The sequence below is a fragment of the Salvelinus sp. IW2-2015 genome, linkage group LG8, assembly GCF_002910315.2.
Source record: "Salvelinus sp. IW2-2015 linkage group LG8, ASM291031v2, whole genome shotgun sequence".
Taxonomy (NCBI): Eukaryota; Metazoa; Chordata; class Actinopteri; order Salmoniformes; family Salmonidae; genus Salvelinus; species Salvelinus sp. IW2-2015.
The window spans coordinates 23221535-23354121 of record NC_036848.1 but is presented as its reverse complement, the minus strand read 5'-3'; the positions used below and the strand labels follow the sequence as shown (position 1 = coordinate 23354121).

The following is a 132587-nucleotide window of genomic DNA, read 5'->3' as shown; positions in this document are numbered from 1 at the left end:
CAAAGCCATGCTTTATTCGACCTCGCTGCCCGACAGCCGAGTCCTGCGGTTACTAGCACTCACATACTCATGGAGCGGTTCTGACAAGAATATATCGTGGACAAACCACAACATACCTATTGTCTGGACAGACTAGCTAAACTCCTTCCAGACACTCATATCAAAACTCAAATCCAAAATCAGAAAAAGGTGCTGAGAACAAGGCTTATATTTAGAATCAGTGCATAATACTTTGTGCAACAAAGCATGCGTATCACTGCGAGCGCCGCCAAACTTCACTCTATGTAAAACTGACTATTTCCTACCGATCCTCGATGATCTGAAGCGATGATCATCTACAAATTAGCTTCCATATTATCTCTACCTCAGCCGCAAAAACTGTGGCTGCCAGGTCTAGTGCAACTCGAAGGTTGCCATCCGGTTGTTACCAAATCCCCTTATACCACCCACCACTGCGACCTATATGCTCTAGGCAGACGGCTCCCTCGTTCCCTACTAAGTTAAGAAAGGGGGAGATCGCGAACGTCAGGTCTCCCCAGTATGAAAATGTGATGCAAGGGGTAGGTCACGTTCTGAATACTATTTAATATTTTTATATTTTACAATGTGTACAAGTTTGCTGTACATTGCTGATTTATACATATGGTAACTGTTAGGGATTGAGGGGCTTTCTGGGATGTGCTTTGGTATATGATTGCTGTATATAAGTGTGTTAGCTAGCATGCACCGATGTAATGGTCACATAAACTCACTGCTAACACAGTTGCTTTCATTCTACAGATTTTACCATCGACAGCCATCAACATCTCTAAGCCCTGCACAACTAACGTGCTGTTTCGTATTTAACAACAGATAATAAATAATACTCAACTGGGACCACTGGCTGGGGTGATTTATTTGGACAAAACACAACGCAAGGAGAGTACGATTAACATCTGTTACCCTTGCAGGACCTGCAGTTTCATGCTACCGGCAGTCAGACAGACGATTTTGGGATAAAACATGTGTTGGTGTCCCACAGATTATTTGGAAACTATCCTCTTTCTGCATTGTATGCGTTGGCCTACCTATTGTATTAAAAGCACATTTTTTKGTATTATTCACACACAGAATTGGCAGCTTCAACTTCAGTAGYCTACCTCTCCTAGTTGGGCGTGAGAGTTCAAGTGCGCCTAGTATGTGTGATCTCTTTGAAATAGAGTAGGTTGCCTATATGGACGGAGRATCACGTRGCAGTTAACTTGAATATGAAATTAACGTAAATATGATTAGACTGTAGTTTACTACTGTGTCTGTATATAAATATTGATAATGRAAAGAAGTGGAGGGCGCTCAAACAACGTGAGTTGAAGTGCAATCAAAATATGTAATTGTGCCCACTTAACCTTAGACCACTGCGCCACTCGGGAGGCCCCACAATCAATTTCAAAAGAAAGTTTGCAAAAATAGATAAGATTCTGCAACCATGGAGAGGTAAATACTTGTCTATTTTTGGAAAAATCACATTGATTAACTATTTGGTCCTATCACAGTTTACTTACTTACTAATGTGTAATGATGTGCGCCGAGAGTCGGGAAGYAAGTTCATGGAGTGAGAGTTTTAATAAATAAATGAAACAAGACGCCTGGGGAAGGAACCAAAGGGAGTGACATATATAGGGAAGGAATAATTCAGACATAACTGTAAGGAATAAGTCATTGTTCTACCCCAGCTGGCATGAGAGGAATATTGACTTTGTTCTTGATATTTTCGACAACAAGGGTAATATTCTCACATATGAACAATTTATAACATTGAAAGAGTTTCCAATACCTTTCAGAGAGTTTATTTCTGTGATCAAAGCCGTTCCCAGTGGTCTAACTACACTTATGAAAAGTCATCATCTTAAAAGTTTATCCAGAACTCAGATTGGAAGGCTTGGGCTTACTTGAGAGATCTTGTTGTAATAAATATATAAGACAAATTCTTCATTCACAAAACCAACTTACACCGAGAGGAAAGTTTTTCTGGAACATGCTTATTCCTGACATTGTCTGGAAAAATGCATGGTTAAGGCCTTACAAATACTGTATACCAAACAAAGTTAAGGAAGTGCACTTCAAAATTTTACATAAGATATATCCATGTAATTCTATGATTTCCAAATTTGTGGTTATTGATGATATCTGCGTTTTCTGTGAAAAAGAAGGTGAAAATCTGTCTCACTTGTTTTTTGAATGTAAATTTGTGTCAAAATTTTGGGAAAACCTTGCAAAGTACTTATTTACCATTATGAACACTGCCTATATTTTTAACATAMMATATATAATATGTTACTATTGCAATGATAACAAAACCACTGAAATGATTGTTAATTTTTATATTCTTGTTGCCAAATACTTTATACACAAACAAAGACTCCAAAATTCTATACCAAAATTACAAATTTTTCTGATTTAATTTAATTATCTTATTAAAACATTAACCCTAGTGAATAACAACAAGAATAACATCTTCGTGAATCATTATAATAAGATCTTTTCAGAGTGAATATAATTGCACTTAAATTGTTTATTTTTTGTATTATTTAATTTTTATTGATATTTTTTGTATGTTTGATTATTGTTAATACCTGTGTTTGGTTTGCTAGACATGTTTGATGTAGCAATGTAAGTTGATTTTTGTATTATGAATTTTAATTAAAAATAAAATAATAATAATTTTTAAAAAAATACAATAAAAAAATACAATTTTGAAATGTGAAAAAAAAGTATAATAAAGAAATAAATTCAAATTTAAAAATAACATATATAGGGAAGGTAGTCAGGGAAGTGATGGAATTTTGTTTAAAGTATTGCCCTTTCTTAAACATGCCATACAAAGCTGGTTACAATTTCAGTTTTTCCTCCAGAAAAGAGAGAACAAATATTACAACAAATGTTATGGTTAAACTTAAATATACTGATTAWTTAAAAAAACATTCTTTATGRATAACATTTTTTWAAATGGTATTATATTTATTAATGATATTATGAATATAAACGGAGGAGTTATGTCACATATGCAGCTATTGAAAATATATGGGAATGTCTGCTCAATCCAACCTTACAACCAACTGAATGCAACATTACCACAAAAATGGAGGCAAGTGGAGAAGGTAGGGAACTTTATTGCCTGTCATATCTTAAAGATACAAATTGGCTGAAAGGAATTGGCAAAAATGGAGAAAGAAATACTAGTTTAATTTTAGGACAAAAATGTTGACAGCTGCGCCATACAGGTTGCAAAATAAATGGGAAGAGATTTCCGATGTACCGATTCCATGGCACAAGGTTTATGAACTGGTACAAAAAGCAATTCAACACTTAGAGTTTTTCAATTTCAATTYTTATACAAAATTCTTGCCATTAACAGAATGCTATATATATGGGGCATACAACAATCTCAGCTATGTAGATTTTGCTGCGAAGAGACAGAATCATGAGAACATTTATTCTGCTATTGCCCCTATGTAGCTCGTTTCTGGTCACAGGTTCAGGAATKRTTWAAAAAATCACAACATTCACTTAAACTTTACCTTACAAATAACAGTGTTTGGAAAGCCACAGTTAGTCAATAAATAATATAATAATAATCGTAGGAARGRTTTATCTTTAGCTCAAAATCTGTGGATACTATACGATTAGAAAGGTTAAACATTTATGTAAAACATCACAGCACAATTGAGAAACATATGGAACATGGACACCAAACGAACGTGGTCTATGGTGATAGGTGGGATGGGCTGAGAGTGGCTGAGGGGTGGGATTGTTTGGCAATGGATTATTGTTATGCGACTGCTTTACATAAAAGTACCATGTATGCAAAATCTGTGTGTAAAAGTCAAAAGTTTGGACACACCTACTCATTCAAGGGTTTTCCTTTATTTGTCCTATTTTCTTCATTGTAGAATAATAGTGAAGACATCAAAACTATAAAATAACACATATGGAATCATGTAATAACCAAAAAAGTGTTAAACAAATCAAAATACATTTTATAGCCACCCTTTGCCTTGATGACAGCTCTGTACACTCTTGGCATTCTCTCAACCAGCTTCACCTGGAATGCTTTTCCAACAGTCTTGAAGGAGTTCCCACATATGCTGAGCACTTGTTGGCTGCTTTTCCTTCACTCTGCGTTCCAACTCATCCCAAACCATCTCAATTGGGTTGAGGTTGGGCGATTGTAGAGGCTAGGTCATCTGATGCAGCACTCCATCACTCTCCTTCTTGGTCAAATAGCCCTTACACAGCCTGGAGGTGTGTTTTGGGGTCATTGTCCTGTTGAAAAACAAATGATAGTCTCACTACGCACAAACCAGATAGGATGGCATATCGCCAGTGGTGTAAAGTTCTTAAGTAAAAATACTTTAAAGTACTACTTAAGTMGTTTTTTKGGGTATCTGTATTTTACTATTTTTGGCTACTTTTACTTCACTACATTCCTAAAGAAAAKAATGTACTATTTACTCCATACATTTTCCCTGACACCCAAAAGTACTCATTACATTTTGACAGGAAAATGGTCCAATTCACACACTTCTCAAGAGAACATCCCTTGTCATCCCTACTGCCTCTGATCTGGCGGACTCACTAAACACAAATGCTTAGTTTGTAAATTATGTCTGAGTGTTGGAGTGTGCCCCTGGCTGTCCGTCAATAAAAAGAAATACAAAATTGTGTTGTCTGGTTTGCTTAATATAAGTTACTTGAAATTCTTTATACTTTTACTTTTTATACTTAAGTACATTTTAGCAATTCCATTTAGTTTTGATACTTAAGTATATTTAAAACCAAATACTTTTCGACTTTTACTCAAGTAGTATTTTACTGGGTGACTCACTTTTACTTGAGTCATTTTCTATTAAGGTATCTTTACTTTTACTCAAGTGTGACAATTGAGTACTTTTTTCACCACTAGGTATCGCTGCAAAATGCTGTGGTAGCCATGCTGGATAAGTGTGCCTTGAATTCTAAATAAATCAGACAGTGTCACCAGCAAAGCTCACCCACACTATCATACCTCCTGCTCCATGCTGGCAACCACACATGCGCAGATCATCCGTTCACCTACTCTGCGTCTCACAAAGACACGGCGKTTGGAACCAAAAATCTCAAATTTGGACTCATCAGAYCAAAGGACAGATTTCCACCAGTCTAATGTCCACTGCTTGTGTTTCTTGGCCAAAGCAAGTCTTCTTCTTATTGGTGTCCTTTAGTAGTGGTTTCTTTGCAGCAATTCRACCATGAATGCCTGATTCAGTCTCCTCTGAACAGTTGATGTTGAGATGTGTCTGTTACTTGAACTCTGTAAAGCATTTATTTGGGCTACAATTTCTGATGCTGGTAACTCTAATGAACTTATCCTCTGCAGCAGAGGTAACTCTGGGTCTTCCTTTCCTGTGGCAGACCTCATGAGAGCCAGTTTCATCATAGTGCTTGAGGTTTTTGCGACTGCACTTGCAGAAACGTTCAAAGTTCTTGAAATTGTAYAGATTGACTGACCGTCATRTCTTAAAGTAATGATGGAGTGTTGTTTCTCTTTGCTTATTTGAGCGGTTCTTGCCATAATATGGACTTGGTCTTTTACCAAATAGGGCTATCTTCTGTATACCACYCCTACCTTGTCACAACACAACTTATTGGCTCAAACGCATTAAGAAGGAAAGAAATTCCACAAATTAATTTTCAAGAAGGCACACCTGTTAATTGAAATGCATTCCAGGTGACTACCTCATGAAGCTGGTTGAGATAATACCAAGAGTGTGCAAAGCTGTCATCAAGACAAAGGGTGGCTATTTGAAGAATCTCAAATATAAAAAATATTTTGATTTAACACTWTTTTGGTTATTACATGATTCCATGTTTATTAAAATGGGTGGGTGGGGGGATTATACAATAAAAGGGATCACAGCTTTCTCCTGGTCAGTCTGTCATGGAAAGAGCAGGTGTTCCTAATGTTTTGTACACTGTGTATAAAGATAATACTGTATCTCTATCATTCTCTTTGTTTACCACATATGACTGGGAAATCTATTTGAACTGGTAATTACTAGTTGGAAACTCATCTATTTTAGCCATATTACATTAGTCCCAAAAAGTGTGTGTAAGTGTGCGTGTGTAATATATATATATATATATATATATTTTTTTTTTTAGCTTATCAATAACAAGGGGTAAGATGAAAATGATTCACTATGAGCAAGGCCTATTTTGCTTTACAGTGCTCTATATTTGGTTTTGCACTTTTTATAATTAAGAACTATGATTTCCCACTATGACTGAATGCAGCAACAGAACAGTCTCATGACACAATTCATTTCATTTAGTTGTTGGTATTAGGAGGATAAACATGGCTGTCAATTTCAGGCAATTTTTATTTCACCTGGTTTTCCAAGTGGGTAAAATAGTTACAAAATAAACAAATCCACCAACATTAATTTCATTACAATGACAACAATCATGTGTAGCAAACTATTTCTTTACAGACTTTTAGTCATCTCAATACTTGATGAATTTCACCAAATGTTCACTCCATGTGGCCYTGTATTAGCCTAATTAAACCAAATCAGCCACAGATACCAATGAGAAAAAAACGAATTGTGTGAAAGAATTAGATATATTTCTTCATAGCACTGCATTAAGCCTACATTCTTCACAACCACAATTGTATTGTGCAGAGTGCAAATTTCAAAAGGTATAAAAGACTAAGACTAATGATTTTGCCACCCTCCCTCATGTATACAAACTGAATAAGAAAACGGTCTTTATTCAACAGTTAGACTTGACGTCACACAGCAGCAGTCTTTTTAATTCCATGTCTGGCCCAAAGGGGGAAGCCTTGTACTTTAGTCATTGTCAGAGCCCTCGGGGGGCAGGAATATCAAGGAATCATGGAAGTTGTGCCCATACGGGCGTAGTCTGTAAACCCCAAACATCATGACCTGCATCTGGTTTGGTGACATTCCGCTAAAGGTGATAGCTAAGTCAGAGCAACAGCCCTCCACCACATCCAAAGAGTTTTTGGACATGCCGTCTTGGATGAGTGAACCCACACTCTTACTGTTGAACAGCCCCTTGCCCTGTGTGTCCTCACCATTCTCTGCAAAGACCCCAGTGTACTTCAGACATATGGCCAGCTGTTTCTCCTCGCTTAGCTTCCACAGGGATCTGCCTCGCTCTGGACACTTCTCCCCGTCTTTGAACACGTTCACCAGCCTTCTGAGGGCTTCGTAGCTCAGCACGATGCCGCTCTCGTACTCCACGTACTCCAGCTCGCCCGATTTCATGGTGTGACCGATGTAAAAGGGCTCGTTGGGGTCTTTGGCCAGAACGAGGTACTTGAGGTTCTCAATAATGGCAAAGGTGGTAGGCCGCGCCACAAAGAACCAGCGCAGGTCACCGGAATTGTCATACGCGTGCTTCAGGGCCTTGTGCAGCTTGGCCCACTCGTCCTGTTCGTTAAGGTCCACCGCTTCCAGAGCTTTGGCTGACTCGGAGCTGTAGAATACGGCCTGGTCGCAGTGTTTACCCCAGGTGTCCTTGGCTGTGGCCCAATACACTAGGACCTTAGGCTGAACCATGATGACGCAATAGACTCGCACCTTCTGGCTCAGCTCCAACATCTGGGGCTCGGACAGGCTCTGTAGCTCGTCGTTGGTGGGAGCCTTGATGTGGTGGTGGTGGTGCTGGTCCTCTGGGCTAGACTGCATGCCTGGTGTGAAGCTCCCTAACAGGGACAACAACAGGCAGAATATGCCTCCCAGGGCCATCCCCTTCATGAAGGAGCTGCCTTCTGACAACATGTTCGTTTGTCAGCAGCACACACTGTGAAAGTAGGAAACAAACATTAATTTGCCAAATTACTAATCAAATGGATACTCATGGTGGTGGTCATGGATCAAAATAAAGAAGCTAGCTAGCTACATAACAAGTGACTGTCATTTCATGTTAGTTGAGTGTAAAAAACTATACTGAACAAAAATATTAAATGCAACATGCAACAATTTTAACGATTTTACTGAGTTACAGTTCATATAATGAAATCTGTCAATTGAAATAAATAAATTAGGCACTAATCTATGGATTTCACATGACTGGGCAAGGACTCARCCATGGGTGGGCCTGGGAGGGCATAGGCCTAACACTTGAGACTGGCCCACCCACTGGGGAGCAAGGCCTAACCTATCAGAATGAGTYTTTCCTTACAAAAAAGCTTTATTACAGACAGAAATAYTACTCAGGTTCATCAGCAGGTGAATAAGCCGGATGCGGAGGTTCTGGGCTGGCGTTGTTACACGTGGTCTGCGGTTGCGAGGCCAGTTGGAYCTACTGACAAATTCTCTAAAACGACATTGGAGGCGGGTCATGGAAGAGAAATTAACATTGAATTCTCTGGCAACAGCTCTGGTGGACAATCCKTAGTCAGCGTGCCAATTGCACATTCCCTAAACTTGAGAGATCTGTGGCATTGTGTTGTGTGACACAACTGCACATKTTAGAGTGGCCTTCTATTGTCCCCAACACAAGGTGCACCTGTGTAATGATCATGCTRTTTAATCAGATTATTGATATGCCACACCTGTCAGGTGGATGGATTATTTTGGCAAAGGAGAAATGTAAACAAATTTGAGATAAATAAGCTTTTTGTGCATATGGAACATTTCTGGGATATTTTATTTCAGCTCATGAAATCATGGGACTTTCCATATTGCGTTCGTGTGTTTTTCAGTGTAGTTCACTTTTTACTATTAGAATCAAGTTAGCAAAGGACAAACTTGTCAGTGCAAAATGAACAAACAATTTCATGGCTAACTGGCTATGAAACTTGACAAACAGGTTTACAAGTAAAGGGTGTATCAGAGTGCCAAACGTATACGCACGCGTAAACACTGCAGTGTTCTAAAATATTGGACCATTTCTCCGCGCAGCTCAAGCAGTTTATCAAACTGTCAACACATTCAAATGAATAGAGGACGTATACCGSGGGACGCGTTGGTTGGGAATTGTGGGGAGGTGCGCGTTCGGACTGTGCATCCCCCGAGAATGGTGGTCATAGTGGTCGTCTATGAGCAGCGTACTAATGTTACAAAGGGACGCCGTACTATCGCGTCTCAGCGTCTGTGGACTATGATTTACGCTTAATGAAGCTGTCGAACGTTAGGTAACATTACAGATAGCTAGCTACCTTAGCTATAATCACAAAATGGCAAATATCTCATTAAGACAAACGTTTCAACCAAAACATCAAGAAAACACTTACCTACAAACGACTTCCGCTGACTAAGAATTCCCTCCCTTATYTTTAGTTTCCACTCCTGTCGAGAGAGCTGTCAGGTATGCTGTGGCAGATCAAGGGGCTAGGGTTCCTGTCTAGAAGCACGATTTCGATTGCTCCTACAGTTTTGCATCGGTACTGCAGTTTAACTGACGCTCGGCCCAGAAAGACAATTTCCACATAGAGAAGTCAGATTTGAAAATTCCTAACAAGACACATTGGTCATCACCTTTGTGCACAAAACATCAACTGAATTATTCAATCATTGTTGCTCACAGTTGAAGATATTAACATTTTATACAACGGGTGGGTCAAATCCTGAATGCTGATTGGTTAAAACCTCATTCCAGACAGTTCCACAAGTTGCCACCAAAATGTTTATTTACTCTGTTCCATCTGACTGCGCAATCCACTGTCTCCTCAGCCTAGCCAKGCAATTTATCAACTTGATCTCCACTATAAAAAGCATCTAGACATTATCTCACATGTCTTTTAGAATAACATTAAGTTTTCAACAGCGGAGATAATTTAGAAACTTGATCTCCACTATAAAAAGMATCTAGACATTATCTCACGTCTTTTAGAATAACATCTCACATTTCTTTTAGAATAACATTACGTTTTCAACAGCGGAGATTCGTATAAAYCTTGCTGTCTGTCTCTCTGACATTTGCAACATTGTTTSAATATTCAAATTCGATCTCCTACTGTCCCATAGTGTCGGGACGAGACAGACAGGCAGCGTTTCTCAGCCAGTCGAAATCATGAATCAGTTGGCATAATTTTTATGGATATATACAACAAAAATGTCAATTGAAAAAAGGTTAAACAAAACGCAGCTAATTTGCATTCTTTCCAGCTTCAGTTTGAAGTCATTGTGTTAATGTAGATGTGTTGTTCTTGACGAGTGAGYACATTTTCTATGCCAGGCGAAATCGCGCCTCATTGGCTCATTGTTAATGATGTTTCCAAATAAATGTCACTAGAAAACAGCTTAAACAAATGCAGCTACTTTGCTGTTATTATGTCTTCACTTTTTGACGTGACTGTAAGTTAGCTGTAGTTGGCTAGCTAGCAAGCAAGGGATAAGAACGTTGCCAGCCAGTATGGCAATGGAACATTTAGAACGAACGACTGGGTCGGGTCCATAGACACAGAACAAAAAGACACGACTGGGTCGTGTCTCTTGCAAGATTTGTGTCGAGACTATATCTTGTGGAAGGATGAAATATTATGAATAAATTAATCAAAATAAACATTTTAATGACAATATGTCAATCATTATTTGAATATGTTGGTAACCCGTTGTATAAAGTAATAACGCCCTCAAGGCGGTGTTTAGAGGGTATATTGGCACACTCGACTTCGTCTCGGGCCTAACAACACCCGTGCCAATATATCCTCCAAACACCGGCTTCTCGTGCATTATTACTTAATTATTATGAGAGAAGGCCAAKAGTGTGCAAAGCTGTCATCAAGGCAAAGGGTGGCTGCTTTGAAGAATCTCAAATATATTTTGATTTGTTTAACACGTTTTTGGTGTCTACRTGATTCCATATGCGTTATTTCATAGTTTTGATGTCTTCACTATTATTCTACAATGTAGAAAATAGTAAAAATAAAGAAAAACCTTGAATGTGTCCAAACTTTTGACTGGTTCTGTATATCTGTTTTCTATAAATCTCAGATACAGATACACTGGGGTATTATCAAGACTAGCAATTTAGCTTATTTCCCCATTCTTTTGGACAATAGCCAATTTCTCCTTGTTTCCCATTGCCATTAGATTCAAGTTCACCATCCGCTTCCGCCATCGTCCTCGAGTCCATCCACCTTCCATAGTCTTCCAGGAGGCTGATAATATCCTCAAAAAGTTCTACAACTGCACCATTGAGCTCCACCATCTTGACTGGCTGCATCACCKCTTGAAATGGCAACTGCTCGGGGCCGAACTACCTGCCATCTAGGACCTCTATACCAGGCGGTATCAGAGGAAGGCCCTAAAAATTGTCAGACTCCAACCACCCAAGTCATAGACTGTTCTCTCTGCTACGGCACGGCAAGCGATACCGGAGCACCAASTCTGTGACCAGAAGGCACCTGAGCAGCTCCTACCCCCAAGCCATAAGACTGCTTAATCAAATGGCTACCTGGACAATTTACTTTACACTGACCCCCTCTAATATTTATGCTCGTAAGCATTTCATTGTAAAGTCTACACCTGTTGTATTTGAWGCATGTGACCAATACAATTTGATTTGATTTGATTTAGTCCTCCACTCCATAGTCACTCTGAGAATTCAGTTCATCCTGCTCTTGGAATCCTCTTGATATCCCAGCCACAGATATCTCATATCTGTGGCTGGGGGACCATTGATTCATGAAAAATATAACTTATAATTGCCTCACGATCTTAGTTCAACTGTACCTCATCAGAACCTAAAATATAAGCTTGATTTACTCCAGTKTTTGTATCAAAGTAAATGTAAAMAAACACTATATAGCCTCAAAAGATGGTTAAAGCTATCATTTAGATATCATGGATGGTCAGTCCTTGCATCCAATTGCTCTGTCTATGAATTTGAGAGTGGTTGCATTTCTCCAGCCCCATCCCTCAGCTTTTTACCGAAACGGGGTAAGGGAGAAAGCTTAGTTATTGTTTCAACTGCTGATTACCGCTTTAAACTATGTGTGTGACTATAGTAAATTTCACTTATTTTGACACGAACCAGATACAATGCCATTGTACAAACTTTGAAATGGATGTCATCACCAAAACTCATCATATAATATTTTATTTTGTATARCCTAATGTTGAAATTAGATTTTGACACATCATAATTTTTTTTTCATTTTGAAATTGAGTAATACAATATTCTATGATGGAAGTCTAGTCCTGCTTGTTTTCATCACWATTTTTTCATCACTATTTTTCACCTAAGAATGAGCAGATGAGATGATGTATAGAGGTCAGATCAAGACACCAGATTGTTTTCAACAGCAATTTCTGAAACCTGTAGACAACCATATGACAACCTTATAAATCACTTACAACAGTCTGGGCCTTTTGATCATACTCCTATTTCCTGTTATTAAAAACCTTTCATTTTGACAAAGAGACCTTAAACCTAGAGCATTGACACACCACATACTACGTACCCTATTGAACTTTTCTCTGATCTTTTTTCAAGAATCACTAAGGTTATATATGATCAAGGTTGTGTGAAATGTAAATGATAGGATGGTTTTGCAAATACATATATAATAATACTTCATTTTTTTATGTATAACATTCAACAGACTTCCCGTATAAACTGATATTAGGAAAGCAGGGCACACAATTGTCTTTGTCAATAGCTTCATGTTCGGACAATGAGAAATGGCTGAAGACCACCCAGTGAGTCATTTCCCTGAAGCTTGCCTAATGATGGTCTCTAAACACAACGTTGTGTATTCTTGGTTTAGAATTGTAMTTAACGGGGTACAAACATTTGTCACTGTAGTGGCACGCTGTATGGTACGCCCATTGTACCTTTAGTTATAGGTGCATAATTATACCCTTGCAGTTCATACCGTGGAAGAGCAAATAGTGTACCTTAGGGGATGAGTTAGTAGGTTACCTTTCTTACATATAGTCCACGGGTACAAAAGTGCACCTTTAGAAAATGTACAATTTGCCTTTTTAGGGTACCACCAGAGTGACAAATCCGTTTCTTTTAAGTGGCATAAATGTACCTCTAAAAAGGTTTGCAAAGACTTATTTTCATATTTCCCAGGGTGCCTTTCAAGTGAAATTTAGAGTACCACCCATGACTGTGTTTGCTAGTGACAGAGACATGGTTTTTGCATTCTAAGACACTCAGTTCTGTTACCTTCATCAAGTGGGTAAATATTCTTGACAATATATTACATACACTGAGTATACAAAGGATTAAGAGCACCTGTTCTTTCCATGACAGAGACTGACCAGGTGAATCCAGGTGAAGCCTATGATCCTTTATTGATGTCACTTGTTAAATCCACTTCAAGCAGTGTAGATGAAGTGGAGGAGACCAGTTAAAGGATTTTTTTAGTCTTGAGACATGGATTGTGTATGTGTGCCATTCAGAGGGTGAATGGGCAAGACAAAACATGTAAGTGCCTTTCAACGGGGTATGGTAGTAAACTCAGCAAAAAAAGAAACGTCCTCTCGCTGTCAWCTGCGTTTATTTTCAGCAAACTTAACGTGTAAATATTTGTATGAACATAAGATTCAACAACTGAGACATAAACTGAACAGGTTCCACAGATGTGACTAACAGAAATGGAATAATGTGTCCCTGAACAAATGGGGGGTCAAAATTAAGTAACAAGTCAGTCAGACAGTCAGTATCTGGTGTGGCCACCAGCTGCATTAAGTACTGCAGTGCATCTCCTCCTCATGGACTGCACCAGATTTTCCAGTTCTTGYTGTGAGATGTTACCCCACTCTTCCACCAAGGTATCTGCAAGTTCCCTGACATTTCTGGGGGGAATGGCCCTAGCCCTCACCCTCCGATCAAACAGGTCCCAGACATGCTCAATGGGATTGAGATCCGGGCTCTGCGCTGGCCATGGCAGGACACTGACATTCCTGTCTTGCAGGAAATCACGCACAGAATGAGCAGTATGGCTGGTGGCATTGTCATGCTGGAAGGTCATGTCAGGATGAACCTGCAGGAAGGGTACCACATGAGGGAGGAGGATGTCTTCCCTATAACGCACAGCGTTGAGATTGCCTGGAATGACARCAAGCTCAGTCCGACGATGCTGTGACAGACCATGACGGACCCTCCACCTCCAAATCGATCCCGCTCCAGAGTACAGGCCTCGGTGTAACACTCATTCTTCGACGATAAACGCAAATCCGACCATCACCCCTGGTAAGACAAAACCGCGACTCGTCAGTGAAGAGCACCTGTTTGCCCAGGTCTGTCAGCGACAGTGGGTTTTGGCCATAGGCAACGTTTGTTTCCGGTGATTCTGGTAGGACCTGCCTTACAACAGGCCTACAAGCCCTCAGTCCAGCCTCTCTCAGCCTATTGCAGACAGTCTGAACACTGATGGAGGGATTGTACATTCCTGTTTTAACTCGGGCAGTTGTTGTTGCATCCTGTACCTGTCCCGCAGGTGTGATGTTCGGTATGTACCGATCCTGTGCAGGGGTTGTTACACATGGTCTGCCACTGCGAGGCTGTCCGTCCTGTCTCCCGTAGCGCTGTCTTAGGCTTCTCACAGTATGGACATTGCAATTTATTTTCCTGGCCACATCTGCAGTCCTATGCCTCCTTGCAGCATGCCTTGCATTTTCTTTTGGTTTTTTCAGCGGTCCAGTTAGAAAAGCCTCTTTAGTGTCCCAAGTTTTCATAACTGTGACCTTAATTGCCTACCGTCTGTAAGCTGTTAGTGTCTTAACAACCTTTCCACAGGTGCATGTTCATTAATGGTTTATGGTTCATTGAACAAGCATGAGAAACAGTGTTTAAACCCTTTACAATGAAGATATGGGAAGTTATTTGGATTTTTTTCAAATTATCTTTGAAAGACAGGGTCCTGAAAAAGGGACGTTTCTTTTTTTGCTGAGTTTAGGTGCCACGTGCGTCAAGAACTGCAATGCTGCTGAATTCTTCATGATCGACAGTTTCTCATGTGTRTTAAAAATGGTCCACCACCCAAAGGACATCCAGCCAAGTTGACACAACTGTAGGAAGCATTGGAGTCAAAATGGGCCCTGATATACTCAATGTATATCATAACSCCATACTTTGACAGGCTTGTTTTACCCCAACATAGTGGTCGGAAACTCCTGGTTTGCAGGCCACATYAGACAAGTCCCATTATGCTGGCTTGCAAAGTGAAATGTAATTCCTATTGGATTTCAACCAGAGTTAGGATATCCATTTTTTAAAAACTTTTAATCACCCGCAACGTGTATGTTACGAATCGGGAAGCAAGTACAGGGAGTGAATTGAACAAATAATAGAACAAACCAAGGATCACGAGTAGYGTACAGACATAAAACACAGAAACTATAACGCCTGAGGAAAGAACCAAAGGGAGAGACAGATATAGCGGAGGTAATCAGGAAGGTGATGGAGTCCAGGTGAGGCTCAGGTGCTCATAACGATGGTGGCAGGTGTGGGTAATAATGAGTAAACTGGCAAYATCGAGCGCCGGGGAGCGGGAGTAAACATAACAGCAACCTGCATTTAGAATGACTGCCAAGGTAGGGAAAATGTATAAATGAGACTACCTAAACCATTTAAACAGGAAGGACTACTTTCATATTGGATTAGTTAATTTCATGTAGCATAAATAAGATCAATCAATCAATGTGCATGCAAAAACACAACATTCTAAAAATCAACCTGCAATAGAGCTTGCTGGGACATATGATAATGATCAATGTGGTTTTTTGTGTGTTATGATTGTACAGAAATGTACTATTATACTAGATGATTCGCATATGTAGGCCTACCCTAAAAGGTACCAAACAGTACAAGATTATATGTGTATCTCTGAAGGTACATTGTGTATTTTGATCTATTTGTACCCCAGGGAACAATACTGTACCCTAACCATAGCCTTTTTTTTGGAGAGTGTATGACTACAAGGGTAAGACAAAAAAAGAAACAGAGTCTCTGTGCGTAGAAGGGGCTGTGATTAGAACAGTGAATCATGTTGTCTGTGATAGGATGAACAACCCATTGGAACAAGAAAATGGTGTTAGTCAGACATAAAGAATCTGAGGATGCTGACTGGCCTCTGATTGCTATTGGAGAGTAAACATTTGTTAGGGCCCTCTGAACAAGCAGAGATAGGCCCTAGATGCATTGACAGAATCCCCGAATTGTGTCTATGACGATGGGGCCATTACATCAAAAYCATTTAGACTGAGACTGGGTGACATGATAATGTATTGATCCCGTCATGATGGATGGTTGAGGAAGATATAAAAGTGAAGTTCCCAGTCAGGGTAAGATAGTACAGTCCATAGCCACCTAAGCTATTGTCATCATGCTGTCCTTAGCACTGTTCTACATTTTAGCTGTTATTTGCTCTGCCAGACGGACGCATGCTCTACCACTGTATCCAGACGCAAGCTTGGAACCTCAAGAAGGTATGCAAGAGAATCTGTGGTGTTTTTGATTTCCCTTAATTTGATCATTTCTGAATAGTCTATGTCTATAATGTTCTATTTTAGGGCATGTCTTGCTGAACCTTATGAGACAATTAAGGTCTCATCTTTTCTTGGTGGAATTGATAGTGTTCAGGTTTCTGATGTTCATTCTTAGATCCCTACGCAAAAGGTTGTGAGGGCAATGTTGAACTCTGAAATTCTTTGTCTGTTGACAGAGAATTTTCTATAACCATGTAGGTCTACTGTAGATGGCAAAGGGGATAGATTTTCCTCTGAGAACAWTGAAGGCAATAGCTATTTTGACAGTTAAGTTCAGGGTTTGAGTCTGGATTAGGGTGACATAATTGGGTTCACTGGAACTTTCAACAATGGTTTKGGTCTCAGTATTGATGGTGGTGATAATACTGTTTGATAATTGAGAGCTGTTTTGTCTGAGCAGAGCTGATCCAGAAGTTGGTGGCGGAGGTGGAGGATGGAGAGAACGCTGAGCTGACTGACCAGAGAGAGGTGAAGAATCTCTACCCTCTCCTGATGCAGCGCAATGGCGCCAGAGATACATGGAATAACGCAGGTGAGGAGAGAYGAAACCTAGAGTCAAGACACCAAGGATTGGACATGAATGTTCTGATATCCCATAATTCTTTACCATATCTTAATCAAAAGGACAATTGGTTTTATTCTAAACAGCTMGTCACCCATGTAACATGACTAGGTCTTTATTCAATTGGGTTTATTTTCTCAATTTTCCTTCAGGAGCTAAAGATTCTGTGCAGCAGGATAAATTTGTCAACATGGTAAGAGTGTTAGAAATGTTTATTGAMTGTGTAATACAGAAGAACCCTCTAGGAAAAGCCATTATATTCTGTTCTGTTATATTTGGTTCTATTTTGCACCATGTGTCATAAAATATATCGTGCTTTTTTAGGTTGACGATCTGAAGGCGGTGGTCTTGAAGCTCGCTGCAGCCGACAAGCTTCGCTCTCAGGGCTTCCTTCGGTCTGAGCAGAATTTGCCGAAAACCAACAAGAGAGGTGAGTAAGAAGAGCATTATCCTGGACCGACTCTGTTGCCATACCTTCCTTTATGTTCCTTATGTACATAGTAAGAACAGATGTTTGCTGAGGACAATCAAAAACACAGTGTTGCGTCAACAACAGAAGAAAATATATCTATGCAGGCATATTTGCATTGCAATAGTGTTTGGTAAGGATGTTTAACTAAGGATTGTTCCGTGGAAGGTGAGATGGAGTAACTATAGCATTGCAGGATACAAACAGGATATGATAGGACTCATGAAAGCAGAACTGATGCACATAATCTTGGCATTTGTCTTTATCTTTGTCTCTTTCTTCCCTGGATAGCATGCTTCTGGAAATACTGTGTGACAAACTAGAAGCTGTGTGCTGGAGGAGAATAAGATCATTTTGGACGATACCTGGACAAGAACACCTTGTCTCACCACCCTCACCCCAAGCTGTGTCCCTTATTAAATATTCAAATTACAGCCCCAAGACAATGGGTACATTGTTCATACATAGAAACCTAGAGTAAATGATTGGTAGGAAATATATTTTTTAATCCAGTTGAAAATGGCCTTGCATTGAGGCTGGCTGACAATAAAATGAAATATACAGTATAATGTGAATTGAATGGAACAACTTTGTTTTTGAGACCAACACTGTGTCAGATTGCATATACATTTCTACACAAATACACAGCGTACATGTCTAGAACCGAAAAGAAGTCAACAACATTACAGTCTAAGACAGTAAAAAAATGTATCAGAAGGAATGAGGTTTTGAAGTGTCTGTCGTATGTCTAGGAGATATAAAAAAGCTCAGGAAATATATATATATATTTTACACATATTTAACCCCTTATTTTTTGGGGCACAAACTACAACCATACTTCCATTTGTACCTTACAATCATCGTGAGAGTCTCCTCTTTTCAAAGTGGGGTCATATTAGTTTGTAGCTTAAACAGATCGGACACAACAGACAGAAGTTGGCACGTCAGTGTTACCGAATTCAAGTCCCGTGACACTTGTGGGGGTCGTAGAGCAAAATGGAAAACTCCTTCGTGAGTKTCTCCCCTTTCTATAGAGTGGTCATAATAGTTTTATAGGCCAAACCGGTCGGATGCTACAGACGATTTCACAAGAAGACCGATTTTTCGGGAGGTCTTATGGTCTGACAAACACTGCTTCACAGTAGCTCGGCCACCTTCCACCGCAGATGTGGAAGGCCGATATCGGTGGATGCGGTGGATTGAGAYGCAGCCCATGCAAAAAAAAGATATCTCTAGCTTAAACAGACCGATTTTGATGGGGATATGTTTTATTATGTTACTTAGATTGACGCACGGGTGTGTCAATAGACTTAAGGATTAAACACAAAAATGAGCTGTCAACTTATTTAAATTGACAAATTTAGAAATGCACAGTAAATACATATTTAGGGTAATCATGCAGCATAAATCAGATATGACTACATACAGTATATATGCGTTTCTTTGACATGATCAGCAATGGTTTCTGTGTTTCCTTTTAACACCCACAAGGGAGCAGCAGAGTCCTAGAGATTTACACACACACACACACACACACACTCGAGGGTCAGACTCATTAAATAGATTTTATTTTAGTTCACATCATAGTTTGAAAAAACTAGAATCGGGCAGGTGTAATGTATTATGGTAAAACATTTGACCTTAACTTATTTACATGATAATTGACTATTCTTTATGGTAATCATGAGCAACTGTTAAAATATATTTTATATCACTCCATTCAATCACACATAAACAGAATTAGAATACACTCTTATAGTCTTATACATTCTAATATTATGGGTGTTCAGGTCATAAACAACATGTGAAAAAAATATACATATTTACACTATGGACAAAGAAACACTTAATTTGATAAACAGTCAAATTGCACACTTGGCCTATTTAGTGTGGTATATAATGGGAATTGGCAGTATAATTACTTGAAATTAACATCATACATAAACCTTAGTTACTGTAGCATCCTATTAGTAAATTGTCTGTAAAACACAAGGCATTGCAGTTAATTTTGTAAATAATGCACTTTTTAACATAATGCACTTTAAGCGGGTGTGAACTTCTGTACTGATTTGATTCCTAGAATGCCTATCGATTTCAAAGGCATCCTGATGCAGGATTGATTTGAGATACTTTGATAATGATTGCTGTGGCCTCCCAAAAAAATGTGTTATATTTTTTGGGGTGAATGACTTACCATTTCCATGTAAGGTAATAGTAAAAGAGGACATGTTGTGTAATGGTTGGTTAAAGGTTGGTTATAGGTTTACAGCCTCTTATTGGTCACGTCCAGGTAAGCCTTCTCGATCTCGATGTTGGCAGGGCAGGTCTGACTGAACTCCTCCCTCTCGTAGGCATTGTTCAGGTACCTCCATACACCGGTGAACTGGACCGGGATGTCAAAGTCACAGTACTTCTTGGCAGCAATCTAGCATATAAAACAGAATACATGGGAAAACTGTTGAATTGTGAGACACTATAAACCGTAATAGTCATATTACACTATTTAAATAATGAAGACTGGAGAATATGGACAGAGAATGTCTATTCCCAATGGTTAAAAATTAAGTTAAGTTACTTCTCCCAGGATTAGAAAGTAAGGATGGGCCCTGTCATTGCATAGGTTGTGTACTACACTTCATAAGACATGCCTAATACCAGAAAATAATCAGTTTATGTTATAGGCCTATTTGTCTCACCTTGATGACATGCAGCTTGGGCAGCAGGTTGCAATCTGCCAGGGTGAGATGGTTGCCATCCAGGAACTTTCTCTTGGAGAGGGCGATGTTTTCTCTGGAGTTGTGGTCAATCTCTTCAGGGACGGGGGAGTTCAGGTAGTGATCCAGCCGCTTGAACTCCCGCAGCAGCGCCTTCTCTTGGACTATGGATTGAGAGAGACACAGGCATATATTATATATCTATAGCTTTAGAGGTGTTCCTTATGGGCGGCTTTCCCAGACCCAGATTAAGCTTATATATTGGGTGAAAAAGCGCTTTCAATTGAGATTCTCCATTGAGCATGCTTTTCAGTCCAGGATTAGGCATGGTCTGGTCCCTAAAATTCACATCAAACCATCATTTCATGAAGGCATACGCCCATAGTGTGTATTCCATTGAGTACTTTTTTTTCCATTGCCTCATAAGACATGGTCTAATACATGAATGTGGACTGACTGTAACTTCACTTACAAGTAGTGTTTGCTGGGTTGTTCTTGATGAAAGCGGAGAACTTGGCGAAAATGTCCGCACCCACGTCAAAGGACTCTTTGTTGCGTGGGCTAAGGTGTGGATACCTGAAGGGAGGGAGATGAGATGAGTCTGAGTATGAATTTGTTTGAAGACGGTCAGTGTCTTTCACTTTCTTTAATATAATAACACTATACCTGGGAGGGGCCAGTGTTTGCTCCAGAAACTCCTCGATCTTGATAAAGTCTGTCTTGAGGGTGCCATTGTACAGTAGGAATGGAGGGTTGGTCCCTGGTGCCAAATCCTTCAGCTCTGCTGGCTTCCTAGAGTGTACCAGGGCAGGGTTGGGTGGAGAGGTGGGTAAAGGGGAGGGAGAAAGGGAGTAGACAGGGTCATATATGTGATCATTCCAGCTTTATATCAATAGATACGATGTCGATCATTCAGCGACACAATCACAACGAACACAATGGTTATCAAGCCATGTCAAAATCCAGTGTTGGCATTCTCGATTAAGGATTCCAACAATGCTCACGATTCAGTAAGTAAAACACACTGGCATGGGAGTGGCTAGCTCAAAGGGTGCATGTTGTGTGTTTTCTTAATCACTCAGATATCAGCATCCTTTCAACGTTTCCTGATCTTATTAGCTCACTGGTAATGGGCCTGAGAAATTCACACGGGTTAGATTAAGAAAATATGTTTGTTCAATAACACACTGACCATTCTGCTATTGCTTTAGCCTTGCAAGCACCGCCCTCTATCCCCTCTCTGTATCACACCCCATTGAGTGTTACTTTTACCCTATTAAACGGTTTGGTTTCTGAAAAACATCCTTGTTCTCCCTCAAATCTTAATAGAGCCCTGCGTGAGTGAGGGTTTTGTCTAGAAGGGATACAGTTTATGTCAAAATTGACTTTTCGTAGCAGGTTAGGACAACTCATGCAGTTGGTTAGGAGAATTACTATAGCAAGTTAGGATAATTAGGTTAAGATTAGGGAAACGGTTGGGGTTAAGGTTAGCTAAAATGCTAAATAATTACATTTTTGAAGTCAATTTTACATCATCTAGACATGACCCTGTGTAAGGGGACTTTTAAACAGATGCACAGGAAGTGGAAGGGTGGGGGGCGGGGTGCTTACTTCCTCATGTCGACGGTGGTCACGGTGAACTTGACTCCTTTCAGCCACAGGACCATGAAGAGCCTCTGGCAGAATGGGCAGTTGCCCACGTTCTCTCCATCGTGGCCAGCCTGAAGGACAAGCAGCATTAATAATTGGGTTTAGGTTTGGTTATAGCCTGGTTCTGTTTGTGCTGTATTGCCAACTCCTTTGGTCATTGTCATACCAAACAATGACCATAGGAGTTGTGGCGGAAGGGTAGCCTAGTGGTTAGAGCGTTGGATTTGTAACCGTAACGTTGCAAGATCGAATCCCCGAGCTGACAAGGTAAAAATCTGTCGTTCTGCCCCTGAACAAGGCAGTTAACCCACTCTTCCAAGGCCGTCATTGAAAATAAGAATTTGTTCTTAACTGACTTGCCTAGTTAGAAAAAGGTAAAATAAAAAGTTGTCAAGACAATATTAAAATGTCTGGGACCAGGTTAGTTTACCAGTAGTATATTTAATGGACAGCAATATMTGAGTACTGCCTCAAACACAGAAGACTCATGGTGAAGACTCAGTGCCCTTTCCAAATTCCAATGGCTTTATGTTGACATTGTCCATGTTATCCATTACAGTAAGTCCTGAGCTCCAACCCTATCATCGAATTTTTATTTTAATCTCAAGACAAAAGACACAAATATACACACTTGTAGTGGTGGGAGTGGCTGGGGTATTTTAGGAGCTGCTACTTGATAGAAAAGGCAGACATTGTGTTGGAGAGGAAGATAACGGTAGATAACGGCCTCTGGTATTGAGAAACAAATTGAATTGTTCACTCACTGTTGTACGCACTTTGATTGTGTGTGTGTGTGTGTGTGTGTCTTAAGCAACGCCCCCCACACAACCTGACAGAGCTTGAGAGGATCTGCAGAGAAAAATTGTAGAAACTCCCTAAATACAGGTGTGCCAAGCTTGTAGCGTTGTACCCAAGAAGACTCGAGGCTTTAATCGCTGCCAAAGTTGCTTCAACAAAGTACTGAGTAAAGGGTATGAATACTTATGTAAATATGAAATGTTAAAAAAAAAAAACTATTATTGCTTTGTCGTTATGGGGTATTGTGTGTAGATATATATATTAAAAAAGTCATCCATTTTACAATAAGGCTGTAACGTAACAAAATGTGGAAAAAGTCAAGGGGTCTGAATGCTTTCTGAATGCACCGTGGCTTCACCTCCCTTTTACAAAAAAATCGTTGTCTCACAGACACCCTTCGGCTCCCCCTCCAAAGGAAGTAGGGATACATGGGACTCGAAGGGAAGAAAGTGGACATGCCCAGAGTTGCCGAAAACAAACACCCTGAGATTTGACAGGTCCCCTCAGGAGGAAAAGGGGGGATCTGGCACCGAAGGGGTGGATTACGTTTCTGGGATATGACTTCACATAGAAACATACATTTATTGTATGTGACTACTTATTTGCTATTTTTGTGTGAATGTGCGTATGTGTAATAGAGCATGTGCATATGTGTCAGTGTGTGGGCGTGTCTGTCTCATCGGGGGCCAGGGGTTCCCAGCGTCCTGCCAGCTCCTCCTGGGCGTGTGGTGATAAGGTGGCCTCCAGTATCTGGCGTCACAGGGATAAAGGCCACTCTCACTGTCACTGAGGAGCTGTATGCTCAGACAGCACACACACACACACACACACACACACACACACACACACACACACACACACACACCAGCCTCCAAGGCTTTACGTAACCCTAGATGACGACCGTTCATGGAGAGCCAACCTCGGATTGATGGTGCCCATAATGTAGATCTCTGCCCCTCTACAATGCTGAGTGCTGATAAGTGAACTACAAATCTTGGTCACATTCCAGTTTTTACCAATCCTGAACACAACACTACAAGTATTGAGCCCTTATTTGAAACAGAGGCTATGGCTGAAGTGACTGAAGCTTACATTACAGCTTGATTTTGTACATTTAATTTGCTTTCACATGAAACACGTTTGAGTAAAAAAAAAATGTATTTCAATCATCACATAATTTACATATTTTTACATATTGTTGAAATAATAGACATTCATAGGCGGTTTGTTTGAATTAATACAAATTATTATTTTCTTATTCTAATCTAAAGGAAACACAATACTAAACTAAACACAATACTGACCTTTATGAAGAGTTCAATAGTCGGGTCTTTGTCGGAGTTCTGTCGCAGTGCCATTTTGTCCAAAAGCCGTGTTGTGTGGTGCCAAGTTCAGAAACGTTTTTTTCCAACAAGTGTCCTCAGACCCAACCAAAACCTGTTAACGCTGAAGACTCCAAGTCCACTGAAGTAAAACCTCACTACGCCCTTGAGTCTGCTATATATCTGTGTGCTCTAGTGTGCTGGTTTATATATGGATCTTAGGAGGCAGTGTAAGACCCTTGTGGCTGGCATGCTTTGTCTGAGGGCTTCATGAGGCTATCACTGTGAAAAGTCAGAGGAGGGGGTGGGTCCAGAGGATGGGCGTGGTCCTCCCTTATATAAACAGTGCCAAGCTCTCTCTATGAGGAGAGCCTAAAATAGGTCCTATTATTTGTCAGTTGATAACGGTTAATCAAACAATGTAGAAATATAGTTTCACCATGTGACAAAAAACCTGATGGCTATCATATTCCTCATACTGACAGTATAGCCATATTGAATACACTGTTTTGATGATTTGTCACACTAGTAACGGTGTACACTTTATACTTTTTGGCTCGCTCCTTACAAAGCATGTACTGTGTTGGAATATACTGGATAACCATTAACACCTCCTTTGATTTGGAAATGTTCAAATGCAAGTGGCTCTCAGTTTCACAAGTGGCTCTCATCTGTTGGACCAAGTGATTGCTTTGGTAACTGGACTTCCAGATGAGGATATTTTGTGATGAGACCCAATTGCGCATGAGTAACAAATATATATATCACACATTTTTGATGCTGTGTTATGGTAAGGATTTCTGGGAAAAAATGCTGACATTTGCCCAGAATTGCCASTAACCTTTAATTAAGACTACACGGTTAGCTACCTTAATATAAAACTAAGATCTACGACTGTTATCCCTGTAAAAATAAATCTGTGATAAAGCGTTTATTTAATTACATTTTGTAATATGTCAGGAATGCATGATATCTTGCCAGCAGTAGAAACTGGCTGGCATGATTTTAGTGAAATCACATGGGTGTTTGTGGTTAATGTTGGTACTTGGTGAGTCACAGGGGAGGTGGAGGCACGGGTCATTGTGTCATGATGGGAGAACCCCCAGCCTACATCCCTTGGGTAGAGGGAATGGAGCGGATGAGTTTTGCTTTCAGTTACCATCTGAGGATATAGTGGTGGGGGGGGGGGGAATTTAAGAAAACCAAAAGGGTTTGTCCATAATCCATAAATAGGCACAAGCTGCTCTAAGGAAGACGGTTTGTCACGAGTCCTTAGCGCATCGATTAAAGCAACGATCTAATCAAATCAAATCAAAGCTTATTTGTCACGTGCGCGAATACAACTGGTACAACCTTACAACCTTACAGTGAAATGCTTACTTACAGGCTCTAACCAATAGTGCAAAAARGGTATTAGGTGAACAATAGGTAGGTAAAGAAATAAAACAAGAGTAAAAAAGACAGGCTATATACAGTAGCGAGGCTATAAAAGTAGCGAGGTTACATACAGACACCGGTTAGTCAGGCTGATTGAGCTAGTATGTACATGTAGATATGGTTAAAGTGACTATGCATATATGATGAACAGAGATTAGCAGTAGTGTAAAAGATCTACTTATTATTTGTGAGAACCAGTCAGCACGTTATCAATGACAATCCATTATAATGCAGTTATCATAAGCATGTATGATCTCCTGTCATTTAATCAGGCCTGTACATGCTTATAACAAATAAAGCATTACAACTGCGAGGTGTTATATTGTTTTATCTACAGTACATTATATTCTAGATGTGAATTCATTGAATTAATTTGATATGATTGCCACTTTACACCTCCCTGGAGACAAGGTTTTAGTTCTCTTTTCACTGAAGTGTGTGCATCTGTGAGAGATCAGTTGGCAGTTGCAACATCTGCAGGGGAATTTAGTTGCTCAAGCTGTACATACGTAAACCCAGTATAAATAAGTCTCGGGGGAGTTCACCGGTTTCTGACATCTTTCAGCAGTGTGGAGACGGTTCAAGAAACACATGCCTTACTGAGGGGTTAAAACCTTGATAAGACAAGGAGTCCAGGGACACATGACTGAACAATATGGACCTCTGCTCAGTGTACTTCTAGTCTCAGATATATAGTATCTGCCGCCCCCAGGGTCTGATGGGTATTTCCATCAAGGAGGGGCGAGGATAAAAAGCAAACACTCGACATGGAAACTCCCAACAAATCCTGGAAATGAAACAAATAACCCGCAGCCAGAACAGGAAATTAGCCAGCAGGGAGAGTAACAAAGCATCCTCCTCCAATGAAGAAAGAATAGGAGGTTATACCATAGACATCAGTAGAGGCTGCGGAGGAGAGGACGGCTCATAATAATGGCTGGAACGGAGCGAATGGAATGGCACCAAACCATGTGTTTGATGTATTTGATACCATTCCACTCATTCCGCTCCAGCCATTACCACGAGCGTGCCCTCCCCAATTAAGATGCCACCAACCTCCTGTGATAGACATAGGCGGAGTTCCCTACAGGACTTAGTCACCACATTGACACTCATTGGGAGGTGTTCTGGATTTCAGTGGTGCGTATGTTGGATCACTTGTCATGTTAAAATAACTTAATCATGATTAAGGGAAAGGTGGTAAGGGAAAGTTGGAAATGTGGGATCAATATGTTTTCTCAATAGGATCAAAAAGCAGGGATGTGTATCTATCCCAGCCCCTATGAATTCCATCTGATTGACTGTATCGCACCAAGAGTGTCCAAGAGTGTGACTCATCTTGGAATTGGTTGACCTTTAGAGCAGGGTTCACCAACTGGCGGCCAGCGGGCCGAATTTGGGCCAGGGATGGTTTCATTTGGTCCTCCCAAGTTTTCCTGAGCAAAAAAAAAGATTTTTACATTTTCATTGTTGGACATAAATGACTGTAAAAACACCAGGATATCAGCTCCAAGTGATTTTAATTAAATTAATGAAATCTGTTCCAATTATTCCCACGCATAATAGAGAGACATRTGATCGTATACAAATGTAAGCAAGGTTTGAAATTATTATGTTTTAGTCAAACATTATATCGTTTTGGGCTTCTTGCAGTCAATTTGCAGTCTACAAATGATTTGTAATTATGTTCCGATCTCCTACACGATAAACAACTATCTGATCTTATCCGAGAGAAGCCAATCAACTCTCACTGATCCTCACTCTAGTTGGCGCAGTTGTGAACCTACGTACCAACTGAGTTCACTAGTTTTATTAATTGATCAATATTTGGTTGCTATGACAACTGCACTGAGTGGCGCTGATAGCTCAGTTGAAGCATGATGGGTTTGGTTCCCATGTGCATCACATCTATTAAACATACAGGTCAGTGGAGGCTGCTGAGGGGAGGACGGCTCACAATAAAGGTTGGAACGGAGCGAATGGAATTAAGGTGCCACCAACCTCCTGTTATACAGGCATGCATTTCAGTTGCCTTGAATAAACCTGTCTACGTAAAAAGACTATATTTGTTCATTAATGTGTTTGCAACACTACTGTTATTTGATATACTACTTACTATTTACTTTCATCCTTTCTTATATTTGAACAGCTGAAGAAAGCACACAACTTTTCATTCAGGTAATGTACCTTTCCTAGTAAATCATTTTTTTGGACCAGAATAAGAAGAATGGAAACAACAGATATGTCACAAACTTATGGAGCAATGAAACAAGTATTAACATAAACATTGTGACAATTAAGTGTGATATCTGGAGTGTTACTGGAAAAGCAGAGCTGGCTGGAAATGTGTTACTTGCCATTGACCTCTCTCTTCCCCTTCCACAGAGCAGAGGAAAAGAAAAGGCCTATCTCAGGGAGACAGACTAGCCATATCTCCATTAAACACACAGCATCTGGAAGTGAGCCCCTCTGGAAAAMCACCTCTTTGAGGAAGTCTCAAATGGCACCCTGCTGCCTATATAGTGCACTAATTTCGACCAGGACTCATTACAAGTAGTGCACTATAAAGGGATTAGGGTTCCATTTGGACAGAGGTGTAAAGTAACTAATTACAGCTACTCTCGTTACTGTAATTGACTAGCTTTTCCGAGTACTTATACTTTGAGTATTTTTGAAAGTCAGTAATTTTACTTATACTTGAGGAAAATTGCATTATAGTAACAGTACTTCTAGTTGAGTAGGATATTTCAGTACTCATAAAAGATACATTTTGTGAGTGAGGGACTGAGTGAGTGAAGGAAAGAGTGTGAATGGGGGAGTGAGTGAAAMTCAGCCGGTCCCCTGGACAAGTAACAAGTAACAGAGGGGGTAATGAGGGATTGAAGAAGTGAAAGAATTAGACATGTTTATTTATGAAGTCTGTATATAGAAGTACTGTATATAGAAGTCTGGCAACTTTGTTTATTAACTTTATTTTGTATATATTTTTTACCAATACATCTTCATTGCTTTGAAAGTTTAAGTTGACAAATGTTAATAGTATATTTTTGACAAATCCTTCGTTTTCACATGTAGATGCGCCTTGCTGCAACTCATAAAATAAATAAAAACGTAGTTCCTACTGTACATACATTTCCTCTCATGTGTAATGACGTTCCGGTAACCTTAGCGAAATTAGCTAATTATCAAGGTCAATGTTTTTATTTTAAATTACTTTTGCTCTGAGTACTTTTAAATGAGCTACTTTTATATTTTAATGTATTAAAAAAAAATCTACACCAGTAATTTTACCTCTACTTGAGTAAAATGTAATTAAAGAAACAATAGTCCTACTTGAGTAGGATATTTCACTACTCTTTCCACCCCTGCATTTGGAATGCAGATAACCTCTTTGTCTATATGAACAGGACCCTCCATGTTGACCAGTGGGATGATGGGGGTCTTGATTCGGCCGTTACACACGCAGGGTCAATACAACATGTTATCACACTAAACAAAGAAGGTATCCATGTGTACCTAATAGCTGTGTTGAGCTTATTTATTTTCACCTCAATAACATTGGTCTCTTCTTATATACAGTTGGTCTATAGTTCTCACACCTTGGATGGTAGGTGATAAACACACAAGTGGACAAAAATGCTTGCATGCACACCCACAAGCACATCCATGCACACATGCACGCACAATTGTATGTACGTACACACACACACACACACACACACACACACACACACACACACACACACACANACACACACACACACACACACACACACACACACACACACACACACACACACACACACACACACACACACACTAAACAGTCAGCTGATCCTTTTGACTGTGAAAAGGGGGACTGTTCGATAGTCAAGACAATGGGTATCATTGACCACTCACTCACGGTCAGTAAACAGCCAGGCAGCATCGCATAGTGACAAACCCCACTGGTGGTGTGTAATATAGGATGGGCACCATGACAGTCCCATGGAGCTTCTGGAGGTCCTGCTGGTCTCTGTTCCTCTTCCTCATCCTGGCTCTGAACACACACAGCGCATGGTCCTCTCCAGATTTCTCCGGTAAGTGTGTTTTTGGCCTTTGTTATTGCTGTTATAGAGAAAAAGTGGTGGAAAATAGATACTGGTATGGCTCACTCAGCACTACATGCTGTGTAGAGAGGAAGCCTATGCAAGACACTAGCAGCATCCCAAATGGCACCCGGTTTGCTCACAGGGCCCTGGTCGAAGTTGTGCACTATATAGGGAATAGGGTGTCATTTGGGACGGTACATTCCCTGATTTATCTCCTGGACATCCTGTGCCAACAAACAGCGGCAGCGGTTCACTGTGAGAGACAAGAGTCAGGGTTATAGGGTTAAAGCACCCTGTCCTCCTCATTGACAATAATGTCATTATAATAACCATTATAATTCTGAAAATATCATTCTTGTTTAATTCTTCACATATCACTGATAATGGCCATGCACTATTATCTGTTTCAATACACATATCAAGCAAACAGAATTTAGAATTATAGGCCTGAGTAATAGTATTTTTTTGTACTTAAATAAGAATGACATTGACACCCGTTTGAGATGATAGCAGTGATATACACTCAGTGGTCAGTTTAAGTACACCACCCCGTTCATGAAAATGGTTTGCTCATACAGACTATATATATATATATATATATATATATATATATATATGTGCTATATAAAGCAGGCAGGCAGGCATCAAGGCATTCAGTTACTGTTTATTTGAACGTTAGAATTGGCAAAACGAGTCACCTAAGCGACTTTCCGCATGGTATGATTGTCGGTGCCAGGCATGCCGGTTCCTGCATCTCAGAAATGGCCTGTGCTTTTCCTGTGCTTCCTGTGCTTTTCACCCACGACAGTGTCTAGGGTTTACAGAGAATGGTGCCACAAACAAAAAGCATTCAGTCAGCGGCAATCCTGTGGGCGTAAACAGCTCATTGATAAGAGGTTTAAGGAGAATGGTAAGAATCGTGCAAGCTAACAGGCGGGCCACAAACATAGAAATAACGGCGCTGTGCAACAGTGGTGTGCAGAACGACATCTCGGGAAACACACAACTCGTCGGTCTTTGCCGCGGATAGGCTATTGCTGCACACCACCACACCACACCGGATTCCATTCCTATCAGCTAAAAACAAGAAGAAGCAGCTCCAGTGGGAACGCAATCAATAAGACAGAACAATTGAGGAGTGGAAAAACATTGTCTTGTACGACAAATCCCGGTTCCTGTTGCGTCATGCTGATGGCAGTCAGGATTTAGCGTAAGCAGCATCAGTCCATGGCCCTATCTTGCCTGGTATCAGTAGTACAGGCTGGTGGCGGTGGTGTAATGGTGTGGGGAAGGTTTTCCTGGCACATGTTAGGTCCCTTGATATGAATTGAGCAATGTTTCTATGCCCTGAAGAATTCAGGCTGTTCTGGAGGCAAAGGGGGGTCCAACCTGGAACTAGATGGATGTACCTAATAAAATGGCCAGTGAGTGTATTTGTGTTGTCCTGGTTGCATATTCATTGATGAATGTCAGACACTTCAGCATGACAACAAACAGAGATGTTACATGATGATTTGTTTGGACAAGATAGACAGCCAGTCCATGCAGGGTGACCACTACTGACCAGTGTTGCCTTTGTCTGGGGCTTGTCATTGTCACTCCATCTCTATATCTGACCATTACAGGGATCAACATCTGTGTATGGGTGTGAGCAATGAGCTGCTCTAAGAATAGCACATTGTGAGTGAGTGACTGGTACTGCCCTACCGTGGCTCTGCAGAGCTGCATGCCATTGGGGAACACAAAACAGACCCAGCCAGACAGTGGCCAGGGCATAGAAATAGAATGACTAGAAAGGATATTCATTTTACTCATTCTATTTCTATGGCCCAGGAAATCGCTGTGACAATAAGATGAGTCCAAATCCAACAATAGAATAAGAATCACTAGAACAGATAATTTCCCTTTAAGTCAACATTTTGTCCGTTCTAGGAATTCTATTTCTATGGATCCAACTCTGTTATGAACTCTGTTATCCTATGTGTTTGTGTATCATAGCACAACACTGCTCAGGAGAGCTACTCCCAATGTTTGGGACACAACCCTCTTGTAACCAGGGCTGGGTGACCATGAGTACAATGACACAGGACACAGAATGTGCAATGTGTCAAACTGTTGCTTCACAGATGAAGCCTAGTCCTCAATTAAGAAGCATTTTCAATCAATGGAGATTCTCCATTAAAAGGGCTTTTTCAGGTAAATCGGCCAAGATGGTTTATCAAATCACATTTATTTATAAAGCCCTTCTTACATCAGCTGATATCTCAAAGTGCTAAAACCCCAAACAGCAAGCAATGCAGGTGTAGAAGCACCTGCATTACATGAGATGTAATGTAATTTCATTGTTAAAAGATGATGACTTAGGAAAAACAAACTCATTCTGTGTTTAGTCGATTATTTTATTTGTATGGCAATTGATTTATTACTAACTCAAGTGTATCAAGCCCTATATGGCTTCTTGAATGTGAGGTCATCTTTTATTTMTTAAATATGTTTAATAAACTCTGAACAGCTTGTCAGCTAGTAAAAAGCTGATTAAAACCACTCCCAGAAGATTAGATACAGACTTCAGAAAGTACACTACATACACAAAAGTATTTGGACACCCCTTCAAATTAGTTGAYACGGCTATTTCGGCCACACCCGTTGTTGACAGGTGTATAAAATCGAGCACACAGCCATGCAATCTCCATAGACAAACATTGGCAGTAGAATGGCCTTGCTGAAGAGCTCAGTGACTTAAAACATGGCACCGTCATAGGATGCCATCTTTTCAACAAGTCAGTTTGTCAAATTTCTGCCCTGCTAAAGCTGCCCCGGTCAACTGTAAGTGTTGTTATTGTGAAGTGGAAACGTCTAGGAGCAACAACAGCTCTGCCACGAAGTAGTAGGCCACACAAACTCACAGAACTGGACCGCCGAGTGCCGAGTGACGAGTAAAAATCGTCTGTCCACGGTTGCAACACTCACTACCGAGTTCCAAACTGCCTCTGGAAGCAATGTCAGCACAAGAACTGTTAGTCGGGAGCTCATGAAATGGGTTTCCATGGCCGAGCAGCCGCACACAAGCCTAAGATCACAATGCGCAATGTCAAGTGTTGGCTGGAGTGGTGTAAAGCTTGCCGCCATTGGAAATTAGTTCTCTGGAGTGATAAATCACGATTCACCATCTGGCAGTCCGATGTACAAATCTGGGTTTGGTGGATGCAAAGCAAGACGCTACCTGCCCCAATGCACAGTGCCAACTGTGAAGTTTGGTGAAGGAGGAATAATGGTCTGTGGCTGTTTTTCATGGTTCGAGCTAGACCCCTTAGTTCCAGTGAAGGGAAATCTTAACGCTACAGCATACAATGCATCTAGACAATTCTGTGTTTCCAACTTTGTGGCAACAGTTTGGGGAAGGCCCTTTCCTGTTTCAGCATGGCAATGCCCCCGTGCACAGAGTGCGATCCATACAGAAATGGTCTGTTGAGATTGGTGTGGAAGAACTTGACTGGCCTGCACAGAGCCCTGACCTCAACCCCATCGAACACCTTTGGTTATGAATTGGAACGCCGACTGCGAGCCAGGCCTAATCGCCCAAGATCAGTGTCCGACCTCACTAATGCTCTTGTGGCTGAATAGAAGCAAATCCCTGCAGAAATGTTCCAATATCTAGTGGAAAGCCTTTCCAGAAGAGTGGAGGCTGTAATAGCAGCAAAGGGGGGACCAACTCCATATTAATGCCCATGATTTTGGAATGAAATGTTTGACGAGCACATACTTTTGGTCATGTAGTTTGTTCACACCCCTCGAACCTTTTCCACATTTTGTTGTGTTACAGCCTGAATTTGAAATTGATTCAATTTAGATTTTTTTTTACGCTGGCCTACACACAATACCCCATAATGTCAAAGGTAATTCTGTTACTAGAAATGTTAACRAATTAATTAAAAATGAAAAGCTCAAACGTCTTGAGGAGACAGTATTCAACCCCTAAGTTGAGGAGGATACAGTTATCTGTAAGGCCCCTTAGTTTCTTTTTTAAGTTTAAAAAAGAAACGGAATGGAATAACCTAAAACACAAGGCCAAATCTAGAGTTGCTTACCAAGAAGACAGTGAATGTTCCTGAGTGGGGGAGTAACAGTTTTGTCTTAAATCTGCTTGTAAATCTATGGGAAGACTTGAAAATGGTTGTCTAGCAATGATCAAGGACCAATTTGATAGAGCTTGAAGAATTTTCTAAAGAATAACGTTTGAATATTGTACAATCCAGGTGTGCAAATCTCTTAGAGACTTACCCTGTCACGCCCTGATCTGTTTCACCTGTCCTTGTGCTTGTCTCCATCCCCCTCCAGTTGTCGCCCATCTTCCCCATTATCCCCTGGGTACTTATGCCTGTGTTTTCTGTCTGTTTGTTGCCAGTTCATCTTGTTTGTTCAAGCCTACCAGCGGGTTGTTTCAGCTCCTGTTTACCCTAGTCTCTCTTTTGCTCGTCCTCCTGGTTTTTGACCTTTGCCTGTCTTGACCCTGTAGCCGCCCGCCTGTCTCTGAGCCTGCCTGCCGTCCTGTACCTTGGGCTCTGCTCTGGATAATCGACCCCTGCCTGCCTTGACCTGTCGTTTGCCTGCCCCTGTGGTTACAATAAACATTATTACTTCACACAGTCTGCACTTGGGTCTTACCTTGATTCCTGATATACCCAGAAAGGCTCACAGCTGTAATCGCTGCCGAAGGGGATTCTAACATGTACAGTATTGACTCAGAGGTGTGAATACTTATATTAATTAGATMTTTTTGTATTACATTTTCAATAAATCTACAAAAATTTCTAAAAACATATTTTCACTTTGACATTATGGGCATTGTGTATAGATGGGTAATAAATAAAAATAAATTCAACCCATTTGAATTCAGGCTGTAACACAACAAAATGTGGAATAAGTCAAATCAGATAGAATATTATTGGTCACATACACATGGTTAGCAGATGTTAATGCGAGTGTAGCGAAATGCTTGTGCTTCTAGTTCTGACAGTGCAGTAATAACTAACAAGTAATCTAACAATTCCACAACAATTTCCTCATACACACAAATGTAAATAGATGGAATAAGAATATGTACATATAAATATATGGAGGAGCGATAGCCGAGTTGCATAGATAAGATGCAATAGAATACAGTATATACATATGAGATGAGTAATGTAAGATATGTAAACATTATTAAAGTGGTATTATTTAAAGTGACTAGTGATCCATTTATTAAAGTGGTCAATGATTTGAGTCTGTATGTCGGCAGCAGCCTCTGTGTTAGTGATGGCTGTTTAACAGTCTGATGGCCTTGAGATAGAAGCTRTTCTTCAGTCTCTCGGTCCCAGCTTTGATGCACCTGTACTGACCTCGCCTTCTGGATGGTAGCGAGGTGAACAGACAGTGGCTCGGGTGGTTGTTGTCCTTGATGATATTTTTTGCCTACCTGTGACATCGGGTGGTGTAGGTGTCCTGGAGGGCAGATAGTTTTTCCCCGGTGATGCGTTGTGCAGACCGCACCACCCTCTGAAGAGCCTTGCGGTTGATGGCGGTGCAGTTACCATACCAGGCAGTGATACAGCCCAACAGGATGCTCTCGATTGTGCATCTGWAAAAGTTTGTGAGGGTTTTAGGTGCCAAATCAAATTTCTTCAGCCTCCTGAGGTTGAAGAGGCGCTGTTGCGCCTTCTTCACTACACTGTCTGTGTGGGTGGACCATTTCAATTTGTCCGTGATGTGTATGCCAAGGAACTTAAAACTTTACACCTTCTCCACTACTGTCCCGTCGATGTGGATAGGGGGTGCTCCCTCTGCTGTTTCCTGAAGTGCACAATCATCTCCTTTGTTTTGTTGACGTTAAGTGAGAGGTTGTTTTCCTGACACCACACTCCAGTCAAGGGGTATGAATACTTTCTGAAGGCACTGCATGACAGGGTGTTTGTTTGAACAGTGTTATATTGTACTGTTGGCATTGCCTGCCTCTTAAATGTAAAATCAATTACAGTACAATATTTTGGCATAATAATCCCGTCCTTGCTTTATAGGGCCTTTTTATTTGAATAATTTTCTATATGCATTTTCTGCTCCATTTCTTGAGAGGTGGTGAATTTGATCAAAAGCATTGACAGTTGTCAGTTTGATCTTTGAGGTCTAAGTCTTATCTCCATGCATACCATCTGTTCCTTTTCAGTGTACCTCCACACAATACTAAGAAACCACACTGCTCATGCCTGTGATGGAGACACCCTTTCTATCAAGTGTCCCTCCAGAACCTCTGTGTCCGTCCTGTCAGCATTCTACGGACGCCGTGTCCCCAGCAAGAACTTATGTCCCCCTGCAAACACAAACATGACTGAGGACAACACTGGATGCACTTCTTCTGTCGCTATCCAGGTACAGTATAGTAATTAGCCACACAGAGTTGTCCTCTATTACTGACAGCAAAACAGAAGCCAACTTATCAGCAGTTATCAGCAGTTTGCTCCACAAGTTGAAAACTTATGAACATTTTACTCTTCACTTAAATAATATTAATCACATACTATTAGGAATTACTACAGCAGTGATTTAATAAGTTGTGGGTTTGAACCTGGGTCTCCGGTATGCCTCAAGACTGTCTGCTGAGCTAAAGCCTTTTGATGAGTAACCTTGCCTGAGACCTAAGGACTTGCATGTAAATGTGCATATTTTTCTCACACTCAGACATTGTTGTATTGTCCCTGCAGAAAGTGGTGTCCGAGTGTCAGGACCGGCGTTCCTGTCATATACCTGTCATTAGCCCAGTGTTTGGTCAGGACCCCTGTCCCCTCACCAGCAAGTACCTCATAGTGTCCTACAARTGTCGCCCAGGTGAGACTAGTCCACAGGGTTTGATTGTGTGAGGGTAACACAAACTGTCATAAACTGTGGTTGTGAATTTAGGAGACAAAAGATCTTGAATAGTACTCCACAACTGGATACATCAGGAAATGTATTATCGGACACTGAATTAAATGTGTCTGTTTCTATTCAACTGAATAGAATAACATCTAGTTCTATTGAAATATACAGTATTATACAGTAAGTTTGTCAGTGATCGATACTGCTGTTTTTGTCTTTCAGAGCACCACCGTACTAGGTTGGTGTGTGAAAACGAGAGACTGAGGCTGGTGTGTAAGAATAACACTGTCCTGGCTATCTACTCGGCGACATTTGGCCACCTGCTGCACGGGAGTCCCAACTGTCCTCAGGAAACTGCACCACAGCCTGACATGGGTCTGAAACCATAGTCATTGGTGTGAAACAGGGAACTAAAGTGTCATCTAGTGGTCAAATACTAGGATATAAAATCATGTGCATGTATCAATACATAATCAATAGTACTATGTTACTTACTACAGATGAGTAACACATGAGTAGGTACATGGATATACCCTTGACCTATGCATGTTTTCAACCTCTATAGCCTACTGTATATCAGAGTCAGACCAGGATCAAATACCTATTTTAAATACTTGTGCTTGATTAAGGTTGGAGTTTATACTTTTGGGACTAGTCCTTTTGCTTGTTTGTATCCGACTATATCAAGCACAGCTCAAGTATTTGAAAGTATTTGACTTATTTGACCCACATCTCATCAGAGTGTACATCTATCCTTCAGAGTGTCTGTCACCATCTGCCCTGAGGAAGGTGTCACGCAGGTGTCATGGCCGAGCCAACTGCTCAGTGCTGGCTGACACACACAACTTTGGGGACCCGTGTTTTCCGGGCACCAGGAAGCACCTGAGAGTGTCCTTTACATGTGGTATGTGACTAGAAGTCAAAGAGCCACAACCATGTGAGAGACACAAACATCATGGTGTCTATAACCCACAGTTGAAGAAATAGTTTTCATATCATCTTGCCCTCTGTTTTCATGGTCTCACCAGATTACTGAGAAATTGATCARAATGAACCCTCTTTTGCCTCACCAGTTCCTCGATATCTCTTGGAGGATGTGGGACGGAGCGGATCAACATCAGACCCTTTCTTGATCTCAGACTACACACATGGTAAGACACCTACAAATACATGTATCCAAGTAAATGTAGCTTTAGCTCAGCTACTAGCCGTGCAATTAGGTCGGTGGACAATATGATTTGCAGCCGTTGGGCAGAAGGCACAGTAAGTCCATTCTCATCTGCAGGAGGCTGGTACACTGGCCCCGGCGTCATCAGGCCTCAAAACGTGCTTTATACCAACTCTCTGGAAATTTTTGACAAAATACTGGGTAGGTCTATTGTTTTCTGTGTGCATGTAGGCTGGTTACTCATTAGCAGGGACTCTTTGTACTTGATATATTATGCATTGTCTTACTTAATGATCAGCAGGCACCCATCATTAGCCTGGTCCCAGATCTGTTTGTTCTGTATAGCTGTAGGATTTGGCAAGACAGCACAAACAGATCTGGGACCAGGCCAACCAATTGTAACTATCTTGATTGTATAGCTGTCAATATAGGCTTTGTCTTCTATCTATTTCTCATTGAGCAATATCATGCTAGTTTCACCCCAGACTAGTGTATCATCCCTCCACCCACAGGTCTTCCAGAGAGAGTGGCCCTCTACTTTGTCTCAGGGATCTGCGCTGGTCTAGTCTTCCTGCTCTGTCTGTTCGGCCTGCGCTCCACCGTGGTGAGGGACGTCAAGGACTTGGCAAGAGAGCTGGGGGATGAGCTCAAGGCCAGCCGCAGACCCCGCCGGGAAGTCATGGAGGACCAGTATGACGACGACACCTCTGATGCCTCCTCCTTCCGCCGCCTCACCCAGTCCTACCGTGCGGCGGATATCTTCAGTCCAGCGACCATGACGGTGGAGATGGTGGAAAGGGAGGGAGAGGAGAAGGAGATGCCCAAGTTCGGAGACATCTGGCCCCACAGGGACTCCAGCCCATACGCCATCCATAAGATAATAGGGAATAGAATAGAATATCCATAAAATAAAAGCCTGCAGTGCCCGAGAATCCACAGGAGTAGAGTAGAATAGAATCAAATTGAATACACATAAGATAAAGGCCAGCAGTGTCTGAATATCTATAGGTATTCTATTGTATTCTATACTATACATAAAATAAAAGGCCTGCAATGCTTGAGAATCCACAGGAAAGCTTGTGGGAATAGACAGCAGCAACACATTAATCATAGACTGAAAATGAATATTTAGTAGACATTATTTTCTTGTAATTTCATGTTATCTATCTTTCCTTAATGTACGTTTTATATGATATGGTGTCCTAACCTCATTATATTCAGATAACTGGAATGAAGCACACACATAATAAGTTCAACATGTTTTTGGTTGGTGGGTTTCAATAAACGTAATAACTTTTTGCCTAGAAGTTTTGGGAAATGGTAAGACAATTTCAATTGCACTGAGTCAAATCAAATGTTTCTTTGATTTAGGCCTTTTTTGTATCATTAAATTCCATAAATTCTTCATTCTTCGATCTTCATGTAGCCTACAGTAAACTGTCCAGTAGATGACGCCATCCTCAAGCATAGTGTAGGTCCAGCTCATGCTATACAGACCTCCATTGTTTTCACTGTTTTTCTCACCCACGTTATTGATAATCTTAGTCCAGGTAAGAGATTAGTAGCTGGAAACATTTTTGAATACATGGATCCAAGAGCTTTGTCAATGTAGTCCCTAATTAGGTACTGTATTGGTCTAATACAGTGTACAGGGGCTAAAGGGTTTTCGTGGGCTCATTCCTTATGGTATGATCAATTCACACACACGAACAGGCTTTATGATTATCATAATGATATTCAATTGACTGTTCTGATGTAGCCTGTGTACTTTTCCCGTTTGACCTCGTCCCTACTGCTCTGAAGAAAGCATCCATGCGCAAATGCTGCGAAGCAGGGAAGTTCACATGAGTGAATCTGTAACCAAATGTTGTACACAAATGGTCGCAACGCAAGTGCCGAGTTTATGTAGCCGCTGGATGGCTAGCTAGCCTGCCATTGAAGAGGAGAGAAGACAGCACTGCAGACAAGGTGCCACGATGGAGGAGTTACTAGCAATATAATGACATTATTATCAAAGCTAGGTAGCTAATTATGCCACCGGCATTTTGATTAGCACAGCTAGCACACATTCTTTGTGTCCGTGTGGATAACACATTTTAAGCCAGGACCAGTCTAGCAATATGAACATAGCATGCAGCCTACCTCTTGCAACAAATTATTGAACCAGCTAAGCTAGTTCTCTAGATAACTAGCTTGGTAACTACACGGCACTGGCTGTCAAGTGGTTGATGGTGGAATTAGCTAGCTAACGTTACCTAACGCGTTAGCTAGCTAGCCTATTGCAAGCATAGCATTGCCCCCCGCCCGCAGCTGTCACCCGGAAGGCCGCTGGTCAGGGGTGGGCCCGGGGATTGAACAACTTTCCTTGCCTAAAACGTCTGGATGGACCGAGTAAATATAGCTAGTTGCCTATAACTACCATACGTGTGTATATATATATATATATATATCGCTGAGAATGGATTCCTCTTTGGCCTTCGGACGTGACGAGCAGTGTTTGGCAATATCCTTTTAAAAGTCTGTGCCATTTTTTTGTTTTGCTTTTAAAACCTAGCTAGCTTGCTAGCATAATGGTAACTAGCTAACGTTAGCTTCCTTAATATTGTCTAAATGTTTAGGTTTGCTTGCATTTTAATGTAAATAAACAGTACAGTTTATGTAGCTAATACTGTCTTGCAGGTCAAACATTTGGGTGTGTTACTCTGAATATTTCAGATGTTTATTGATTTGATAACCCATTTAGCCTAGTTACTAAACTAGTTAGATTGGAATGCTATGTTCAGAATTGCATGCCATAGTTGGTGGAATGGCAACAGCCTAACGTAACTAACGCTTGCTTTTTGCTTCAGTTTCCAAAACAATGTAGTTATCAATGTAACCAAATAACCCATTGCTTGGCCCATACAATCTATGGTCATGATGCCTTACTCTTTGAGGCTTGTGCAAATGTACTAACTTTAGTTAAACAACATTTTGTTTCTTGAATAATACCACAAGCATTAGATACATTTGAAGAATTTCACAACAGCCTTGAATAGACAACAGTCTTGAGTAGTTAGTGGGTAAAATATTTGTTCACAAAATCATAGTCAATATTCTGTTCACTAGGCCTATTTATAGTTTTATGTTCAAGCAGGGACACAGACTAGTCTGCCCTAGTCTGTGTCCCTGCCCTCTCATGATTGCTGCTGGTTCCTTAATAGTGATGTTCAAACTGTAAGAGGACAGGAGCTAAGGCTGTCTGGTCAGAAGGAGCCCAGGCTATTGTCGCTGATTGAGTGCTCTGGGGAGTTTATGTAAGTACTAACAATAGAGAACTCATTGTCTGAAATGTAATGTAAATTCATATCTAGGGCTGTTGTGGTGACCGTATTACCGACCGACACACCGGCAGTCATGAGTCATGACCGTAGTCAAATTCCACGTAACTGTTGAGTCATGGTAATCTCCTTTTACGCACCCTGGACATGCGTTAGTAGTACCCAACTCTGTAGTACTGTCAGGTCACTAATGGCCTGGTACTCGGCACTATATTGTCCCTCTAACCACTCTCACAATGCAAATGCAATTGAAAATCACAACAAACACTTGTCATCAAAACAGTACCATGCTTTTAAAACTCACCTACTGTGATTGATCAATTTGAAGAAAGAAATTCAACAACAGGTTGAAACTGAGTGGAAAACATGGTCGTTGTGTATGTGTTTTCTAAGCCAAACGCAAAGAAATGGACAGCGCTTTCTAAGGTGATGATTCATTCTGAACACCAAAGCGCATGGGCCTATATATGACCCCCAGATCTGAAAAAAAAATAAACGTAATTAAAATAATGATTGTGGCATTATACAATACATAGCCTAATATCCTACCACATATTACGCACGGCAGAAAAAAACTGATTTAAGATGTCTTTGGTACATAATTGGTCTAGCCTCTACTGCAAAATTAAACAAATTCTAGTAATCGACTTTATTATCGACTGTATTATGCATACTGGATGGACTGGTTACCTTATGCTACAGTCCAAACTTTCTATCCATGAGCCTGTAGGCGATGCTGTTGGTTCATTGATGGTGCAGGGCAGCTTAGAGTTAAGCCCAAATCAATCAAAAGCGGTTTATTTGGTTCTTTAAAAAAAAAAAGAACACCTGGAATTAGAATGCACTGGAGTGACCGAGAGAACAGACGGCCACGACCATCAACAGCGTTAGCTCGTCAAATTAGAAAGCAAGTCTATTTTTYGAGCCGTTTTGGGTTGTAAGCTAAGGTTTATCAGTCAAATAGGCTACATAGGCTGCAATTGTTTTCAAATATCTGTGTTTGGCATTTTTTTATATTTTCATAGTGACTAGGCTGACACCTTTAGCTAAAGAATATCTCACCACCGAGTGTTTCTATCTCCTCCTCTGTTCTTCATTCCTTTCTCGAGCATGCAGAGTGAGTGGCTGTCAACAGTTTAATGAAATATGTTTCGTTGTGAAAACATGTTACTATAGATGTTCCCGAACAGATTTCACTTGGTTTCCCAAATGTAACCACTGGGTAGCTGCTGGAACAGGGTTGGAGAGTCCATGGCATACAGAGTTTGGGTGGAATATCCCCTGCCACGCAGAGAGAGGCTGCATACTACTCAAACAGTGGTTGATGCCTTAAAACTTCTTATGGCTGCATCCCGCTAACGGGATCGATATGACAACAGCCAGTGAAAGTGCAGGGCGCCAAATTCAAACAACAGAAATCTCATAATTAAAATTCCTCAAACATACATGTGTTTTATATCATTTTAAAGGTAATCTTGTTGTTAATCCCACCAAAGTGTCCGATTTCAAATATGCTTTTCAGCGAAAGCACTACAAACGATTATGTTAGGTCACCACCAAACCACAATAAGCACAGCCATTTTTCCAGCGAAATATAGCAGTCACAAAAAGCAGAAATAGAGATAAAATGAATCACTAACCTTTGATGATCTTCATCAGATGACACTCATAGGACTTCATGTTACACAATACATGCATGTTTTGTTTGATAAAGTTTTTACAAAGAGTTTACATTGGCGCGTTACATTCACTAGTTCCAAAAACATCAAGGGATTTTGCATAGCCACATCGTTTCAACAGAAATACTCATCATAAATGTAGATGATAATACAAGTTATACACATGGAATTATAGATATACCTCTCCTTAATGCAACCGCTGTGTCAGATTTCAAAAAAACTTTACGGAAAAAGCAAATCATGCAATAATCTGAGACGTCGCTCAGAACAATAGCCAAATTAGCCGCCATGTTGGAGTCAACAGAAACCAGAGAATACATGATAAATGTTTCCTTACCTTTGATGAACTTCATCAGAATGCAGTCCTAGGAATCCCAGGTCCACAATAAATGCTTGATTTGTTCGATAATGTCCGTTATTTATGTCCAATTAGCTACTTTGGTTAGCGCGTTTGGTAAACAATTCCAAAGTCACAAAGCGCGTCCACTATAACGTGGCGAAATGTCCAAAAGTTCCATAACAGTCAGTAGAAACATGTCAAACGATGTACTGAATCAATCTTTAGAATGTTGTTAACATACATACTCGTGGCAGTGGTGACTAATTCCTGTCTCCTTCGCCCCCCCTTCACATTAGAGTCATCAGACAAAGTTCTATTGACTGTTGACATCTAGTGGAAGCCGTAGGAAAACTCATCAATATCTCGCTGTAATTTCAATGAGAGCTTGTTTGAAAATCTGGCACCTCAGAAAAAATCCAAACAGGAAGTGGAACTTCTCAGGTTTTTGCCTGCCATATGAGTTCTGTTATACTCACAGACATAATTCAAACAGTTTTAGAAACTTCAGTGTTTTCTATCCAATACTAATAATAATATGCAAATATTAGCAACTATRACTGAGGAGCAGGCCGTTTACTCTGGGCACCTCTGTGCACCTTTCATCCAAGCTACTCAATACTGCCCCTGCAGCCATAAGAAGTTAAGGTATTCCTAATGTTTTGTACACTCAGTGTAGTCGCATCATGCAGCCCATATATGCTTTGATTTCTAAGACATTCTAAGGTTTGTATCGTTCACAACTAAAGTTGTCAAATAACTCTAAATCTAGCATATAGGACCTTTTACGCTCAATGTAGCCACTTCATATGTGCACTCGCTCTGGAATGGTGAAAATATCATTTCTATCTTATTCAGCTAAGTTAAATTATATCCTTCTTACTATAAAATCATATAATATATAATAATGGCACAGGACTTATAAGCATCTTGTCTGCTAATTGAAGTAGCCTACAGCCTATGGCATGGCACATAGTCAGATAACAAACAGACTCATATTTTGTTGTTATGAAATAAATTTTCTTCATATCATGTTTCTTTAGACCTAAAATAAATAATGGATTTATTGTGACGGTGTATACTAAAAGGCTTGGAGATGCTAAAAGTGTTAACATTAATTAACATTCAATTACCGTCTGACAAATGTTCATGACCACCAAAGGCCTATTCATCAAATTAAAATCAAATGTATTTATATAGCCCTTCGTACATCAGCTGATATCTCAAAGTGCTGTACAGAAACCCAGCCTAAAACTCCCAATCTGCCTTTCTCACACAGACTGGTTCGACAAACATGGACATAATGATGAGTTGTGGTCAGGTTTATTTTTGTCAAGCTGTGGTGTACAATTTAAGATGACACATTGCATTGCAAAACCTCTTCCGCTCCGACTGCTAATTTTGCAATGGCATTTTGCTTTTGTGAACCATCTCTACAAGACTATCTGCAGAACCACCATACCAATGATGGCTGTGGTGCTGTGTATACTGTAGTCTACCTTGAATAACGAGGTTGCGTCGTTACAATTTTAGCAGCGTGTTGTTTGAGGTGGAGCGACAATTCCCAGGTATGCCTCTAGAGAGAAACAGTGCAGCACTACAGCATAAAGCAATAGACCTCAGTGCATCCGCTGTGTCCTGATGGGAGTTCACTGTCAAATGCACGCATGCCATTTATTACAGATCTCAGATATCCTAGTGGTTTTCACGTCAGAATCTCATGTTGATGTCGTCTGCTGCCGAAGTGGCTTTTCCTGCAGTCAGATGTTTCAGTATAAAAGTGMAAAGTACTGAACTCATGTTGTTTCTGAGTTCTTAATATGGACAGTCAGGAGCAAGCAGAACAGCCACAGTCTCAATGTTAGGCCCACTGTTTACAGCACCAATCTTGGCTTCACAYGAGGAGATTCTCAGCCTGCAGCTCAAGCACATGGTTGCTTGTCGGATGTTTTTGTTTAGCGAGCAGTACGACTCAGGAACATTACATCTGGTGTGTGGCAGAGAGAGGGCAATTAGCCCCAGTACCAGCCACTGTATTATACCTGCATTCCACCACCATGTCCTAGATTCTAATGAGACTGGCATGAGAGCTACCTAAATGCATCAAAACTGTACATACTGAGCTAAGACCTGCTCTAGTCTGAGTAGTAGGCCTATGCTATGCTCTCATAAGCTGAGAGAGGTSCCAGGCCCTCTGTATGACTAGCCTATAGTTGGTTACCAACTTGGAGGAAACGTGCTGAAAGTGCTCGTAAGGCAGTGATTGCAAGGAGAGGTGCCAGGAGGGGATGATGTCGGTCTTTTTTCAATTATGTCACGTATTGAATTGATCGTTTCTTGCTGGAATAATGGTGAGGGACACGGGTTGTCATGGTAATAGAGCCCTACTTGTTGATGTTAAATGTAGCCTAAATTACGAGGGGATAAAACATTGTGATTTGATATACACTGCTCAAAAAAATAAAGGGAACACTAAAATAACACATCCTAGATCTGAATGAATGAAATATTCTTATTAAATACTTTTTTCTTTACATAGTTGAATGTGCTGACAACAAAATCACACARAAATTATCAATGTAAATCAAATTTATCAACCCATGGAGGTCTGGATTTGGAGTCACACTCAAAATTAAAGTGGGATAAACCACACTACAGGCTGATCCAACTTTGATGTAATGTCCTTAAAACAAGTCAAAATGAGGCTCAGTAGTGTGTGTGGCCTCCACGTGCCTGTATGACCTCCCTACAACGCCTGGGCATGCTCCTGATGAGGTGGCGGATGGTCTCCTGAGGGATCTCCTCCCAGACCTGACTAAAGCATCCGCAACTCCTGGACAGTCTGTGGTGCAACGTGGCGTTGGTGGATGGAGCGAGACATGATGTCCCAGATGTGCTCAATTGGATTCAGGTCTGGGGAACGGGCGGGCCAGTCCATAGCATCAATGCCTTCCTCTTGCAGGAACTGCTGACACACTCCAGCCACATGAGGTCTAGCATTGTCTTGCATTAGAGGAACCCAGAGCCAACCGCACCAGCATATGGTCTCACAAGGGGTCTGAGGATCTCATCTCGGTACCTAATGGCAGTCAGGCTACCTCTGGCGAGCACATGGAGGGCTGTGCGGCCCCCAAAGAAATGCCACCCACACATGACTGACCCACCGCCAAACCGGTCATGCTGGAGGATGTTGCAGGCAGCAGAAGTTCTCCACAGCGTCTCCAGACTGTCACGTCTGTCACATGTGCTCAGTGTGAACCTGCTTTCATCTGTGAAGAGCACAGGCGTCAGTGGCAAATTTGCCAATGTTGGTGTTCTCTGGCAAATGCCAAACTTCCTGCACGGTGTTGGGCTGTAAGCACAACCCCACCTGTGGCGTCGGGCCTCATACCACCCTCATGGAGTCTGTTTCTGACCGTTTGAGCAGACGCATGCACATTTGTGGCCTGCTGGAGGTCATTTTGCAGGGCTCTGGCAGTGCTCCTCTTGCACAAAGGCGGAGGTAGCGGTCCTGCTGCTGGGTTGTTGCCTCTTACGGCCCTCTCCACGTCTCCTGATGTACTGGCCTGTCTCCTGGTAGCGCCTCCATGCTCTGGACACTACGTTGACAGACACAGCAAACCTTCTTGCCACAGCTCGCATTGATGTGCCATCCTGGATGAGCTGCACTACCTGAGCCACTTGTGTGGGTTGTAGACTCCGTCTCATGCTACCACTAGAGTGAAAGCACCGCCAGCATTCAAAGTGACAAAACATCAGCCAGGAACATGGAACTGAGAAGTGGTCTGTGGTCACCACCTGCAGAACCACTCCTTTATTGGGGGTGTCTTGCTAATTGCCTATAATTTCCACCTTTTGTCTATTCCATTTGCACAACAGCATGTGAAATTTATTGTCAATCAGTGTTGCTTCCTAAGTGGACAGTTTGATTTCACAGAAGTGTGATTGACTTGGAGTTACATTGTGTTGTTTAAGTGTTCCCTTTATTTTTTTGAGCAGTGTATTTATTTTTTGAAGTTGGGTGTACTASTTACTGAGCGATCTCCAGCGAGCCTTTTTGGAAAAGAGTGTCTCGACTCGACACATTCCGACAAGCAGCCAGGGTTGAATCATTTTCCACAACTCCACAGTAATCACATTTCCTGGTTAGAGTTGAACGGATGTGTGGACATGTTCTGCCCGAACCCGATGCCCTGGCTACTGCTGTACAGTCATTGTTGGGGAGTGAAACATGACCGACATTAACCCACGTAACAGCTCGGGCAAACTCCATTTGATATGGATTTAAGCTCAGGCCTTGTAAGCATTTCATATGAGGTTAAGCTGTCTTTTATTTGAGTGTCTTGCATGGATTTCAATTGGAATCGACTTCAGTTCGCTGATGCTTTGGCTGTTGCGTTGTCATCATCAGGGAGAGAGAGATATATGACCCTATATTAACCCTAGCATCACAGCTCTGAAGCTCACACAAAAAGACCTAATCATTTACATTTCCTTTCATTGCACTTGCATTTGAATGTCCTGCATGAAACTGCAAAAGTTATGTAAGTTATTTAGAAATGTATTTTTTTCCTCCCTGTTACATTTTTTGGAGATGAGGTCCATGAAATTGCTATGACAAAACCTCTCGCTCACTGTATTGCGTGAAGTTTTATCCAAATTGGATCAAATTAAACTTTTTAGCTGAAAACCAACCATTTAGGGTGCTGTATCCAAATATAATTTCCTCTTCTCCCTCCAGGTTGGGTGTTTTGGCTAACCCTGATGCTGTTGTGTCCTCTCCGGTACCTCAGTTGTCCATACCCATCAACAGTCATTTTCAGATAGTRCGACGTAAGTGAACATATTGTTTCTCTAAATTATCCTTTGAGACTAAATTCCATGCAGTTTGTAATGCAGCCTAAGTAAATGATTTGGAAATTCACCTCCAACAGGATAGTTTTCTGAGACTTTTATATGATATTGTTGTGCTTGCTTCCAGTCACGAAACAGTAATTTGTGATGCAGAGCCCCTCTCCTCAAAATCCTGCAGGCATTTCACTTCACATTCCTTAACTCCTTACCACGGGAGCAGTATTTACTCAAGGTTATTGCTTGTCGTAGTGTGCAACAAGTCCAAGGCGCTTTCTTTTCTCTTGCTAGACAGCATTTAAAAGTCAACAGCTAGTAGCAAGAGCCTATTGGAACCTTCTCACGACATAATCCCCCCCCTCTTTTTAACCGCTTTATTTCAGAGGCCGAAGAAGCGCTGTTCATTGACTTACCATTAAAAAGTAAGTCTTTTCTCCTCATACTTCCATTGAATTTTTTTTTTGCATCCGTCTTGATAGGAATTGTTTCTAATGGAGATTTACTGTAAACAACGGATTAGGTTGTTGTTTCTACCTTTCTATAATACGAGCATATGTGCAAGACCTGTGTTGTGGCAACAATACTACAATAAAAACATTTCAGTCGGTTGTTACAGCACTCTACATTCAATTTGGCTACATTTTTAGAGCATGCAATGCCCTGAGCTCCATGTCTAGATGTGTCTGCAGAATTATTTGGTTGCAAAAGTTGGTCATGAGTTGCCTATGGCAATGGTGCAATCTGCACTCGGTTGAAGTGGGTCACTGTTTCCAAAATCACTGTTTACCTAATTTTGTGCATAGTGGGTAGACATGCATGTAGACGTGGGTATTGTCTCCATGGTTGTGGTGAATGAGTCAATGGTATATTTGTGGCGAATGGAACTCATTTATCCATGTGTTGTCTGCATGTCACTCCTGCCCGTGTCACACACTATGTCCAGCAATAATTGCCCCTTGGGAATAAAGTGTTTTGAATTGAATGGGTCTGTGGTGGCCATAAGGTGAGTCAATGGTGAATGTGTGTTTGTTTGAATGAATCTGTCTTTCTCCCTGCACCTCCAGCTTGCATTAGGATTCGTGTCAGAGGGGAGAAAGCCCCGGAGCTGGTGCTGGAGTTACAGGACGATGAGCGCAGCAATTCTTTCTTCTCCCAGGTGAAGAGAGCCAAGCAACAAGGTGAGCCAGTCTCTCTTTTTCTCCTCTCTCACACTGCTCAACATTACCGAACCGAACTGACGTCCTCCCTTGGGCATGTATTATTCACTTGCACTGCTTCATGTTACTGATATATCTCTACATTCAATTCTCTCACGTCGAACCCATGCCTGCCTGTGACATTCCTCAGATATGTTTAAGCTCTGGGGAAGAGTCTACCAAGGGGATGGGGCGGGGGCAGAAAGGGGCGGTTACCTTCGGTCGCACAGCCTTAGCCATTATAAATGCAGGTTCTGGAGCAGTTTGGCTAGATGGGCGATAGTAACTGTTCAATATGACAACCTGCCCTTTAAGTTTTGAACAGTTCCTGTCCGTGTCAATGGTTGCCTTGGCATCGCTGGTTAATAATTGAGAAAGCCCACTGTAATGAGGTCACACTGATACATTGTCCCAAATGGCACCTTATTCCCTATATAGTGCACTGGTTTTGACTTGGGCCCATAGGCTGCACTATGTAAGGAGTAAGGGTCCCGTTTGGGACGGCGTGTCAAAGCTAGCTTGTAAAAATATAGCAACACAGCCTCTTACATCAACCAGCTCCTTCATATCAAATCAAATCAAGTTTATTTTATATAGCCCTTCGTACATCAGCTGATATCTCAAAGTGCTGTACAGAAACCCAGCCTAAAACCCCAAACAGCAAGCAATGCAGGTGTAGAAGCACGGTGGCTAGGAAAAATTCCCTAGAAAGGCCAAAACCTAGGAAGAAACCTAGAGAGGAACCAGGCTATGAGGGGTGGCCAGTCCTCTTCTGGCTGTGCCGGGTGGAGATTATAACAGAACTATGCCAAGATGCTTCAAAAATATTCATAAGTGCACAGAGCATTGGTCAAAAATAATCATGAATAATGTTCAGTTGGTTTTCATAGCCGGATCATTAAGATTGAAAAATGAGCAGGTCTGCGGAGCGGTGCATGCGGTTATAACGCAGGCAAACAGTTGAACTGGAATAGCAGCCGAAGGAGGGTGACTGTGGGACAGCAAGGAGTCATCATGCCGTGGTAGTCTGACGTTGCCTAGGGCTCGAAGGGCTCACCGAAGTGGAGAAAGAACAGAGTAAGAATTAGAGAGAGCAAGTTTCTAAATGTTCATAAAATGACAGACATGGTCAAATAATAATCAGGAATAAATATCAGTTGCTTTTCATACCATGCATTAAGAGTTGAAAACAGCAGGTCTGGGACAGGGTGGGGGTTCATAACGCAGCAGCACAGCTGAAATGGAATAGCAGCAAGGCCAGGCTGGACTGCTTGGCAAGCAAGGATCATCCAATGGCCGGTTTGCGTGACGTATGGTATAGGCGCTCAGGTCCTCCGAGAAGAGAGAACGAAAGAGAGAAGGAGAGTTTAGGAGAGAGCCAAGGTTTTCAAAATGTTCATAAATGAACAAGCTATGGGTCAAATATATCAGGATAGAATAGCTAGTTGGTTTTCATTAGCCGATCATTAAGAGTTGAAACAGGAGGTCTGGGACAGGTAGGGGTTCATAAACGCGGCAGAACAGTGAAACGGAAATCAGAGGAAGGCAGGCGGACCTGGGACCAGCAAGGCAGTCATCATGCCCGGTTTGCCGTGACCGTAATGGTCCTCGGGCTCAGGTTCTCGCGAGAGAGAGAAAGAGAAGAAGAACGAGAGAATTAGAGCAGCAATTAAATTCAACAGGACCACTGAGAAAGATGGAGAAAGTACTCCAGGCCATATAACCAACTGACCCAGCCACCCCGACACATAAACTACTCTGGGCAGAGTCCATAAAGATACTGGAGCTGAGACAGGAGAGTCAGGAGAGACACTGTGGCACCCATCAGAGAAGAAACCCGACACGGACAGCCAAACAGAAGACATAAACCCCACCCTTGCCCAAAGCACAACCCCCACACCACCGATAGAGGATATCTTCAGAACCACCAACTTACAATCCTGAACAAAGCGCCGAGTATACCACTCCCGAGAACTAAGATCCCCCACACTCACAAACACCAAGGGGAAGGGTGCTCAACCCAGACAGGAAGATCACGTCAGTAACTCAACCCACTCAAGTGACGCACCCCTCCCAGGGACGGCATGAAAGAGCACCAGTAAGCCAGTGACTCAGCCCCTGTAATAGGGTTAGAGGCAGAGAATCCCAGTGGAGAGAGGGGAACCGGCCAGGCAGAGACAGCAAGGGCGGTTCGTTCATAGTGGCCATAGTTTCAAGATACCACCCAAACTGCCCACGCGCTGTCTGTCTGACTGTCTCAAGTGGCACCCTATTCCATGCACAAATTTTGACCACTGGATCCCCATTARCTTTTGCAGAAGCAGCAGCTACTCTTGCTGTCCACAAAAAACACAGAACATGGAAAGTAACAAAACACTGATAGACTGATAGACAAGGAATGTCACACAAATTAACCTCAAATTACCCCTTTTCCCCSCCAATTTCGTGGTATCCAATTGTCCCATCACTGCAAACTCCCGTATGGWYTCGGGAGAGGTGAAGGTCGAGAGCCGTGCGTCCTACGAAACATGACCCAGCCAAGCCACACTGCTTCTTGACACAATGCCCGCGCTTAACCCGGAAGCCAGCCGCACCAATGTGTCGGAGGAAACACCGTACACCTGGCGACCGTGTCAGCGTGTATGCGGCCGCCCCGCCACAGGAGTCGTTAGAGCGCGATGGGACAAGTACATTCCGGCCGGCCAAACCCTCCCCTAACCCGGACGACGCTGGGCCAATTGTGCGCCGCCCCATGGGTCTCCCGGTCACGGCCGGCTGCAACAGAGCCTGGACTCAAACCAGGATCTCTAGTGGCACAGCTAGCACTGCGAGGCAGTGCCTTAGACCACTGCACCACTCGGGAGGCGTAATAATTTTTTTTTAAAGGTAATTGTTCTGTTTGCTTGAGTAATTGGAAGGGAGTTCCATGCAATCATAGCTCTGTATAAAACTGTGCGTTTCTGTGAATTCGTTTTGGACTTGGACTGTGAAGAGACCCCTGGTTGCATGTCTTATGTATTGGTATCTGAGCTGAATGTTATTTGAGTTTGCAGACAATCTGGAATTTGTCACAGTAACATTTCTCATGTTGTTGATATTAGTTCTTTATGTGCAGTTAAGGGCAAGGCGTTCTGCTCTGTTTTGAGCTAGCTGCAGCGTTGCTTGGTCTTTCGTTGCAGCACTTGACAATATTAGAGGACAGTAATCGAGTTGGGACAAGACCAGCGCCTGAACAACTAGTACAGTTGATTTTTGTGTCAAAACGCAGAACATCTTTTTATAACAGACACCCCTCCCCATCTTCACAACAACTTTGTCAGTGTGAGTTGCCTATGATAATTGGCCATCCAATGATATACTTAGGAGTTTTAAGTCAGTGCAGTACAAGTACAAGCCCTTCTCTAAATGCATGCTGAAAGTCAGTAGTTAACTTGTGCTCTGAAAAATAGCAGGCAGCTAACTGATTGGCTGGCTGTTAGAGCCAGCAAAAGGTGCTTTACTGTTTTTAGGCAGTGGAATTACTTTAGCTTCCTTCCAGGCCTGTGGATACACACACTTCTTTAGGCTTTGGTTAAAAATATAGCAAATAGGGGTGGCGATACAGTCTGCTACCATTCTCAATAGTTGCCCATCAAGGTTGTCTATACCTGGTGCCTTATCATTATTGATTGATAACAATCGTTTTTCGACATCTRCCACACTAACTTGACCAAATTCAAAACAGCAATCCTTCTCTTTCATTATTCGATCTTTTACCGTAAAACTTAAATTTAATAGCCCAGGCGTTTATTCGTGCTTAAATCACTGAACACAACAGGCTTTTATTTGAGTCAGCCTTTTTTTTCATAACGCACACAGCTTTTGTTCATTTGCATAGTAAATGTTTTAATTCCATCAATTACAGTTTCACTTCCAGCATTTAAATGACTTTCTTAATTTCCTGCAATAATGTGTTGTCATTTACACACTGTCAGGTTTATTTTGTCTCTTTCGGGAAGATACATTTACTTCCATGACAGTATAATTATACTCATGTTTGACTGCATTTTTCCCAGCTGATTTTCCTGGTCTGTACTCCCGAAGTTGTTGACTGTTTTTGTGTTGGCCAGTTAGCTACATGTCTATGGCTAGCTATCAGTTCTCAGCTGTTAGCAGCGAATGGCTAGCTGTTTCTTACTGGTGATTATAAATGGATGGTTGACAGTTTTTTGTTGTCATTACTGAATTATTTAATGTAACAAATCAAACCTTAAACCTCGTCAACATTTTGTTTAGACCCACCGTTTATTTGAAACGGGCGTTTATTTACTGATGTGTGCCGTTGCACGGCAATTTAAAGGTCAGTTGGCTATTTGAGACTGCGTTTAATTGAAGTTTTMCAGTGTACGAAAATATGATGGTTCACTGTAACATTGTAATTTCACTTTACTAGTGATATAGTAATTGAAATGATTGACAATATAGAAATATTTTGTTATAAATGACCCGTGAACTTAATTTCAGGTACTCCAAAGTATTTTTYCGTTGTGTTTTATGTCATTTATCTTTGTTTTTTCATGCCATTTCTTTAAGTTTAGTCATGACATTTCTCAATTTACAGTATATCACTCCATCAGCTGAGCAGCCTGACTTGTTTGCCACCTCTTTTGCATCATGTTCTTTGAACCAATTTTTCAATTCATCATCAATCCAGGGAGCTTTAACAGTTCTCACAGCTAGTTTCTTAACAGGTGCATGCGTGCATGCTTGTCAACAATTGGCATTAATCATTTGACAAATACTTCCTGTGCTGCATCTGGATTCACTTGATACTTCCAGTGCTGCATCTGGATTCACTTGATACTTCCAGTGCTGCATCTGGATTCACTTGATACTTCCAGTGCTGCATCTGTTTTATTTATTGATACTTCCAGTGCTGCATCTGGATTCACTTGATACTTCCAGTGCTGCATCTGGATTCACTTGATACTTCCAGTGCTGCATCTGGATTCACTTCATACTTCCAGTTCTGCATCTGGATTCACTTCATACTTCCAGTGCTGCACCTGGATTTACTTCATTACACTTCAGACCAACAAACATTTTTCACATCTTCAACAAAAGAATCCTGAGAACATTTTGTATGATCTCTTTTAAATTACTTTAGGCCAAACCTTTGGTACTTTGGCTTTCTGTGTTATTGCCACAATGTTATGGTCACTTCAGGCAATGGAAACTGATATTGCTTTGAAGCAAAGCTCTGCAGATCAATATAAGTGAATGTCACAGATCCAATATTGGTATGCACTCTAGTTTGTTGAGTGATAACCTGAGTCATATTACAGGCATTAGTCACAGTTAGACTCTTCCTCTTGAGAGGACAGCTAGTTGCTAACCAGTCAATGTTCATTTTACCCAGAAAATGGACCTCTCTTAACATCACACACATTATCCAAATATTGACTGTTAGCACTTGGTGGCCTATAGCAGCACCCCAAAAGAAGAAGCTTTAGATGAGGCAGGTGAACTGCAACCACAACACTTGAACAACATTCGACATGAGATCCTCTCTAAGCTTTACAAGAATATTGCTCTGAACATATCTAGCGACATCTCCCCCATAGGCATTCCTGTCTTTTCTGTAGATGTTATATCCTTGTATTGCTAATGCTGTATCATCAAATGAATTATTTGAGTTTCAGAGATGGCTAGTATATGAATGTTATCCAGTGTCAGCAAGTTATTGATTTCATGAACCTTATTTCTAAGGCTGCATATATGGGCCTTAGCACTTTCCTTGGTAGTTAATCGGAGCTAGACATAATACGGAGAGAAAATAAATATGTTTGGCTCTCTCATTCTTCCCAGGCCTTTGGTGAGGGAAGGTGGACAATGAGCCTGTCTTTGTCAATGTAAGCAATGTTCCCATGCTCACTGGCAGCTTTCTTAGCTGGGATAAGTTCTTTCCGCCTCTGGTGCACAGCTTCAGAGAAGTCCTGGTTGAGGAAGATGTTGGTTCCTCTCAAGATCTTGGCTCTCTCCAGAACWGCCATCTTGTCTTTATACCTCAGGAACTTGACCACTATTGGCATGGGTCTGTCACCTAGGCTGGTTAGATGTTTTCCAGACCTGTAAGCGCGCTCCACTTCAATCTTCGTATGATYCATCTGCAGCTTTTCACTGAGCATTTTTCTTCATACGGCCCAGTTCTCATATGAAGASTCTGGAATGCCATCCACAACGATCTTATTCCTCCTGGATTGTCCCTCAAGATAGTCTGTTTTCCCAGTCATTGTAATAATGATTCACAGAAACTGCTGATGTCAGCTTGAGATGGTCAATAGAAACAAGATGGCAAATTTCATAGAAAAATGGTTTGGATCCTTTTGAAGGGAGTAGTGATATTGCTATTGCATTTCTCCTTAGATCCACTAAAAACTACATTTACTGTACTCTGAGGTCATTCTTGGAACTATACACATTTGAAAGACTGCAATTATTGGTACTATGCAGGTTGCAACTTGTACAGAAATGCTGTCTTATGTAAGTCAGAACATTTATCTCTTAAGTGATCCAGTGTTGCCGTCAAACCCAAGGTTCTCTTTTTGAAATTTAATTATTTTTTTATTTTTTCCCTCCAGTGGAGTCCAAAAGCACACAAATCAAAGTGATGGATCCCATCGTACCGGCTCCCATAATGTCGTCTCCTCGCAAAGTTTCTGCCCCAGTCCCACCCATCCCTCCACAAAGAGGGATCCACAAAGCTGTCAACTCTCATACCAAGCCCACCGGCGTACCGCCACCGCCTCCCAACCTCAACAATAGCTCTTCAGCTAACCAGACCTGCACAGGTATGGATACAACCTGCACAGGTATGGATACATGGATAATATAGTTTAAATTGAATGCATTTATATAGCGCTTTTCCAGCTGCTCAAAGCGCTTGACATTGTATAGGGTAAACTCACCTTGTCCCCCACTTATGTCTAGCACCCACCTGGGTGATGGTGCTGCAGCCATTTTACATCAGCACACAATACAGTGAAGAGGTCAGGAGTGAATCAATACTTGTTGAATGTCACAGGGTTTCTCACATCTGAATCTTTCCATCTCAGCAGATAGACAGGACACAGCTCTCTCCCTGGCCACGGACTTTGGTTTTGAGGACAACTTCAACCACTCCCTCAAAGTGGAGGAGAAGAAGAACCAGCAGAATCGCATTGTGCCCCCCCGGGAAGCCCCTCCAGTTCCCCCTCTACCTCCACGTAAAGGCTCGTACACTCCCTCCAATCCTCTCCCCCCCGTTCCCATCCCCACCTCCAAAGACAGAGCCTCGTCCATACAGGCTAAAGATGCTGCCTTCGTCACGCCTGCCAAAACAGAGTGAGTGGTACCAGTAGGACCGTCCCATAGTATGCCCATCCTGTTGGAGATATTTTTTCCCCTACAGAACTCTATTTGGCTTCTATTGGTGTCAGAGGGCCTCTATTTATTTCTAGAGGGCCTAGATCAGTGGTCACCAACCTCTTTGAGTCAAGATCACTTTCTGATTCTAAAATAAATGTGACTTAAAAAACATAAGCATATGCATCATTAACCTATTAAAAACCGTTCTGTAGCAATAATGTTTGTGCTGTAGGCTATAGGCCCAATACATTATCACTGCATATTGGCTATACTTGAATTGCCTTGCCAATGTTGTTCTTCTCAGACCATTTTGAAATTATATTGCGAAATGTTTCGTATTTGATCACACTGGTAATAGATTATTTGTTCTATATGAGGCAAAGCTGAGCGAGCATAATAATGGGCTTTTTGTTTTGTTTTACTGGACTGGTGGCTTGCATCTGATTGTCAGTCTGAGGGGAGGGAGGGAGGGAGAGAGCAGCGGTAAGGCTGTCTCCCACCCGACTCACCGTCTCTCCACTCTCCCTCCCTTCGCTGAGGAAAAGGGGACACAGTCTTCCTTCCAGCTGATGGTCGAAATTCAAGTCGCACTGCATTATTTCTGCCTCATGCACCAATTCATGTTGTTATTCCTATGACCAGAGAAAGTCATATTTTTCGAATATATCCCCCAAAAAAGACAAGCCGTTAATGATAACACAAKCTTATGGAAACATTTTGATATACTCATTAATTGCAGCTGTAGTGCTGGTTGTAGCGTGAGTGGAAGTAAGCAGAATGGCTTATAGAAAGTGTTGAACAAAGTGTTTACAGTGCTGAATAACTTAAACATGAACGTATGCCAAGTTCTGCCTTAAGACATATGAAATGGTTCACAATGTGAACACTTTACCTTCCTGGCACTAAGGCTGCTGAATCAAGTGCACCTACCTCCAACAGTGCTCAACAAAAAAAATAGGAACACAAGGCTTTATTGTTGGCTTTTCTATAGAAATGTTTGGCGATCGCCTACAAATTCCTTGGAGATCTCTCGATCGGTTGGTGACCACTGGCCTAGTTGTTGATGTGTAGGCTTTATACCCTGCTTGGAAAATAATGATGTGGAAATACTGTGGTGATGACTTAGCTCATTTGATCTTGCAGTCTTAAGACTGCAGTGGACCGGCCCACCTCGTGGAACGACAGCCCCACCACCAACAGCATGCGGAATGCCATGTTCTCCACTCAGGCCAGCCAGAGAGAGTACCTCATCAAACACCGCCTGGGCAAGAAGGAGAAGGAGTATGTGGACATCAAGGACTTCAGGTGAGTGCCCGTTGGTTTGTGGGGGTGTGTGTGACCGACTGGGTTCGAACCCGGGTCTCCTGTGTGCCACAAGCGAAACACTAGGCATTACCTTGGAGAGATAATCCGAGTATTGAGGTCTCAGCAAGGTAACATCACACAAGCGTGATTCATTGAGCCAGCTCCATTACATGTGCTCCACTGCAGTAGCCAGTTGTGATTCTGGACAGAACATTGAGGAGATCGATTGAAAGTGGATTATAGCAGCATCACGCTTTTTAAATTCCATTCKGGTGAGATTAAATCAAATGCGCCTATTTAGTTATTATACGTTTTTCTGGAGGCTGTAGTGGGCAGGATCCTGCATTGAACTAAAAAAGTACCTTCACTCACTGAGCCATTGTCCCTATTCTTACCTGCAACCCTTATCAGCCAACACCCAAGCACTAAACTCACTTGTGGTGTCTGTCCATTTAAGCATGTGAATGTCAATATAAGACTGTTGTGTGTGTTTCAGATTGTTTACCGGAACGTGGAATGTGAACGGCCAGTCCCCAGACAGCAGTCTAGAGCCCTGGCTGTGTTGTAACCAAGAACCTCCTGACGTCTACGCTCTGGGGTCAGTGACATGTCTATCTGAGTATCCAATGTCTTCTACACAGAATGTATGAGTGAATGAACCTGTTGTATTCATCAGTGCACACCGTTGCAAAATGTTTTGCTACGGAAAACAGAAACAAGCAACACGCTTTTCTTATCGGACAACCTCAGGTATTCCCTCCCTGCTTGAGTCCGTTTTCTTCCGTTTGGGGCCTAGTGAATACAACCCAGAATTGTGCAAATAACATACTTTTCGGAAACGGATCCTCTGAATGCCACATCATTAATGATGGATGGACTTAGTTATAACCTACATTTCTTTGCATACTCTAAAGAGTGTTTTTGTGCACTTTCCCATGCATGAGTGCTGATTGCACTTTCCGAAGCATTGAAACACTGACTTCCCTGTGCATTCTGGGTGCTGTAGTTTCCAGGAGCTCGACCTGAGCACAGAGGCCTTCTTCTATCTGGACTCGTCGAAGGAGCAGCTGTGGGTGGAGGCTGTGGAGAGAAGTCTTCACCCCAAAGCCAAGTACAAAAGGGTGAGTCAGTGAGAGGTCTCTTCTCATCTTCAGTGTAAAACAGGAATGGTTCGATCAACTAAACTAAAAAATAAACTGTTTCCTAGAACATTACATTCTTGTAATTACGTAAAATAATGATAGTAATCACACACTTATCAAGAGCAGCAGACGCCCTTGTCAACCTATTTTGTTCATACACAAATAGACGTAATATTATTTGGATATGAATGTCGTCCCCAATGGATGCTTTTGTCCCCGCAGGTGCGCACCATCCGACTAGTGGGCATGATGCTGGTGGTGTATGTCAACAAGGTGCACAAGAATCACATCAAAGAAGTGGCTGCAGAGCAAGTGGGAACTGGCATCATGGGAAAAATGGTACGAATGAGTCAAGTCAACTAAGAGGAAGTGTTCTCCTATTTCTTTATAAAATAAATATCAACTTTATAACTTTATACCAATTTATAGGTAGGTATACAGAACATATACACTGTATTTGTGCGCAAATGTAAATGAACAGATATTTTAATGCAATATGAAATACACTGAACAAAAATATAAACGCAATATGTAAAGTGTTGGTCCCATGTTTCATGAGCTGAAATAAAAGATCCCAGAAATGTTCTTTACGCACTAAAAGCTTATTTTGCTAAAATTCTGCGCACAAATGTGTTTACCATCCCTGTTAGTGAGCATTTTTCCTTTGCCAAGATAATCCATCCACCTGAAAGGTGTGGCATATCAAGAAGCTGATTAAACATCATGATCATTACACAGGTGCACCTTGTGCTGGGGACAACTAAAGGCCACTCTAAAATGTGCAGTTTTGTCACCACACAACGTCACAGATGTCTTAAGTTTTGATGGGCTGAGCGTCTGTTGCGGGACACTTTACTGAACAAACAAATCAGTCAATCAACATGCAATGCTTTCTTTTCCCATTAGGGGAACAAGGGAGGCGTGGCGGTGCGCTTTGTGTTCCACAACACCAGCTTCTGCTTTGTCAACTCCCACCTGGCGGCCCACGTGGAGGACTTTGAGAGGAGGAACCAGGACTACAAAGACATCTGTGCCCGCATGAGCTTCCACCTGCTAGACCACCCTCCCCTCACCATCGTCAAACACGAGTCAGTCCCTTACAAGACCCATACTKTAAAGTCATAGGCATTGATCCAATGCCCACACTAACATACCACTTAGTGTGAAGCATTGGGCAATGCATTGGGCATGTGTTCTCAATAATAGTATTTCAAGATCTAAGGGACTTACATTAGTCGTCATTGCCTAGGACTTACAGTAGTCGTCATACATGTAATTCTTTGAAGTAGTACTTACAAAGTGCYGTGGTGATTGTGTTATTGAATACCCAATAAACAATTCTCAGGTAAAAATAATGTAATTCAACATAATTTCAAAGTAAATAGTGGACTGTAAAATAGTGTAACCATGTCACAGATTTCTTTTCGTAGAGGTTTATGTTATGTGTAAACTTATGGCATTACTGTAAGACTTTACATGCTGTTGTGTTACAATGCATAACTCTTCATCCATTCTGTGGTCCAGTGTAGTGATCTGGGTAGGAGATCTGAACTACCGGTTGTTTGTGTACGATGCAGCCGAGGTCAAACAGCTCATCTCCCATAACGAACTAAGGAAGCTGCAGGAGTATGACCAGGTGAGAATATTTACACACACACACACACAATGGGTTTTTACAACTTGTTTATGCAAACAACCTAAAGTGTAAGGTTCAGCGCTGTCATAAATCGTTGACATTTAATTAAACAATACTGCACATCAATCATGTTGTCATTTAAAGTTCTGCACCGTGACAAATCGGTTACAAAAACAAAACAAAAAACAGCAACTTCAACAAGACTGACACTAAATAAAAGTAAATATTTTTTGAGTGGAGTTAGGACTTCTGTATTCTGCAATAACTTTGGTGGAATCCCTCCKTGTTCCCTTTTTCTCTCTGGTTGTTTATGAGGGTTATAAATACAGGAGTTCCTCTGTCTGTCTCTGAATAACCTTTGTTGTTGGTATATTTCTCCTCCTTCCTCTGTGTGAAGCTGAATATCCAGAGACAGACCAGGCGAGCCTTCACAGACTTCATTGAGGGAGAGATCAATTTCATGCCCACATATAAGTATGATGCCAAGACGGACCGTTGGGACTCTAGGTAAATGTACCACTGATCCTGATTCCTTTCCCTCCAAGTACGTACTTACAGTATATAATACCCAGAGAGTTTGGTATTTTGAGCTGTAAACTATTACTCCCCCCACCCAACAGAGTGCAAAGGAAATACCCTGTGTAGGATAGTCCTTATATGCCATAGCACCTTGGTTATTCATGATTATGTACCTAGTAAAGCCACCTTCCCAAAATTTCTGTCCCAGTAATGAAATTAGTCCCTACTCAAATATAGACAGCTGTTTGAGGCAATGTTTTTCCAGTATTGAATAGGCATGGTAGGCCCCCCTAACTAGCTTTGTTCCCCTCCTGCCTAAAATAATTTGAARAGACCCAGGAGGTTGCTTTGGAGGCCTTTGTGATTTACCTGGAAAACAATCTAAGGTATCTAGGGAGACACTGGGTTGTGTGGCATGCAACTGAACATGTTTGGAAAACATTTCAGCGGAAAGCGAAAATTACGGTTTCGTATTGGACGAGTCAACGTTGTCTATCACTGTTTCAATCCGCTGTCTTTCATTTAGTGCCCAAATGAACACGATCCTTGTGTAAGGTTAGCTGACCTTGTGCCTCTAACCACTGTCTCTCTGTCTGGGSTTCTCCTGCAGTGGTAAGTGTCGTGTCCCGGCGTGGTGCGACCGGATCCTGTGGAGGGGTAGTGACGTTAAGCAGCTCCACTACAGGAGCCACATGGAACTGAAGACCAGCGACCACAAGCCCGTCAGCTCCCTCTTCAGCGTAGGGGTAAGGATCATGGAGCCACTTACTCACTACATTGTCTGTCAGCGTCTGGAAATCACATCTGACTGATTGAGGTCGAGGCAGACAATGGAGGCCTCACATTCACAATAAACACATCTGCTAAGCTGAAGGAGTCCATTAAGTAAAATAGACATAAAAACCTTTAACATACTATACAGCTTATTGAGAATCATAATACAAATACATATAAATTGGCTTAAAATGTGTTTATTCTCGAATAGCGTGCTTAGTTATGCTATAMTGAATGAATCGGTGTTGATGGAAAATGAATCTGTGTGTAACAGGTGAAGGTGGTGAACGAGGCGCGCCACAAGAAGGTCTTTGAGGAGATTGTGCGCATGATGGACAGGATGGAGAACGAATTCCTCCCGTCTCTGTCACTGACCCACAGAGAGGTGAGTAGACAGAACATGCACACGTACAGAGCCATGACTCTCATCGTATTGATTTCCTGTCCAGCATGTCCTCCCCACTGACATGTTGATTCAGATAAATAATTCTCTGTTTTTGTCAGTAAGCAAGGCTCATGGTCGTTTTGAATTGAATCAGGGACTTGTGACATGCAATTTTTTGGTCTGAATTTAAATCACTAAGAAAATTGATATAAGCCTGCCAAGATGCTTGAGTTACTTTGCACAGGTAGAATGGTATGGGCATCTGTTTGTATTTTAAACAAATATTATTGCACTCTGGCTTACTGTGTGTCTGTCCTCTTCTCAACATCTCTCTCTTTCTCTCTCTCCCTCTTCTCCCGTAGTTCACCTTTAAGGACGTCAAGTTCCGCCAGCTCCAGCGGGAGCGTTTTGTGATCTCCAACGACGGGCAGGTCCCCTGTCACTTTGCCTTCATTCCCAAGCTGAACGACTCCCAGTACTGCAAGAATTGGCTCCACGCCGAGCCCAGCGAAGGCTTCCTAGAGCCCAGTGAGTCCACTTCACTTTCAGCCATGGCACCTACCTTCCACAGTCAGTCACAGGCCCTGTCTGGTGGGATACTTTCACAATGCATCCTTTACTCCTTCCTTGGTGGGATTACACTGATCTGAGGATCTAAGGATTCACTGATCAATCAGTTGAATAATCTCCTAGAGGAGGGAGAAGGAAGGCCTGTCCAGATACGACCTCTAGCCCCTACTCCTTAAATACGCTTTTGATACGTATACATTAAACAATATGTTGAAAGTCCTACCAAGTCTGTCAGAGGGCATGCTGCTACCATATTATTTATAGGCCTACCAATCAAATATTTTACATAAGGTGCCTAGGGTCTAGSGGTTGTTTCGCAACTGGACCGAAGAATGCATTTGTATAGTATCTATACTCTCTCATAACCCATTGTGTGCATGTATTTTTTGTTCCCAGTGCTATCCCTCTTCAGTTATCATACCACTTGGGCTTTGTTCTTGAGGAACCAAAACGAAAGAGAACAGATTGAAACAAGGATTTTGGCCTACCTGGATTTGTTCAATAAGAAAAGCCCATGTCCACTTTCCATTGCAGAATGTTTTCCATCCCATACCCTAATGACCCCTCCCCCTCTTTGTCTCTCTCCACCAGACGAAACTTTAGAGATCTTCCTGSATGTGTATGTGAGCAAAGACTCGGTGACGCTGCTCAACTCAGGAGAGGACGCCATCGAGGACATTCTGGTGCTGCATCTGGACCGAGGCAAGGACTACTTCATCACAATCTCAGGCAACTACCTGCCCAGCTGCTTCGGTACCTCACTGGAGACCCTGTGCCGCATGAAAAAGCCCATCCGGGAGATCCCCATCACCAAGCTCATTGACCTGGTGAGTGGGACTAGTTAACGTGAAGTTACTGTAGCAACCAGGAAGGAATACTTTCGAAGTAGGTTAGGAGTGATGTACATATTGTTCCGTATTGAAGAGATGTTTGTTAAATTATATACACACACAGTACCAGTCAAAAGTTTGGACAAAACTACTCATTCAAGGGTTTTTATTTATTTTTTACTACTAGATCAAAACTATGAATTAACACATATGGAATCATGTAGTAACCAAATAAATGTTCAACAAATCAAAATATATTTTATGTTCTTCAAAGTAGCCACCCTTTGCCTTGATGACAGCTTTGCACACTCTTGGCATTCTCTCAACCAGCTTCATGAGGAATGCTTTTCCAACAGTCTTGAAGGAGTTCCCACATATGCTGAGCACTTGTTGGCTGCTTTTCCTTCACTCTGCAGTCCAACCCATCCCAAACCATCTCAATTGGGTTGAGGTCAGGTGATTGTGGAGGCCAGGTCATCTGATGCAGCACTCTCATCTGATGCATCACTCCTTCTTGGTCATATAGCTCTTACACAGCCTGGAGGTGTGTTGGGTCATTGTCCTGTTGAAAAACAAATGATAGTCCCACTAAGCGTAAACCAGATGGGATGGCGTATTGCTGCAGAGTGCTGTGGTAGCCATGCTGGTTAAGTGTGCCTTGAATTCTAAAAAAGCCAGACTACGGTTTGCAACTACACATGGGGACAAAGGTCGTACTTTTTGGAGGAATATCCTCTGGTCTGATGAAACAAAAATAGAACCGTAATGACCATCGTTATGTTTGGAGGAAAAAGGKGGAGGCTTGCAAGCCGAAGAACACCATCCCAACCGTAAAGCATGGGGGTGGCAGCATCATGTTGTGGGAGTGCTTTGCTGCAGGAGAGACTGGTGCACTTCACAAAATAGATGGCATCACGAGGGAGGAAAATTATGTGGATATATTAAAGCAACATCTCAAGACATCAGTCAGGAAGTTAAAGCTTGGTCGCAAATGGGTCTTCAAAATGGACAATGACCCCAAGCATACTTCCAAAGTTGTGGCAAAATGGCTTAAGGACAACAAAGTCAAGGTATTGGAGTGGCCATCACAAAGCCCTGACCTCAATACCATAGAACATTTGTGGGCAGAACTGAAAAAGCGTGTGCGAGCAAGGAGGCCTACAAACCTGACTCAGTTACACCAGCTCTGTCAGGAGGAATGGGCCAAAATTCACCCAACTTATTGTGGGAAGCTTGTGGAAGGCTACCCGAAGCGTTTGACCCAAGTTAAACAATTTAAAGGCAATGCTACCAAATACTAATTGAGTGTATGTATACTTCTGACCCACTGGGAATGTGAGGAAAGAAATAAAATCTGAAGTAAATCATTCTCTCTGCTATTATTCTGACATTCCGCATTCTTAAAATAAAGTGGTGATCCTAACTGGCCTAAGACAGGGAATTTTTACTGGGATTACATGTCAGGAATTGTGAAAAACTGAGTTTAAATGTATTTGGCTAAGGTGTATGTAAACTTCCAACTTCAACTGTAACTCTGGGTCTTCCATTCCTGTGGCGGTCATCATGAGAGCCGGTTTCATCATAGCGCTTGATGGTTTTTGCGACTGCACTTGAAGAAACTTTAAAAGTTCTTGAAATGTTCCTCATTGACTGACATTCATGTCTTAAAGTAATGATGGACTGCTGTTTCTCTTTGCTTATTTGAGCTCTTCTMGCCATAATATGGACTTGGTCTTTCACCAAATAGGACTATCTTCTGTATACCACTCCTACCTTGACACAACACAACTGATTAGCTCAAACGTTTGAGAGAAGGCCAAGAGTGTGCAACACTGTCATCAAGGCAAAGGTGACTACTTTGAAGAATCTCAAATGTAATATGACACTTTTTTTGGTTACTACATGATTCCATATGTGTTATTTCATAGTTTTGATGTCCTCACTATTATTCTACAATGTAGAAAATAGTAATACATTTTTTTTTTTAACCTTGAATGAGTAGGTGTGTCCAAACCTTTGACTGGTACTGTGTTGATTTTTTAAATATTGTTATTTTTTGTTTTTACCTTTTATTTCACTAGCCAAGTCAGTTAAGAACAAATTCTTATTTACAATGGTGGCCTACCGAAAGTCAAAAGGCCTCCTGCGGGGACTGGGGCTGGGATTGAAAATATAGGACAAAACACACATCACGAAGAGAGACAACACKACATAAAGAGAGGCCTAAAATAACAACACAACATACATATAGTATTCATTGCCAGATTAGGTGAACTGTCAATGCAACAGCTTATTCTTTGTATATACAGCACTTCAGTCATTGAAGGAACTGAAGGCAGCAATGGCAGGTAGTTGTTTTTCTCCATGACACTTTTGGCAAAGAGATTCTGCTAAAGTTGGTTTCCTTAACCCTAAGACATGAAAAGCAGCCAACACTGCATCTATGTGCTCTTCAACACCAACCTTTGAGGCCTCAAAGGTTGGTGTTGAAGAGCACATAGATTTGCTCTAGATCTTCCTCCATTGGCCCCTCATTTTTTCAAAAGTCTCTTCAGAAAGTGATATCTGGCAGGGACACGTGAAGGCCTGTTTGTCCACTCCTTTAAGGTATTGTAAGAGTCTCCACTATGGCTGTTGCGGTGACCGTATTACCGCCATACCGGCGGTCATGAAGGCAGTCAAATTCCACGTGACCGTTTAGTCACGGTAATTAGGCTTCTCCAAGCTCTGATGCTGCTGATGGTCATAAGTAGCCTACCAAACATGCTAAATGCCTTGTACTCAGCTCTCTATTGTCCCTCTAATCACTCTGACAATTCAAATGTAATCGAAAAGTTAATCAAACACTTCATAAGAGCTCATGTTGCGCAACATTTCTATTTGGTAATGCAATTGCACGAGAAAACAGTGATTTCCTCTACTAAAAAGAGGAGGATCCCATCAGCTTTCTATAGGCTAGGCCTACTATATTTATTTCTCAACTTTCATAATATTATGCACATTGCTTATCTTTACAACAGGAGTATAGCCTACCTGGCTGGCATGAAAATGAACCACGGGAAAAGCGTTCCTCCATTCGCTATTTAAGTGCATAGATGACATGTATTCAAGACAGGTGCATGATAATGGTCCATTCTAAATCAAAACAAATTTCTCACACATTATTTAGTAAAGACAAGATTAAATTAAGAATAGTCTGATGGGTGACAATATTAGCCTGAATTATATATTATCACTTGTGAATGATGCCCAGCATAAGAAACAATATTATAAAAAAAATAATAATAATAATTTTCTAATCATAGTCAAACACCACATGTAGCCTAGCCCATAGTTTATATGTTTTGATAAGGTTTGTATCACAACTAAAGTCGCCAAATAACTTCTTAAAATGAAGCACATTAATCCGCTTTACAAGGGGTGTAGAGCCTAACTGGCATACATAAGCAGYGTGTGAGTTYCAAGTTTGGGGAAGATAATTTATAATAAAAGCATTACATGCATAATCACAATTGYGGTCACTTTTAATAACGGTGTTTTCCAGCTAATAAAACATTCACACTTATAGCCTACTGCAATGTGCACATTGCTGCGCTTATAATGTGAAGAAATAGCCTAATTTATCAACGTTTTAARCTAAATGTTCTGCTCTGTTTCGTCAGCCACATTGCGAGAAAAAGGKTTTTGTATATYAGTGGTTGTATTAATTTGGGATCTATCGCATCCCACAACTGTCCCAGACKGTTTCGGAATATTTATTTCTCGCACAGAATAGAATAGGTTGACTTTTGTACTATGGGGGATAGTAGATTGACATAGGCTAGTGCTTTTGCTGTTCGGTAGGCCTACTCATCTTGTTTGCTGATGAAAAGTAAATGTGGACAGTTCTTCCAATATCTTTAATATGCACCTCGGAATTAGATAAGGACGTGCGCAGTTGCATCCCAGATGTCTGTCTTCACTTGTAGCCTGTGAGAAAGACCCGATCACGTGATGGAGAGCCATGTGAGTAAGAGGTGCTTCGGAGCGCACAGGACTCCGGGAGAAGGGCACAACACAGCACTCCTGGCCAAGGGCACAACGGCCACTGGCCGCAAAAGGCATGGATTTTTTTTAGGGTGCATTACGGCCACACAAAGGGGAGGCCGCTGTGAAATTCAAGGCATTATGAAATGCTTGTCAAATTGGGAATGAGATACTGATGAAGTGTGTACAGCCTGCACAAAAAAGCAAAGCAGAGTTCATGCCTTTCAAGCAACTTTTTTCAAATCATCATTAGTCTCATCATGCAGCCTTACAGTGCATTAAAAATCAAAATATATAGCCCAACGTTTGTAGAACAACTAAAGTTGCATAAATAACTCTAAATTAAGCATATRGGAGTACCTATTTCTTTGTTAACCGCTCAACACAGAATAGCCGCACACCCTCAAATTTCCATTTTATTCAGCTTTGTTCAATTGTATTCTTCATAATATAAAATAATGCCATGGAATTCTAAGCAAATCTGGTCTACTAAATGAACTAGTGTAGCCCAAATCCATTTGGCATAGCCAGATCAGGACCTAACATAAAGACAACTCAGAGTATGCTATTCTGTTCCTTTGAAATAGACTACATTTTCTTTTTATCATGCTTCTTTAGACCTGTCTAAAATAAATAATGGATTTATTGTGACGGTGTAGGCTATATTACATGGATTTATTCGACTTTTTAAATTGTAGATGTTCCAAAGGTCTGCATGTGGAAGCCAGGAGAAGCTACATGTTTATGTTAATTAACGGTCAATTGCCATGAGACCGGCAGTTATTTGCTTGACAATCACCGGCTGACAAAGTTTAGTGACCGCCACAGTCCAAATCTCCACAKTCTGTCGAGTGCAGCGAGAATGTTTCAACCTGTGCCATTGTTTAGAATCTCCAAAGGAATAAGGAAGTGGCACATGGTGTGTACAAATGACAGAAGGGCTTTCCTGAAATGCTGGGATCATTGACTAGTCTAGGCTAGTCATATACCCTGGTCTACTTTACAGTACAAATAGCCTGTCCATGCATTTCTATCTATATCCAACCTTGGCCACTAGTGTTAGATTAGTATGCTATGTTTATATGATCCATTGCATTGCAAATGATCTCYTGCTTCCACTGTTACTTTTCTACTGTCATTCTTTGCATGGGTACATTTGGGTGGAATCATWCATTTTTAAAGGTGCAATCTGTAACTTCTTAAACCCCTGTAATGCTCAAGGAATCAATKCTCAAACAAGAACACACACAAAACAAAACTCAATTTAGGCCAATCAGTGCTTGATACACTCTCAAAGACCCTTTCCCCCAATCCTTCCGGCCTGGGACAATACTTTAAAAAAACAGAAAGTAACCTACAGATTGCACCTTTTCAAACAGCATGTCATTATCTTACTCCCTTACTCCTCTGTGGTTACGCTTTATGTTCTATCTACAGTATCTTCTCTGTTCTCTATTCATCTTTCCTCATTGCGTTGATCATTCCTTTCCAACTCTTCACTGCTGTGCTGGTGGCTGCTGGGTGCTCAGGGAGAGGACAGCTACATGGAAAAGGTAAAGTCAACATGGTGTGCCCATTTATAGAAATATATAATGATTAGAATCATTAAACATTTAAAAGCATTAAACATTTATAGCAATTTAGCTACTTAGCTTGCTGTTGCTAGCTAATTTGTCCTGGGATATAAACATTGAGTTGTTATTTTACCTGAAATGCACAAGGTCTTCGACATCGACAATTAATCCACACATAAAACGGTCTACTGAATCGTTTCTAGTCATCTCTCCTCCTTCCAAGCTTTTTCATCTTTGAATTTATGTGGTGATTGGCATCTAAACTTTCATAGTATTACTACGACAACCGGCAACACAGTTCGTCTTTCAATCACCCACGTGGGTGTAACCAATGAGGAGATGGCACGTGGGTACCTGCTTCTATAAACCAATGAGGAGATGGGAGAGGCAGGACTTGCAGCGTGATCTGCGTCAGAAATAGAAAGGACTTCTATTTTAGCCCTTGGCAACGCAGACGYGCGCAAGCAGTGGGTGCAATAATTGAATAACATAGATTTCTACATTTATTTTGCAACGCTCGCTCATGCGATGCGAGCGGTGTAGTCAGGGTATWAGGCTAGTCTGTTGCCCCGCTGTTGGTCAGCGAAATAGGCAACCCAGGTTCTAATCTAGTAATGTTGCTTTCTAGATTTGACWTAAAAACACCTTAGATTAACCAAATATACAGTACCTCATGTTCTGAATTAGGGAAGGACATTGGTTCAGACATGACCATGATGAAATATTCTGTTTTGGGATCCAATGCTAAAGTCTTAATTTACTCCAGCTCTAGACGCAGGGGTTGCATGTCCATCTCTGCCATAGCAGTACTAGCTGTAAGTGCTGAGCGAATAGTTGAATTGTGGTATTTTTCCATTTTCAAACAACTAATTGACTGATGTTGGCTCAATTATTTGAATTCCTTTTTTGCTGTGAGCGCAATGTGCAGGTTCTCTAGAGAGAAATCCGATCAAGCCCCAACTATGTGATATATTAGGGCGTTTTAGTTTCCAACAGGCCAATATTCTATTTTGTCAGACAGCGTAGGCAGCTGCTCTATAGAGATGATGACTTGGAATGAAATAATAAAGTCATSAACTAGGCCTAAAAYAAATGTAATATACACAACTGAAATATTTTATTGAAGTAATGTGAATAAATTGTGGTTAATAAGCGATAAGCAGTAATGGGCAGTCACTACCATCATGGGACTTTTATTCTCTGTTACAGCATTCAACCCACATAATGAGTATTGCATTTAATGTCTACAAAAATATTTGAAATCGATAAAAAAAAGTTATTCTTTTTTAAAATAATCGACCTAAAGACCTAATCTCTCACCACTACTAGCTGTACTAGTCTTCAATCTGAGATATTGGTGGCCCGCATAAGACCGTCATGAAATGTGCCTGAGTGCATATTATATGCTTTAAATATTTCAAATTATGCAAGCACTGGTTGAGATTGATAACCCTAAGGCAGTGATAGACCAGAGAGTAGAGCAGGGCGATATGGCCTAAAAATCATATCTCGTTTTTTCCCTCCAAACTTTCACCATATACATCTCGATTATTATTATTATTTTTTTTAACATTTTCTCTAAGCTTTGTTGTACAGTTAAAGGTCAAATACACTGCATTTCAAACAGTCAGCAATAATCGAATGAATACAGGGCGTGTGAAATTAGGCTAAAAGCCCCACTGATAATGTAACTATTTATTAAAAATAGTTTAACCCGCTTTTTTGCAAACGTCTCTGATTTGGCTTTGAAGTCTATGAAAATGCCCTCGTTATAAATGTAACCAGAACCATGCATAATGCACATTCACTAATAATGACTAACTTATTGTAGAAGGCATTAGAGAAAATGAGCACAGGTCTCAACAACAATCTCTCAAGCACAAGCCCACATGCTAGTGAGTAGCCAGTTAATCTTTATATTTCAAGTTTAGCCAACTTGGATATGTTTTGTAGCTAACACGGCAGAACAGTCGAATTGTTATGAAGACTACCTTCTATGCGTCCAACTGTTTGAACAGCATGCTAGCCTCTTCACTTTGTTCAGATGTTGAAATCAAGTGACCTACCGTATTTCTCMGAATGATAATAAGCGTCCAATTCCTAATATAACTGTGTTTTATGCTTATTGCACATTTATAAAAGACTCGACAGCTGAGTCGTTGAGACATATAAAGGATATCGTTAGACAGGTTAACTTCTACTATTACAGTAAAAGGTCTCAATGTGTTTGGGTGTCCATATGACCGATTCTGTTGGACCGAACCTCAAATGCAAATAGAGAGGAAGAAGTGATCTCTCAACTTTGTTGGTGTGAGTTTCAGGGACTTGTGTATGTGTGAACAGAGGAAGAGGCGAAGTGAGGTTTCGCTCTCGTTAAAATCTGTCCAAAATTAGCCCAATGTGTTTCTATGGGCTTATTTTGGACCTAAGCTTGTYGCCTGCCTTCCCGCCTTTGGGACAACGACTCCTATTGTTAGGGCGGAGTCATGAGCATCTTGTCATTATATTCAGATCTCTGGTGTAAWTGGGAAAGTGCACAGAAGGAGCGACACAGGCATTTASAATATCGCGCAAAAACATACATTTGAATTCATCAAATTAATTTGATATATCGCCCAGCCCTACAAGAGAGGAGCCTGGTTTTCACACTTGCGTGCTTGTGTGTGCGATCATAGAAGTGACACCACATGTACTAGACTTCAAGCACGTCGCCACCGCAGTACACACGCATCACAACCGTCCCTCCACACACACATACAGTCCTTTTTCCGCACACCCAAGCTCATTTCACAGCAGGTCACCCTACAGTGCACAGGCCTTCACACACATGATTAAGGCTAATGAGAGTTTAGGGAGAAGCAGAGGGGGCCTGTGCTCAGTTAAGCAGCATCAGCTTCACCCATATAAAGCCTGATGTTAATCCCATCTTCACCTTCCGTATCTTGAGCAGCTCACCGGCCAGTGAAACTGAATCACTGCATGGCTAAACCCACTACAGATGGCACCATAAATAGGTAACTGCCAAAATAAAGGAAACACCAACATAGTGTTTTAATAGGGCGTTAAGCCACTACAAGCCACCAGAACAACTTCAATGCGCCTTGGCATATATTCTACGAGTGTCTGGAACCCTATTGGAGGGATTCAACACCATTATTCTACAATAAATTCCATAATTGGTGGAAACCGCTGTCTCAGTCGCCACTCCAGAATCTCCCGTAAGTGTTCAATTGGGTTGGGATCTGGTGACTGAGAGACACACACACATCCTTTAAACCCCCTATGCTCCTTTGAGACCCCTCTTTCGAAGGCACTGAGATCCTTCTTCTAACCATGGTTGCCAAAATAATGTGCAACTGTGCATTTTTATACATGACCCTAAGCATGATGGGATGTTAGTTGCTAATTAACTCAGGAACTACCAGTAGTGGTGCGTGGGATAAATCACTGGTGAAGCCAAGCCAGTAAAAAAAAGCTGTATTACAACCTAAGTTGTGATAATTGCTTTGCGTGCTTTATAACCCATTCATTCATACGCCACTGTGATATACAGTACAATAAGGCCAAGACAACAAAAAGACAAGTCACACAGAGGCGGAATAAATTCAACTACACTTTCGTTTGTTTCATGACAAAACTGGAGAGCAACATCTGTCCGGTGAAGTCCACAAACAAAATATTAGATGTAACAAACAGTTATATGACCTGCAGCATGGTCCAGCAAGTTAATGTTTTCAACAGTTTACTAAACAATTACTGATTTAGAACCACGGAGTTACCGCAGGTCAGCACAAAGACAACAGGAGCCCTGCCTCTGCTATTCCAGCACCATTTACACTTAAACATCATCATATCAACTAGGCTTTAATACAGTGAAATCTAACTTAAAGATACCAAAAACGATTTAGTCCAATCAATGTTGCTAAATATAATGTGGCTGTCCATGGAACTGATTTCTGTGTATTTGTTTGTGTGTGTGTGTGCGTGTGCGCATGCCCAAGTAAAACATTTTTTGGACTCACCCTACTTGTGACTAGTTGAACGCCAATGCCATGGCGTTGTTTTTGTTGTCATAGGCTAGCAAGCATTTTAGCTAGGTAGCCTAACTTCCTCGCATAGGCAATAATGGACCAGCTAAGTTAGCTAGATAGTTAACGTGTTATGGTGGGCCAGCAGCATACTGCCCTGCTTCCCACTTCTGGCTTGCTTTTGAAGCTAAGTAGGGTTGGCCCTGGTCGGTCACTAGATGGGAGACCAGATGCTGCTGGAAGTGGTGTTGGAAGGCCATTAGGAGGCACTCTTTCCTCTAGTCTAAAATAACATCCCAATGCTCCAGGGCAGTGATTGTKSACATTGCCCTGTGTAGAGTGCTGTCTTTCGCATGGGACTTTAAATGGGTGTCCTGACTCTCTGTGGTCACTAAAGGTCCCATGGCACTTATCGTAAGAGTAGGGGTGTGAACCCCGGTTTCCTGGCTGAATTCCCAATCTGGCCCTCATACCATCATGGCCACCTAATAATCCCTCMAATTTTTTACAAGTTATTATTTATTTTTTAGTTTCCTGACCTCAAAATTGGTCTCCTGATGTGGTTTAAGCATTTTTGTGAATTTAGAACATCCAGTTTTTGTAGTGTTTTGATAAAGTGTGATTTTGAGAGTGAAAACCGGAAGCCTAGAAAAATAAAACAGAATTTACAAAAATATAAAAAGGGCTCTTTAACTGTGGAGTGACTTAAAAATCTCTCACAAAAACASCCTTTTTGAGATTGCGCTGTTATTGAAGTCGTTTGTGGTGATGAGGGGTGTTGTACAAAACAAAGTCATCAGCGATTGTATCGTCTCTATCCAAGCTTAGCATCAGATCCAATGACGAATTGTCAAACTGCCGGTTTACCCATGTGTGTTCTGTCTCTGGCCCAACCCATCGGTTTCTGTACCAATAAGATTGCCCTGAATATGTTCGCATTCGTTAAAGGGTTGGGGAGGTACTCTATTCCATACTAATTGCGGTGAAGAAACTAACGTCCGTGGTGTTGCGTTTGGATGGAGCAGGGAGTCTGGGTAGCCCGGGAAATAGGGTATGTGCTCAGCCCTCAAATTAAATATAACATTTAAGTAATGTGAGCATCTGCTTTCCCTTCTTTTCATTCAGGTCAGTAGCTTTTAGTTGTCACTGGCCTGAATGTCGAGGCCTGCAATGGCATGTTACTTTAAAAGATGGCTAGTCTTTTAGCCTGGTTCTATGGAATGTAGGTACATTATGGGACACTGGTCAGGTAAAAAATTGGTGCAACCAAATCAWGTGTTGGTGCCATCAACTGAAAAAGTTGGTAGCACCAGTGGGAAAAGCCCTGCCCCCCCCCAAATCAACATCCAGGGCCTGATGTATTTGAGTTCTGTAAAAGCCTTTATTTCTGGTCACCTAACCATAGCCTAGGCTACATCTTTTGTAGAAGCTGTACTCCTAGAAGCTTAAGGAACAGTAACACTTTGAGAGGCTCTCTAGCTCTTGATGTTGTATATGGCTCTGCAGGCTATCACTGTGTCCCATTCGTGTGTGTGATTCCCATTGCCAGTGGTTATTTTTGGCCCGACTCTCCCTAGTTCTCAGGGATCCATTTGCAGCTAGACACAAAACAATGTGATTCACTTCCAGTAAAATGGCTCTCCTGCAAGCCGACCCGACATCCAACCCTTGCGTTAATCCACTCTAATATGTTCCCTATACCTATAATGACAGGCAATGTGCCATGTGGAATCATCTTAGGAATGGAATCAACATTTTGATGAATGGGATACTTTTAAATTGTCTTATGTAATGGCACAGGATGAATCTAATCAAATCCTCCCTAGGGAATTAAGCAGTTCATAAGTTTATRAATCGACCGGGTAAAGCTGGTTTCAGTCACATTACTAACAGAGACTTTATGTGTCAGAATCTGGTATGGTTATGTTCTGACGACGGTCTTTTTTGACCGAAAATTGCGCTGAAATGCCAACTATTTTCTTCAGTATACTGTGGTTGTGTGTGTTGTGTCATTATGGTATAGTATGCCGTTGACATGCTGTGGTTGTGTGTGTTCTCTCGGTCTAGTATCTATGCTTCTGACATCTTGTGGTGTTCTCAGTATATTATCTATGTTTCTGACATCTTGTCGTGTTCTCAGTATATTATCTATGTTTCTGACATCTTGTGGTGTTCAGTATATTATCTATGATTCTTGACATCTTGTGGTGTTCAGTATATTATCTATGATTCTGACAACTTGTGGTGTTCTCTGTATATTATCTATGTTTCTGACATCTTGTGGTGTTCTCTCAGTATATTATCTATGATCTTGACATCTTGTGGTGTTCTCTCAGTATATTATCTATGTTTCTGACATCTTGTTGTGTTCTCTCAGTAATATCTATGTTCTGACATCTTGTGGTGTTCTCAGTATATTATCTATGTTTCTGACATCTTGTGGTGTCTCTCAGTATATTATCTATGTTCTGACATCTTGTGGTGTTCTCTCAGTATATTATCTATGTTTCTGACATCTTGTGGTTTCTCAGTATTATCTATGTTTCTGACATCTTGTGGTGTTCTCAGTATATTATCTATGTTTCTGACATCTTGTTGTGTTCTCTCAGTATATTATCTATGTTTCTGACATCTTGTGGTGTTCTTCTCAGTATATTATCTATGATTCTGACATCTTTGTCTGGTGTTTCTCTCAGTATATTATCTATGATTCTGGACATCTTGTGGTGTTCTCTCAGTATATTATCTATGATTCTGACATCTTGTGGTGTTCTCTGTCTAGTATCTATGTTTCTGACATCTTGTGGTTGTGTGTGTTACTTCAGGAGAAGTCCAAGATGAGCTTCCTTATGGTGGACAGTGCTGGCACGGAGGACAAGCCTTTAAAAATCCCCAAGGAGGTGTGGCTGCTGGTGAACCACCTCTTTACCAAGTCCTGCCAACAGGTGAGAGGATAGTAAGGGGGAAATGTTTAAAGTGCTATTCTCAAGTGCTGTTGCAATGAATTAGGATATTCCTCACAGAGGGGTGACCTTGGTTAGTGTGGAATCCAAACGGAATATCGCTCCATTTCACTATTGTCACTTCAATGATTCTGTTTGGGCGGAGCGAAACAGCACAACATTTTGTTTTGTATTCCAAGCGAACCTTTCCAAGCACTATTGTAGACTTAGCGTCTCCGCCTCTAAATTGTATTCTACCCTACCCTTATTCCAAGGAAAAACAAAATGGCTGTAAACTCCTTACCATTATTTCAGGAGGACCTGTTCCAGACACCGGGCCTGCAGGAGGAGCTGCAGAGTATCATTGACTGCCTGGACACCAGCATTCCTGACTCCATCCGTATCCTTGCTCATATGTCCCAAGTCATTCCAAACCCTTTGGCCCAGATCCACTAGTAGGCCCAGCCCTGTAACAGGAGACTGTGACTGAGATGCCACACAGCTATATGGGTCACTGTGATAAAGCGGCTGCTATACACAGACTGCTGCCAAGGTGCATGGGGTGGTAGTATTAAGAGGTGCTACATTCACGACATACGCTACATAGATTTGCTATGTGGATGAAAAATGATGTGTGTGATATTTGGGTTTTATGGTGTGCAATTCTCCCTMTCATCAGTGTTCCTGCCCATACTCATACACACAAACTCACAGACACACACACACAACCAGTGTGTTTGAGAGGATCAGTTTGAGCAAGGAGAGGCGCAAGATGGCTATTTTTCATCACATAATGGGTAGCTATTTTGAATTCGAGGTGATTTGCAGGTCAGTGATTCTGCACAGTATGACAGCAATGTAGTTCGCACACCGACCCTCGGCCACAAATCTGTGTGTTATTCCCTGACTGTGTGTGTATCAGCTGGTTGTAACCACTCGGTGGCCGAGGCCCTGTTGATATTTCTGGAAGCTCTGCCTGAGCCAGTAGTGTGTTACGAGCTCTACCAGCGTAGCCTGGACTGCTCCCACGACAGCCGCCTCTGCAAACAGGTGCAGTGAATACATATTTCCACATAAAAATGTATGCATGTGATACCATACGAATCGTAATGGATACGAGTAGGAGTCATTGACTTCTATTGAATTGTTAAAAGCTCATCTGGTCATTGCGTACCATCATTTGTCTTTTCTCTGGGCTGTTTTGACAGTTGATCTCCCAGCTGCCCCGGGCTCACCGCAACGTGTTCCGCTACCTGATGGCCTTCCTCAAGGAGCTGCTGAAATACGCCCACAACAACAACCTCACTGCCAACCTCATAGGTCAGTTCCCCATGGCCACATTCTCTCTGCTTCTCTCTGAACCCTAGTTCACTAGGGTTCAATGTAGGAAAACWTTTGACAACAGAATGCAAATATCAGTGTTCTTATTGGACATRTTCAGGTAGAGTAGTTTGTCCCCACTTGACTCCATTTCAAAATGTATCCTCTCTACTGAACACAACCCAGATTTAGGGTCAATACCACTTCAATTCTGGAAATGAAATTCCCAAGTTTAGAATTGAAAAAAATATTMCGGAACTGGAATTCACTGAATCCTGACTGAATTGAAAGGAAACRGATCCAAACTGTTCCTCTGTTTCTAACATCTTCCTCTACCTCTCTCTCTCCTCCACTGTGCCCCATGCCAGCTACCCTCTTTGCCAGCTTGCTCATCCGGCCCCCGCCCAAAATGGTGGGCCGACAGACCCCGCAGGACCGACAGAGAGCCGTCATCTTCATCCTGGGCTTCCTCACGGGAGGGGACGACGAGTGAGGGGTTAAGAGTCAGGGGTCAGGGCTCAGACATCCTCCAGGCTGGACCTTTTGGTAACTGTTATAAGAGTGGAGTTTTGGTGCACACAAGGCGTGTGTGTGGGGGACCATGGTGTGACACCCCTGACGCCCCCTGGCCCTTAGGGGACGTGTGTTGGATCCTGTGGTGGGAGAACAAACAGTGTAGTTATATGGGACCCTCTCTTTTTATCACAGGCTCTTATCAATGCCCCAGCCCCCAGCCTTTGTAGTTCTGTGCTTCAGTCACTCACAACCATCACCATAGTTTTCACCTCTGCTCATAGTGTAGCTGCAGGACCAGGAGTTTAGGTGTTGGTAGCTTGGAGTGACAGTGAACTGACTGATGCCTCTCTGCACTTTTTGCTGTACCAGAATACCTCTATGCCCTGTCTATGGATCACCCCACCCCAGGTGACCCCCTAAGACCCCCATGCATCATATAACATGTTCCATGCCAAAATGACTCCCTATACCTGATCTGAATTTGAACTCTGAATGAAAATACAATATGTGTGTATGTATGTGTGTATGTATGTATGTATGTACGAACCCATAGATACTAAGATAATGATGAATTGTTAGTCCATGACACTACAGATGGCCCACATGGGTGGTCGTCCAGAAGATTTGAATTGCAGCTACCCGATGGATACTTCTCTCGGGGTGAACTATTCAAACCATCAGTAGACAGTGATATTGGGCACAAAATACTTCTAGTGAACACAGAGAGACTGAGTGAATCCTTGCTTGTCGGGACAATCTGATAATGGAAGATTTCCATTGTTACAAGAGAACGATGACAGTGGGGAGAAGTCCCGTCTGGGTTCTTGTGATATTGGGAGATGTTAGAATGATCAGTGGGCTGTACTTTAAACTAATGTTATTTATTCTCTTTTTTTCCTTGCATTACTTTTTTTCACCATCTTTATAGTTTATTTCACCTTCATAATTATTTTTAAGAGACATTTTGCATATTGCTTAACTGCCCTTGGTTGTTCAAACCCACCTTTTCGCTTCTGCCATTCTGAAACACGTGTCGTTCAATATCAGTGAGAGTACATTGCAACTCTGAACCCGTCACAATAGAGTGATCAGTCATCACGCCTGCATTTGATTGCCATTTTTATGGGCCAGTTTTTCAGACCCAGAGATKAACATTCTCTATTGAGCATGCTTTTTTAAGTTCAAGAGTAGGCTTTCAATATGAGTCCCAGAAACCAGCCCTACAGAACATCAGAGAGAGAACACCTCTAGGGTATCGATGTCTTAACTGTTGTAAATAGTCCTCCTGTCCCCATTGTCCACGATGTTTGACTCTGCTGTCAACTCTTACTGTGCTGGTGCAAACTGTGTGTTCTTGTGTTTTCAAAATGTATGTGCTGTGTGTTCGTCATGCAGGTGGTACCGTCGTTTTTAATGTCTGCCATGTGTCCTCATTTAGTTTTTTCTTTCCTTGCTTCAGCCTCACTATCTGCCTTCATGCCGATTTAGAGCTTCGTTGTTTTGGGCTTGTGTGCTCATGCAAGGGTATTTTTTGTCACTTTGTCTCCCGCAGTATATTCAGACAATATAATGTCCTGTTTTGCTTTCTGTGTGTCCCAAATGGCAGCCTATTCCCTTTATAGTGCTCCACTTTATTCCAGAGCTCTGATCAAAAGCACTGCACTACATAGGGTGCCATTTCGGACACACTCTTTTAGTTTTTTCAGTGACTAAGCATTTTTTACAGTGCAGGTTGAACAGGATTTAGTTGTTCATTACACCCTGAGAAACGAAAATGGTTTTCCCGGACACATGATCTTTTCCGGGCCACAAAGGAAATGTTTTTTTCCCAAACGCTGTCGTGGATTGTGTTATGGTTATGAAATGGGGAACTCCAATGCCGTGCAATTTCAACAGTGTTTCCTCCCTGTGTTTGACACTGTCTAGTAATTTTAGCAGTAATATGTCAAAATTTCTCCTGGTCGGCACTTTACAGGCCGGTTATGTGACACGGTTGGTACATGACACCCGTTTCCACTGGAACTGTAGCCCTGGCGTACGTCTCCAGTCAACTAATCATGCCAGAAAAGCCTGTTACTTAGTCAACAGACACTTCAAGACTAGCCTGGTTCCGTACACTGTATGTGGTGTAGCCAACCCCTCTGTTGTCATTCCATGCTAAGGTATGACATCGAGTATTGATTTGCCTACAGCATACACAGTATGGAACCTGGCTACTACAGGTCCAGGCTAATAAATACGTTTCAAACAGTGTTTCAATGGCTTAAATAACATTATAGCTAACACACCGACAGTCTTGCCAGAAAAAGCCTGTACTTCGTAATCTTGTTTAACAGGCATTGCTGGACCATTGCTACACCAGAAAATGCGTTCTGAGGCGGAAGCTTTTGTTTCAGTATGTTACGTAATCTTATAGCTTTAACACTGACAGTTCGTTAATCAAAGCACTTACCGGTTTCAGTGTCAGTGTTAGCTCTGTACCTGAAAGGAGTTTGAGTGGAGTGGGCCTTGTGTACATTTCTGTGCCTCGCTGCAATCATCCCATACAGTATATTTCTACAATGGGCCAGGCATGCCTTTAGCATTCCTGAGAGTTGTCATAGACTTAAGCGCTTTGCTTAGGTTGGCCAAACCATGGCTGGCCCTGGATGGATTTGTCCTTCCGGTTGTCTCCGAGTCAAAAGAGGAGGAACGGGAAATCTGGTATTTTCATCTCATTCACAACACGAAGCTTTTACATCAGAAATAAGGCCAACCCAAGCTGAGGAGAGATTGTCAGGACTGAATAGTCATATTTGGGAGAGAAMTCCACACTCGTGTTTCCTTATTTCTCTTCATCTGGCGCCTGTCTGTGTATTCATGTGTTGGTTTATGCGCTCTGCTCCTCTTCATGCCTCAAGTTTTGTAATGGTCTGTCTAGTAATAATGCTACATATGCGAAGGAAAACTTGCACAAATGTTTTCAATGTATATTTTGTGTGGTACTTTTAATTTATTTAACGGAAATAAAATAATGTACAAAAAGCATCCTATGTTTTAACTTTTTTCCTACGAAATACCCAATTGTTCCTCATGTGATACTCTAAGTAATCACAGTCCCCCCTTTTGGAAATCCTAAGAAAACATTCAGATAAACAATATGGTGACGTCGTTGCTATGGCCGACTTGTCTGCTCCGTGTGAAATGGCCAGCTGTTGGTGTGAGCCCCTATAGTTAGTCCAGTCAGCGGGCCGTGAGAGATCCATCGCCTGGATGCAACATTCCCCTTCATCTCCATGTATAAAGTCCTCAAACTGGACTCACTGTCATCCGTTTGCCATTATTTGTTAYTGTAGCCCCAGACTGCAGTACGTGTCCCAGTATCAACCATGGCCATGCTGAGAGTGTCGTCCTACCGCCGGCAGTTTGAGGAGCAGAGGAGTCGGAATGGACGGTCCAGCGGTGGCTGTGGAGGGCAGTACCGCTCCTCAGCGGTCAAGGCCAGGTCAGTGTGTGGTTTCTTGGTAGCCCCCTCACTTCTTCATGGCTTAGAGGGCCTGGGTCCTATTCAGTAGGGGTGTGGAGCATTTAGAAACTGAGTGAAATGTGGAGGTACTACCTAAACTCAAGGATTTATGTTTTCTGTCACAAAATGTTTTGCTAGKTAAGCCCTATCAAACATGACTCAACATGCATATGGACCACTGGAGATGGCCTTKATGGAGAACACCCTGTGCACTGAGGATGGTTTACTACAGTGTACCACAGGCCGGCAAGCTAGTGTCCTTTCTTCTTKGGGGACTGCTTAGATTAAAACTAGAACGTGTCAGACAACATCTATGGGACCAGATGTTCGTTTCCTTTCACTCCTGAAGTATTTCTAAATATTTATTGAATTGAATCGCAAGCAAATGTGTGGTAGCTTTGCATGGTTTTCATATGCAGTATTGAATGTCCCCCAGTTGGCTATTGTGTGTTTAGTGTTAGTTACGCACGTCGGTTACTTTAGTTGTCAGTCCCATGGGAAAAGTTTGAAGGGTGTTGACAAATGCCTTTTGTACTTCCATCAGATGATGACGATATATTCCCCTCGGCTGTGTTCATTTACACAGATCTAATTTGGGAGGGGCAGCAATGCTATGCATTAAAGACTTTTTAGGGATTGCTGTCTTTGATTTTCTATGTACATGCACAAAACTGATGCTGATACTTTTGTGAAATGTATTGTGCTAGTGTGTCTGTGTGTCTCTCCAGGGCTTTATACAAACTCAGGCTTCTCCTAAGCTGTGTGTCTCCCACAGGGGTGCGGCTGCTGAGGAGTGTACGTGTGACCAGCTGGACTTTGTGGCTGCCAAGACGCTCAATAAGGAGAGTCTGGTCCGATTCGCTAAAGACCGCAGCATCATTGCCGCCCTAAATGATCGCTTTGTCGCCCTCATCAACATGGTGAGCCCGGGATGGATTCAACCCTTGAAACGTTAATCTAAGGTTCTATAATGTTATATAAACTTGACACCTAAGGGTCACAATGAACACTAACTTGAGCACTGTGCTCGATTTTAGATTGACCAACAGACACAGTAGAACCAATGGGATAGTCCCAAAAGTTCAAAGGTATTTCTTATGTATTTGACCCAAGTCTATTCTACACAGATGCTCCAAGGAAGCAACCCCCCAAAATTCTGGTAACCTTCCCCAAATTCCCAGATTTTCCAGAAATCACATTTGGAATATTCCCGCAAATCAAGAAGGAATTCTAATAGTCAAACTGGGATTTCTGGAAAAACTGGGTATTATGGGAAAATGACCAGAATTTTGCAACCCTTAACGTTCATGTTCTTTCCTATACCATTGTACATGCTGTGTGCGCCCTAATAGGCACGCTGCTTTGAGGAGGACAATGAGTCTCTGGAGGCCCAGATCTGTGAGCTGGAGGAGAGGATGACCGGCCAACAGACCACCTCCACTGCCGTAGCTGTCCCTGAATACAGCCTGGACGCCGTGGTGGAGAGACTGCGCAAGGAGAGGGTACATATTAACAATGCAGCAGAGTGGAGGCATTCATGTCACACGAATGCTAGGAGAAAAATAACCTGTTGTCTAATGGTGGTTGGTTGKGGCTGGTTGGATGGGGCTGCCATAATCGACAGGTAGCCATTGTCACAGACCATTACCATTACTTAGCAGTGCCAGACTGATAAGTAATTGTGTGTGTCCAGGACCAGAGCCTGTTTGATGCGGAGGAGCTGAGGAGAGAGCTGGAGTGTCTGCAGGAGCAGTATGAGGAGACCGTTCAGCAGAGGACCCTCATCCAACTGGAGCAGGAAGACGTTGGCCTGGTAATGACCTCACTTCCTGTGCCATTTTAGTGTTATTGTTTAGTAATTGTGTTGAATTGGTGTCTTCGTTGGTAATTTATTCTCTAACAATAAGTAGACTTTTCATGTTTACAAATGTTTACAATTTACAACAGTTTACAATTGGCTCATTCATCCCCCTCCTCTCCCCTGTAACTATTCCCCAGGTCGTTGCTGCAAATGAGAACGTGTTCTCAGTCAACTTACCTGGTAAAATAACGGTAAAATAAATAAAATAAAAATGTGTGTGCTACTGTCAATTTAGAACGTGTATATAGACATAGATCTAACTTGTGGTAGCTCAACTTTTATACCCAATTTACCCAGTTTGATCATTCCTCAAAATGAAAGATTGATAATMGGCAAGGAAGGGTGGAAAGAAGCATGAATTATCTAAATATTCAAAGAAGGACAATATCTCTTTAGGAGCACTAATATACTGACTGTAGTAATGTATAACTACCACTAGACGKCACTATTGCCATGATTTGCCAACACTGTTTTATTCTCTACTAATCAAAAAAACGAATTTCATAAGCTGTGTGGCTCAGCATAGCCCTGCTGCTCCTCTGTATCTCTACCCACAGGGTGTTGATTAATTATCAGTCCTACAGTCTGGGCCGGTGGCCACAACACAACCACAAAACCCCAGTCCTAACAAAACCTACTATCCCATTCCCTCTCATTCCCTCACTGCCTGCCACACCACACATGTCTCTGCCGTCACAGCCCATCTCCCCACTGCCAGCCCAGATGTGGGAGAAGCCGTTTACATGTCTCCTTATTGAGTCATTCAGTCTTTAATTCATCCTATACAGATGTAATACAGACTGTAATGTAGTCGGTGCAGTAACGCTGCTGGCTGGCTTGCTGGCTGGCTCAGCTTCTGGCTCCGATTGGAAAGCAGCTGGAGCGTGGAGAGAGCTTAGAGTCGGTGGGAAACAAACAAACAGAAACAGGCAGGGAGAGGAGAGATTGAATGTGATTGTGAACCGGTGTTGGAAGCAGCTCCACGAGAGGAGGCTGCAGCCTTTCTCAGTAGGCAAGCAGACAGACTTTGGAAGARGCTTAAAACAAGGCATGGCTGGGTATTTAAAATCCAGCCTTGCCATTAGCTATTGATTAAGCCTGTTTGTATTTTGTGGTAAAGCTGCCCACATCTTGGACAACCTCCATGGTCTGTCTGTCCGTCTCTCTGACAGCCAATTCTCTGAGTGTTCTTTTGAGCTTTTATCTGGGGCTGAGGCTTACGGTGTTTAAAAGGTTCAGCAGGCTCCCACCAAGGCTTCCCACAGTGGAAGAAGGCTGGAGGAGCTGGCTGCTTCTCATCCAAATCCAAAGCGGAAGACGGTGCTATAAAGCACAGCTAGCCTGACGCGATGGATGGGGAACAAGAGAAGAGAAGAGAAGAGAAGGGTGACCTAGGGGGGATTTCTTTGGTCTTTACAGTCCATAGACTGTGAGTGCATGACTCTCCAATTTACGGCCTTGTGTTTGCCCAGAGAYAACAGTAACAGACCGCCTGCCTTACGTGTGACGTCCATCAGGGACCCATGTGTTCAGGCAGCCACAGCAGGAAGGTTTCACCCTTGGACCCGTTTTGCATTCAGATACAAATGCTASCACCAGGAGTAATTCAATTCATCACCAATTAATCAGGCACTTAAAAAGGGCTGGATAAACCCTGCCTCTGAATGGAATCGAGGACGAAGGCATTTTTAGCTAATTAGCCCCTCTTCCTCTGCATTGCGTTGTCTAGCTACCTGCTGGTTGAGGAAATAGTGTGTCATGGTACTTTTGTTCTGAATTTCAAATCRACCCCTAGCCCCTACCCCTTACCACCCCAAGCCCTTGCCGCCTCCCTACCCCTTACCACCCCTAGCCCCTACCTCCTCCCTGCCCCCTAACCCTTACCCTCTCCCTACCCCTTACCACGCCTAGCCCCTTACCCTCCTCCCTACCACCCCTAACCCTACCCCTTACCCCCCGTAGCCCTTACCCTCCTCCCAACCCCTTACCGGCCCTGCCCCTTACCCTCGTCCCTACATCTGTTTTAGTGAGCATTTCTCCTTTGCCAAGATAATCCATCCACCTGACAAGAAGCCAATTTAAACAGCATGATCATTACACAGGTGCACCTTGTGCTGGGGACAATAAAAGGCTACTCTAAAATGTGCAGTTTTGTCACACAACACAATGCCACAGATGTCTAAAGTGTTGATGGAGCGTGCAATTGGAATGCTGACTGCAGGAATGTACACCAGAGCTGTGGCCAGAGAATTGAATATTAATTTATCTACCATAAGCCATTTCCAACGTTGTTTTAGAGAATTTGGCTGTACGTCCAACCAGCCTCACAACTGCAGACCACRCGTAACCATGCCAGCCCAGGACCTCCACCTCCGGCTTCTTCACCTGCGTGATCGTCTGAGACCAGCTACCCGGACAGCTGATGAAAATGTGGGTTTGCACAGTCAAAGAATTTCTGGGCAAACTGTCAGTAACCGTCTCAGGGAGCTAATCTGCATGCTCATCGTCCTTACCAGGGTCTTGACCTGATTGCAGTTCGGCGTCGTAACTGGTTTGCTGATGTCAACATTGTGAACAGAGTGCCCCATGATGGCGGAGGGGTTATGGTATGGGCAGGCATAAGCTATGGACAACAAACACAATTGCATTTTATCAATGGCAATTTGAATGCACAGAGATACCGTGATGAGATCCTAAGGCCCATTGTTGTGCCATTYRTCCGCYGCYATCACCTCATGTTTCAGCATGACAATGCAAGGCTCCATGTCACAAGGATCTGTACACAATTCCTGGATGTTGAAAATGTCAAGGTTCTTCCATGGACTGCATACTCACCAGAGATGTCACCCATTTAAGCAAGTTTGGGATGCTCTGGATCGACGCGTATGACCGATTATTCCAGGTCCCGCCAATATCCAGCAACTTCACACAGCAATTGAAGAAGAGTGGGACAACATTCCACAGGYTACAATCAACAGCCTGATCAACTCTATGCGAAGGARACGTGTCGCGCTGCTCTAGGCAAATGGTGGTCACACCAGATACTGACTGGTTTTCTGATCCAGGCCMCTACCTTTTTTTAAGGTATCTGTGACCAACAGATGCATATCTGTATTCCCAGTCATGTGGAAGATTACGGCTAAATGAATGTATTGCAATTGACCTTCTTTTTATGAACTGTAACTCAGTAAAATATTTAAAATTGTTGCGTTTTATGTTGTTCAGTGTAGATATTAAAGGATTGGATTGGTGTAAGCCAGTGTTTCCCAATTATGGTTCTAGGGACCCAAAGGGGTAGACATTTTAGTTTTTGCCCTAGCACTAACACACCTGATTCAACTAAAGGCTTAATGCCGAGTTGATTAGTTGAATCAAGCGTCTTAGTGCTAGGGGCAAAAACAAACATGTGCACCCCTTTGGGCCCCCAACACCAGGATTGGGAAACACTGGTGTAAGCAATCTTGTGAAAATGACATCTAGTCTATCAGAAGACAAGCGGGAGCTTTCAACATACRAGTGCTTTCGGTTTTCTATTGACCWGGCTGTCTGCTACCCCTTTGTAGGAAGTGGATGTAGTGACCACAGACTGTCTGGCCCTGAGGGAGCAGGTGAAAATCTATGAGGAACAACTGGCTCGCATGGAGGCACAGCATGAGACGGTAAGAGCGAAGGGACATATCCTAGATATGACTGGCTGGATGGCAAACATTGATTATCCCACAGTATTAGTACACAAATGAGGAAAAGTGTACTACTCAATGGCTCTCTGGGTCATTACTTACAAGTGTGACTGGGTTTGAACCCATATTTCATGCATGCYACAGACTGTTTGCCCACTGAGTCTTCAGATCTCTGGCAAGGTTTGCTGAACCACCTCCTTTACACAAGCAGCAAGCTTTTCTGTTTAGCCAAAGACACTAAAACTCCAGACAAAGGGCAGGTGTTGGAGAGATTCCCATTAGGGTTTGCCGGGGGCAACRCGGTTCAGATGACCCCGGCCACCTTGTTGACCAGGTTTTACCATGAACAGTAGTTATTTTACGAGGAACAATTGTGGTACTGAGGCAGGATTAGAGCACAGCAAAGCAGGGTAGAGCCAGAATAAGYCTTGCCAAGGATAGATCTCACAGGTGATATAACCAGTTGTTAAAGGAAATTTCTAACATGTGAAGTTCATAAGAGCATATCAAGTAATGGCTTTAATTTCTGGTCAAACAGAGGGAAAGGGGGTCTTAGAAAACATCTGCAAACAAAAAGTCTTAAAGGGTATTAGAAATACAYCAWAACACAAGTTGAAGTAAAGACCTCTGCCAACTAATATCAACACTTCTATTTTGTTTTGGAGAATTTTTTCCCCTTCTGTTATTTTAAGAAATATTGCCTTGTGCCTTGTAATTCCATTACCAAAAACCCACATATCTTTAAAGGCCCAGTGCAGTCAAAAACGTAATTGTCCTGTGTTTTCTATATATTTCCACACTATATATTTTTATTACACCGGATAGGTGCAGTGAAATGTATTGTTTGAGGTTGGAATAATACTGTGAAATCGTGAAAATAATTATGCCCTTTTAGTGTTTGAAAAGACTGCCGGAAATGTCTGTTTTAGCCTGCCTGGTGACATCACCAGGTGGTAAATGAGTTTATAGACCAATCATGTTATTTATTTTTTATTTTACCAGGTAAGTTGACTGAACACATTCTCATTTACAGCACAACCTGGGGAATAGTTACAGGGGAGAGGAGGAGGGATGAATGAGCCAATTGGAAGCTGGGGATGATTAGGAGGTCATGATGGTATGAGGGCCAGATTGGGAATTTAGCCAGGACACCGGGGTTAACACCCCTACTCTTACCATAAATGCCATGGGACCTTTAGTGACCACAGAGAGTCAGGGCACTCGTTTATCGTCCCACCCGAAAGACGGCACCCTACACAGGGCAATGTCAGCAGCATACCACCCTGCATCCCACTGTTGGCTTGTTTCTGAAGCTAAGCAGGGTTGGTCCTGGTTGGTGTCTGCATGGGAGACCAGATGCTGCTGGAAGTGGTGTTGGAGGGCCAGTAGGAGGCACCCTTTCCTCTGGTCTAAAAWAAATATTCCARTGCCCCAGGGCAGTGATTGGGGACATTGCCCTGTGTTGGGTGCCGTCTTTCGGACGAGACGTTAAATGGGTGTCCTGACTCTCTGTGGTCACTAAAGATCCCGTGGCACTTATCGTAAGAGTAGGGGTGTTAATGCAATATCAGAGGGAGAGGGGCAGAGGAAGACAGCAGAATAGAAGGTAGGAGAGGCCGAGGCGGTAGGAGAGGCCGAGGCGGTAGGAGAGGCCGAGGCGGTAGGAGAGGCCGAGGCGGTAGGAGAGGCCGAGGCGGTAGGAGAGGCCGAGGCGGTAGGAGAGGCCGAGGCAGAGAGACAAGAAACTGGGAGCAGTGAGAGAGGGAGAAAGCGAGGCAGTTCCATCACTCAGTTTTTTTCTCTCCTCTGTGAAGCCAGCCACTCGGCTGGCCGGCTACGTTTAACACACTCCCTCAGGGACATGCTCGATAACTCCCTGCACTGAATAACTCACAGCACCGGCTCAATACCAAATGAAAACAGAAGTCCCCCTTTGTTTTATTAACTGCTATTATTATCAGGCATTTCCAAACACCTATTCCCCTGATGAATCAGTCGCCGTTACTCATGTCAAGGAAAAATTAGATGAGGGTCAAGCTGCTTGGGTATTTCTCCAACACTTCATTCTGCTATGATAGATGCATGGAGGTTAATAATGGAGTTTTAGGTATTGTGACCTGAATATGTACATGGTGGGGGCTTAATGTTGTTACCTACTTACTTAATGGTGTGTGTGTGTGTCTGCAGACGGTTCAGAACATGGTGGCCCCTGTAGATGGTCCAGYTGCAGCAGGGAGAGGAGTCCTGGAGTTCTGCAACCCTGACATCAAGTCAGCCATCATATATATCAAGGAGAACTACAGCCAGCTGGCTGAGACCATCCAGGTACAGAGTCTGGAGCATACACACAATGTGCATGTCACAAAAACAGAACACCGAACACACACACCCTTCAATGTAACTCCTGACAGCGTACTCACCGGYTACACAACCCACTCCCCCTTTCTTCCCCAAACCGTCTGGCTAAATCTGAGCCTTCTCACATCGCAGAGGGACGGGCCCGCTTGTTTTCTTTTCCTCTTGACATAACACTAGAGGCGAACCTTAGAATCAGAGGTGCTGCCGCACACCAGTACAGGCCCACTTTGTCCCTCGTGTCTTGCGTTGGTGTGTCTATGTTGGTGTGTTTCAGAAAGAGAGTTTGTGTGAGTGTGTGTTACAAGCTAGAGGTGCTCTGCTGGGGTCAACCTTGCTCTCCGGTGGGTCTGACCCACCATAGGGTCCCGGGTCGGGGATGTCCGCCCTCCCCCTAGCGAGGTCACGTTCGTAATCAGACCCCAGGGCTCCTTCCTAGGCGGCGTGTGTGTGTGCATGTGTATGTGAAAAGGCTTTGGGCTAAATTTACAGCCAGGTTACCCGTGATTAAAGTCAATATTTGACGTCCATTTATGTCTGTGGATGTCAAAAGATGACATGGAAACCGGCCACTAGGGACAACAGTGARCRCTGTTACCATCAAGTAAGTTTTGGTTTTGCGAGGCCGTTGATGATGGGGATGGTGGATGGGCGTGAGCATCTACCTCTGATTCCAAAGGTTGCAAATTTGAATYCAGCGATAGAAACTAAGATTTCGGAGTTAATGCCTAAACTTAACCCTAACCTTTAACATTAAAAGTTAATTCCTAAACGTAACYYTAACCTTAAACATTAGAAGTTAATTCCTAAACTTAACCTTACACACTTTGAAATTTTACGTTTSCAAAAACTTYGAAATTTGACGTTTGCMGAACATGGATGAACGTCTAATTCTGATGTGAGACTGTGARAACTAGTTGAAATTGACCACAGTTCGTATTCTCTCTAACCCAGACACTTACACTCTCCTTCCCACTTCATCCTCCCCTCCTCCTCCTCCCCTCCTCCTCCTCCTTCCCTCCTCCTCCTCCTTCCCTCGTTCATTGCCAGCTGGACAGCTTGCGGTCTGGGCCTGGCCTCCATTAGTGTCTCACAAGGTGCAATTGTCTCCATCCCCAAATGATTGCCATTGGGATTGAAGTGTGATTGTGATTGCTGGCTGACTCTGACACACCTGTGAGCCCTTGTTGCCACTCATTTGCTGTCTAAGTTGTTCCCCTTCACCATTCCCTTTATGGGAGAAAGGGTAACACTTATTGGAAGTGTATCTACATAAGGACTTCATTGCACATGAATAACCCATGCATACTGCATTTCTAAACAACAACCGTAAGACAACTGAAAWATCTACTTGTGGTTATTGTACTTGTGGTTACCCCCCCCCCCGGAAAGTAATTTAAGGGAAACTCTGTCATCTAGTGTCATGCAGTAAATTGAAGGTAGTAACTATGTTATGTTTCCAGTGTGAGTGCAGGGAAACTGGTGTGGTTGTTGCTGGTGCTGTTGTCGCCATTGGTGCTGGAAAGGAGCTGACGGTGGCCAGACCTGCGGGGGTCACAGGCGTTGGCCAAATAACGGACGTCAGCGAACTGAAGAAACTGGTGAGGAACCGCTATCTCTCTCCCTGGCATTCACCTACTTTTTTTAAAACAATCACTACCTGCTGATTTGACTGTTTCTCAAGTTTCTTTCTCTCCCGTAAAACTTTCCTTCCAGTAAATTCACAGTTCTCAGACATCTTCTTAGAAAAGCCCCACCATGAGCTCAGCATCAAACATCAGCCACGAAATCAAGAGGAATTGTAGAAAATGTATGGCTTCTTCCCACAGACAGTAAAGTTTAGGGAGGGAAAGGCAGTTCACTCCTCAGGAGTTTTCCATGAGTGACATATCTCGCTCGCTCTCTCTCGCTCTCGCTCGTTCTTCTCTCTCTCTCTCTCTCTCTCTCTCTCTCTCTCGCTCTCGCTCTCGCTCGCTCTCGCTCTCTCTCTCATTATTAGACAGACTTTTCACAGTACTCTCTCTTCTTCATCATCAACTTCTTACAACTTCACACATTCCTCCTCTGTGTCTCCAGAGACTCCAACCCCAAACTGAACAATGGAAATAGAACCTCATCTATCACCCATCCCTGTCTCCTAGAGAAAAAGAAACGCAACAGAGAGGCTTTATTGAGAAAATGGTAGAATGTCTCAGTACAGTCTTTCAAGAATTAGTCTCCAACCACCCCAAAACTCAATGATTCACTCAAGTTTACAGTATTCAAGGAAATGYTGGAACTTCCCATTGCAGTTTATCCATCATTCAAGAATCAACACTTAATAGAATTGGTCAATGACTTAAATCGACAGTAACTGGCTTAACTGCTCGCTCCACCGTAATCATCAGTGGTCGGACCACAGCCGACACCTCTCCATTTCCATAACAAACATGGCGGTTTGGTTCCCATTACCGAGGTTGTGGTCTTTAAATAAACAGGCCCCCTCGGTAACCGCAGTCGCACTCTCATAACACCGTCTCCTCTTCCCTTAATGTGCAGCACGCGAGCCCTCGCTCTGCCTAGCCTGGGCCTAGTCTGATGGACATGTCCCTGYCTGTCTTTCTCCCTCCCTTAATCGATCTCTCACCRGCCGTGATGGATGTTCCAGTTCTGGTTTCTCACCGAGACACAACTTGACCAAACAAACAACCTTGCAGTGAAATCAGGCTCAGCTTAGAGATGTGTATAATAGAGTAGAACAGGCATTGATGGGGATGACACACACCCACCCCCCTGCCCACACACAGGGCATCCGACCAGGGGAGGGAGAGAGGGGGGGGGGGGAGACCTAGCTGACTGGGGCCATCTGCCAGATGGCTCCATATATAGTTCACTACTTTTACCAGATGTCAAAAGTAATGCACTATATAGAGAGTCGAGTGCCATTTAGGAAGTAGCCTGGAGCTCCTGTGATCTACCTGCAAGAGAAGCAGACAGCCTGAATCCTCATCTGTCTCTGACAGCTAATTGTTTAACTTCTCTGGACAAAAATATAAATGCAACATGCAACAATTTCAAAGGTTTTACTGAGTTACAGTTCATATGAGGAAATCAGTCAATGGAAATACATTCATTAGGCCCTAATCTATGGATGTCACATGACAGGAAACACCGATATGCATCTGTTGGTCATAGATACCTTTCACGGTATTTCTGTGCGTTCAGATTGCCATCGATAAAATGCAATTGCATTTGTTGTCCGTAGCTTAAGCCTGCCCATACCATAACCCCACCGCCACCATGGGGCACATTGTTCACAATGTTGACATCAGCCAACATGACGCCATACACGTGGTCTGCGAATTCTCTAAAACGTTGGAGGCGGCTTATGGTAGAGAAATCCACATTAAATTCTCTGGCAACAGCTCTAGTGGACATTCCTGCAATCAGCATGCCATCTACACTTTAGACATCTGTGGTATTGTGTTGTGTGACAAAACTGCACATTTTAGAGTGGTCTTTTATTGTYGCCAGCACAAGGTGCACCTGTGTAATGATCATGATGTTTAATCAGCTTTGTGATATGCCACACCTGTCGGGTGGATGGATTATCTTTGTGAAGGAGAAATGCTCACTAACAGGGTGTTTAACAAATTTATGCACACAATTTGAGAGAAATAAGCTTGGAAAATTTCTGCGATCTTTTATTTCAATTCATGAAACACTTTACATGTTGGTGTTATTATACGCCTCTCGGAAGAGGGAACGCAACGCCCTGCTACAACTCAACTTCCCATAGAGTGAAAGAGGTATGGGATTGTAGGTGCGAGTAAGAACGACAAAGRCAGAGAATTTACCRTTTACTGGGATATTATTCCGTCACACGGTAATTTTGGGGAAAAGGGGCTGGACGGAACCAAAGCAAAGAAAGTAAATGTCAAAGCCCCCTCCCACCTTACCTGCCTACCCACTACTTACCTGGTGCGCTAMCCAAAATACAGGGGCTGGTACGCSCAGGTCTTACCTAGTGTGCATAGACCTCTTGCYTAAGCACTCCCTAGGTGCCTTCCCCTTCCCCCCTGGGAACAAAAACAGAATACAAACGTAAGTAAACAATTTCAATAGTCAAGAACACTGCCTCCTACGGGGRSACACATACCTTAAAAGCAGCGGCTACAAAGTACTTAACAAAAAACCTGTCTCTCAGCAAAAACCAACACATGACATACTAATGATCTCCCTCAGCAACCAACACATGACATAACCCTCAGCTCTCTTCTGAGCAACAGAACACTGGCTTATATAGCTGGAAGAAGGAGTCYAATGGGATAGAGCTGTATCCTGACGAGGGGGCGGGGTCAGCTCGCCAATCATTGATRTGGCCAACCAATCAGCTGCTTGGGGGGAATTTCAGGAAGCCATCCTGAAACACACACATACAAACAAAAACCGGGGAACGTAACAGTTGGATTTATATTTGTGTTCAGTGTACTTACAGCAGGGAGCCGTGTGTGTGTGTGTGTGTGTGTGTGTTAGGAAGAGAGTATACAGTTTGAGGTTTCAATGTGCTGTTTAGAATGACATTGGCAGAGATTTACTCGCGCATCTCATGTTTCCTCCGACCATGTACCTGAATTTCTGTGTTTTTGTGTTTGTACCTGTGTGTATAGATTGCAGAGCTTGAAAAGGAGCTTGCAGAGCTGGAGAAGTGTGGTGAGGAGCTGGAAGATGAGATTGAGATGAAGAGAGAAGCGTATGTGGAGGAGATCTTTGAGCTGGAGGTAAGAGGGACAGACCACACCAAGCTTAAACTGACCCCAGTACAGTACCCCACCATCTCTGCTCCAAGTAGACACTGCCCCTAATCACAGATCTATGAACAGTTGACCCTACTCTCAATCCTAATCACAGATCTAGGAACAGTTTACCCTTCTCTCAATCTGAACCAAAGATCTAGAAACAGTTTTTCCCACCCTCAAACCTAATCACAGATCTAGGAACAGTTTACCCTACCCTCAATCCTAACCACAGATCTAGGAACAGTTTACCCTACCCTTGATCCTAAGGGTAGAAAGTTAAATATCAGACCATAGACCAGCTGTTAGGGTCAACTTCTACCTCCACCCATCCCATAAACCCAATGGCTCTATTCCAATAACTTTTACCTCCACCCATCCCATAAACCCAATGGCTCTATTCCAATAACCACACTAGCATACCACTTAGAATGTGTCCAATACATAGATACATGGCTTAATACTAAGTGGTAGTATGCTTGTGCGGCTATTAGAACATGGCCCATTATCTCTTTGTTTCTCCTCAGTGTCGTATTGAGGAGATGCGGGAGCAGCAGCATGACATGCAGGTCCAGATGAGGGAACAATGTGATGACTACGAGGAGCTGCTGGGTCAGAAGATGGCCCGGGAAATCGAGATCGCTGCCTACAGGTGGGCCCTATCAAATCAAATTGTATTTGTCACATGCGCCAAATACAACAGGTGTAGTAGACCATACCGTGAAATGCTTACTTGCAAGCCCTTAACCAACAATGCAGTTCAAGAAATAGAGTTAAAAATCAATTTACTAAATAAACGAAAATGAAATATATATTTATAGAAGTAACACAAGAGAATTACATAACAATAACGAGGCTATATACAGGGCGTACCGGTACTGAGTAAATGTACGGGGGTACAGTTAAGTCGAGGAAATTTGTAATGTGACTATGCGTAGATAATTTACGGCGAGTAGCAGCAGTGTAAATAGTCCGGGCGGCCATTTGATACATTTTTCAGCAGTCTTATGGCTTGGGGTAGAAGCTGTTATGGAACATTTTGGTTCTAGACTTGGCGCTCCGGTACCACTTGCCGTGCAGTAGCAGAGAGAACAGTCTATGACTTGGGTGACTGGAGTCTTTGACATTTTTGGGGCCTTCCTCAGACATCGCCTAGTATATATGTCCTGGATGTCCAGAAGCTCTGGACCRTACGCACACGCGCCTTACGGGTCAGATGACGAGTAGTTGCATACCAGGCGGTGATGCAACTGGGCAAGATGCAACTGGTCAAGATGCAGCTGTAGAACTTTTTGAGGATCTGGGGACCCATGCCAAATCTTTTCAGTCTCTTGAGGGGGAAAAGGTTTTGTCGTGCCCTCTTCACAACTGTCTTGGTGTGTTTGGACCATGATAGTTCGTTGGTGATGTGGACACCAAGGAACTTGAAACTCTCGACCCGCTCCATTTCAGCCCTGTCGACGTTAATGGAGACCTKTTCGGCCCTTCTTTTCCTGTAGTCCACGATCATCTCCTTTGTCTTACTCACATTGAGGGAGAGGTTGTTGTCCTGGCGACACACTAGCAGGTCTCTGACCTCCTCCCTATAGACTGTCTCATCGCTGTCAGTAATCAGGCCTATCACTGYTGTGTCGTCAGCAAACTTAATGATGGTGTTGGAGTCGTGGTTGGCCATGTAGTCGTGGGTGAACAGGGAGTACAGGAGGGGACTAAGCACGCACCGCTGAGGGGCCCCAGTGTGTTGTTGCTTACCCTTACAGGAAGTCCASGATCCCGTCAGGAAGTCTATGGTGGTCTGTTTGAAACATGTAGGTATTACAGACTCGGTCAGGAAGAAGTTGAAAATGTCAGTGAAGACMMTTGCCAGTTGGTCCGCGCGTTATTTGAGTACACGTCCTGGTAATCCGTCTGGCCCCGCGGCTTTGTGAAAGGTCTTGCTCACGGAGAGTGTGAATACACAGTCGTCCCAAACAGCTGGTGCTCTCATGCATGCTTCAGTGTTGCTTGCCTCGAAGCGCATATAAAAGCATTTAGCTTTTCTGGTAGGCTTRCGTCACTGGGCAGCTTGCGGCTGGGTTTCCCTTTGTAGTCCGTAATATTTTTCAAWCTTATTCCTGTATTGACSCTTTGCCTCTTTGATAGTTCATCTGAGGGCATAGTGGGATTTCTTATAAGCGTCCGGATTAGTGTCCCGTTCCTTGAAWGCAGCAGCTCTAGCCTTCAGCGCGGTGTCGATGTTGCCTGTAACCCATGGCTTCTGGTTGGGAAATGTACGTATGGTCACTGGGGACGACGTCGTTGATGCACTTATTGATGAAGCTGGTGAATGAGGTGRTATACTCCTCCATTCCATTGGATGAATTCTGGAACATATTCATGTCTGTGCTWGGAAAACAGTCCTGTAGCATAGCATCCGTGTCATCAGACCACTTCCGTATTGAGCGAGTCACTGGYACTTTCTGCTTTAGTTTTTATTTGTAAGTAGGAATCAGGAGGATAGAATTATTGGCAGATTTGCCAAATGGATGACGAGGGAGTGCTTTGTATGTGTCTCTGTGTGGGGGTAAAGGTGGTCTAGACTTGTTTTTCTCCTCTGGTTGCACATGTGACATGCTGGTAGAAATAAGGTAAAACAGATTTAAGTTTGCCTGCATTAAAGTCCCCAGCCACTAGGAGTGCCACTTCTGGATGAGCATTTTCTTGTTTGCTTATGGCCTTGTACAGCTCATTGAGTGCGGTCTTAGTGCCAGCATCGGTTTGTGGTGGTAAATAGACGGCTACGAATAATATAAATGAGAACTCGCTTGGTAGATAGTGTGGTCTACAGTTTATCATGAGGTATTCTACCTCAGGCAAGCAATACCTCGACACTTCTTTAATATTAGACATCGCGCACCATCGGTTACTGACAAAGAGACACACACCCCCGACCCTCGTCTTACCAGATGTAGCTGCTCTGTCCTGCTGATGCACGGAGAAGCCAGCCAGCTCTGTGTCGTCGTTCAGCCAATCCTCGGTGAAACATAAGATATTACAGTTTTTAATGTTCGTTGGTAGGGTAGCCTTAATCATAGAGCGTCTAGCTAATTTTCTAATGATTCCACGTTGGCCAATAATATGGAGGGTAGTGGTGGCTTACTTACTCATTGGCGAATTCTTACAGGGCACTCCTTCCTCTTTTTCTCTGTCTTTTTTTCACGCTGATGGGAATTTGTGCCTTGTCTTGACAAAGCATATCCTTCACATCGGAATCTTTAAAGAAAAAATATTTTCCCAGTTCGAGGTGAATAATTGCTGTTCTGATGYCCAGAAGCTCTTTTCGGTCATAAGAGACGGTAGCAGCAACATTATGTACAAAATGAGTTACAACCAATGCGAGAAAACAAACAAAATAGCAGTTGGTCAGGAGCCCGTAAAATGGCAACCATCCCCTCCAGCGCCATACTAGAGACACTGATACATTTCACCCAAACATGATTGGTCACAGACAACAGCACAAAGGGCAAGAAGGTAGAGACAACAATGCATCATGCRAAGCAGCCACAACTGTCAGTAAGAGTGTCCATGATTGAGTCTTTGAATGAAGAATTTGAGATAAAACTGTCCAGTTTGAGTGTTTGTTGCAGCTCATTCCAGTCGCTAGCTGCAGCGAACTGAAAAGAGGAGTGACCCAGGGGTGTGTGCTTTGGGGACCTTTCACAGAATGTGACTGGCATAACGGGTGTTGTATGTGGAGGATGAGGGCTGCAGTAGATATCTCAGATAGGGGGGAGTGAGGCCTAAGAGGGTTTTATWAATAAGCATCAACCAGTGGGTCTTGCGACGGGTATACAGAGATGMCCAGTTTACAGAAGAGTATAGAGCGCAGTGATGTGTCCTTTAAGGAGCATTGGTGGCAAATCTGATGGCTGAATGGTAAAGAAAATCTAGCCGCTTGAGAGCATCCTTACCTGCCGATCTATAAATTACGTCTCTGTAATCTAGCATCGGTAGGACGGTCATCTGAATCAGGGTTAGTTTGGCAGCTGGGGTGAAAGAGGAGCGATTACGATAGAGGAAACCAAGTCTAGATGTAACTTTAGCCAGCAGATTTGATATGTGCTGAGAGAAGGACAGTGCACCGTCTAGCCATACTCCCAAGTACTTGTATGAGGTGTCTACCTCAAGCTCTAAACCCTCACAGGTAGTAATCACACCAGTGGGGAAAGGGGTATTCTTCTAACCAAACCASATGACCTTTGTTTTGGAGGTTTTCAGAACAAGGTTCAGGGCAGAGAAAGCTTGATAGACACTAAAAAAGCTTTTTTGTAGGGTGTTTAAAACAAAATCTGGTGAGGGGCCAGCTGAGTAGAAGACTGTATCATCTGCATATAATTGGATGAAAGAGCTTCCTACTGCCTGAGCTATGTTKKTGATGTAAATTSAGAAGAGTGTACAGAGGCCTCTGTAGTATTACAATGACAATGGCATCTTCAGATGACGTGATATTTTCGATTTTGTTCAGAATATTTGTGTAGCCTGACATTGTGAACATGTAGTATATGTGACATGTCACCTGGGCAACTCCATATCCATAATTTCCATATTAAGACATTCCTGAGAACAAAGGCCTGACATCCAAGGTTAACTGGGGTCACAGGAAACAGACCCTATGACAGCCCAAGAAAACATGATGCAGTTTCCTGTCCGGTGTCCTTGAAGACGTTTTTGTGTTTCTGTCATGCCTCCCTCCTGTTGTGTGTGTGTGTGTGTCTGTCTGTGCGCTCAACCATCTGCCATCCTGGTATGTAGAATGATGCACTTTGCCCTTGCCGACCCCCTACATTTGGACGCCCCTTCCTTACGCATCCGATCCTTGGGAGGCCCCCCGATACATCCTTGCGGCTCAGGAAGAGTTAGCCTCAAACAATTCCTCATTAGAATGGACAGGGGGGACCTCACACTGTCAGGACTGTGGGCTGGGTCTCTGCCAAGCCACTTTATCCGCCAGCCTGTTATTGTCAGCAGCCCCACAACACACCATAGCCTCCTTTAAACACTCTGGTCCCTGAACAGACTGTTCCAAAGACACACACCACATAGACTCAAGACACGTGCACACATTTACACACACACACACACACACTTTGGCAAGACGGTCTGGGTGCGACATTGCTTACCTTTTTAAACATTTTGTTAACAGGGCTGTTTTGTCATCTGTGATTAAAACCATGAATAAGAAATGAAAAAAGCTTCTCTCCACACTTTGGAAATGTGTCTGTAGAAGAGAGCCTAATGACACGAGTCTCGCCTTTAAAATGTACACTGAGCCATTTGGACCAGATGCTCTCCGCTGTTGTAGCTCCCCAGTGACAGTCTTAATGTTAACAATTCACTTTCAGCAGTATTACGTGTGTAACTCGGATTATGAGCAGGGCCTATAGGGCTCTGGTCAAAAGTAGTGCACTATAGGGAATAAGGTGCCATTTGGGACACAAACAATGTCTTAGTGGTAGACGACACAACAACAACAAGCAGAAGTTTAAACAGATATTGAGATTACCCCTAGCCCTGATATGGTRGCTATAATGAATGAAATAGGAAAAATAGGCACAACTGATGGAATTCATCTGATCTAATTCACATCTTATCTAAACAATCTGGTTGAAATCAAGTGCTGGACCGAAATTTTTTCTCAATAATATGAAAAAGTCATGTCCCTAACTCCGATAGGTATGCTTCCATAGTGGTTTATTAAGAAGTACATAAAACAGACAATGCTTCTATGGAGACTAGCCATGTTGGGTCTAAGTCCTCCTAGCTGAAGTGGAAGAACTGTGTGTGTGTGTGTGTGTGTGTGTTATCAGCAGAACTTCTTACAGTTGTTTTCCTTTTCCTCTCTTCTATTCCCAGAGGTTTGGTGGAAGAGGAGGATGAAAGGCTTTGCTACCTGTGAGAGGAACCGATGCAGACCAGACCAACCAACCTGCTTTCGGCGATGGATATCCTCCCATACAGATTTCATGCGTTGCCAAAACACAACAGACCAAAGTCAGCCAGATCACATGAAGCTAACCGCCACACAACCATTTGAGCAGATGTAAAAGTATCATGACAGATTAACGAGGTCTGGAGGGCGTGCCAGGGCCATTGATAACAGGTCACTGGCTGGTGACCCCTGTCCTATAAGAAAGATGGAATTGTCTAACGTTGGGGTGGAGGGGGATGGGACTGGATAGAGTGTGTGTATTCAATGTCTGTGAAATTTCCCTAAGTGGTCTCTATCTGTTGTGGCTACAGTCTCTGGAGCTAACTCACTGATATGACACACACACACACACACACACACACACACACACACACACACACACACACACTGACTGACTCTGCAGAATAATTTACCTCCCGTTAACCCTCACTCCAGCATGAGCCCATTAAACGCTCTTAACCACTGACCTCTCCACTGTTCACAGCCATTGGACAGCTCTTATATCCAATAAGATAGCCTTAACCGATCATGGCAGGTCACCTTCCATTTGTTTTACAGTCATGCGTTAATGTGGGTTTTACACAGAAATGTCAGTCAAGTCAGTTACACTGTTCATGTATACTTGCGAACTGGTATATTAGCTTTGCAAATGGTTGTCGAAGTTGACATTCTGCAGCTCCCGTACAGCTGGCCAGCAGATAGCTTGTGTGCTGTCCCTGACTTAGTTGCTYATTCTCTGCCCATGACACCTGGAGGAACTTAGTCAAGTTAAAACCATAACAATAAAAAAACATTTTGCTTGACATCCGCTTCTTGTCTTTTTCACTCTCCACTTAAGTGCCTTACCTCACAATCATAACTGTACATTTAACAGAAGATGAGTTATGCCGTGTGATCCCTGCCCCATTTGTCTTCATGCTTAACCTCACATGTGAACGTTCTCGGCTATTAACGCTACCAGAGGCTTGTTAGCTCAGCCATAAAGATGAACAATACCGCTAATAATGTCTCAGATAAGATTTGCTACAGCCGGTGATCTCCTGGTGGATTGAAACACATCCACACACACACTAAGAGAAGGCTGCAAGCGGTCAGGGGGACTTGTTTAATTGTGTGGACATGAAACACAATGAGCAGTGAGGAAGCAGACCGGTGGGTCTGTGGGGCCTTTATTTTCTCAGGGCTGCAGCACTCAATCATGTTCTGCCTCCGAGGCCTGGACCCACAAACGAGTTACAGTATATCCCACCCAGCCCCCTGCCATCCCCCTCTTTWAAAAAAAAAAGTATTTTATTTCACCTTTATTTAACCAGGTAGGCCAGTTGAGAACAAGTTCTCATTTACAACTGCGACCTGGCCAAGATAAAGCAAAGCGGTGCGACACAAACAACAACACAGAGTTACACATGGAATAAACAAAAGTACAGTCAATAACACAATAGAAAAATCTGTATCCAGTGTGTGCAAATGAAGTTTGGAGGAAAGGCAATAAATAGGCCATAGTGGCGAAGTAATTACAATTTAGCAATTAACACTGGAGTGTATATGTGCAGATGAGGATGTGCAAGTAGAAATACTGGTGTGCAAAAGAGCAGAAAAAAACAAAAATATGAGGTAGGTAGTTGGTTGGATGGATGGGCTATTTACAGATGGGCTGTGTACAGCTGCAGTGATCGGTAAGCTGCTCTGACAGCTGACGCTTAAAGTTAGAGAGGGAGATATGTCTCCAACTTCAGTGATTTTTGCAATTCGTTCCAGTCATTGGCAGCAGAGACTGGGGAAAGGCGGCAAGGAGGTGTTGGCTTTGGGGATGACCAGTGAAATATACCTGCTGGAGTGCATGCTACAAGATAAGGTTGAGCTTTACTAGCAAAGACTTAAAGGACCTGGAGCAGTGGATTTGGCGACGAATATGTAGCGAGGACCAGCCAACGAGAGCATACAGGTCGCTGTGGTGGGTAGTATATGGGGCTTTGGTGACAAAATGATGGCACTGTGATAGACTGCATCCAATTTGCTGAGTACAGAAGTCAAGGATTGGTAGGATAGTCAGTTTTACGAGGATAGTTTTGGCAGCATGAGTGAAGGAGGCTTTGTTGTGAAATAGGAAGCCGATTCTAGATTTAATTTTGGATTGGAGATGCTTAATATGATTCTGGAAGGAGAGTTTACAGACTAGCCAGACACCTAGTATTTATAGTTGTCCACATATTCTAATTCAAAACCGTCCAGAGTAGTGATGCTAGTCGCGGGCAGCGATCGGTTGAAGAGCATGCATTTAGTTTTACTAGCATTTAAGAGCAGTTGGAGGCCACGGAAAGAATGTTGTATGGCATTGAAGCTCGTTTGGAGGTTGGTTAACACAGTCTCCAAAGAAGGGCATCAGATGTATACAGAATGGTGTCGTCTGTGTAGAGGTGGATCAAAGAATGCGCCGCAGCAAAAGCAACATCATTGATATATACAGAGAAAAGAGTCGGCCCGAGAATTGAACCCTGTGGCACCCCCATAGAGACCGCCAGAGGTCCGGACAACAGGCCCTCCGATTTGACACACTGAACTCTATCTGAGAAGTTAGTGAACCAGGCGAGGCAGTCATTAGAGAAACCAAGGCTGTTGAGTCTGCCTATAAGAATACGGTGATTGACAGAGTCGAAAGCCTTGGCCAGATCGATGAAGACGACTGCACAGTACTGTCTTTTATCGATGGCGGTTATGATATCGTTTAGGACCTTGAGCGTGGCTGAGGTGCACCTGTGACTAGCTCGGAAATCGGATTGCATAGCGGAGAAGGTACGGTGGGATTCGAAATGGTTGGCGATCTTTTTGTTCACTTGGCTTTCGAAGACTTTAGAAAGGCATGGCAGGATGGATATAGGTCTCTGACGGCCAACCACCCATCTCCTCTACCACATGGCACTGCTTGGGCCCCGATGGTCGATTTCTGGACCTTCTGTACATGTGTCAAAAAGGAGTGGAAGTTAAACTCATATGTGCTTAAAGAGATAGTATAGTATGGCCTCTCTCTCCCTCTATCATTCACACTAATTCTGWCTTTTGACGGTCTCATGGGGAAATGTTCTTACACAGCAGAACTATACAAACACACAAAAACAAACACTTTTTTTTTAACTTTCCAAATACAAGACAAGATGGCAAGATTTGTACTTATTCCATGCCAATTGGCTGTAGCGAAGTAGTGTTACGTTAACAACAAGCTGATATATACCAGACCAGAGGTATCACACTGAGTCGCTGACTTTTGCCAGTGCCACTATTTTGATTAATCAGAAATKATCTTGAATGGTCAATCTGGTCGCTAAGGGTTATTTTAATTGCTCTCTTTATTGACTGGGATATTAACTGGCTTATCACTATGCTGGTGTATTATTTCTAACATCAATGCAAATCTTTGTCATTTGAGTTTAGAAGAGCTGGTATAAAACATGACATAGAACCAGTGAGGATGGCCAACCATACTGAACAAAAATATAWACTCACCATGTAAAGTGTTGGTCCATTGTTTCATGAGCTGAAATAAAAGATCCCAGAACCTTTCCATATGCTCAATAAAATGWTGTGCACAAATTTGTTTACATCCCTCTTAGTAAGCATTTCTCCTTTGCTAAGATAATCAATTTCCCTGACAGGTGTCGCATATCAAGAATCGGATTAAACAGCGAGATCATTACACAGGAGCACCTTGTGCTTGGGAAAATAAAAGCCAACTCTAAAATGTGCAGTTTTGGCACACAACACAATACCACAGATGTCTCAAGTTTTGAGGGAGCATGCAACTGGCATGCTGCCTGCAGGAATGTCCACCAGAGCTGATGCCAGAGAATAGTTGGTTGGCACAACCAAAGGTTTTCTGCACAAACTGTCAGAAACTGTTTCAGGGAACTCATCTGCACTCATCTGAACTCATCTGCATCTGTCCTCACCAGGGTCTTGACCTGATTGCAGTTTGGAGTCGTAATCGACTTCAGTGGGCAAATGCTCAATTTCGATAGGCCACTGGCATTCTAGAGAAGTGTGCTCTCCACGGACGAATCCCAGTTTCAACTGTACCGGGCAGATGGCAGACAGCATGTATGGCATTGTGTGGGCGAGCGGTTTACTGATGTCAACATTGTGAACAGAGTGCCCCCATGGTGGCGGTGGGGTTATGGAATGGGCATGCATAAGCTACGGACAAAGAASACAATTGCATTTTATCGATGGCAATTCGAATGCACAGAGATATCGTGACGAGATCCYGAGGCCCATTTGTCTGATGCCATCACCTCATGTTTCAGCATGATAATGCACAGCCCCATGTTGCAAGGATCTGTTGCACAATTCCTGGAGCTGAAAATGTCTGTTCTTACATGGCCTGCATACTTACTAGACATGTCACCCATTGTGCATGTTTGGGATGCTCTGGAGTGACGTGTATGACAGCTTGTTCCAGTTCCTGCCAATATCCAGAAAGTTTGCACAGCCATTGAAGAGGAGTGGGACAAAATTCCACATGTCACAATCAACAGCCTGATCAACTCTGTGTGAAGGAAATGTGTCGCGCTGCAAGAGGCAAATGGTGGTCAGACCAGATACTGACTGGTTTTCTGATCCACGCCCTCCACTTTTTTTTTAAGGTACTGTATCAGTGACCAACAGATGCATATTTGTATTCCCAGTCATGTGATATCCATTGATTCCAATTGACTGATTTCCTTATATGAACTGTAACTCAGTAAAATCTTTGAAATTGTTGCATGTTGSGTTTATTTTTGTTCAGTATAGTCTGGCTCGGTTCATTTCCTGTGAACCTGTTGCGTCATCTGTTTCAATGGCTATATATTCCTGTCTATACCTGTTGGAGAAGGTATTGTTTTTTTCTGCTCTTACAATTCTGTTTTTAAAAGTGTGTTAATATCGCTCTTTGTTTACTAGAAATGGTCAAATGTGTTTATTGTAAATGTAATTATTGCATTGAGTTCGAATTCTGTTGGTTGTAAATGTTATTTTTGTACACAAACTCAAACGTTCACTTCATGTTGAGCACCAGCTGCTAACTCAGTTTTTTTTAGCATTCACTAGCAAGCTATGCAGATTCGTTAGCATTTTAGCAATGCTGTTATTTTCTTTGGTAAACCGAGTTTTTGTATCTGTCATGACTCTCTCTCTTCGGTGAGGATCAAAGGTGCCGGATCAGCTACCCCAGGGGTACGCGCAATGCCGTCGAGGGGTACGCCAAATAAAAATGTGATTCCCATTTAAAAAAATTTATATAATCTATATATATTATTCTTTTTCTCTTCACATTTTCAAACAGTCCATTTAATATTTCCAACAGGGTTATACATTTGGGTGAGGTTTGTTTCTCACCTGAGTAGCCTCGTTTCACTGCCAAAAATAAAATGAAACTATCTAGTTTTAGTGAAATACACACAATGTCAATGATACAGGTAGCCGAGTGAAATAATTAACATCCAATCAATTAACCGTTGTTCTCTTGCGGGAATTACACTAACGGTCCGTATGTAGCAAACGTAGCTGCTGCTCATTCCGTTTGCTCGAAAATTGATAAATGATTAAAAAAAGTAAGGCCTGCATCCATAGGACACATACCAGTTCTACTGGTAGTCATGCTATTTCCAGCAGTACTACACATGCACCTGTCGACAACACAAGTTGTTCTGCTTCCACGAGCACATCCAATGCTAGCATCAGTAATTCTACGTTTGTTGTTAGCCCAGCTAGCATGGACACTGACAGTTTGTGAATCTGATGCAGCCAAAGAGCTACTGCACCCTTACCTGGAAGCACCGAACAACAGACAGGGAAGATGGACCATCGAAGAGGCGCAAATATGATGAGAACTACATTGATTTGGGATCACTTATATTGGGAGTAGTGCCTTTCCTCAGCCACGTGTGTTATATGTGCAAAAGTACTATTCACAACTTGATGAAACCTTCACTCTTGCGCAGACATTTAGAAACAAAACATGCCAATTTGAAAGATAAGCCACAGGAGTTTGAGCGAGAATTAGACGACTTCGAGTAGTAAGACATGTATAAAAGCAACAGATACCATTAATAAGAAGCGACTAGAAGCGTCATATATGGTGAGCTACTGAGTGGCTAGGACGGCAAGCTCCACACTATTGTGGAGGACTTCATTCTTCCTGCTGCCGCGGATATGGCTGGGCAATGCTGGACGCATCAGTGACATGGCAGGAGATGTTTTGAAACAATTACTGCTTCGCATTCAAGCAAGTGAATTCTATGCGTTACAGCTGGATGAGTCAACAGACGTGGCGGGCCTGGCACAGTTCCTGGTATATGTCCATTATGTTTATGGGTGGTCAATTAAGGAAGACATCCTCTTCTGCAAACCACTGGAAACCAGGACAACAGGAGAGGATATTTTTAAAGTACTGGACAGCTTTGTGACATCAAATGGACTTTGGTGGTCAAGATGTGTTGGTATCTGTACTGATGGTGCAAAAGCCATGACAGGGAGACATAGTGGAGTGGTAACGCACGCACGTGCGTGCGTGCGTGCAGTTGCTCTGCAGCATCAACCGAGAGGCTCTTGCTGCCAAAGGAATGCCTGACAGCTTGAAATACGTTTTGGACACTACAGTGAAAATGGTTAACTTTGTTAATGCAAGGCCCCTGAACTCTCGTGTATTTTATGCACTATGAAATTATATGGGCAGCGACTATGTAACACTTTTACAACATACAGAAACACGCTGGTTATCAAGGGGCAAAGTATTGACACGTTTAAAAAAAATTGAGACATGAGCTTAAAGTTTTCTTTACCGACCATAATTTTCACTTGTCTGACCGCTTGCATGATGATGAGTTTCTCACATGGCTGGCCTATCTGKGTGATGTTTTTTCTCGCCTGAATGATCTGAATCTAGGATTACAGGGACTCTCGCAACTATATTCAATGTGCGGGACAAAATTGAGGTTATGATTAAGAAGTTGGAGCTCTTCTCTGTCTGCAATAACAAAGACAACACACAGGTCTTTCCATCATTGTATGATTTTTTTGTGTGCAAATTAACTCAAGCTTACGGACAATGTCAAATGTGATATAGCAAAGCACCTGAGTGAGTTGGGTGCGTAATTACGCAGGTACTTCCCCGAACGGATGACACAAACAACTGGATTCCGTTATCCCTTTCATGCCCTGCCTCCAGTCCACTTACTGATATCTGAACAAGAGAGCCTCATCAAAATTGCAACAATCGGTTCTGTGAACATTTAATTTAATTAGAAGCCACCAACAGATTCCTGGATTGGGCGGYGCTCAAAGTATCCTTCCTTGGCAATTCGCGCTGTTAAGACACTGATGCCCTTTGCAACCACGTACCTATGTGAGAGTGGATTCTTGGCCCTCACTAGCATGAAAACTAATTACAGGCACAGACTGTGTGTGTGTATAGGTATTGCTTCCATCCCTCTCATCGCCCCTACCTGGGCTCGAACCAGGGACCCTCTGCACACATCAACAACTGACACCCTCGAAGCATCGTTACCTATCGCTCCACAAAAGCTGCAGTCCTTGCAGAGCAAGGGAAACAACTACTTTAAGGTCTCAGAGCGAGTGACGTCACCGATTGAAACGCTATTAGCACGCACCCCGCTAACTAGCTAGCCATTTCACACCGGTTACATGTGGAAAATTATTTAAGACTGAGACTTTCTCCAATACAACCCAACATTGCAGAGATATGTGCATCTTTTCAAGCACAACCTTCTCATTAACCGGTGGTGAGTTATTCACAATTTTCGATGAACAAATAAAGTTTTATATGTAAGATGGCTAACTAAAGAGCAAATTATTATTATATTATTATTTGTGCCCTGGTCCTATAAGAGCTCTTTGTCACTTCCCATGAGCCGGGTTGTGACAAAAACTCACACTCATTCTTAGGTTAAATAAATATATTGTAAAAATACAACATTTGAGAGTGCGCTGACCCTGGTGCTAGAGGGGGTATGCAGCTGGAGGTTGAATGTTTGAAGGGGTACGGGACTATAAAAGTTTGGGAACCACTGAGCTAGGCCAATGGCTGACAGATAGCCAAACTCTCTCTCCTGGGGGAATTGGCCCGGTTTTATGACTTAACTGCCAGATCGTAAATACCTAGCAGAAACTTTCCCTTTGGCTCTGCAGTATTKAGAATGGAATGTCTTAGTGTTACAGAGAGACTCTTGCCAAAGAACTAAAACATCAAACAATGAACATTGAAACAATATTTCTAACATAAAGAATATTGGAAATGATGACAGATGGAATATGGGAAATKATTGTCTTTTTTGTGATGTCATTGAGATTTTCAGAAAGACTGTATAGCAAGATAGCTGTAGCTCTGAAAGTGTTATCAGGTTTGCATCTGAATGTTGTATAAAATAGGTGATTAAGTATAGGAATACTTTTGAGAAGATGGAAGCGTGATTTTGGCCTTCTAAATGGGATAATGGCTTTTCATGTAGACCTGGGCCAGGTCAGTGACCACGCCTACATTGTGTCAACAGGATAGAACACTCTCCAAGACCARAGTGCYTAAAAGGACTCGTAACGAAATGTACATTAGACCAATCAGGTGGACGGTGTAAGCCGGACGTCACAATTGGTAGACTACCAGACCAGACAGCATGGAGCGGTGGCTACACGGATGGAAATGGTTAAAACTACAAGACCAGAAAATGGTAAAACCCACTGAAACGCTCAACGAGTGACGAAGGTGAAGACTAGACTAAAACATGCACCGCCAGCAGCTCTACATGTAACGTAGTCTAGGACAATTGACCAAGACGAAAGGGAAGKACAAATTCCTCTCACCATCATAGGTACCTCTGATGTATCTATTCTACCAAACATAGGGAAATACAGATCCCTCTGAACACCGCTTGGTACACCTCTGATGTATCCATTCTAACGAACACTCCGAGACAAAGAAGACTACAACTAAGGACATTGTGACCTCTGGTGGACAACCAGAGACTTGCACAACCAGAGACTTACATCGAACCACTTCCCATAGACGGATCGAGTTCAACAGAGAGGCGACAAAGACATCCACGTGTAAATATATACATTGCAATTATTTTCGAATGAGCGGACGTTCATGTGCAAAGTATTCATTTTCCCTTGTGCATAGCTTCCACATGTATGTTCGATAAGTCCACTCACTTTGTCTCTCCCGCTCTTTATTTCCCCACCCCCTTTCCATTGTGTAACAAGCCGTCATATTAGGTTAGTTCACTAGGGACTTTTCATTGCATTATGTTAGTAATCAATATAACCTATAACGTGTGTGTGTGTGTTTATGTAATTCTGTGTGATTATTTAGTTATTTAGTAAATAAATAATTAAGCCAATTTGATTATCGCTGATTCATCACTTAGGCTAGGGTACGTGCAGATTTACGAGGTCAACAACGTTCAGAATGAGACTGATATGAGGAAATGATTAATTGATTAATTGATGACTGGTATAATATCAATATATTCTGATATATTCTTGAGTTAATTCGGGAAACGGTAACTCATTAATCAAACTTTTCCCGTGGTGCCCCAGATTCCTAATGAGTTAATTGTTACATTATTAATTTAATCGGGTAATAATTAAATGTAGGAGGTAATTATTTGATGAATAGCAGTCATCACATTAATGGTAGTCACGTCACGACATATCTCACTGGTCATGCACTGACAATTATGTTGCTTTACTGTCCAACAGGCGCGGATGCAGTTGAGAAACATTGAACTGAATGCTGTTTTTCGATTTCTATAACTCTATGCAACTCTATGCAGCCTGTTAAGAATTAAAATATATTTTTATTTTCATATTGTATAGTGCTGTATTTATTTAGTAGTGCTGTGCATTTTTTATACACTAAGTCCTTATTTTACTTCTCCTTCACTGTTCTTCTGCTCATATTGGAGAAGGTGTGGAGGCAGTTGAGAGACACCTTGAACAGAACATTTTATTTCTGTAACTATGCAGGCAGGCAACTCCGATCCATCAAGACAGAAGTTGGCATGAACTCTACTCAAAATGCAGTGAAACCTGTTACAACTGCATGGTAAGTCAGTTATATATTCGACTATGTCGAATGAAGACCATAACATCGTTAAGAGTCTATTTGTTCACCTGTGCATCTGTCTAAGTAATATAATATAAAAATCCACATCAAAGTCTGTCAGTTTAAGCTAGAGATATCTTTTTTCTTGTATGTGCTGTCTCAATCCCTCGCATCCACCTATGTCGGCCTTTCACAGTCCTYATAGCCTGGTTCCTCTCTAGGTTTTTTCCTAGGTTCTGGSCTTTCTAGGGAGTTTTTCCTAGCCACCGTGCTTCTACACCTGCATTGCTTGCTGTTTGGGATTTTAGGCTGGGTTTCTGTACAGTACTTTGAGATATCAGCTGATGTAAGAAGGGCTTTATAAATACATTTGATTTGATTTGATTTCGCATCTGCGGAAGTGACAGAGCTACAGCGCTGTTTGTCAGACCAGCAGACATCCCGAAAATCGGTCTTCTCACGAAAATATCTGTAGTGTCTGAACGGTTTGGCCTACTAACCATGACCACTTCATTGTAAGATGAGACTCTCACGAACATGATGCTGTTCTCCTTTTTTTATGAGCCTCACAATTGTCACGGGACTCGTCTGAAGGTGAMTGAATGGAAGTATGGAGATTATTGCCAACAAAAACAAATATTTGTCCAAAAAACTACAATATTTCCTGAGATGTCTTTTATATCCWAAATTAGATATAGGATAGACTCTTCAAAATATTTTTCCTCATGATGTATTTTTTTTACTGTCAGTTTTGTCATTTTTGATTGTGTTATTCAATGCGTTTCTATGGGCTATCGTAGTAAAGGCCAAATTCAAAATATATATTTATTTTGTTGGATACCTAAAGGGGTCCTAAAATTCTAAATCAAATAGCTAAATGATCCATGGTATGACCATCTTCAAACAACTCCATATGTTAGCTTAGTAGAATATGGCTGCTGTTTCTTATTTGATTTATTTCACCTTTATTTCACCTTTATTCACCTTTACTGTTAACCCCAAAATGCTTGTCTGTGACATTAACCACGTTTCCATCTACAGTTTTTATGCGAGTAAAGTCATACCATATAAAAACAAATCACGACAGCTGTGATTGAAACATGTACAATTTTATAAATACCAACAGATAATTTGTTCGTTCGACATCTTTCTGTGTCGGTAAAATAAATGACGCGAGAAATGGTGGTAGAAACGCCTTTATGCACAAAAATGTATCTAATAACCATCATATCAAAGTAAACTTAGAGTCAAGCGTTGATATGGTGTTTGGTCATCCCTCTATGACTTGGGAAACCATGCAGTTTATTAGGCTACAGATGAAATAGGTTACGGAGTCAATCACCACCTTCCGGAGACACCTGAAACCCCACCTCTTTAAGGAATACCTAGGATAGGATAAAGTAATCCTTCTAACCCCCCCCCCTTAAAAGAGTTAGATGCACTATTGTAAAGTGGTTGTTCCACTGGATATCATAAGGTGAATGCACCAATTTGTAAGTCGCTCTGGATAAGAGCGTCTGCTAAATGACTTAAATGTAATGTAAATTATGAACTTCACAGGGTGTTGAAAGTGCACAGTGATCTTGATGCTCCTTTCCAATTAAAATAAAGGGTCTTATTCTGGTGAAATGATGATCGATGCTTGGCTACCGTTTGGCAAATAAAAATATTATCCATAATAATTTCATCCTATAGACCACCCTACCCGCACAGCGAGCTATTAGCGAGAGCACACATGCCAAGACATGATTATGATTAGGTAGAAAATGTTTCTATTTAACACAACAATTTTTRTGTAGAGTTGAAAATGTGATGGAAACATTGTGTCATCACCCACTGACTTCTATCCACAACAAATCCGTTTGGTGGAAACACCACTGGTGGGAAAATGTGCATATTTTCTTTTACGCGATTCTAGAATATTCCCATGGAGATCTGTCGCCAATTGAATGGAAACCTAGCTATTGAAGGGGCCTAGGGCAGCCCTCGATAACTGGACAATTTTACTTTTAAGGAAGGGTGGGGTGTTGTAGGGGTCATCAAAGCTGTGTCACGGGTCAGTGGTCTGTGACTTGGTTGGCCTTTTAATCCTGTTGCCCTTGATGAGTTTCAAGGAGGGGAGAAAACGGCAATCAACAGACCAAGGAATAATTTAACATAATTGACTGTTTGGCTCTTTTAGCCAAACTACAGGGTGGGTTATTGAAATTGAGTGTAATATTGAAATGTAATATTGAACCTTAATATGAGACAGGGCCTTTGCCTATGAATTATGACATTTGAGACCAACAGCAGGAGCTGGATCAGTCTACATATCTCTCCCATCTGCAGCTGAGGAATTTGATTAGAACCTGAGGTAATGGTAGGTCAGCTTTTACGCTTCAATTCAGCTCTCGCCTACTCATAGGTACCCCAAAATACCCTTATCCCAACCAGATCGCCCGGGCAAATAAACACAGTCTTCAATGGGAAGAAACATCATAAAAAAAATACAAATAATTCAACCCCGGGTGGAAGCTGGGGACAGAGCTGGTGTTTATACAGCAAATAAATAGGAGAAAAAGGGGGTTGAATCAAGGAAGAAAATGAAGACTGTACAAATATACAAACCTGAGGAGGCTATTGAGAAAGTATTTCCTTAACAAGAGGGGCAGAAATAATAAATGATGGGGCCCCTCTCCCTGGGGGGTTCGATTGGCAGGTCCCAGGGTAGAAGGACGTGGGCATCCCTCTATCTTTATAGGGGTCATGGACTTAGAACCACTGTAGGAGAAGAAAACCAGCATCAAAGTACATAGGATTCGTCCCCGAGTCCCTGAMAAAATACCAGAACTCTAGCATTGTYTCCATAAGGGAATGTGAACCCATGCCCCCCTTCCAACCCCTTTCACACACCTTTGCCCTGACCACATTGTGATGGCAGTGGTTTAGTCATGTGGCCTAAGGGTCTTTATCCTGTCATCAATGTGTTTTTGTGGCCCCTCGTGTCTTCAGTCCCCACTTGGTGTGCATAACTGAGAGACTGTTGACAGCCATGGCCCCTCATTTATCCCACACTCCCCATATGTCTCTCCCTTAGCAGGTGGCAAACAGTACATTACCACTCATTAGTGTTCCGTGTTTGAATCTTGTGTATTTTGCTGTTTTGAGACCCTGGTTACTTACTCATTAATATTGTAATAGGCCCTTTTATAAATAATGTCTGTATTTTCTAAGGAAATTATCCTAGTGATGATAATGTTGCCTCTGATCTAATGATAAAAAGCGTAATTTCTGCATATTTACGCTTGATTTCCCACCACTACAAAGCGAATCGGTCTTGATCAAAGCTGATAAAAGGTGACCCTTTTTTTCAAGTGTTCAATTAATCAACTTCAGAAGGGTGTAATGGATGGAGGCGGATAACAGTCTTGACTACGGGAACACTTGTAAATTGGCAGGATTTGTATGGCGCTTTAGCTGTGGCTTTCATTTGCGTTACAAGGTGTTAGCAACATTTTCAGCATAGTGACTTTGTTAGGCCATGGCTTACACAGATTCATCCATTTTCCTTATTGGACTCTTGGCAGATGGCCTGAAAGGATCATGGCTTCCCTGGAGTTGAACATCGAGTTCCCATGTTAAGCCTCATCTTCTACCTAAATGTCCTCGTACCATGTCCTTGCAGTGGATATCCAAGCTTAGGCTAGAATGCTGTAATATGCCAGTATTGCTAATGGAATGAAGGAGGTTCATTGTTTTCAAGAGTTCATTTCAATATATGTTTCTGATATACACTCGTTGACTTTTATTTAAGTTCGTTGTCAATTCCTTTTCATCCGCCTCATAAGACATGGAGCCAGAACACCAGAAATCCAGCTTGAAACCAAAAAATGACACGTTACAGTTTATGTCGGCAGCCATAGCCKGGAGGTATGGCTGGTTTTTAGTATTTGGAGAAATTTCCGAAATCATTTTCTTGGAGTGCCAGTCATTCATCTTGTCCCAGACGACTAGGTCTGGTTCCTCACAACATTGACAGACCAAACAGGTAACTTAAATCCCATGTAGCTTTGCGAACACATTAAACATGTTGGTGCCCATCTAATCCCAAATGGGACTTCCAGTTAGCTGACGTAAGACATCTAAGCCGAAAATACGCAAACTGTGCAGACAAAAGCGACATGTTTTTAATTATCCGGATAAAAGCTTTAGGAGGCCTACATAAAGGGGGTCAACATATGGAGCACATTGACATCACTCCATGGTGTTAGTAAGAAGGTTATCCTCCAATTAATCTCTGAATTCTTTTCCCGCTATCACCTACAATGGGGGCAGGGCAAGGCTCAAGTGCTCTACATAGACTAAATCCCTGTTGTATTCAGACTGTTAAAGGAGTATCTCCCTTCGGAACTTGTTTCCTGAAGACCCCTCATCAGTGACCATTAAATGCCTGGTGGAGTGTTTAGCCACCAATAAACCAGCAGAGCCACCGGGCCCATATCRCCTGCGCCTCAACTCCATGGAGGTTCCACCCGAGGAGTTGTCTGCCCTGCAATGTTTTACAGCTCCGTTGGAGAAAAAAAAAACGTTTTAACCCAATCCCCCCCAACAACATCTGCTGCCAATTTAGCAGGCTAGCATTCCTGCAGTCACTGCTGTTTAATATTCACAGGAGCTAGCTAGAAGAATCCCCCCCCCCTTCTCGATCCTTAGGTCCAGAGTCCAGACAGTGAAAAATGAGGGGTTAAAAGAGAGCGGAGCCGGAGCAGAGGCGTGGTTAACCAGGCTAATTAGCAGGGTTAATAATGGTGTTCCCAGAAGGCCTTTGGGGAGTGGAGGTGGAGAACGAACGAAGACCTGACTGGTTGCACCCGCACAGGAAGTTTACAACACAGCTAGCTCGGCAAATCAAGATGTATTTAATCATCAAACAATCAGAGAGGAGCTGGCGGCCAGGCCCAACTCAGCTGCCAGCCAGAGATGGAGACAAATGTGCAGAGAAACAGGGCGGAGAGGGAGTGCCAAATATGCACCACGAATTAAGTAGCATATTTTGGAGAGTTTAAACCCCGTGATTTTATGGGTCTACACCAAACATGTCCAAGGTGCATATTTAATTTTACTTTTGCCAAGCCCCTTTGGCAGAATGGAAGCGATATTGAGTGCTTTTTAAAATGTTTTTAATCGGTTTCATGTGTGTATCCAAATATAAATGTTGTTTTAACATTGGAAGGACAGTAAAGATTAATGCATTGCAACTTTTAAGGGAAATTACTTGAGTGAGAGACTCAATCCTTTCTTTTAATGGCAACAGTTAAAATTCCCTGCGTACATAAACACTTGCCATGTGTATTGCTGATTAATTTAAGCCAGAGAGCATTAACTCTTTTAATTGATAATTAGTTCAATTGCATGGCCTTTAATACGACATGACCTCATAAAGTACTGTTGAATGTCTAAGGATATATATATACACTGACTGTACAAAACATTAGGAACACCTTCTTCATATTGAGTTACACCCCCTTTCGCCCTCAGAACAGCCTCAATTCGTTAGGGCATGGACTCTACAAGGTGTTGAAAGTGTTCCACATGGATGCTGGCCCATGTTGACTCTAATGCTTCCCACAGTTGTGTCAAGTTGACCGGATGTCCTTTGGGTGGTGGACCATTCTTGATACACACGGGAAACTGTTGAAAAACCCAGCAGCGTTGCAGTTCTTGACACACTCAAATCGGTGGCACCTACACATGGCACCTACTACCATACCCAGTTCAAAGGCACTTAAATCTTTTGTCTTTCGCGTTCACCCTCTGAATGGCACACATACTCAATATCTGAACTATCTCAAGGCTTAAAATCCTTCTTTAACCTGTCTCCTCCCCTTCATCTAYACTGAATGAAGTGGATTTAACAAGTGACATCAATAAGGGATCATAGTGTTCACCTGGTATTCCTCATTTTTTGTAAAGTCAATGTATTGACAAAGCCCTCCTAACCATTTCCATTCCCTTAAAACACTTGTATCTGTTTCTGTGTGTCTATGAGAAAGTGTATTCTTCTGGCATATATTCTATTCATATAGTCTCACAGGGAATGCAGTCTCTAACGAAAGCAGAGACGATTTTGGACCTTCGAAATGCAAACAAATAAAGAGCTAAAAATACAGAATTCACATCACATTTGTGACAGTGGGATCCGTTCCACAATTATGGGAATATTTGTATTTTTCGGCTAGTTCAGCAGCTATCATTAACTCTCTTCTGGGCGGTATTACAATGAATGCAAAAAAAAAGGACTTCTCTTTGGATTGATTGTGATGCATCTTCTCTTCCCTCCTCGCTCGCCAGCRCACTCATCCAGACTGCAGAAAGAGGAGAGATGGTATTTCTGTGGTTGACATCCAGGCTTGTCTGATTACCCTGGAAGGATGATGTGGATCATGCGACACCTCCCTTGCTCCTCTCCAAAGGACAGCCCTTGCCATGGCAACTGCATAAACATCAGACTCCCTATCCAAGGAGAGTTCTACAGGGGATATACAAGGGCACAATGTATTATAGAGAGGAAGGAAGGGACCCTTCCTGCCCGTATGCAGACCCAGTGTTCTGCATGGGTAGCTGATGTAGCCACGTGATAATGAGAGCATTGTGCCTCATGTTTGCACACACACACGTCTTGTTGCTGCACAACAAGAAAGGAAAACAATTTAAGGCAATGTAATGTAAAGCCAGCAGATGATGCATGGTTTGCGTTTCATACATGGAATCCAAAATCGCAACGAACAGCCAGAAACAACTGAGCTATATTTTCCTCTAGTCTAGCACGTAGGCTGCTTTAATTCAATTATCTAGAATTGAGAACATGGAACTTTATTTCACATTGTGTAACAGACATGGTGATGACTGACCTTGCCTGAGACCTGAAGACTTGCATATGCTCCCCTAGCGAATGCCCAAACTTAAACTCAGCGCAGGTGACTTGGGTTCAAACACAGTCGATCATACTTGTGTGAGGACCAGGACATAGGCCTATAGCCTGTCATGTTTAACTCAACAATGTTCCCTTCTGTCAGTTAGGTGCTATATACTGTAGCATATGTGAAGATATGTTATGGGACCAGACCTATACAAGACCTCAACACATTAGAACATGTTTCACATTACCTCTGCATGCCTCCCATTACAATGGCTTAACGATGACAGAAGCTGTAAGCAGGACATTTATGACGAACAGGCTACACATTTGGATACTGTATGAACTGAAGGGTGTTTTCTCTACTAGAACCATAGTATTTGCTCGCATTTGTACCAATTCTTTACTTAAGTCTGGATAGTGAAACAGAGCATTATACGTTTTGGAATCCAGGCTATATAGCTCTGCTCTGGCTATATTTAACCATAGTATGAACTTCTTCTTTACTTGATTCCCATTACCTGATGCCTTAGCGACCACTAGTCTTCCTGAGGTCCACAAAACTAGGCTGGGAATGTAGGGTCATTAGTAGTAGTAGTAGTAGTGGCCATGAATAGTACCAGATCTCTATCTTAGTCTTTCTGTCTTGGCAACCTTAAGCTTTCGCTTGATTACCCGACTGTAAGTTAAGTGTAGCGAATGGGCTAATAATGTGTCAGATACCCCAGTCAGGCACAGAGCACCATTGTTGTCCAGCAGATGTTGACCAAGACTAATTCACAGAGCTGTTGGGTTTGTTTGTGTTTCTCTCCTTGTTGCCTTTTGAATTGTGTTGTTGGCACATGGCAAAGTCCATGGACAGAAACCAGCGAGACTAGGGCCACTGCGTTGTAAGGTCYTCCTTACTGCTTACGTCTTACTGGGACCACAGAGCTACTGGTGGCTAATCAGATTAACAAAACACACACACAATTTATTCAAGCTCTATTTTACTCACTGCTTGTGTTTACGTAGAAGACTCATTATGGTAGTCAATGTAACAAATCCTTATACAGTGCCTTCAGAATGTATTCATATCCCTTGACGTTCCACATTTTGTTGYGTTACAGACTGAATTCAAAATGGATTAAATATATTTTGAAGGCCATCTACACACAATACCCCATAATGACAAACTGAAAACATGTTTTTAGACATTTTTGGAAATACATTTTATCAGGGCGTCATACTGAGATGAGACTAAGGTTTAATTTTACACATGAATGACATAAATTACAGAAAATACACGCATCAAAATATAAATACAAAATGCAMGCAGAAAGAAAACCATTTTGAAGATTGAAAATGAAATGCTGAAATATCTCATTGACATAATTATTCACACCCCTGAGTCAATGCATTGTAGAAGCACCTTTGGCAGCGATTACAGCTGTGAGTCTTTCTGGGTAAGTCTCTAAGATCTTTCCAGACCTGGATTGTGCAACATTTGCCCATTATTCTTTTCTAAATTCTTCAAGCTCTTTCAAATTGGTTGTTGATCATTGCTAGACAACCATTTTCAGGTCTTGCCATAGATATACAAGTAGATTTAAGTCAAAACTGTAGCTCTGCCACTCAGGAACATTCACTGTCTTCTTGGTAAGCAACTCCAGTATAGATTTGGCCTTGTGTTGTAGGTTATTGTCCTGCTCAAAGGTGAATTCATCCSCCAATGTCTGGTAGAAAGCAAACTGAAACAGGTTTTCCTCTACGATTTTGCCTGTGTTAACACCATTCTGTTTATTTTTTATCCTGAAAAACTCCCCAGTCCTTAACGATTACAAGCATACCTATAACACGATACAGCCACTACTATACTTGAAAATATGGAGAATGATACTCAGTAATGTATTGGATTTGCCCCAAACATAACACTTTGTATTCAGGACAAAAACAAATWGCTTTGCAACATTTTTTTGCTGTATTACTTCAGTGCCTTGCTTACAAACAGGATGCATGTTTTGGGATATTTGTATTCTGTACAGGCTTCTTTCTTTTCACTCTGTCRTTTAGGTTAGTATTGTGGAGTAACTACAATGTTGTTGATCCATCCTCAGTTTTCTCCTATCACAGCCACTCTGTAACTGTGTTAAAGTCACCAATAGCCTCATGGTGAAATCCCTGAGCAGTTTCCTTCTTCTCCGGCAACTGAGTTATGAAGAACGCCTGTATCTTTGAAGTGACTGGGTGTATTGATACACCATCCAAAGTGTAATTAATAACTTCACCATGCTCAAAGGGATATTCAGTGTCTTCAATTTTACCCATCTACCAAYAGGTGCCCTTCATTGTGAGGCATTGGATAACCTGTGGGGTACAGAGATGAGGGAGTCATTCAAAGATCATATTAAACAAAATGATTAGTCCATGAAATGTATTATGCGACTTGTTAAGCAAATGTTTACTCCTGTAATTATTTAGGCTTGCAATAACAAAGGGGTTGAATATTTATTGACTCAAGAAATTTCAGCTTTTCATTTTTAATTAATTTATAAAAATTTCGAAAACATAATTCCACTGATGCTTGGGTGCCGGAGGTTTGACAAGCCAGCGTTGGATTATTTGTCTGGTCGTAGGGTGGAGCCACAGCCTGCAGCTACTGCAGATGTCAAGTGCAGCCAGGACATTGAGGCCTCTCCTGCCYTGTCTGCTAGCACTGTGCTAGTTCCATCCCTGAGGGTCCTGCTACCTCCAGACCTTCCAGATCTTACCTCTGGGAACCATATGGACATCACCTTGGGTGACCAGAAGTCACCCCTAATCTCCCCCCTGACCTAGACATCCAATTTCCTGCCACCACTGTAGGGTCAGAGTTCCCTTCCTTCACAGTAGGGTCAGAGTTCCCTTGCTGGTAGGGTCTGAGTTCCCTTTCTTCCTGGTTGAGTCAGAGTTCCCTTCCCTCCTTTTAGGGTTAGAGTTGAAGTTTCTTGCTTACCTGGCAGGTGTAAAGTGTCCAGGCTTTGAGTGTCCTCCCCCAGTGTATCCTGCCCCTGTGGTAGGTCTAGAGTTCCCTGCCTTYCTGGTAGGTCCAATCAATCCTGCATAATTATAATAATTTTCCTTGTCAGGTCCAGAGTCAGTTTCCCTGTCAGGTCCAGAGTCAGTTTCCCTGTCAGGTTCAGAGTCAGTTTCCCTGTCAGGTTCAGAGTCAGTTTCCCTGTCAGGCCCAAAGCTATCAGCACTAGTATGTCAGCCTTCAGCCATTTTAGCTTCGCTGTCTCCAGCCCTAGTCAGCCCATGGTCCGCTGCTCTGCCAGGCTTTCGGTTACCTGCCCCCCTAGGTCCACAGGCTCTGCCTTCAGTTGGTTAGCAGCCCCCAGCCTCAGTTGGTAAGCAGTAAGCTCCCTTAGTGCTACACGTCAAGTCCCCTGCACTAGTTCCAGGCCCTGGATTTCCTGTTCAGCTMGGCTCTGCGTCAGCTGTTTAGCTAGGTCTGCAGTCCCTGCCCCTAGTCTAGCATTTCCCGAACTCGGTCCTGGGGACTTCAAGTTCAAATAATCAACTCACCATCAAGCTTGAATATTTGAATCAGCTGTGTAATGGAATGTGCACCCCTTGGGGTCCCGAGGACTGAGTTTGGGAAACACTGCCTTACCCAGTTCACAAAGTTCCCTAATCAGCTTTGTTCACAGTCTACTGCCATACTTGGCTCTAAGCCTCCAACCTTAGTTGTAAGATCTAAATCCCCAGGGGGACCRCCTGCCTCCTGCACTGGAAGACCCTCCATCACTTGCACCTGGGARTCCACCTGACCTTGTCTCTGAGGCCCAACCTGTCACTACCTTCAGATCCCTGATGAGCCTCACCCAGGGCTTCCCACCTGCTCCACCGTGGGAGCCATCACCTTCAGCAGTCAACTGCTAACGACAGTTGTCGCCGGCGTGCCACATTCCTCCATCGCAGAATGCGAGCCATCTCCTCCAGCTGTGGCCAGCCTCCGGCACTGTACTCAGAATCCAAGGATGTGACCTGCACCAGCTGAGCACCCTGAACCAGCTAATCCAGAGGATCCTCCTCCACACCCACATCCATGGGTTGCCCAGGACTGTCCTTGTGTCTCTGTGCACCTCCCTCATTGGGCTGCCTCTAAGCCCCTTGTGTGCACTGGAACCGGCACCCTACTGGTCCCCATGGTCCTCTAAAGAGACCTTAGTAATCAGCTGCTCCTCTAGTTCGGCCAGATGCACACTAGGACTAGACCCCACCTTGTCTGGTCCCTTTGCTGCTCTGCCCTTTTYCCCTCCTGTCCTGTCGGATAGGACTAGGCCCTTTCAGGACTAAGCCCCCATTGAGGCCTTTTATGATGTGTAGATTTCCAACAGAAATCCAGAGGCCCCCCTGACATCTCACGTTAGTGTGTGTGTCCATGGCATCGCAAGAAGGAGAAAGTGTTGTGCCTACGGACTGTYCACGTGCTGTTTTCTAACCAAAGTGTTGTGTGCGTCCATTGAAATAAGTAATGCCCTGTTTACATTGTGATGTATTTCATTATGCCGTACGTTACCTTCCCGGAGTCTTGCCCTGTGATCATTTCTTCTGGGAGATTGCAATATATGACCTTTTCATTCAAGACAGGATAAATATTTTGTTTCAGGTGATAATAAAACATGTTTTGTTGACTTACTTTTTCCTCAACTTGTTACTCTAACTTTATAGCAAGTCAAGCTTGCACTGCAGTGCAGCTAGCTAGCTAGCTAGCTAACTGAAAGATAGGCTAGTTTGAAGATACCACTGTATCTAGTGACCTTCACCTAATAATTATTATCAAAAACAAACCATCCCAATAAACGGGAGGCAACAGTCATATAATACAATTGGCTTAACAGACAATGTGTATTATTTAACATTACTATTACAATAGTACTCACTTATAGGAATGTGTAATAGTTTACCCATAAAGCCATCACCAAAAACCACATATTTTCATCTTTCATCTAACTTCTGTTCTTCGACGGACTCTGTCTGGACTGAAGACAACGTTAAGTCTCGCAACGGAGCCTTCAACCGAAAGGGGGCATTGCGATTCCACTCCATTGTGGATGTATCCATTGAAATGCATGACATCCGGCGCAACGTAACAGAGTRCTTATGGGTAATGTGAACGAAGTTAAGTGTTGGAAATGTTAATGGGATAGGATTAGATGTAATATTAGTGAGTGATGGCTACCTTACTGTGCAATGTAACTGTGTAGATAAGTTTGTAAGTAAGAGGTTTGAATTGTTGTTGCTAGCTCTGAGCTAATGGTAGCACTGTCTGGTTATATGTACCCTGTGCACGCTACCTCATCCAGTTAATACTGTTTATTCATTATTACAAGAGTGTTTACTGAGTGCAGCTAGCTTACTCAGTATTAAGTGTATTAACAATGGTTATATTGTTTACATGCTACCGCTGCGAAGTATAGCCTCACTCGTGCCCCCACACGTGCAGTTGTTAATTGCCTCAGATAAGATCTGTAGCCAGGCCATAGAGGGCCATACATCTTAATATCCCTAGACTCMGTTCTCTTTCCCTCTCTGSCAATATGTTTACATTGCTGATGTGTGAATATCCCTGTGTTARCCTGTACAATTATTGCATTCGTTGATATGTTTTTAATCAGGTCAAATGTTAACACATCCCGATCTCCGTTTAGTTTGCATGTCTGTTGTGTTGCGTCTATTTGTCTCAATAGCCYCCTGTGAGTGGATCCTAATGATTGTATTGCTCTCCCTTTTTAGAACCACACTTACATGAAACCCTTCTAATGGAAGCAGCTGTGTCCGTGTGTGGCGGTGACCAAGTTCCAGTAATGGGCCTCAACATCACGTTCTAACCRGACAGCACAATAACGGGCAGAACCAAAACCAATCAGCAGTAACTAGCGGGTGAGTGCATATCCAGCCAACCGACGTTCCTAGTTCCGGCCGGATTTCTCTCAAAGTGTATGGTTTTGGTTTTTACACTGTGTTCCTCYTGAAGTTAGATTACACACTTACAACATTTCAGGCTTTTAGTGTGCTAGACGTCATGTTTACACGACTAAAGGASCCGTCGAGGAGATGACACCCATGTGGATACACTTTCCTGAGCAAAGAGAGAAAAGTGATTTGGCTGTTAATGTTGAAAACCTTGGGAATTGTCTCTCTATACACTGTGAGGCTATTGAGTTGAAGTGCTTTGCCCGCAGTGCGATGAACATTATTCAYWTCATAKTAAGTGTGTGACTGTCACTGTAGMCACGTTTACAGCTKMGAGTAGTTAACTSGAGAATATTMGGCTTGTCAATATTGATTTCCCAAAATGTCATAGACAATACTGAACACCGATAGATATATAAAATACTTCTGATATTTCTCAGTAATAACATTGTAATGACTTCCAATACAATGCTAGATTATGTTTGTGATCATGGTTAACACACACGTGAACTTTGAAGAACAGGTCCAACTAGCCTGCCAAATAGCCCCTCTCCAGTGCTACCCTTATCTCTGTGTGTGTACATTTGATAATCCTCTGYGTTTGTCTGAGCTGTGATTGGCTAGGTTTGGGTTGGTCCATTGCCTGACAGCACGCCTGTCATGTGGCCTTGGCAGTTGCCTGCCCCCCGCGGTGGACGATGCATTCCCCAGGAACCCTGGGAACTCTGAGAACTCAGGAGCTTGCCTTCCCTTAACCAGCCAGGCTAACTTTGATGTTATGAAGCCATACGGCTGAGAATGAGACTATTATCCCAGGCTGCACCTCCATGTTGTGCATCCCTGTAGCACAGCAACCACATCCCYTATCYGCTCGTRAAACTCTACACATCCYTTGCACGGTCTTCACATTTTGCTGCCTTAGAACGTCTTGATTGCGTATGTCTTGGATGCACTTTTGGCAGCCAWTACAAGCTGTGAATCATTCTCAATAAGATTCTACCAACTTTGCACAACTCTTAGGGCAACATTTATCCAATGTTTGTCAAATTTGCTCAAGCTCAGTACATTTGGTTGTGAGTCATTGATGGACAGCAAACCTTGTCTCTGATTTTCAAGCACATTTTCAAGTCAGGTCTGAGGCTGGACCCCTCAGAAATACTCTCTTCGAAAGCCATTTTGGTGTGTCTTTGGCATACATGTCTTTGTAATTGTCCCACTGAAAATAAAAACTCTTCCCCAGGGTTAGCTTTTTAGAAAACTGAGGCGGGTTTTACTCAAACTTTTTACCTGGGCTTTGCTCTTTTCATGTTTCTTTTGATCCTGATAAACTCCCCAGTCCATGCCGGTTACAAGCATACCAAACATATGATCCTGCCACCCACGATACAGAGGTTTACACTCTGTTTTGTGTTGTGTTGGAGTTGACCCAAGCCTGTATTTTTTTTATTTAGACCAAAAAGTTAATTTCTTTGCCGCGTTGTCTTGTAGTATTACTACACATCCTTGTTGCAAACATAATCAATGATTTGGAGTGTTTAAAAAAAAATAACAGGCGTCATTCTTTTAACTTTGCCATACAGGCCAGTAATGTGGAGTGAATGCAATGCTGTTGATCCTCTGTATTTTCAAGTATAGTGGTGGCAGCATCGTGCTATAGGAATGCTTGTCACTGCCAGGGACTGTGGAGTTTGTCAGGGTGAATAAATGTGAAAGAGCGAAGAACAGACCAAAAGTTAAAGGAACYCTTGCCATAGGCTTCTGAATACCGAACCCTGGGATAGAGTTTTTCAGGGCTGAAAATGACACAAAATGTTAATGCTAAAGACACCCCAGAATGGCTTTCCAATAAATGTTGAGTGTTCCTGAATGGTCAAGTCTCAGCCCTGACTTAAATCTCCTTGAAAACCAGAGACAGGGTTTGAATATTGCTGTCCATCAATGACTCCCAACCAAATTCACTGAGCTTAAAAATATGGATGTATGTTGAATCTTTTTCAAAATGTTTTGTGGCTGTATTCTTCATTTATTTATTTTTTATTAATTTGGAAAGCTTTATATTATTTTTTGTTGATTTTGGAAATGTGTAGTAGGTTATGTACATTGGCAGATTTTCATTTTTTGATGTAATCCATTTTKAGATAAAATGTAAAGGCAGCAAGATGTGAAGCTGTGCAAGGGGTGTGTAGACTTTCACGAGGCGCTGTATATCTATGCTATCCATTAGCTTGGTGTGCATTGCTACCATATGCTATACATTACTAGCATGCTATGTGTTAGTAGTAGCAATAGCAATGCTATCTGTTAGCAGTCACAGCCTCACTATGCTACCTCTTAGCACCCTATGCATGTCTTTTCTGAAATCTGCTCTGTATATTCCTCCCGTCTGTGTTTACTAACCCTGGGCTCGGAATGCTAACCAGATATGTCACACACACATGCCCAGAGTGGAGGAGGAAAGGRATTGGGGGTTTGTGTTTGATAAACAATTCTGAGAAAATAATTAGATGAAAAGACACCACTTTCATTAACCGCAGGGACTCCAACTTCATATATCGCCTACAACCAGTCACAGTTAAAAGCCTGCCTAATATTACCATACCATATTCATTTTTAATCAATTAAGGACCTATAGGGGGAAATTAGAAAATGCAGATTTACTCCACTGGGATTGTGGGGGCAAGGACAATTTTTTTATATTTGCATATGGCGCATATTTACACTCATGTATACAGTGATCTGCAGTATATACAGTTTGAGTGGCTGTCTAATACCCTTTCCATACTAGTGAGCCAAGCCAAACTGTATGGTGCTGGCCTGGTTACGCATCCACCGTAGTTGTTGGAACTGGACAATGTTAAGAGAAGATATCTGAGCCAGCACAGTATGGTTCCACTTGGCACGATTAGAGAGTGGTTGTCTGCCATAAATGATGCGCCTGCCACTGCCGCTGCCTGACTGATGTTGATGTGTGGAGCATTGGSTTCACACTGAGGTGAAGATGGGTCTACACTATCTTCTCCTTAGTGGGGGAAAGGTGCCAGAAAAGACTGTCTGGGCCTGAAATGCTGTGTCTGTCAGAGAGAGAGGGAGAGATAKAGGAGGAATAGGGAGCTGGCTGGTTTCTGGGCCCACTCCATGTTCTTACTCTCTACTTCTCTCTCTCCTTCTCATTCAATAAACAAATATGTGGAGTATTTCTCCCTCTGGTGTTCTTATGTTTCTGTTCTTTCTATCTCTTCTCTCTGCGGCTGGTTTGTGACACCTGAGAGTTGACCTGCATTAAGACGTCAAGAACAGCATGACGGTTAAAAGGGGCTGGTCTTAGTGCATATCTTCAAAAGCTTGTTAAAGAGGAAAGCTTTGGCAGTGATTTAGGGAAATCTGCTATTACAGTTTTAATAGGGTTCATCTAATCCATGCTGGCAGATTAGAGCTGTCTGGACATGGCCCAAATACTTGCTGCTTCACTTAATGTCTCCGTCTCCATGCGAATGCATTTATGAGCTGTATAGTATTCACTAAGGCAACCTGTTTCTGTCTCATCGGATGAATGAATCTCCAGAGCCAAGATCTTTCGAGTACTACTACACTGCTTTCCAAGTAACCTAATGCATTCAAGCAGCCTGAGGTAACGTTGTTATTGTGGGGGGYCACTATCGAGATTTAAAAGCTCAATTTCTCCTCTCCTTTGCTAATGGGAGCCTATTCAGGGATTGTGTTTTAAGATCGTTGCGTTGACATCTGTCTATTAGGCCACTACAAATTGTAGTCTATCCTTGTCTCTCTCTCCCCTACCTTGTGCTTTGTAAACTTCTTCACGCTTATGGGAAAATGGGTTTCTTTCGGAATGGTTTAGCCGGTGGCCATCTGACAGTGATTTGCTGATCCTGTGCAATTTCATGATGGCTTTCATCCTCGGAGGCCACAGGGCCCCGGAGAGGCAGCCAATGACTGGCCTCGCATCCTGTGCTGTGTGCAATTATAGGTTAGTGTGTGTCACAGCATCATTGTCGTCAGTTTTTTTTAATGCTTTTGCCCAGTTTCCCGCTGCATTCAGTTATATGTTTATTCCCGTTCTATTTTGACTGGGAAGACATCCAGTAAGGACATGGCCACTGTACTCGAGTCATTGTTGTGTGATGTGTTTTTGGAATACCGCTGAGTTACAAAGGGAACTGGGGGAGSGAGAAGCTGAATGGGTTTTCATTGTGATGGGTTTTCCCCCTGTTATTTTAAGGACTGTCACTGTCCCATTCTTTCAACTTGAAGCTGCCCATATAACTTMATTATAGCTGCCCTTCCAGTCAATTTGCACTGTTGGCAGAAAAAAAAGGACGAAAAAACACAAAAGTTTGGTCAAAAAATCACCCTAAATATTGCTGACAAGCCCTGCTTCGGCCCCTTAAAGACGTGGCCTCTTAATTAATTGGCCCTAACAAGATAATGGCACGGCAATGCACCCCCTGAGCAGCAGCAACATGTTTATTTAAATGTTGTTTTGGGATTGGGTGGGCTGCTGTGTGGGTGAGGGAGAAAGGTTTACTGGTGTGAGCTTCAAAGGTATTCATCAACGGTCTTTCTAAGGCCCAGGATGTGCTATTGTCATCCAGCAATCTCTACCATGCACACAACTGATAACCTTCGCTTTTTTGCGATCTGACTTCCTCCCTGCCCTATGTTGGTTCTTGCATGTGTTGCCTCTGGGGTGTATAGATAGGCCTGTTTCATGGAACTCAAGGACAAACGGACACCTCAAATGTTGTTCTTGTCTATTGACGTGTCATCCTGCTGACAAACAAACCATTGAAAACCAGCAAGTGTTAATCTTACAAGACTCCCAATAACAACAGAAAACACATCTATAAAAGGTTATTTGGTTATTTTAAACATGACAGCACAGCAGCAGGCCTTGCTCCATTTTGCAATATCACCGGATCCCCCTATGGGACTGTGTTTACTGCCAGAAATGTACACGTAAAGATTGCAGCACTGTGTGCATCGGCCTCCAACGACCTCAGGCCTCTCTGCACACCACTCCTCTGCGCTATTCTGACCACAGCCGACGACCTCAGGCCTCTCTGCACACCGCTCCTCCGCTATTCTGACCATACCTATCCTCCACGCTATTCTGACCACACCTCTCCTCCACGCTATTCTGACCACACCTCTCCTCCACTCTATTCTGACCACAACCTTCTCCTCCACGCTATTCTGACCACACCTCTCCTCCACGCTATCTGACCACACCTCTCCTCCACGCTATTCTGACCACACCTCTCCTCCACGCTATTCTGACCCAACCTCTCCTCCACGCTATTCTGACCACACCTCTCCTCCACGCTATTCTGCACACACCTATCCCTCCACGCTATTCTGACCACACCTCTCTCCTCCACGCTAATTCTGGGACCACACCTCTCCTCCACGCTATCTGACAACCTTCTCCACGCTATTCTGACCACACCTCTCCTCCACGCTATTCTGACCACACCTCTCCTCCACGCTATTCTGACCACACCTCTCCTCCACGCTATTCTGACCACACCTCTCCTCCACGCTATTCTGACCACACCTCTCCTCCACGTTTCTGACCACACCTCTCTCCAACGCTATTCTGACCACACCTCTCTCCCCACGCTATTCTGACCAACCTCTCCTCCACGCTATTCTGACCACAGCCGACGGAACACAGAAAGAAGACCGTCACCAACAGCGGCCTATGTCTTCGGAAGGAATTGTCATTTTTCCAAAATGCCGCGCAAAATGTGCTTTTAGACAAGGCCTGGGGAAGGTGACTTTCTCTGTCTCCTGTCATCACAAATGTGTAACAATGTAATGATGAGAAAGGTGCAGTATGACCCTGAATACGTTAGCCTATGGGCCAGTGCACTTGCTTTGTTCCCAGCCTGCGATGTAGGGCTAATGTTGCTGAGCCGTACAGTGTGCGGTTTAATCCTGGAGGACAGTTTTGGCTCAGTGACGAGGGAAATTAGTTCAATGAAAGGTGCAACATTACCCAACATCCCCCACCGCGTTCTCACCATACCTTTTTAGAAGTGCTCTCTAACTTCAACGGAACTTGGGATGATATCATAAGACTCTCTCTACAGTACATACCCATTGGAGGGAATCTCCACCTTAAAGGTAGACTCAGCAGTATGACATCATTATGTACCGCTGGGCGACTTCCTCCTTAAGAAATCAACAACAACAATATTCCAATCTTCAAAGACTGCCACTAAGAAATTAAGATCACTTTATTGGTAAATTGCACACAAGTTCCAACCAAAATGTTTCTTTTGTTTTTAACCCAACCCCTCTGAAAGACACATGTACAGGTTTTGAGAGTAGTGGGGAGCTGTTGTTGTGGGGGGTTAAGTGCCTTGCTCAAGGGCATAACAGCAGACAATGCATTTAGGATTTGATACCAGCTGCCAGCTCACTTCCTGACAGAAATAACCTACTGGACCCGGGATTCAAACTGGTAACCCTCCGRTTGCTGGCTYGCCTCTTTAACCACTAGGCTACCTGCCACCCCATTGGCTATTCCCAATGTGGACATTCCCCAAAGGAAAGATTCAAATTAGGAAAAGCTGTGGCAGTCTTGGCATATTTGATTTCGGTTGATGTCTGTAATTAAGAAATCGACCCTTTTTTTATTATGATGTCATATTGTTGTCCACCTTTTAACAACAGAAGGAGTCAGAAGTCACTCTCTCTCCCAGTCTCCCAGTTTCCTCTCCCCTCCCCACTCCCCTGGCTGTCCTGTGTTTGCACTGGCCTTGTTTTTATGACCACTCCAGTGATCCGTGGCCCGCTGCAGAGGCTGCTGGTGTTACCACAGCTGAGGTGAATTAGACAGACTGTTGTTCCTGCCTCTTACCTGGCTCCAGGCTCTCTGCTTGCAATCCGTAGTGTTTTCCTTCCATCTCAGAGCAGTTGGAGATACAACACCACCCCTCACCACATCCAAGTGGCATCTCTCACAGGCTGTTGTGTAGTTAATTGCCCGTGGTGTTGTGTTCTCTTTAGTTCCCCTTGAATTTTTTACCTTTGAACCAGTGCCTATCCAGCAGCGAGCAGTGTGGCCASATCCACTTGATCACAATTTAGTGAGATCTTCAATCCAGTCCAGGCGAGCAAAATAGAGCCTTGGACTGGATAGAATCCACCAGTATTTGATTTGTCAGTGGTTCTGAGGGCTTTGTTGGTGGTATAATGGGCCAGCCAACTGCAGTAAAGGGGTTTTTATAATGTGGCAGAAGAAGTGATCCTGGGACTCAGTGCCAAAAGCAGTACAGATGTTTTGCCTCCTGCAGCCTGTCTCCTCTGTGCTCCATAGCTAGCTAGGCACAGCACAYTGTGTGCCTCTCCTCCACAGTTGATTCCCCGGCTCTCCCTCGCTTGCCGTGGGGATATTGTCAATAATTAAGAGAGCCACAAGGGACTCAGTGTCTGACACTTATTTCCCATGGTGCCTTGCTCCTCATATTCTACGCCTCAAACCTTTTTCTCTCCCAACTGAAGCGGATGCACCTTTCCTCCCCCTCTTCTCCCAGCCCCCTCACAATTTCTGTGATTGGGAAAGCAGTGGCAGTGACATGCATTCCAGCAATGACAGTGAACAGACTGGAGCCGCTCTTTGTACTGAACCTTTAACCATTCAAAGGGGCCGTCTGGTGGCTGTAACGCCCCATTGGCGACGCTCTCTGCGCCGCACTGCACTGTAACTCTATAGCCTCATTGTCACGCTCCGTATCGCCCCAGTGACCCCCAGCCCAATTATACAGCTGACCTGGGGTTGATGACATAACCTTGGGCGGCTTTTGGGGGTACCGCAGCACAGAGGGGGTACCTCCTGTCTGTCATGCCGTGTCAACTCTGCATGCTAACAAGGCACTTCCCAGAGTGGTCCCACTGGACGTAGTGGAACCAGAACGCAGAACCTTAGACATCTACCTTAACTTATTCACCCACACACTCCCTTCAGAGGTCTTTTCAAAGATTCCTTTCATGATAGGTGAGACCATAATAGACACTTGAAGAGGGTACTTTGTAAATTCAATTTGACATTATGTTCCTCTTTTGGTAGGACACTTCACTTAGAGGGTTAAAGTAGTCCCCTACGTTCCAAGKCAATTTGATAGAACTTCACTGGAGTCAGTGATGTCACTTTAGTTTAGATATTTTTTAAGACCAAAGAAAATACGAGACGTAACCCATTTATTCTTGTGATAATAGACAATATTAATAGGTCTATGTGTTTATGTGGGTCAATTAAAGGACAGCGCCAAAGTAGGGGTTAGCGATGTAGGTGGTGATATAAACTAATCTCAAGACGGTATTGTTTTTATAAGCTAGAAGAGAGCAGCTTGAAGCCTGAGGCGACTGTTGAATAATGTGCGGATATTTCACGGAGAAAGAGAAATGTTATGACTCAATATGTCAACTGTAATTGCTTGAGCTGGATTCCTTTAAGATTAYCCAGCAGCTGAGTGTAATCTTAGATTCAGGGGGTCCTGTGTAGCAATACGTTGCATGATTGCTAAATGCTAATACAGCTGGACTTATCCGTGATATTCATACTCAGCAATTATGCTGTATTAATGTGCATTATGCTTAATAAGGAGTTGAAGCTATAGGAACCTGTCACAGGCAAGGTGTTACTTGATGGTCATGGGTTTGATATAGGATTCCAACGGAGATGTGGGTGGAGTTCTTTGCATGTGTCCTATTACTTGGCATTGGCTATAGCCACGTTTTATACCTGGTTCTAACATGCGTCCTTTGTCATGATCTTGTCCTCATTTTGATTGTGCTCACATTTTTAGACAGGTGTTTATGATTAAAAGATGCATTGTGAACTGATTTTGATCAGATCTTATAAGTGTAAACGGGCAAGATCGGGACAAGATAAGGACGCATRTTAGTGGCAGGTATAAACGGGGCTTCTGACAGCCTTCTCTTGGGACCAAAGTTAGTTCTATTCTATAGCAGAGTTACAAGACTGGTAAACACGGGCACAAGAGCTGATGACAGGGCTGACTTGAATAGCTGTTGAATGTCAAATGCAAATATACATATTATAATTGTGTTATAATTTAATGTACACTACCGGTCAAAMGTTTTAGAACACCTACTCATTCAAGGGTTTTTCTTTATTTTTAATATTTTCTACGTTGTAGAATAATAGTGAAGACATCAAAACAAATTTCCTCCATGTCTAATGTCCATTGCTCATGTTTCTTGGCCCAAGCAAGTCTCTTCTTATTATTGGTGTCCTGTAGTAGTGGTTTCTTTGCAGCAATTCAACCATGAAGGCCTGATTCACACAGTCTCCTCTGAACAGTTGATGTTGAGATGTGTCTGTTACTTGATCTCTGTAAAGCATTTATTTGGGCTGCAATTTCTGAGGCTGGTAACTTATCCTCAGCAGCAGAGGGTCTTCCATTCCTGTGGCGGTCCTCATGAGAGACAGTTTCATCATAGAGCTTGATGGTTTTTGCGACTGCACTTGAAGAAACTTTCAACGTTCTTGAAATTTTTCTGGATTGACTGAYCTTCATGTCTTCCTT

The 132587-nt window shown here is 42.6% G+C and overlaps 5 protein-coding genes across 13 annotated transcripts; 3 read left to right on the top strand and 2 right to left on the bottom strand.

The window, feature by feature from the left end:
- Positions 1–6380: 6380 nt before the first annotated feature.
- c1galt1c1 (C1GALT1-specific chaperone 1) lies at positions 6381–9419 on the bottom strand. 3 transcript variants are annotated; one of them, XM_023992783.2, is made up of 2 exons: positions 9288–9419; positions 6381–7848 (listed from the first exon to the last, which is right to left on the bottom strand). In XM_023992783.2, the coding sequence occupies exon 2, from the start codon at positions 7824–7826 to the stop codon at positions 6870–6872; it is 957 nt and encodes a 318-aa protein (XP_023848551.1). In that variant the 5' UTR covers positions 7827–7848; positions 9288–9419; the 3' UTR covers positions 6381–6869. The 3 variants fall into 3 exon arrangements, with proteins under 3 accessions (XP_023848551.1, XP_023848550.1, XP_070300917.1); XM_023992782.2 differs by having other exon boundaries at positions 9284–9396; XM_070444816.1 differs by having other exon boundaries at positions 6381–8364; positions 9284–9362.
- A 9654-nt stretch (positions 9420–19073) lies between these two features.
- clic2 (chloride intracellular channel 2) lies at positions 19074–24284 on the bottom strand. Its single transcript, XM_023992781.2, has 6 exons — positions 23994–24284; positions 21853–21962; positions 20908–21033; positions 20714–20817; positions 20224–20405; positions 19074–19952 (listed from the first exon to the last, which is right to left on the bottom strand). The coding sequence occupies exons 1-6, from the start codon at positions 24045–24047 to the stop codon at positions 19791–19793; spliced, it is 738 nt and encodes a 245-aa protein (XP_023848549.1). The 5' UTR covers positions 24048–24284; the 3' UTR covers positions 19074–19790.
- A 5065-nt stretch (positions 24285–29349) lies between these two features.
- si:ch73-335m24.2 (protein eva-1 homolog C) lies at positions 29350–38978 on the top strand. Of its 2 annotated transcripts, XM_023992778.2 has the most exons (8): positions 29350–29527; positions 35742–35944; positions 36277–36400; positions 36653–36805; positions 37191–37334; positions 37504–37581; positions 37716–37799; positions 38111–38978. In XM_023992778.2, the coding sequence occupies exons 1-8, from the start codon at positions 29416–29418 to the stop codon at positions 38503–38505; spliced, it is 1293 nt and encodes a 430-aa protein (XP_023848546.1). In that variant the 5' UTR covers positions 29350–29415; the 3' UTR covers positions 38506–38978. The 2 variants fall into 2 exon arrangements, with proteins under 2 accessions (XP_023848546.1, XP_023848547.1); XM_023992779.2 differs by lacking the exon at positions 37716–37799.
- Positions 38979–39003: 25 nt separating this feature from the next.
- ocrl (OCRL inositol polyphosphate-5-phosphatase) lies at positions 39004–80961 on the top strand. 6 transcript variants are annotated; one of them, XM_070444814.1, is made up of 24 exons: positions 39004–40091; positions 40802–40894; positions 47676–47767; positions 48169–48207; positions 48850–48963; positions 55602–55811; positions 56079–56343; positions 57511–57672; positions 58169–58270; positions 58679–58793; positions 59037–59153; positions 59721–59902; positions 60339–60450; positions 60848–60957; positions 61580–61715; positions 62018–62128; positions 62491–62656; positions 63290–63525; positions 69084–69107; positions 75982–76101; positions 76414–76498; positions 77021–77148; positions 77307–77418; positions 77787–80961. In XM_070444814.1, the coding sequence occupies exons 1-24, from the start codon at positions 40057–40059 to the stop codon at positions 77909–77911; spliced, it is 2991 nt and encodes a 996-aa protein (XP_070300915.1). In that variant the 5' UTR covers positions 39004–40056; the 3' UTR covers positions 77912–80961. The 6 variants fall into 6 exon arrangements, with proteins under 6 accessions (XP_070300915.1, XP_070300913.1, XP_070300912.1 ...); XM_070444812.1 differs by having other exon boundaries at positions 56076–56343; XM_070444811.1 differs by having other exon boundaries at positions 55602–55832.
- A 212-nt stretch (positions 80962–81173) lies between these two features.
- vimr2 (vimentin-related 2) lies at positions 81174–100881 on the top strand. The gene is made up of 10 exons (XM_023992780.2): positions 81174–81418; positions 82215–82359; positions 82792–82941; positions 83133–83252; positions 86864–86959; positions 89168–89305; positions 90799–90936; positions 93985–94095; positions 94638–94762; positions 100003–100881. The coding sequence occupies exons 1-10, from the start codon at positions 81303–81305 to the stop codon at positions 100043–100045; spliced, it is 1182 nt and encodes a 393-aa protein (XP_023848548.1). The 5' UTR covers positions 81174–81302; the 3' UTR covers positions 100046–100881.
- The last annotated feature ends 31706 nt before the right edge of the window (positions 100882–132587 follow it).

What these genes read in the sequence shown, in the direction of transcription:
- c1galt1c1 (XM_023992783.2), bottom strand. Translation starts at nt 7,826, where the DNA reads ATGTTGTCAGAAGGCAGCTCCTTCATGAAGGGGATGGCCCTGGGAGGC.
- clic2 (XM_023992781.2), bottom strand. Translation starts at nt 24,047, where the DNA reads ATGGCACTGCGACAGAACTCCGACAAAGACCCGACTATTGAACTCTTC. An exon ending in ACCACCGTCGACATGAGGAA is followed by an intron (nt 21,034 to 21,852) that starts GTAAGCACCCCG and finishes GGTACACTCTAG; the next exon opens with GAAGCCAGCAGAGCTGAAGG. An exon ending in CAACCCAGCAAACACTACTT is followed by an intron (nt 20,406 to 20,713) that starts GTAAGTGAAGTT and finishes CTCAATCCATAG; the next exon opens with TCCAAGAGAAGGCGCTGCTG.